At 38.6% G+C, this 124,197-nt stretch overlaps 3 protein-coding genes and 1 pseudogene across 4 annotated transcripts; 3 read left to right on the top strand and 1 right to left on the bottom strand.

Moving 5' to 3' along the window:
- Positions 1–10,966: 10,966 nt before the first annotated feature.
- On the top strand, positions 10,967–11,746 carry LOC123641762 (annotated as a pseudogene).
- A 41,627-nt stretch (positions 11,747–53,373) lies between these two features.
- Positions 53,374–74,768, top strand: ACTL6A (actin like 6A). Of its 2 annotated transcripts, none has more exons than XM_045539722.1 (14): positions 53,374–53,610; positions 57,790–57,866; positions 58,036–58,210; positions 61,310–61,410; positions 62,630–62,727; positions 65,990–66,084; positions 66,388–66,494; positions 66,622–66,711; positions 68,151–68,212; positions 68,455–68,569; positions 68,718–68,798; positions 70,677–70,772; positions 73,296–73,382; positions 74,286–74,768. In XM_045539722.1, exons 1-14 carry the CDS (start codon positions 53,586–53,588, stop codon positions 74,364–74,366), a joined length of 1,290 nt encoding a protein of 429 aa, XP_045395678.1. In that variant the 5' UTR covers positions 53,374–53,585; the 3' UTR covers positions 74,367–74,768. The 2 variants fall into 2 exon arrangements, with proteins under 2 accessions (XP_045395678.1, XP_045395679.1); XM_045539723.1 differs by lacking the exon at positions 53,374–53,610 and adding an exon at positions 53,977–53,995.
- A 380-nt stretch (positions 74,769–75,148) lies between these two features.
- Positions 75,149–92,588, bottom strand: MRPL47 (mitochondrial ribosomal protein L47). Its single transcript, XM_045539724.1, has 7 exons — positions 92,452–92,588; positions 89,891–90,042; positions 89,301–89,361; positions 87,093–87,189; positions 80,401–80,531; positions 78,956–79,051; positions 75,149–75,362 (listed from the first exon to the last, which is right to left on the bottom strand). The coding sequence occupies exons 1-7, from the start codon at positions 92,547–92,549 to the stop codon at positions 75,239–75,241; spliced, it is 759 nt and encodes a 252-aa protein (XP_045395680.1). The 5' UTR covers positions 92,550–92,588; the 3' UTR covers positions 75,149–75,238.
- Positions 92,589–92,639: 51 nt separating this feature from the next.
- Positions 92,640–108,230, top strand: NDUFB5 (NADH:ubiquinone oxidoreductase subunit B5). Its single transcript, XM_045539725.1, has 6 exons — positions 92,640–92,864; positions 100,645–100,733; positions 102,115–102,181; positions 103,363–103,424; positions 104,636–104,742; positions 108,010–108,230. Exons 1-6 carry the CDS (start codon positions 92,741–92,743, stop codon positions 108,128–108,130), a joined length of 570 nt encoding a protein of 189 aa, XP_045395681.1. The 5' UTR covers positions 92,640–92,740; the 3' UTR covers positions 108,131–108,230.
- Positions 108,231–124,197: the final 15,967 nt, after the last annotated feature.

Here is a 124,197-nt window from a genome sequence, read left to right on the forward strand (position 1 = left end):
CTCCTATTCTAAGGAAAGGGTAGCACTACTCACTTAGTTGGCCAAACCAGAAATCTGAGAGCATCCTAGAGTCACCATCCACTTGCTAACTCTTATCAGTTCTGTTTCCTTCATGCCTCTCAAGTAATTTCTCTTTCCTCCATCTTTGCTGCCGCTACCCTAGTTCAGGTGCTTCTCATTTCTCCCCTGAATTATTGCATTAGTCTTGCCTCCATTGTTTTCCTCTCTCAATCCTTCTCATTCTTTGACCAACCTCCAGATTGTTTTGTTTTGTTTTGTTTTGTTTGAGACAGGGTCTCCCTTTGTTGTCTGGGCTAGAGTGCAGTGGTGATGTCGTCACAGCTCACAGCAACCTCAAAGTCCTAGGTTCAAGCGATCCTCCTGCCTCAGCCTCCCCAGTGGCTGGGACTACAGGTACACACCACCAAGCCCGGCTACAAAATGCAATTCTGATAATATCACCACACAGTTTTAAATCTTTTGAGGGCTTCACAGAGAGTTCATGTAAAAAAAAAATTATAGCATGGTGAGGAGACAAAATTCTTCACCATCAAGTCTGTAACTGTCTTTCTTTGTCTGCCAAACTATGACAGTCTAAACATATTGAAAAATCTGTGGTTCCCGGACCACATCCTGCTCTCATTTGCCTCTGGGCTCCTTCTGCCTGAAGAGTTCTTTCTTTTGTCTTCATCCTGCTCTTTTCATGATTAAATGCTACTCCCACTCCCCAAACTCAGCTCAGACATCAACTCTTTTGTGAAGTCTCCCTCGGATACGATTTTCTTTACTCCGTTTGTTCTCCCAAACCATCTCCTGCCTATTTCAACTGCAGCACTTATTCCATCCTGGGATCATTTATTTATTCTTGTGTATTCCCCACTGTGGGGTGTGCTCCTTGGAATGACAGATAGTGTCTTACTGATCACATGCTTGGCACATAGTCACACAAAAAATGTTGATATTAACTGAATGAATGGCCACATGTTTTGGTAATTGACAAGGTATGAAGACTAAACAAAATGGAGAAGTGCAAGTTGACCAGTTTTGATCTGGGTAGTTAGAAGAATAGAAGCACCGAGAACAGAAACAGGGAAGTTTGGAGGCAGAGTTAGTTCAAGGAGAAAGGCCAATGCTTTGGCTTTATACCTAATGGATTTTAAGTATCCATTAAAGTATTCAAATGTAGAAGACAAATATGGACTTTTCTTATATACCCACAATGCCCCCGCCCACACAGATGCATGGCAGACACTCTACCCTGGGAGACACGAGGGCACAGCTGACTCCTCACTGCAGTGGCAGCGGCTGGGCAGTGCGAGGCTCCCATGATGAACTCTCCTGTTGGTGTTGTGTAAGAAGGGGATAGGGTTAAAATAAATGACTATCTGCTTATATCTGTGAAAAGAAACTGAAAAGATAAACCAAAGCTAATAAAAATGCAGATGGAAGTGATTCTTCGGAGCATATACCTTATATAGTTTTAGATTTGGTTAACACCATATTTTGACTGTATATCCTCAATGTAATGTATTCTAAGGGCAAACAGCTGCAAAAAAATCATAAACTTCATGCATTAAATAGTCTTATTGTTAATAGTGATATAAGTATTATTTTTAAACTGCTTTATATATTGCAGGGAAAAGCAAATAACTATGTTAATGTTGTTAGCAATCAAGATCTTTCTCTTTCTCTCTCTCTCTCTCTCTGTCAACACACATATATAGTCTCTGTAATGTTAAATTTGAATTGGAAATATCAGTATGAGCTTGTGATTTTAAAAATTTCCAGAAATATGTATTTCCTCGCTCTGTCCACTGAAAAGGCCTGGAAGTAATGACAGCACAGATTGTGGCCTTTAAATATCATTTCCCACTCAAGAAACCAAGGCTCCTTGGAGAAACGGATCGTTCCAGGTCTATGAATATATATACACACTACACCTTGCTTTTTTCACTGATATTGATAAGATCGTCACATGGAAATGTAACCATCCTTATGTCTTAGGTGATGGGGGCCTGGGGGATAAACTTGGTTTATCAAAGAAATTAATTTGTAAAATCTGAATGCCCATTATTATTTTAGAAAGTGAAATAAAACTATCAGATAAACTGAATATTCGTATTTGCATTCTCTGTCTGTGGACAGATCTTGGGAAGCCAAATCATAAGCAGAAGTAGCTTGGTGAGAGCAAGCCCAAGTGAGGAGAGTTGGCTGTGACCCTAGTGGCTGAGGTTATCAAGCTGTGACCATCCGAGCCACATCTTCACATAGATGACTCAGTCTGTGACTGCTGCAGGACAGACTCTTGCGCTGTCTCGCCTGGGGATGCAATGTTACAGATTCTTGGCTTCTGTTCACTTTCAGGTCTTCCCTTCATTATGCTTTTCTTCTGGCCACCCTCCTTCCCACAGGCAGCCTCTTTCTTTAGGTCAGACTAGCAGGTCTTAGCAAGGAAAGAGCACATCTGTCCCTGCTGATGTGTTTTTGTACCTCTTAGCATACAGCATTGGTTGCCCACATTTCACCTGAAAATACAGAATTCTACCTTCTTTTTCGAAAAGAAAAATAGAAAAGCAAATTGGGCAAAAATTAGCTGGAGAAGTAGAAGCCATACACAACCCCCAGTTAACTATGGTCCCCCCAGCCTAGTTCACTCATTTCTGTCACCTGTCTCGCCACTGTAGATACTGAGCTTGCAGTCCTGGTTTTAAGGTGCTTCTGTAGGGTCAATCTGTATGCTGAGCTGCTGCCCTTGTTCTCAGAAGAAAATTTTTCTTCGTAGTATTCAGGTTCAAGGCCCAGTTAGGTGATCTCCCTGTTGGTCTCGTGTCTGCATTTGCGCCATTTACCGATGAGCAGGTGAAAGCCACAAAATAGAATGAGTTTGCTGAAGAAAAAGAAAGTCAGGCCTGAGCCTTGAGGAAAACCCACAGCAAAAAAGCAAAAGGAGAAGAAGATGCCTCTTCAGAATGGGTTTCTTATTTGTTCTTTCCTTTTTTCTTTCTAATTGTTTCCTTCCTTTCCCTCGTACAGAGTTGAGAATCAGTCCCCTTTTGAGAGCAAAGTCTCTGTAGCCAGAAGCCTTGAGGCAAATCTCTAACGCAAAGTTTCCCGCCTCAGTTTACCAGCTGAGCTTCGGGCACCTTCCCCTTGTCACACACTGACTTACTGACACAGGCATGTGTGAAATTCCCCGCTGTGTGCAGGTTATGTATGGCCGAAATCCAAATTATCTTTGATCCCCATTACAGATGTTAGCCTGTATTCAAGTCTTAACTGTGATGTAGGCACATACACCGGTTGCCCAGGAGACATGACTCTGGGCAAACCAAGGAAGAGAGTGGCCCGAAGGGTAGCAAATTTTGTTTCTCTGTGGTCCTACTCCCTTGCAGCCTCCAACCCCACTCTCTCACCTCTGCCCCCCCCACTCACACAGACCCATGCTAACCCCCCTGCCATGGGAACATGTGGGCACAGCTAGCTAACCCCTCACTGGGCGGCAGCTGCTGGGATGGTGGAGGCTCCCACAACCTCCCCTCTGCTCCGGCTGGCCATACTGGCCGAGTTCCACCTGCTAGAGAGAACCATGGCTGGCCTCTCTGACCGGGTCAAGTCTCAGTGAGCCCTCTCCATACCCAGAACCCACCCTTTGTCACATTGCTCCCCACTGCAATTTTCCATGTATTTATGTCTTTGAATAATACCTCCTTCTCTCCCTGTGAGGGCAGGGACCATGTCTGTTTTGTTTGCTTACGAACATCCAGCATCTAATATACTCCTTACTGAAGGCACTCAGTAACAGCTGTGTAAGAGAAGAAATCCTAGACCGTTCGCAGTGGAAAGGACCTTACATGAAATTTGGTTGCTTCCCTTATTTGACAGATGATGCAGTGGTAAAGAAATTGTCCCAAATGATATGGTCTTTCAGAGAGGCAGCATTGAGCAGTGGTTAATAGCACAGACTCTGAAGGCAGAATGCCTAAGCTTGTATCTTAGCTGTACCACTTACTGGCTTGGTGAGTTACTTAACATCTTTGTGCCTCAGTCTCCTTATCTGGAAAATGGGGATAATTATAGCAGCTCATAGGGTTATAATGACGATTAAATAATACTTGTAAAGTACATACTATGTACTTCTAAGTGCTAAGCACATACTAAACACTATGCAAGTGTTTGTTAAAAAAAAAAAATGAAGGCTGGGATAGGACCAAATTCTAAATCTCTTGACTCCCTATCTAGTGTTTTTCACAAAACTGCCTAATATTATTTTGTCGTTGATATAGACTGGTGCTGTCCAGTAAAATTTTCTGTGAGATGCAGAGGCTTGACACTGTCCAATATGGTAGGTAGCCCACCCCACGTGGCTGAGCACCTGAAATGTGGCTAGTGAGACTGAAGAAGTTAATTTTTAACTTAATTCGATTTTAATTAATATTAATTTGAATTTAGACTATTTCAGTGGACAGTCAGGAGCAGAGATCATTGCAGCAGCCAAGTCATCACGGCTGATAGAATAGGTGTCCTGCTGCCCCCAAACCCAGGGAGATCCTTTTGAGCATGGGCATTACAGTGTCCGGGAAACCAAGACCCTCCACACATCTTTATTTTGGTCATGCCTCTCAGGCTAGGCACCTGACATCAAAGCGACATTGCTATTCTATCACGCAGCTATGCAGGTTGGCATATCCCCCAGAACTGTGGTTAAATAAGCCAATTAAGAGCATCTTCCTTTTTTTCTTAGGACCATAAACCATGAATTTAAAAACAACAACAGTCTGCAGATAAACAAAACTTTCAAAGCTCTAGCATGAGCACTTTTTTTTTCAACCAGCTTTAAAATTATATATCCTTTAAGAATGTTTAAAATGCTACATTTGGAGAACTGCTTTTCCATATGTATAGCTGTCTACTGCCATTAAAAAAAAAAGTCAATCCACGAAAAAGGCAAGACCTCAACTGCTTGGTTTCCAAATTAAGCTGCAGCTTGAGCTAAAAATAGCTTGCCAGTATTGAGAATCTGTTCTCTGAATTTAAATGGCTTGCTTCTCTCCCCAAGGACAGCATTCACTGTGCTCCATGGCAGGAGTGGACTCTGGGAAAGCACACTGCATGTTTTCTCTGAATTCATTTCTACTTTGTGTTGAAAGCAGAGTAAAAGAAACCAACAATAGTTTTAGGTGCTACACGTATGCATTGTTAAGTGTGATGAGCAAAGCTATCTAGCTTTTCTTCGTAGGAGTGTGTGTGTATACGTGTGTGTGAATTCAGCTTGGTGTAGCTAATCCTAAGGACATCCATAAACATCTGATGGTATGTTTTGAAATACATTTTACCTTTTTTCCCCCAAACATGTTATTATTTACTCTACTAAAATTTACCTCCTCCTAACTGTCAGTAAAAGGTTTTATACTTTCTAATTTAAAAAAACAATCCCTATTTTTTTCTTGTATTTCCTGGAACTATGGGATAGCTTTCTATCTGGTGGCGAAGACCAGAAGATGAAAATAAGAGATGAAAAGTTGCAGGCTCAATATGTGGTAAAAGTTACATTTCAAGATGGATTGCATTACACATACTTAAAATGTTTAAATACCAAAGAAAGCATAAGGCATTTATCATGCACAGCATTTTTTTAAGTTTTCATTTTTAACAGCTATACGTTCACATAGTTTAAACGATCACATATTTCTACAAACCATTATTTTTTGGAGTGGGCACTTCTGCATATGTACATCCTTCCATGGGTACCTCCAAAGCACTCCTTCTTCACTCTCCTGGCCACATGGACAATGCATTTTAAGTATCATTGTTATGCTTCCTAACATTAATCTTCTGCCTCCTACCTACTTCTCTTTAGAATTTTTTGAAATCTTTAATACTTTTCCCAATTTAAAAAGTTATGCATATATGTCATAAAAATTCAAATAATTCAGAAATATGGAAAATATATTATTAATAATAAAATGAAAGCTCGCTAAAATCTCACTTCCCCAGGGATAAACACAAAGTTTGATGTTTATCCTTCCTGATCCCTCATATTCTGTCTTCCCCTACCTGGTTGCCGTCACGCAATCGACATTTCATTTACTCATTCAACACATTTTTTGAGCATCTACTTAGAGTAAGACACAGTAGTACAGAAAGATTATGGCCATGACAAGGATGAACCAGAAGCAGCTGGTACCCTAGAAATTCACAGAGGAGCTGTGGCTTGGGCTAATATGAAATGGAGAAAATGAAACGTGCTAAAAGGAACCTGCTGTGCTCTGGAGCTCAGTTGAGAAGAGGGGATTTCCATCAGGGAGGATTAGGACAGACTTCCTGGAGGAAGCTGCATTTAGGCTGGATTCTGGGATGTAGGTATGATGTGGACATGGAAAGATGGGGAAAGGCATTCCAGGGGCAGAAAACAGAATGTGTCCAAGGAGGAATGTACCTCAAGCAAATCAATGTATGATGAATTTCGTGTAAGGCACAGAAGGAGGCTATGGGAAGGTATGGTGGGAAGTAGCCTTTAATCATCATGACTCAGCTTGCACCTTCCCTGAGGGCAATAAGGAGACTTTAAAAATTTCTGGTCAAGGGTGAGAGGCAGATAGAGTTTTATGAGCTGAATTGTGGCCCCTCCCCCAAATTCATATGTTGATGCCCTAACTCCCACTGTAACTGTATTTGAAGATAGGGCCTTTAAGATAATTAAGGTAATAATAATTAATACTTATTAATTATAATAATTAATCAGTACTTATTAATTATTAAGGTAATCACCCTTAAAGTAATTAAAGTTAAATGAGGTCATAAGGGTGGTGCCCTCATCTGAAAGGACTGGTGTCCTTATAAGAAGGGGAAGGGACACCAGGAGCGTGAATGCACCAAGAAATGTCCGTCCATGTGGAGACACAGTGGGAAGGCGGCCATCTGCCAGCCAAGGCGAGCAGCCTCACCAGAAACCAATCCTGCTGGCACTTTGATCTTGGACTTCCAGCCTCCAGAACTGTGAAGAAATAAAATTTGTTATTTAAGTTACACAGTCTGTGATACTCTGTTATGACAGCCAACTTATCACTTGGTTTAGAACATTTCTTGGTTCTTACTAAAGAATAAACTTTAGAATGGTCACATCTTAAAATGATGGAATTACTTTTATTTGTGTTGCTCTTTGCTTCTCCATTTAAACAAGTGAGACTGATTCTCTTGCTGTGTTTTGTTATCATTTAATTTGATAGCCTGATATTGAATACCCATCCATATTTACAATGTGCTAACTGCTATACAAGTATTCAAAAGTATTCAAATGTCACAACCTTTGCACCTTGAGTGATTTCAGTGAAATGGCTTAATAATAAAAATGATAACAACAAAATTAACACAGCTGCTAACACTGAAAGTTTATAATATATCAGACACTATTCTAAGTGCTTTTCAGGTATTGATTCACTTAAACCTCGTAACAACCCTACCAGGTATTTATGATTATTATCCCCGTTTCACAGTTGAGGAAATCAGGCATAGGAAGATGACATAACTTGCCCCAGGTTTTGTAGCTAGAAAATGCAGACTGGGATTGATACAACTGGAATTGACCTAATTTACTTAGACATTTGTCCCGATTATTAAAATCCTGATAGGAACTATTACCACTTGATGATATGTTGAGGAAAATTTGTTTATTTTTAGATGCAACTCAAAATTTCAATGGCACATGAATTCTGTGATAAAACTCCATGCTACATGTGATGTTGTAAGTCAAAGGCAAGATATGAGTATTTGGCTTCAAACTCACCAAATGTCATGCATTCTTTGCCTCTCTGTAGGCCACTATAACTGGAGATAAAACACATTACACCCCAATTTACAGATATCTGACAAAACATCCCTCACAAGATTCTGATGTCTAAACCAAAATTGAAGTTTCTGGGCCAAGAAAGCTGAGAGCTACTCTTTGGACCCTGGAGGGCCACCCTGAGTGGTCTGCTCACCTCTCTCCTGGACATCTCTATTTTATTCTCTTGTTAACTCAACACTACCTTTGTTATCTTCATTGCAAATGTCTGAACTGTGCTTCTGTGCCAAGACTCTGTCAAGTTGTACTCTCAATTGAGTTTTCTTAGTCTGGTTGTATAAACTCTGGAAAACAGAACAAAATTTTCCTTTCTTTTTATCATCAGCTAGTTCCTTAGATGATAAATAAATTTCAGTGTTACACACATAGAAGATCCTTAATAAATAGTTCTGTGCTGTAGAAAAATTCTTTTTGGCTCCATTCCCAGAATTAATGGCAACGAAATAATTTTATGTGTAAGTGCTACGACTGGACATTGTAGAATGCGTAAGGAGGCTTGAGGGAAAGGGGGGAACATTCTGTGAACAATACTCCAACGCAGAGGATAAGACTGTGCACTGTTCTGGGAAAAGGGTCTTTAGCAATTAAACAGTTAAATCTCCAGTGAAGGCAGGCCACAGCTGGAGGGAGTATTAAAAGTGCAAGGCAGGAAGTATGGAGTCAATGACTTCTTCTGGCAGGAAGGGGTAGAGGGGAAGGGGGAGGGAGAGGAAAGCAGGGTGCCGGGAGGGAGGATTCTTAGCTATTCTCAGTCTGGAAGACTTTCACAATTTGAAGCCAAATATTGGCCAGAAAACTTCTCCCATTGCTACAGAAAGGATGAAAAGGTGCTGAGTGCAGATAGAGTGAAGCCAAAGTTGGAAGACGCAGGCATTGTGCCCAGAATACAGTTGGAACTTCCAGCATTTGAATGGAGCTACACAAAAGTAGAAATTAAGATGCTTAGACATCTAGAAATACAGTTGAGAAAACGTTCTTAAATAATAATGACAAAAATATCTAACATTTATTCAGCAATTTTTACATGCCAAGAGCTGCATTACATGTTTTATTTCATTATCCCGTTTAACTCTCAAGAATCCTGAGAAAAGTCCCCCTTTTAGAAATTATTCCTCATTTTACAAATGAGCAGACTGAGGCTTTGCAGGTTAAATAGTTTGTCCAAAGTATAAATTCAAATAGTTTGCTCCTGTCAAAATGCAAATTTCAAAAAGTTAGAAACACGACTGTCATACAAATATATAGAGATTAAATGTCCAAGATTTACTTATCTCATTGATGAGAGAACCAGCTGATTTAAAAAGGAGGATAGGAGACTGTGTGTGTGTGTGTGTGTGTGTGTGTGTGTGTACACATCTCACCAGTGGAAGCAAAGAATGTGCCTGTAATCCTGGCACTTTGGGAGGCCGAGGCAGGAGGATCCCTCGAGGCCAGGAGTTCAAGACCAGCCTGAGCAATATAATGAGACCCTGTCTCTACAAAAAAAATAGAAAAATTAGGCAAGTGTGGTTGTGCACACCTGTCATCCCAGCTACTTGGGAGGCTGAGGCAAGAGGATTGCTTGAACCTAGGAGCTTGAGGTTGCAGTGAGCTATGATGATGCTACTGCACTCTAGCTCAGGCAACAGAAGGAGAACCTGCCTCAAAAAAAAGGTTGCAAACTTAGACAATAGAAAATTGACTAATATGCCACAGAGCAATAATACCAAAACCTTTAGGGTTCTTTTCTATTGGACATAAATCATTTGCTTTTCTACAGGATAAAAATAATTTGCAACTTATGAGTTTTCTAGATGTTCACATTTAATTTTAAAGATTTATATCCTTAATAAATAAAGCATAGTAGATCAAACAAAATTACATCCCCGGGTAATCAGTGATTTCAGGTGGGCTTATTAGACAATGTTATGATCTGAATGTTCACATACCTTTAAAATCCATGTGTTGAAACCTCATCACCAATGTGATGGTATTGGGAGGTGGAGCCTGTGGGAAGTGATTAAGTCACGAGGGCAGAGCCCTCCTGAATAAAATTAGTGCCTTTATAAAAGAGGCTCCAGAGAACTGATTTTCCCCTTCCACCATGTGAAGACACTTTTAGGTGTTTTCTGTGAACCAGAAAGCAGGCCAGACACTGAATCTGCCAGTGCCTTGATCTTGAACTTCCTAGCCTCTAGAACTGTGAGAAATAAATTTCTGTTGTTTATAAATTACCCAGTCTAAGGTATTTTGTTATAGTAGCCCAAATGGACTAAGACAATGTTGTATGCTGCCCTAAGAGAACTTTCTATGCTGACGGCAATGTTCTACAACTTCACTGTCCAGTGAGGTAGCCACAGGCCATGAGTGGCTGTTGAGTACTTGAAATGTGACTTCTACAACTGAGGAACTGAATTTCAGTTCATTTAAATATAAATAGTTACATGTGACTAAGTGACTACTGTGTTGGATGATGCAACTCTGTGACTTTGAAAGAGCACAGTCCACAGAATATCTGAGTTATTCATATCCACAGTAAATTTTGAGAAGCAGTGGTGTAGGTGATACTGACAAAGGTGGTTTGTAGACCACATTTTGAGAAGTGCTGCTCCAATCTGTGTGCTTCCAGAATCCACTTTCTAAAAAAGGCAAAAGTGAGCCTGGCACAGTAGCTTATGCCTGTAATCCCAGCACTTTGAGAGGCCAGTGCAGGAGGATCCCTTGAGCCCAGGAGTTTGGGACCAGCCTTGACAACACAGCAAGACACTTTTTCTACAAAAAAAAAAAAACAAAAACTGGGCATGGGTGCCTATAGTCCCAGCTACTCAGGAGGCTGTGGTAGGAGGGTCACTTGAGCTCAGGAGTTCGAGGCTGCAGTGAGCTATGATCATGCCACTGCATTCCAGCCTGGCTGACAGAGTGAGACCCTGTCTCAGAAATGAAAACAAAAACAAAATTTAAAAGGCAAAGTTCTTATTATTAATCTCATTTAATAGGTGCAGTTCAACTGCTGAAGGCAATATAATTAGTCAGTAGTAAAAGTAAGATTTGGACCCAAGTCTGCCTGGTTCAGAAGTTGAAATCTCAAATGCCTATAGAAGTGTTAAATGGTTTGATTATAAAACAAGTTGAGCCTTCAGCACCATGGTGGTTGGCAAGAACAAGCACCTTATGAAAGGCAGCAAAAAGTGAGCCAAGAAGAAAGTGGTTGATCCATCTCCTAAGAAAGATTTGTATGATGGGAAGGCACCCGCTACGTTCCATATAAGAAATATTGGAAAAACAGTAGTCACCAGGACTTGAGGAACCCAAATTGTAACTGACGGCCTCAAGGGTCGTGTGTTTGAAGGGAGCCTTGCTGATCTGCAGAATGATAAAGTTGCATTTAGAAAATTCAAGCCGATTACTGAAGATGTTCAGGGTAAAAACTGCCTGACTAACTTCCATGGCATGGATCTTATCCGTGACAAACTGTGTTCCAAGGTTAAAAAATGGCAGACTGTCACTGAAGCTCACGTTGGTGTCAAGACTACTGATGGTTATTTGCTTCATCTCTTCTGTGTTGGTTTTACTAAAAAATGCAACGATCAGATACAGAAGACCTCTTATGCTCAGCAGCAACAGGTCTGCCAAATCCGGAAGAAGATGACAGAAATCATGAGCAGAGAGGTGCAAATGACTTGAAAGAAGTATTCAGTAAATTGATTCTGGACAGCATTGGAAAAGACATGGAAAGGCCTTGCCAATCTATTTATCCTCTCCATGATATCTTCGTTAGAAAAGTAGAATTGCTGAAGAAGCCCAGATTTGCATTGGGAAAACTCATGAAGCTTCATGGTGAAGGTAGCAGTTCTGAAAAAGCTACTGGGTAATAAAGTTGAATGAGCTGATGGATATGAACCACCAGTCCAAGAATCGGTTTAAAATTCAGACTTTTAATAATGACAAATAAAGAGTCCTATGTGTGAAAAAAAAATTAAATTAAATTAAAAGCAGCTACTCTATATCCAGTTGATTGTACCTCAGAATTGCCAGATCTTGTAATTTTTCAGAAAAATCCATAAATCTGAATTTTTATGTAAGATACTCTTGATTTTTGAAATCTTGTGTAGACCAAACAAAATGGGTTTGCAGTCCTGACACGGTCTATAAGCCACCAGTTTCCAAGCCTAGCTAGCTCAATAGCGCAAAAGCTTTCCTCTGCCCTGCCGTCTCCACGAGGAACAGAGGACAGGGGTTTGCCCTTTCAGGGTCTTTCCAGGCAGAGTCAAGGTCTTCTCACAGCAATTGTCAATATGATCCTTTCAGTGCTTGTGACATATCCCTAAATAGTTATTTTTATGTTTGTCTTCTCAACTAGGTTGCAAGTCCCTGGCGGAGTAATTTGCCCACAGTTGCACAGCTCTCAATTCTGTTGACTTCCAGTGTTAACGCTGTGTGGTCTCGGTTCAGTATCTCCACCTGCACCTCTTAAGTCTATGTGGAAAAGCTTATGTCTGATTTTTTCCTTTGGCGAGAAGGCTGAAAGTGGAGGAGGAAAGTGAGCTAGGGTGGGACCCTGGGGCTGGGGCTAGTGTTGAGGGGCTCTCTTAGAGGGAGGAGAGTCTCCCAGAATCACGCAAACAAGGCAGATGCGAGCGAGGTGGGCCAGGGAAGTGCACAGCCGGTGCTGGTGCCGGTGTAGCCCGACAGGGGGCCTGAGCAGGTCAGGACAGGAAGGAAAGCCAGGAAGAAAAGGCACAGAGCCAGAGAATCTGTGAGGAAAAGGAGATCAGGGAGACAGATTGTGCTCACATTAGAGGGTGGCGCTGGTTTGATACTTGGGAGAGTCACAGGAAGGAACAAATACTATGATGTCCCCATGTAGTGCCAGGTACCAAAACAGGGGCTCCATTAATACTCAGTGATTGATTAATTGTCATAAAGATCCCCATAAGGGACTAATCAATAGATGTCTCTCACCCTTAAAAGTCAAGCAAAAGAGAAGATCGCAAAATTTGAAAAAGCTAACACAACCCAATATTTCCAATTGTGTATTTCTCCTTCCCTGCCTGTTTGCCACATCAGCAGTTTCCCACCCCATGAAGATATTGCCATTCAATATCTATTAATCCTTTTATTTGTCTTAAGGATCAAATTAAAATCCATTTGCCCACTTGCATGCAGCACTGATTACTCTCAAAGAAAATGTAATGGAGCTGGAGAAGTTTCAAAGTAGAAACCCCAGAATAATCAAAGGAAAGAGAATGGCCTCCAGTGGTTTGGACTCCGAGCCCTATGCCCGTGGGGAGATGCAAGAGAGCGGTGAGATCCAATCTTACCAAGGCAGAAAAGATGTGGACCGGGTGAACCAACACAGAATTTTCCATCAAATTCCATACCAAAAGTACACATGATTTTAAGCTTGAATGTGATAGTTTAAAAATATATAAAAAGAGGCATGCTACAATCTTACACATTTGGTGTAAAGTTTATGGAATTTTTTTGCCTAAGAAGTGGTTTAGGCAGATGATAAAATTTGTCTCAAAAAAAATAGTTAGCTATCTGTATGCAATCATCAATTACAAATGGGTTTATTAAGAGAATCTAAGAATGTTCGAGGACAGATATATTCTTGACCCTCCACAGTTGGCATCTTAGAGGGCAAGCATATCCCTGTATCTCATATAAAATATTTTAAAATGTTAAGTCAAACATAGCAAGATTTCTGCATTTTACAAAGAATTTCCCTAGAAAACAACTTTTGTGTGATGTTTTGGATTTTATTTGAAAAGTAAATTTTGATAATGCTAAAACATACATTCTTAAGAGTATGTAATGGTAAGAATTTATTTTGAAATAAAAGAGTCACCCACAGAAATAGAATATCTGAAGTGAATGCTAAACTTAATTTTCTAATACTAAGTTGAGTTCATTTAAAAACATGATAAGATTCAGCTGAACTGTGGTAGGGTTCCTCCTCAGTCCATAATGATTTATTTATTGATGCTACAAATAAAAACATCTGTTAAATGCATAAAGTTGTAAAAACTTACCCTTTTATGGCTCTAAAACTTAGAATTGGTGTAATGTAACAGATCTGTCCAAGTGGAAATACATCAATTAACTATGCTGATTGAGAACCCTAAGTATTATTTCTCAATTAATTTTTAAAAATCACATATTTTCCAAGGAATATGAGATATTTCTTTTTTTTTTAACAGATCCAAAATTTTCACATGCCTACCTTTGAGATAAATTAGGTCTCTCTACTGACCTGACCAAAATTATTTTATGAACTATATCTAGCACCTCCTCAATTTTTTTTCCCAGAAAAAACCCTGAGATATCAAGTGTATATACATTTTTTGAACAAATCCAGTTAAAAGCAGAACTACAGAGAGAAGGGTGGGGAGTTCTTTTCTGTACTGTGAAGTTTGGTTCTCTGTGAAGTAGAATTTCATCAAACTGAATGTGTTATGAATTTTAAATATATTTGATGCTAAAAAGGAAAAAAATAAGTATGTTGTCCTTTCTTGTAGACTTGTCTTTAGATGTGTCTGGTCACTACCTTGGCAACCCTTATGAATGGCAACTGACGTCAAGAAAAAGAAAAACACTGCTGAGAGCACAGGCCGCATGCATTATAGATGATTCCGAGGACTGTGGTGCACGCAGGCACTAAGTGGCTTCAAGATGAGCACAAGCAATCTTCCATTCCACAAATATTCTTCACAAACCTTTAAGGACTTGGAGATCTGAAAAGAACATCTTTGAGTTTTTAATTTAAGCAAAATGACAATTCAGCTATTAGCTTAGGTGTTCTGTTCCACCATAACTGCCAAGGTCATTAAAATGTTTGTCACTGGCAAATCTCAAAATCAAGTGGAAGCTGCTCTTTTCTTTTAAAAGTAGTTTCTCCCAACATTTTATTATGAAAAAAATTCAGACATATAGCCAGTTGAAAGAATTTTACAGCGGACATCCATATACTCATCACCTAGATTCTTCCCCTATCAATGCACTTAGCCTATGTCAGTCTGTCTGTCTACCATCTGTCCGTCCATCCATCCCTTCCTCCATACCTTAATCCATCTAATTTTGATGCAATTCAAATAAATTGCAGACATGAGTGCACTCCCCTGTAAGTATTTCAGCATGCCTATCATTAACTAGTATTCAATATTTGTTTATAGATTTTCCTTTGATATAACATCTACATATAATGAAATATACAAATCTTAAATGCACATTTACCGAGTTTTGATAAATGCATACATCTGTGTAATCCAAATTCTGTCCAGATGTATAAACCTACTATCACCCCAGAGAGTTCTCTTGTTCCTTTTCCCAGCCAGTTCTCAACCACCCACTCTCCAGAGGCAACCACTTTTTTGATTTCTTAAAGTGTTTTGAAGAGCCTTGTATTAGGGATTATTGCTTCTAAGAGCTTGCTCCCTTGAACTGTTCCAAGGACTTCATCCTTCAAATTAAAAAGTACAATTGCACATGTTCCCTTCAGTACAGTTGTGATACATGGCATTAGTGTGCCCATTTACTTTTCCTCTGTTATAGCTTTTCTTCTACTTCAGCCATGTAATTACAATACCCCACCTCCAGGGATAATAGGCAAAATAAGAACAGGGTACATAATTTGCAGGTCTCACGTGCAAAATGAAAATATAAGGCCTTTGTTCAAAATTTTTCAAGAATTTCAGAATAGTGACAGCTGAACAATAAACTAAACACAGGGCCCGTGTGGCTGCATAATTTGCACGCTCATGAAGCTGGCCCTGGTTAAAATATTCAACAACTGTTATAGTGTGACCCAGTTGATCAAATTACAGTCAGCCATAGCAGCCAAGCAAGGGTTGAGGAGGCCCCTGCTAGGCCAGGTATTATCAATTTAGAGGTGAATGGTGACTGGAAGTCCAGGGGACTTGGTGATGGCCAAGGGAACTGTGCAGCAGGGAGGTACGTGGGGGACTCAGCAGCGATTGTGTCAATATATGTAGGTGTGTCATTGTTTCAGCCTTGGGTATAGCCCTTCTGGAGTCTGCTGGTGAAGGTCAGCCCAGTCTCCAGCAAGTGAATCAGGCTCAACCTTCATAGCGCATTCTCTGGAGTAAGTCGGGAAGTAGGCTTGTGACCCAAGCTAGGCTAATCAGAGACCTTCCCTGTGACACTTACAGAAGAAGTGCCTCCCCTATCCCCCATATACTGCAATCCTAAAAGAGTACCAAACCAGAATTTTTCAGGGTTCTGATTAGTTTCAGAATTTAGTGGGCTGGTTTTTCTAGGTTTTTGCTTCTTTTTTTCTCTAGGGTCTCCACCCATATTATTCTTTTTCTGTTTTTAGTATACTTTATTGTTTAGAGTAGTTTTAGTTTCACAGCAAAACTGAACAGAAAGTACAGAGAATGCCCATGTACCCCCTGCCCCCACATAGGTCCAGCCTCCCCCACTATCAACATCCCACACCAGAGAGGTACATTTCTTACAATCAGTGAACCTACATTGACACAGTCCATAGTTTACATTAGGGGTCACTCTTAAGTGTTGTACATTCTATGGGTTTGGACAAATGCATAATGACATGAATCCACCATGGAGTATCCTACAAAATGCTCACTGCCCTAACACCCTCTATGCCTGGTTATTCATTATTCCCTCCCCTGGAAACCATTGATCTCTTCACGATCTCCATAGTTTTACCTTTCCAGAATGTCATATAGTTGAGATCATGCAGTATGTAAACTTTTCAGATTGGCTTCTTTCACTTAGCAGTATGCACTTACATTTCCTCCATGTCTTTTAATGGTTTGATAGCTTATTTCTTTTTAGCACCGAATAATATTGTATTGTCTGGATGTACCACAGTTTATCCATTCAGCTACTGATGGACATCGTGGTTGCTTCCAAGTTGTGGCAATGATGAATAAAGCTGCTACAAACATCTGTGTGCAGGTTTTTGTGTAGACATAAGGTTTCACATCATTTGGGTAAATACAAAGGAGTATAATTGCTGAATTCTACGGTAAGAGTAGGTTTAATTTTGTGAGAAGCTGCCAAACTGTCTTTCAAGGTGTCTATTATTTTGCATTTCCGCCAGCAGTGAATGAGAGCTCCTGTTGTTCCACATCCTCACCAGCATTTGGTGGTGTCAGTGTTTTAGATTTTGGCCATTCTAACAGGTGTGTGACGGAATCTCATTGTTGTTTTAATTTGCATTTCCCTAGTGAATATGACGTTGAGTCTTTACATGTGCTCATTTGCCTCTGTGTATCTTCTTTGATGAGGTTTCTGTTCAGATCTTATACCATTTTTAATTGGGTTGTTTGTTTTCTTATTGTTGAGTTTTAAGAGTTCTTTATGTATTTGGAATAATGGTCCTTTATCAAACATATCTTTTGCAAATCGTTTCTTGCTATCTGTGGCTTGTCTTCTCATCCTCTTGAGGGTGCCTTTTGAGGAGGTATTATTCATTTTTTCATTCAACAAGTACTCTATTCAACTGAGGGCACAACTCAGACGAGAAGATCCCTTCCATCATGGAACCAACATTTTAATGGAGGAAAGGACAATAAACAAATAAATGAATAAACATATAATAGGCATTTAAGTGGAGTTACTTGCTGGGAAGAAAATTAAAACAAGATAAAGGGTTAGAGAGTATCTGGATAAGGATCACTCTGGCTGCTGTGTAGACGTCGTGGGGCCAAGAATAGAATAGACAATGGTGGGAGCGAGTGGAGGAGTGGGGAGACCAGTTAGGAGTCTATTTCTGTCAAACAAGGAAGAGCTGGTGTGGGCATGGACCAGGGTGGAAGCAGTGGAGGTGGTGAGAAGTATCTAGATTCTGGACATTTTTTTAAAACTAGAACTGTCATAACTTGATCATGGATTGGTTATTATAAGAGAAAGAAAGGATTCAGGGATGAAAGGTAGGTTTGGGCATAAGCAACTGAATGAATGGTTGTTAAACTGGGCAGGGAGTGGGGAAGGGAAGGGATGGAAGGGGGGCCAGGCTGGGGGGTGGGATAATCAAGTGGATATCCAGGAGGAGATGTTGAAGTAGGTCATTGTGATTCAGCTTGAAAGATTAGGGCTAGAGATTACAAATTTCAGAGTCTTCAGCATACAGATAGTATGCTGTATATCTTTGTAGCCTTCCAGATTCCCTGTGTTGGGTTGGCAGTCTGTTCTCAGTTCTTGGTGTGCTCTTGCCAAAGAATGACCAGACACACCAATAGCAAGGGCAGCATGAAACTAAGTTTATTGAGGAAAAGCAACACAGGTTTATAGAGCAAGAGCAAGATACATTTGCCACAGATGATGAATGGGCCCCCTGTCATAACAAGAGGCCCTAGTTATGGTCTTGTCCTATATTGTCTGGTTTGGGCCCTCCTCATAGTTCAAACATCATCATTGAACCACTTTGATGGATAGTTAATGACATGATAATTAGCCTTAGGTTACTCTAGGTCATTTTCCAGACCCCATTGTGCCTTGGCTATCTGGCCTGAAGGCTGGGGAATTTCCTGCATTCTTTTACAAATTAGTAGGGCATTTCTCCTTCCCCCAGGTGTGGCAATTGCTAGGGGCAGGATCCAGGTGAGGCAGCACCCAGGAGGGGTGACAGCCATTGTCCTTCCAGCCCTTGTCCTTCTTCCACAAATCTGGCAATTGCTCAAGGCAGCACCAAGACAAGGTGCTTGCTTTTGTCCCTAAATGAGCAGAAGTCCCTCACTATCTACCTAACCCTCTACTTGCCTCTCCATTCTGCTCTCTGCCTCCACACAGCCTGAACTGTATGGATTAAGTCAATGGACTCAAACCCCCTGGTTTTCAGCTGGATTCAGCCAGCCTGGCAGCAGATCAGAAGAAGGGGGAGAGCAAGGTAAGTTGGTTTATTCCCCCAACTCTCTCCCTGCAGATTACCTGAGTCCTTTGATCAAAAGACCCAGCTCCTATCAGGCAGATCTCCCCGTAGCTGTCCCTCTCTCCTCACTGAATGAGATTGGATGAGATCACTTAGGGAGTGAGAATAGATAGAAAAGAAGAGATTTGAGGACTTCTCCCTAGGTCACTGCTATTTAGAGGCCAAAAAGAGGAGGTGGGCTCAGCCAAGGGGGAGTCAGTGACACAGAAGACAGCCAGGAGCATGTGGTGTCTGATGTCTGGGTGGTGGCTCAGCAAAGGTGGGTCCAAGAACAGTTCTCCTAAAGTGCCCCAAGCCACCATTTTCCTGGGACTCCCAGGACCTCTTACTCCGCTGTCCATCATTCTTAACCTTTTCTTCCCTCAGGAGTCTTGAAATTGTTTTGTGATTTGGCTTTTAACGCTCCCAGATCTGCTGATATGCTGCATGATGGTTTGAGCTCTCCTCAGAGGCTCTTGGCAGCTGTGCATGAATACAGATGCATCAGGCACGGGAGGGAGAGGAAAACGGGGAGCAACCACCAAGGACACGGACCATAATTACTTTTTAAAGCTGTCTCAGGTACTATACCATGAATATGGCCAAAGTAGGAACTATTTCATATTCACCCTCGATATTCAGCACCTAACATCACATCCAGTATACAGTGGCAGCTTAATACATTTTTTTTAATGAATAAGTGTTTTTTTCAAAAAATGGCTTATCGCGATATGCTTATACTATGCTCTTGGGGCATGAAGGCCCCTTTACAGATTTGACACCTAATTCCTTGAATTGCCCTAGTATTATACATCCCTGATATAATGTCTGGATGTGAATGTGCTTTTCTAAAAAAAAGCAAACACAGAATTGTATTGAGAATATGACAACATAAACTCTGCAGAAACAAAGGCTGTGGATTTAGGTCAGTTGGGCTCTCAAGCCATCACATAAATATATTAGTACTGTACTTCTAACAATAATCCTCTTTGTATTAAAATGTGACACTGCTATTCACTAATATCTTGGTGGCATTCCCAGAAAGCACGCTTCATGTAATTGGCAAGTTTTTGCAAAGGCTGTTCTCTATTTGCAGTCTCCATATTCTCCCTCTTCTACAGAGTTCTTAGATCTTAAAAAAATAATAATGGAATTTCACATTCAGCACAGAACAGTTTTTTGTTTGTTTGTTTTTTTAGGGGGAAGACAGCAAATATAACCATTCCATTCAAGTAGCTGTGGCATTTTACATTTGACCAGTTGACCAAGAATGAATATGGCTCTCAGAGCCTCAGTCCCAGTATCACAAAGCTAGATGAAGAAGGGTGGGTTTGAGCAGAGAGAAAATAGCTTAATGACCAGCTGGGGGAAGTAAGCATTTTTGGTAGTCTTATTGGGCTCTGGTGGAGGGGACAAAGTGATTTCTGAACATTCCTCATAGATAAGAAATGTTGTATTAATCAGGACTCCTTTGGTTGCAGATGACAGAGATGTAACCCAAAATAACACAATCAAAAGGGGGGGATTTGGGGCTCTTATACAATAAGGAAAGTGTCGGGCACAACTGGGCTTCAGGGATGCCTGGAAGCAGAAAGTCAAATGCCATTTAGGATTCCCTGTCTCTGCCTCTTTCTCAGACTCCACAGTGATGGAGAGGCCAAAGTCCCCTCCAGGATCACCATTCCCAGCTTCATCACAAAAGGGACAGTCCCTGATTCTTTTGTTCCAATTTGAAAACTCCTGAATAAGGGCTCTGAAGATCCTTGCTCCGGTCAGCTGCCTAGCCTTGAGATCAGTATTTGTCGTTCTCCACTTGGACCAAATGGCTGGAGTGAGGATAGGAACGGTGCTTCAGAAGGAGAGGAGGGAAGCTCTGGGCAGGTGGTAACAGACGACCTCCACAAGGCTCAGACTCCTGAAATGGACCAGCCAACCTCCTCAAATTTCCCTGATTTATAAGTGACCATGGACCAGGACTGCCCTCAATTCTGATTGCTCAAAAATGCTTTCCCTACCCACAGTCCTCTCAAATGGATTGGTATTGGCACTTGGGGAGTTTTGAGGGATGGGAAAAAAGATGACAAGGGAGTTTACAGAGGCATTATCGTGCCAGATTTGAATCAGCCTAACTGTGCTAACACCCACCAGGGGGCCTGGAGGTTTCAGGCCAAGGATTCAATGGCTAATTAAATGCTTTCAAATTCACGGTTTATTGTGAGATTTTCACACACCAACAATCATGAAAATATATTCAACACACACAGGCAGTCATAAGAGAGAGGGAGAATGAACCACTGTGGGAGAACAGCACACTGACTGACAGCCAAACCGGGCTGCTGGGATTTACCTGGAGAGGCCAACCAACGGAAGGGGGGCATTGACCACCGGGGGATTGCCGCTCCTCTGCCGGCAGAGCTGCCGGAGGAAAGGCCTCGAGTCGGGCGTCTGGAGCATGGTCAGTTTCTTTGTTCTTTCTATGGCACTCCGCATAGTCATCTCGGCCACCCATTGGCTTCATTTTCTTTTCGGTTTCGGGGGTGCCCGGCCACAGCAGGTGCCACCTTACCCACCATCAGTCCACCTTACATATGCTTGTCACTCAGAGGGGCCAGCAGCTTCACTGCGGCTGTGTCGCTTGTCATAAGTGACTCCACTTTGAGACATTTGGGATCACAAAACATTATTAAATATCAGGTGTTTGCTTTTCAGAGTTTGAGTTGTTAAACTTTCTACTTTTCTAAAACACCATGTGCATTTTTTAATGGTTTTCATCAAAATGGAGAATGTGGACACATTATCAGAGAAGCAGAAGGAAGTCCGTAGGAAAATTATTTACTCTGTAACTAAAATGCTGCCAGGCTAGAGAGACTCTGACCTAAGCATCGAGGCTGAGGTAGGAGCAGGGTTCTGGGAGGGGAACAAATATCTAAATACCTCCTAAATCAAGACCCTAGAGAAATGTGCTTTTGATCAAGACAAACAGATCTATCTTCTTCCATCCCCTCCTTGGCTATTGTTTTTAGAAAACTGAGCAAATGTAGAGCCCACACCAAACCCATTCACATATGCACAGTCCCAGAAGACGTTTTCCTGCCCCTCGGGTTCTGCCGCTGTGGTCACTCCTCTTGCCTGCCTTTGCGATATTGTAGGAAAGGCCAACGCTAGTTAGAAGTGGGATTTCTAGCTGCTGACCCAGTTGTCTTGGTACGGAAGAGATGGATGGAAGGGGTGTGAAATGGAGAGGCTCCCTGTGGATGTGGTGAGCCGGGAGAGCAAGCGAGAAAGTATTGCAGGATACAAACCAGGACGAGTAACGTGGGCTTGGGAGGTGTAATGGATTGAATGTGTCACCCCCAAAAGAGGTATTTTGAAGTCCTAACACCTTCTACCTGTGAATGTGACTTTATCTGGAAATAGGGTCTTTGCAGATGTAATCAAGTTAAGATGAGGTCATTAGGGTGGGCCCTGATCCAGCATGATTGGTGTCCTTGCTGGCCAGGGAAATTTGGACACAGAGAAGGATTCTCACAGAGGAAAGACAGTGCAGACACAGGGAGAAGACGGCCACGTGATGGGCCGTGTGATGATGGGATGGAGGCAGAGAGATCGGAGTTCCGTGGTCACAGGCTGAGATTGCTGTAAACTGGAAGAGGCAAGGAAAGATCCTGAGGCTTCTGTTGAGTATGGTCCTGCCGACACCTTGATTTTGGAAGTCCAGGTTCCAGAACTGTGTGGCAATACATTCTGTTGTTTTAAAGCCACCCCGTTTGTGGTACTTTATTATCGTGGCAGCCCTAGGAAACTGACACAGGAGGCAAAGTGGGGGTTATGGAGCCAGGACCAAAAGCAGGGGAAAAAAATCAAAAGACTTTATTGGGAAAACCCAATATGTATGATGTGATAGCATTTATTCATCTATGTAAAATTACAACATATGCATATGCATAAAGAAATTCAGGTTATAAATAGGAAATGAAGAAGAAAAATATCTCTGGCACGTTTTCAGCCAAGTAGAGTCATTCACTTGGATTCACAGGCATCTATTTTAAAACACAAACATCCCTTGAGAGCATCAACTGGAATAGTTTGTTACATTTAATGTAAAGTTCTGTAATTAGCTAATCAAAGTATTTTTCTCTTAATACTCAGCAGTTTCCAGTAGAGAGGGCCTCTGAATTTTGGTTTAGGAAGAATGGCAGGCCTGAAGTATCTCTTAACCATGATTCCAATATTTTTTAGGACTATCCTTACTTAAAAATTTTTCATTGCTATTTGGTCTGTTACAAATTCTATTATACTTGTTAGACTGGGTGACCTGATCCTCGGTTTGAAGAATGTAAAGTTTGGAGAACTCTGGGTAGACTGAAGACCTAAATAAGTGTCCTCAGTAAGGGTGCTTTAGACAACAATGGGACAGGGGAAGGCAAGTGTCTTCTACGGGAGTGTGGTAGTGGTGGTTTCAGTAGGAAAAGGGAAAATAAGTGACAGAAAAATATCACTGAGTTCCATCATTATGAAAACTGCTTCTTGGTACCCTGTAATATCATTTACTGTTACCTTTTTTACTTGCTGGTATCTGTGTTGATAGTTAACAAACTTGCAAAAATGCCACTACTGATATGACTGATTCCGAATCCTAATTCTCTGACCTAAGAGTGAATAATTTAGTTTGGTCCCAAGCTTGGGTATGTTATACTCTCCTTTTTTGGTTTATTCACCTTGCAATGATTTGCAAACCTTCCCACCAAAGCACATTCCTCTCCCCTCTCCTCAAGCCAGAGATGTGTGTGGATGTGTGTCCAGCACTGGGGGCAAGGAGATGGTCTGAGCACAAAGTTTGAAATGGCGTGCAGCAAGCAAAAAATTTGTTTTTTTCCAAGAAATTATTTGAATTTTGCATTCTACTCAGTGCTTTATCAGTGTTTGTTTCAATGCTGAATGATGTTTTCATTTACTTACCCATTAGGTTACTTAATTTCTTTTCTCTGCATGCCCCTCTCTTCTGATCTTTGAGAAAAAAAGAGAATTTCCAAGAAGATATGCCACATATATGCTGTGGCTTGGAGTACCTCCTCTCCTTGGCCACCTTCTTTATTATATCATGGGAGTACATACATACGCTCCAGTTTGAGGGGCACAGAGCCAGAACTGAGCGCAGAGCTCAACCCCCCGGAGCAGCTTAAGGAGCATAGGAAATGAGAGTGGGTGAGTTGATACAAAGTGCATTAGTCATCTGCTGTCGATGCCCAGTCCTCTGCAGAGCCTTTCAGGAACTCTCAGAAATGGTGTAAGCCCATGAGGTCATTTTAGCTTCTGTCCTAATCAAGATGTAGGACTGGTCTTTGGCAGCACTGTGAAGGAGACAAAGGGTAGCCTTGATTTTCTTCTCTGTGGGTGACCCAAACTAGGATGCCTGGAACTGCGTTTGCTTGTTGATCCTGCTTCCTGATTGTTGTACAAGACTGTGCCTCCCCAAACAGTTCGTTCTTCAGATATTTCTCCTTGTCCCAGTGTTTTAGTTTATTTTGTATTGCTATAAAGGAATACCTGAGGCTGGGTAATTTATGAAGAAAAGAGGTTTATTATGGAGTTTTGTTGTTGTTATGTTTTTTTTTTTTTTTTTTTTTAGGGATGGGAGTCTTGTTCTGTTGCCCAGGCTGGTCTCAAACTCCTGCCTCAAGTGATCCTCCCGACTCAGCCTCCTAAAGTGTGGGATTAGAAAAGAGGTTTATTTACCTCAGCGTTCTGCAGGCTATACAAGAAGTGTGGCACTGGCATCTGCTCTGCCTCTGCCTTAGTGAAGGCCTCGGGCTGCTTTCACCCATGGCAGAAGGTGAAGGGAGCCTTCATTTGCAGAGATCACCTGGTAAGAGAGGAAGCAAGGTTGGGGGTGGAGAGAGGTGCCAGGCTCTTTTTAACAAGCAGCTGGAAACTAACAGAATGAGAAATCCCCCACCTCCAAGGGAGGACATTAATCTATTCATGAGGGACCCACTCTCATGACCCAGATACCTCTCATTAGGCCCCACCTCCAGCATTGGGGATCAAATTTTTTTTTTTTTTTTTTGAGACAGAGTCTTGCTTTGTTGCCCAGGCTAGAGTGAGTGCCGTGGCGTCAGCCTAGCTCACAGCAACCTCAAACTCCTGGGCTTCAGTGATCCTACTGCCTCAGCCTCCCGGGTAGCTGGGACTACAGGCATGTGCCACCATGCCCAGCTAATTTTTTTCTATATATATTTTAGTTGGCCAGATAATTTCTTTCTATTTTTTTAGTAGAGACGGGGTCTCACTCTTGCTCAGGCTGGTCTCGAACTCCTGACCTCGAGCGATCCACCCACCTCGGCCTCCCAGAGTGCTAGGATTACAGGCGTGAGCCACTGTGCCCGGCCTGGGGATCAAATTTTGACATGAGGTTTGGAGGGGACAATTATCCAAACCATAACACTCAGTTCCTGCCACCACCCAACTCCTACCATAGAAATTTGCCTCTGCCATTCACCATTCCAGACAATGCCTGCAAATGAATTTATGATCATGTGTGTTTGCTGAGGTGTGATGAAATGCACCTTTCAGGGATTAGGATTTTAGAAGAAGCTTCATTTTAAGCATCATGCAGCTGGACCAAGGATACGTTTGGAGACAGATGAGCTTTTAGGATTCTTCCAATTGTACTGGGACAGCAGCAACCTACTCTGTACACATGGACCCTCCCTCTCAGAGGAACTAGAGCTCAGACCGTGGGGTTTGAATCCTGGCTGTGCCACTGTCACAAGCTGTGACCTTGTGAAAGATCTTAACCACTTTGAGCATTAGTTTCCTTTTCTATATAATGGTATTGATCATACAGCTGATCGTCATGATTCACAGATTCCATATTTTGTAAATTCATTTGCTCGCTAAAATTTCATTTAAGCCCCAAATCAATGCGCACAGCACTTTTGCAGTCATTCATGAATATGTGCGGTGCAATGAAAAATTACAGTCCCGCCAATATGCATGTTCCCAGCTGAGTTCAAACAAGGTGATGCTTTGCCTTCTTATTTCAGCTCATACCGGAAACAAGTTGTCTATGTAGTGCCACGTTTTTGTATGTTTGTGCTTTCTCTTAGTGACTTTGCTATTTAAAATGACCCCTACGTGTACTACTGAAGAGTTGCCCAGTGTTCCTAAGAGCATGAACGCTGTGCTATGACTTAAAGAGAAAATAGGTGTGTTAGATAAGCTTTTTTATTGATACATAAAGTTCTACGTATTTATAGGGTACCTGTGATATTTTGATACAGGTATATAATGTGTAATGATAAAATCACCTCAAACATTTATCATTTCTTTGTGTAGGGAACATTCCAAATCTTCTAGCTTTTTTGAAATGTACAATAAATTGTTGCCTATAGTCACCCTACTGTGTTATCAAACACTAGAATTTTTCCCTTCTATCTAAATGTATTTTTGTACCCCTTAACCAATCTCTCTTCATCCCTCCATTCTCTCTACCCTTCCCAGCCTGTAGTAACCATCATTCTACTGTCTACTTTCATGAGATAAACATTTTTTTAGCTCCCACATATGAGTGAGAACATGTGAAATTTGTCTTTCTGTGCCTGGCTTATTTCACTTAACATAATGACCTCCAGTTCCACCCATGTTACCACAAATGACAAGATTTCATTATTTTTATGGCTGAGTAGTATTCCATTGTATATATGTACCATATTTGCTTTATCCATTGATGGACACTTAGGTTGATTCCATATTTTTACTACTGTGAATAGTGCTGCAATAAACATGGGAGTGCAACTAAGTGTTAGGTAAATTTTTTTCAGGTATGAGTTACAGTGCTTTTGGCTGTGAGTTTAATGTTAATGAATCAAGTATATACATACACACACATGTATATATACACACATATATATATTATTTAAATTTAGAGACAAGTTCTCTCTATTTTGCCCAGCTGGGCTCAAACCCCTGGGCTCAAGAGATTCTCCCATCTCAGCTCCAAAGTAGCTGGAACTACAGGTGCGCACCCCCATGCCTGGCTAACAATATATATTAAATAAGGCATCTACTATGGTTTGAATGTTTGCCCCTTCCATAACTCATTTTGAAACTTAATCCCCAAGGTGGCGCATTGAAAGATGAGGCTTCTAAGAGGTCTGCTGTCATGAATGGATTAATCCGTGGATTAATGGATTAATGGGTTAATGGATTAATGAATTGTCAAGGGAGTGGGACTGTGGCTTTATAAGAAGAGGAAGAGAGACCTGAGCTAGCACGCTCAGACCCTTCACCATGTGATGCTCTGCATCGCGAGTCCCCAGCAGCAAGAAGGCCCTCACTAGATGCAGCTCCCTGACTTTGGACTTCTCAGCTTCCACTTCTGTAAGAAATAAATTCCTTTTATTTATAAATTACCCAGTTTCAGACATTCTAAGGGACAGAAAATAGGCAGTGTGGTTAAATAAAACATATATAAAATAAGATTATCAATTGGTTGATGAACATATTGTGACCAGAGACTTACTGGGTCCTAACCCCGTATTTCCTCTAGGAGCAATGGCACAATATTCACTAATTCAGTTTTCCTGGTGACTTTATAAGAGATGGTTACCATGAATAATGAGAATTAACTATACCTCTTTTTGGAGGGTTCTGTAAGGATTCGATGAGTGTGGTAGGACAGGTTTTCTTTTTCTCCCATATCCTTCCTTGATGCGTACACATCCAAAATGAAGGGACCCTTTTATAATGTGATTCAAGATTGGGAAGAATATAAGCACTTGCTTTCAGTATGAAACAAGAGAATATTAATCATCACAATATTTTAAAAAACTGATTGTCTTTCAGATGTGCCAACCTGAGGCCAGACCACCATGAGGACTTACTGACACTTGTCTCCTCTCCCACCTTCCTTCCAGCAGTGGATCCAGAAGGAATGCCTGGCTACCCGGGCTGGTGGCTGGACAGGGGAGGTGGGAGGTAGGGCTGGGGAGTGGAGGATGAAAGGAGGGAAGCAGCACCCTGGGGGATACTCTTAGCCAGCCACGGGGGGGACACATGGTGTGCTCCCAGTGCCCAGCGTAAAAGGCCTCATGGACAGAACTACAAATAAGTCGAAGGGCCTTGAGAAGCTACTTCCAAATTCCTGACGCCTATGCACTGATTTCTGATTTCTATGGACTCTGTGAAAGTTGGAATATAATGCTGGAACTTAAGTAAAAGCCCTAAATGAATATTTCTCAAGATTTCATGGGGGTAAGACCGAGAGTAAAATCATTTTGAAACAGATTTATTCCTTGACTTCCACAGTAAGTGGCATTATGTAGAACATAGATTATTACGCCTGGCATATAATAAGTATTCAGAGCATGAAAAATATTGATATTATTATTTCCAGGCTACATGAACATATTTTTGTGTAGAGCTTGAAAATAGAAATTTTATATTTAATAGTATGTATTGAGTACCTGTATTGGGCAAGGCACTTTTGTGGACCCTGAGCATGTATGTGTATATGTGTAGGAAGTGGTATTGGCATCCAAATAGGTGAAATAGGTAGTGCCCTATAAGAACTTATAGTCTAATAGAAGAGATAAAGTGTGCACAGAAATAACACAATGTTACAGAACAACACAATTTTACAGAAAGTAAAATTGTAGGGACAGACAAAGTACCTTTTGAGTTCTGAGGAGGGAGCCATTATATCCATTTGGGCGATTATAGTGGGAGGTGGTGCTTGAACTGGCTTTTGAAAGGTGGGTTTGAGGCCAGGCACAGTGGCTCATGCCTGTAATCCCAGCACTCTGGGGGGCCGAGGCGGGCGGATTGTGTGAGCTCAGGAGTTTGAAACCAGCCTGAGCAAGAGTGAGACCCCATCTCTACTAAAAATAGAAAGAAATTATATGGACAGCTAAAAATATATATAGGAAAAAAAATTGGCCAGGATGGTGGCGCATGCCTATAGTCCCAACTACTTGGGAGGCTGAGGCAGGAGGATCGCTTGAGTCCAGGAGTTTGAGGTTGCTGTGAGCTAGGCTGACACCCTGGCACTGTAGCCCTGGCAACAGAGTGAGACTCTGTCTCAAAAAAAAAAAAAAAAGAAAAGTGAGTTTGACTTAGACATGCAGAGATAAGGGATGCTATAAGGATGCAATATTATGAGCAAAGCCCAGAGACGAGGAAACCTCAGGGAATGACCAGTGGCCACTTTGGCTGACTAGAGAATAGGGTGTGGGAGATGAGGACAGATAGGTGGTGTTATGGACTAAGCTACATCTCTGTCAAAACTTACACGTTCAAATCCTAAACCCCAGTGACCTCAAAATGTGACTGTATTTGGAGATAAGGTCTTTAAAGAGATAATTAAATTAGCATGAGGTCTTTATGGTGAGCCCTAATTTAATGTGACTGATGTCCTAATAAAAAGAGGCAATTTGGATACAGACATATAGTAATACATACACACAGAGGAAAGACCACGTGAAGACAGAGAAAGAAGACACCCATCAACAAGCTAAAAAGAGAAGCCTCAAAAGAATTCAAGCCTGCCAACACTTTGATCTTAGACTTCTAGGCTCCAGAACAGTAAGAAAATAAATACCTGTTATTTAAACCACCCAATCTGTAGTACATGGTTATGACAGCTATAGCAGACTAACACAGGTGGACTAGAGCTAAACTGCAGGGGTTCTTGAATCGCAGGTAAAGAAGTTTGAGCTGGATTCTGTAATTAGTGTGACCAACTGAACTTTTTAAAGACTTTCTAATGTGATACATGCGTTCCTTCAGGAAAGAAATTAGAGCCATCCTCTGAAGATTATGAACCAGAAATGAGAGAAGCAGGGGGCCAGGTGAATTATTGCTGTTGGAGCTGATTCTTGCTGGTCTACACCTCTGTAGCTGAGGCTTATGTAAAGTTTTGGATGGTTAGGCCCTGATATGAAAGGCTGTTCAGGATAGTAGTGGAACAAGAAGGTCAAAGTTCTGGGAAAAGGCTGGGAAAACACTTTTTAACAAAACAGTGGTACTTGCATGAGCTCTAGAAATCTTTCACAAGATCATGTTTGAAATTTCCAGTGAGGCCATGAGGACTAAAAAGGAATTTTGCAGCAATGGCCACTGAGGTGTTCTATTTCCAAATGTGCTGAGGATATCAGTGGGGATGTGAAATACCAAGATTCAACCTGGTGAATAACAGACCTCTAGTAGGCATCTGGTTGCAAGTCCTGAGCTGATGCATGTGCCTGGACAAGAGGTAGCAACCTAAAACTTCCTTCAATTTGTGTCTTTTCACTCATTTTGGTTTTGGCCTTCTGGAGTCTGATTATCCAAGGGAAACTGAGGCAATGAGTGCATAAATCTACAAAACAGGTAATATGAGTCAGAACTAGTAGCTGTACACATAGTAAGGAGAGTACTGGTTGAAGAGGCATTTGTGGGGTGATATTGACAGGGCATAGTAACTAATTTGGATCTGAGGGTATGAGGAGAGTAACTGAGATTGTCCAGGTTCCAAAATTGAATAACTTAGAGTTTGAATTTTATTTTATTTTATTTTTTTAATTAAATTTTTTTTTTTTTTTGAGACAGAGGTCTCACTCTGTTGCCTGGGCTAGAGTGCCATGGCATCAGCCTAGCTCACAGCAACCTCAAACTCCTGGGCTCAAGCGATCCTCCTGCCTCAGCCTCCCAAGTAGCTGGGGCTACAGGCATGTTCCACCATGCCCGGCTAATTTTTCTATATATATATATTTTTAGCTTCCCATATAATTTCTTTCTATTTTTAGTTAGAGACGGGGTCTCATTCTTGCTCAGGTTGGTCTCGAACTCCTGAGCTCAAACAATCCACATCTGCCTCGGCCTCCCAGAGTTAGAGTTTGAATTTTAAAAAAGTAAAATAATTTCACTTTGGACATGCTGAGTTTGAGGTGCATCTCCAATTGTGGCATGCAAATGCCAAAGTCTAGCAGGCCAAGCCTGGAACATACAGGTTTGAGAGGTACCTTCCTTGGAGTGACAGGTAAAACCAAAGGAGTGGATGAGACATCCAGGGATGAGCACTGGAAGGAGAAGAGGGGTAGAGGTGATGCATAGTGATTCCCAGGCTGCGGTAGGAGAAAGGGGAGACAGAGGAGCGGTCAGAGATCTAAGAGGAAAACAGGGACACAAAAGCCACTGGCAGAGGCAAAGCAAAGAAACAAGGAATGTGGTTAACTTTGGAAAGAGATGGGTGGATGAAAATATCGAGGAATGAGGGTAAGGTGGAGGAAGCTCAAGATATATGAATTTGCTTTCAGAGAAATGAAAGTCCAGCTCATCTTAGAAAGCAGGGAAGGAATTGTAGAGAGTAGAAAATGTCTGCAATAGTCATCATGAGGAACAAAATAGGAAATAAATAAAACTGGACAAAAAGACTGCTAGTCCCAGTGAGAATTTAGTTGGTCTTTGATAATATAAAAGTGTGAGGGGAAATTCTACAGCTTCCTGTCTTTCCATTAATGCTTGGCAGCTGTTTTAGTCAGCACTTTTTCCATTGCAAGTGATTGAAATCCTGATTCAGGCTAGATTAAAGATAAAAAGAAATTTATTGCCTCATATAACAGGAAAATATAAAAAGTGTAATGACTGGAGGCATAGCTAAGTCTAGGGCCTTGAACGATGTCATCAAATATATATTTCTTCCACTGTTTGACTCTGTTTTCCTAGCCAGACTCCAAACTGGCAGGTCCATGAATGCAGTCTACCTGCTTCAGTAAACCCACACAAAAAGAGCTCTTCTTTCTCACATTTTCTAGCTAGTCTCAGTACAGACCACAAGTGGCCTTAGCTGGGGTAATGTGCCCCCTGCTGGACTAATCACAGGTGTCATAGGAGTAGAATAGCTTGCTTGGTCAGGTTTGGGTCACATGAAGACATGAATCACATGGACCCAGAGTGGGGAAGGGGTGGTGTTTCAAAGGAATATTGGTCAGGCAAAACAAACAGGTGCACCATAGCTGGAGAACAAGAGTAGAGGAAATAGATGGTAGGATGAGTATCTGTCATAATAGGTTAGGTTATGCTAAAATAACAAACAATCCCCTAATCTCAAAGGCTTAAAACAACAAAAGTTTATTTCTTCTGTTGCTACATGTCCACTGTAGGTCAGTTGGCGCCACTGTTCTCACTCAGGGAGGATTGCTGATCACGGAGCAAAGGGAAAGAAAACATAGCAAAGGGAGCTTTCTCTCTTAAAGCTTCCACCCGGAAATACGACTTTTTATGAGTATTCACATTTCACTGGTCAAAGCAGAGGAGCCGGGGAAGTAAGACTCTATGGTGTACCTGGAGGGAAGAGAACTGTGAAGTTTTGTAACTGGTCCTAATGATTTATCTGAGGGACTTACCAAGTCTGGAGGTTAGCAGAGAGATTGTGGCAAGGAAACAAAGACATGAAAGACTCTAAAATGGGTGGAATGTACTGGAGCAGAGAAGAAAGCAAGGGATATAAGAAAGAAGTACAGAGCCCGTGAGGCAAGGAAGAGATTGAGGGATTGGAGAGCGAAGGGAGAAGGACAGTGCAGCGTGATGGGAGTGGGAGAATGGTAGAAAGCTACAGGACTATTAGCATACCTCCTTTCACAGCTAGGCACAGAAAAATTCACTGCAACTTGGTGGGGTAGATTGAATTCTAGCAGGATCTGTCTGCTTGGGTGAGCAGGTGCCAGAGATATAGATCTAGCTATTGGTACCAGGAGAATGTCTAGTCAAACAGGCAGAACATGGTAGTCAGGAAATACATGGACCTATAAAGGTTAGGGCCCAGGTGAATGGTCAGCATCAGGATGAATGGGGCTGCTGGGATCTAGACACAGGTAATATTTAGAGAGCTGCAGTGTAGTGTACAAAGAGGCAAGTCTTGGGCATAGATACGAGGAAACTTTGCCCTGCCTTGGACTGAAGTTCTGGAGGCGAGAGGTCAGGACCCACGGAGCCTATGGGGACAGGACATTGTCATAGAGACTTAAACACAAGGGAACAAGATGAATACCACTGTTCCTCCTTGTAAGTTCTTCATATCACGTCAAAGCCCAGGTTCTAGCACTGAAAAAAACAAGGTAAGAATTTGACTGCAAGGTCTATTAAATTTTGAGCTTCTCAAAGCCTTTTGACCGTGGAAGGTCAGGGCAGGATCAGTGAGTCCAGGGGTAAGTGGACCCAGCTGTCAAGGAGAGGAGGAAAGTGAAGGTTAGGTCCTAACCTCTGCTAGTCCTAACAAGAACTGTGAGCTCAGACTGTTGGAAAGTTCACACGTGGCTGTTGAGATTGATGGCAGCAGATAGAAGGACTGACTGAGCCCCTTAAATAGAAGTGGAGAGTATCCACAGATGATAGTAGGGAAATTGAAGCATGGGCAGCATGAGAGAACACCATAGGCTTCCTTCCAAAAAAGACATGATGCCCAGAGGAGCAGGGAAGAAAAAGTAGGGAAGTAGCAATAAAGTAAAATACACCAATGCCTCATTCTCCTGTGAGCAATGGAGAAACACAATGGGAAGTAGCATTCGTGGGGGCTGACAGTGGTATGGGTGGAAAACCACATTTTAATTATAGTGGAGCATAAAGTGTAATTAAGACAAACAGTGTGTTCAAGGGGAGGTCGCTGACCCCAGAATAGGAAGTTCCTAATGCACACGAGGAGATAGTAGTTAACAGCCAGGCAAAGTCAGGTGTGGTGGGCATGGTAGTCCCAGCTACTCAGGAGGCTGAGATGGAAGGATCTGCTTGAGGCCAGTTGGAGACCAGCCTGGGCAACATACTGATACCTTATTTCTAAAAAAAAAAAAAGAAAGAAAGAAAGAAAGAAAGAAGGAAGGAAGGAAGGAAGGAAGGAAGGAAGGAAGGAAGGAAGGAAGGAAGGAAGGAAAGAAAGAAAAAGAAAAAGAGAGAGAGAAAAGGAAAGAAAAAAAAAAGAAGGCATGGGAGATATGAAAGGAGGAACTAGCAGGGAGGACATGTGGTTATATAATTAGAGAAATATGTTTGCCCTGATATCCTCTTTTGTCTTTTTTCATGGGCATAACCATTGCCTTTATAACTTTAGTTTTAAAGGCAGAAAATATTAATGGTGTTTTAGTGTTAATCTAGGCAAAATTATAAAGTTGATAAAGTATGTGACTGGATCAGGACTTTATCTGTGGTAGGCAGAGTAATGGTCTCCCCCAAGGTGTCTACTTCATCATCCCTGGAGCCTGTGAATATATTACCTTCCTTGGAAAAAGGGACTTTGCAGATGTGATTAGAGTTAAGGACCTTGAGAATGGGAGATTTTCCTGGGTTATCTGGGTGAGCCCAATATAATCACAAGGGCCCCTACAGGAGAGGAGGTAGGAGGATGGGAGGCAGAGGAGATATGATGACATAAGCAGAGGTTGGAGTAATGTGGATCCACAAGCCAAGGAATGCACGCAGCCTCTAGAAGCTGCAAAGGCAAGGAAAGGATTTTCTCCTTGAGCCTCCAGAAGAAACACAGTCCTGCAGACACCTTGATTTTATCCCCCTAAGACCTGATTTTGGACTGCTGCCCTTCGGAAGTATAAGGGAATAAATTTGTGTTGTTTTAAACTATTGGTGGTGGTGCTTTGTTACACAGCAACAGGAAACTGAGGAAATGATTAAGGGAAACCTAGGCTCTTACTTCCTAAGGTCATATAAAAACAGGAAACAGAACTGGAATTAGTGGCAAAATAAGGAGGGATTGTCATTTGACACTCTAGATCTTTAAAACTTAATAGAAATTGGGCATCGTGGCATGAGTACTTGGGAGGTTAAGGCAGGAGGACTGCTTGAGCCAGGAGTTTGAGACCAGTCTGGGTAACATAGTGAGAGCCTGTCTCAAAAAAAAAAAAAACCTTAATAGAAGTAATAGCTAAATTCTCTCTTAGAAAAAATAGAATGGCCCTATACTTATATAATGATTCCAAAATGTTTTGAAGTTATGTTTATCAGTCTGTAAAGAAAACTGAAAATTCTTTCTGGAAAGTGTCGAAGAATGAGTTATAAATGACAAAAGAGGTGGTAAATAAATATTAATAATAAATTTTAGAAATTCTATGTATTTCTAAATACATCTATTTAAAAGAACTATTGCATTTTAGCTGTTCTATATATTTACTTTTTAAAAGATATTCCATATAGTTTATGAGAAAATGAATTCCTAGGAGAGTGAGAAAACAATTTGTGATGATAAATTCTCATAAACTTCAAGAAAGAGTATTTTTTTAAATTGAATGAAAATTCTACATTATTATGCTGCAGTGCCATCCTCTGGGTCTTCTGAATCTGTTTATTTTCATTAAAAAATAGTTTGATGTAAGAGCTGGTATCATTGCATATAGACACTCTCTCCTCACTCTCCCTTTCCTGCACCTCCAAATCTCTTCTTGGATGGTATTTGAAAGTATGTGGGAGACATTATCTTCAGAGGGCTAATAGGAATTTTCTTACTTAATAGATCTTTTTTTCCCTTTAATAACAAATACACATGTTTACAAACACCATACACAGGGAACTATTTGGAGATGAATTTAACTGGGCAATGGTTCCTTTAGTCTTTCAGCACTGGTGACCACACAACAAAAGGGGCAAGCCAGGAAGGGTCATAAGTTAAAAAATAGATGTGGAAACAACCCAAGTGCCCATCAATCCACGAATGGATTAGTAAACTGTGGTATATGTATACCTTGGAGTACTACTCAGCTATAAGAAATAATGATGATACGACATCTCTTTGGTTCTCCTGGAGAGAGTTGGAACCCATTATATTAAGTGAAGTATCCAAAGAATGGAAAAACAAGCATCACATGTACTCACTAGAAAACTGGTTTCCCTGATCATCACCTAAATGCACATCGGGGAAGGATACCAACTGGATATCAGACTGAGACGGGGGGTGGGGGGAAGGGATGGGTGTATGCCTACATGATGAGTGCGTTGCACACCCTCTGGGGAATGGTCATGCTTGAAGGTGCTGACTCGGGGAGATGGGGGGGGAGGGGATGGAGGTATGACTACATGCTGAGTGCCAGGCACACTGTCTGGGGAATGGACACGCTTGAGGCTCTGACTCAGGGGGATGGGCGGGACATGGACAGTGTATATAACCTGAACTTATGTACCCCCCTGATGAGCTGAAATTAAAAAAAAGAAAAGAAAAAAAAAATTGCAACCAAGAGTATAAGAAGAGTTTGGAGGGCATGGGCAAGCATGGAGTCCAGGAGGGCAGGGTGAGGTTGATACTGCGAGCTCAGCTGTGTCTGGCTGGGCAGGCGCTTGGGCAGAGTCATGGGCGGGCTGTGTAGGGAGAGGCAGGCCAGGCAGGACCCTGGTCAGTGTCCTCAACCACGCCACTCAGAACTGGAGTTAGCAAGGAGATAAAGAAGTTCAGCCTGGACCCTGGGAAGATCAGCTCAGTCACCGGCAGCTGGAGCACAGCTAGGATAGGGTGACTGAATCCCAGGCAGCCACTACCTCCATTCTACTTTAGTTTTGAGCACTTTTCCTAATATAGATGGAAAAAGGATGAGCAGGCCCATCCAAGTACTGGAGAATTCAGCAGAAGGCTAGGTTTTCTGGGGGAAAAAACAGTTCCTGGTAGCTCTGGTTTAGACATTTTAGCAAAAATAAGGCATCCCCTTTTTATGCATGACTCTAAAAGCTAAAATCGTAAAAAAAGGGTTGATAAGTTAATATCAACACAAGTATCAAAAATTTTTAAACTTCTACTTGTCAATAAATATTGACAAATATGCAAAGACATACACAGCCAAGATATTTATGATACAAGGTAGAGCTATGGTTTAATCTACATGAATATTTATAACTGCAGAAAATTACAAATAATTGAAATATCAGTCAATAGAAGATTGCTTACATAAATTAGGAAATATTCCTGCAGTGAAATTCAAAGACTTTCTTTTTCATAAAATATCAGATGATAAATATTTTTGATTTGTGGGCCACAGGTCTTTTTTGCAACTATTCCATTCTGCAGTTGTAGCACAAATACATCCTTAGACAATATGGAAACAAAGAGTGTGACTGTGTTCCAATAAAACTTTATTTACAAAAATAAGGTGTCTGGTCCACAGGTTGTAGTTTGTTGACCCTTGTTTTAAACAATGATTTTTAAAAAAAAATTAGGTAAATCTATATACAATGTTGTGGAAACCTGTTCAGATTACATTGTGAAAAATGCATGTTTCAACAGAATGTGTATTTATATAATACATTGTTATTTTATTATATATATTCCTGGCTGGGTGTGGTGGCCCACACCTGTAATACCAGCACTTTGGGAGGCTGAGGTGGGAGGATCACTTGAAGCCAGAAGTTCAAGACCAGCCTGTGCAACATAGGGAGACCTTGTCTCTACAAAAAAAAAAAAAAAAAAATTAGGCATGGTGGCATGTACCTGTAGTCCTACCTACGTGGGAGGCTGAGGCAGGAAGATTGCTTGAGCCCAGGAGTTCAAGGCTGCAGTGAGCTATGATCGGGCCACTGCACCCCAGCCTGGGTGATAGACCAAGACCTCATCTCTATTTTATATATATCAAATTATATAAATAAAATTATGTGTGTACTACATATAAATATTATATATTAAATGTATTATATATTAAGGTATTACAATTATATATAACTATGTATAAAATTATATTTATATCTTTATATAGGTAAATAGTATAAGCAAAGGAAAAAGCCTGATGTACTATATACAAAAATGTTAACCTGGGGGTTAAAACCCCAATTTGGGATTGTAAAATTCTTTTCCTAGTACAAAAATTCAATTGTTTTCTAAAAAGCAAGATGTTTAAAACAAATTTATGATACAAAATGAAACATTTAAAAATGTACACATAACTTTACTCGTGTACAATCACTTTCATCTCTGTTTCTTTTCAATTCTTATTTGTACTACATGCTTGTCAAAGTATTAATATATATATTTTCCTGGTTCTCTTTGCTTTATTCCTATTGTATCCTCAGGGTCAGTAGTTTGCAATAAACCACAGTTCAATGAATATTAAAGGATGTGATTATGATCACACTGATAAAGATGTGAGGTAGAGCAATTTTAGGTAAATTTTTTATTTTTTAATAAGGCTGTTTGGGGAAAATTAGCAATTGCAATCACAAATGTTGCTCTCAAATGTTACTCAAGAAGCTTTCAAAGGGATATCTTGTGGAATCCTTCAGAATCTCGCTCACATGTCCCAGGAGACAGACACCAAAATATTCCAGAAGCATTGCTATCTCTGTGTTTCTTACTATAGCCCAGTTGGCACAGTAGGGATGACTTCAATGCTTTTAACATCTGCCAGAACTACAGTTAACCCTTGAGCAATGCGGAGGTTAGGGATGTTGACCCCTCACACAGTAGAAAATCCACATGTAACTTTTGACTCCCCAAAAATGTAACTGTTAATACTAATAGCCTACTGCTGATTGGAAGCCTTACCAATAACATAGTCGATTAACACATATTTTGTATGTTATACGTATAATATACTATATATATATATATATTTTTTTTTTTTTTGAGACAGAGTCTCACTCTGTTGCCCGGGCTAGAGAGAGTGCTGTGGCATCAGCCCAGCTCACAGCAACCTCAAACTCCTGGGCTTAAGTGATCCTACTGCCTCAGCCTCCCGAGTATCTGGGACTACAGGCATGTGCCACCATGCCTAGCTAAATTTTTCTATATATATGTATGTTTTTAGCTGTCCGTATAATTTCTTTTCTATTTTTAGTAGAGACAGGGTCTCACTCTTGCTCAGGCTGGTCTCGAACTCCTGAGCTCAAACAGTTCGCCTGCCTCAGCCTCCCAGAGTGCTAGGATTACAGGCATGAGCCACTGCGCCCGGCCAATATACTATATTTTTACAATAAAGTAAACTAGAAAAAAGAAAATTTTGTTACAAAAACTATAATGAAAAGATAATACATTTACAGTACTGTACTATATCAATACTGTACGTTTATGTTGTCTGTTTACAAGATGAATCCTCTGTCTGACATGGTGGGCAACTGCAGCTACAGACCTCAACCTACGGTCCTATCCAGCAATTCAACTTCTTATAATGTGACTTTTCTCTGCTTCTTGGGACCACTACCAGCATTATTAGTGGAATTTCATACGGTGTTTCATAGGGAATTTCATAGGGTCCCATGGTGTTAACCAAGGTTTACAGTATTGCACTAAACAACATGAAAAACACTTAAGAACCACGAGAGATCACTTTTTACTGAGATAGGCAATTTACTGGAGAGACGAACTGCTCACACCGAGGTGATTAGTGTCACATAGTGTTTTAAGTGAGTAATCCCAACACTTGAGCTCACTGCAATAGTAACAGGAGATGGCCAAAAATTATTACAGTATCACAGTGTGTTCTGCAGTTAACTTTATGCAGCTATGATTTAATACTGCATCATCACGTTTGTTCATATTTCTCTTGAGTGCAGATGACACCCGTGTAAGGTCTGTGTTTGTGTGGGTAAATTCTGACAAATTTTAACTTTTTGCAATAGATTCCTGTATATTTTATGATAGTAAATGATAAAATAGACTAGTATCTACATATATTTTGTTCATTCATGACATACCTAAGTTTTTCTTAATTTTTCTGATAATTCTAGACTACGTGGTTCATCTGTCAGTTTTTTTGAATTGTCACCAATCTCCAATTTTCCAATATATTTATTGAAAAAAATGTATGTATAAGTGGACCTGCACTGTTCAAATCCATATTGTTCAAGGGTCAACTGTATATGGAATGATCACAGGTTCTACTTGTAAATTATTCTGCTTGCTTTTATCATCCAGAGTCCAGAGTCCCCAAAATGCAGGGAAAAAAAGAGTCCCCAAAATGTACTCCTGGATCTGGTGCTAAATCAGAGGCTTTTAAATCCCTGTGGGATTTATCAGAGTCTGACAGTCAATAACCAAGGTGAGTGATCCTAGAGTCACATAATGTAATTCTACAGGTTATATGAGGTAAGAAGGGGGGTGGGAAGGAGAGTCTACACTCACAGTACTGATCGGAACCTCATAGTATTAATAAGGTACAATGGGCTGATTATGGCCTATTTTAATGCTCAAAATTCTTCAATGATTTGATTTTTTTGGATTATGAGCATTTGGGATAATTTTTATTAGAAATCAATAAACATAATGGTAAACTTAAATATAGGCATTCTTCTAGTCAGTTTAGGTAGAGCTGGAAGTTTGCAATTATTTGAATCATCTGAAAAGACTGATGATTTTGGCAACTAATAATTAATCCTTCTGCTTCTCAAATATTTTTTCTAAAAACTTTGCTTCCCCCCCCCAAAAAAAGAACAAAACAAATACCTTTTCTCTACATTCCAACAAAACAAAATAAAGTATAACCAGTTCCCTGGTTAGAGATACAGTGCATACTGCAATTAGAACGTGACCACCACATATTAGGTGTGGCAATTGCCTTTTCTTGTGTGTGCAATTGTCTTAATCACGTGCCTGAGTGGAGACAAAAGACTTTAAATGGAAGGGATTGTGTAACCACCACCCACTTCTTCTCACATGTTGGTGAAAGCCTAAGCATAAGTGGATATTTGGGATCCATTCTGCAAGTAGCAACTCGAACGTGTTAGCAGCCGTTTTCACATTAATGGGGAAACTGTTACAGCCCCTGAGTGGAACCAAAGCTCATTTCTCCTAGTATCCCCAGTGCCTGGCCTAGAGCAGGAGTTCAATAAGTTAGCTAAGCAAAAGTTCCACTTGTAAATTATTCTGCTTTTTTTAAATTGATCCCCCCAAAATATTCTCCCGGATCTGGTGCACCACTGGTGGTACAAACAATAAATCAGAGGCTCTACCTAAACAGCTAATGAATGAATGAAACATCTTATATAAAAGTTCCATCTTAACACAATTTTGATAAAGTTCTGTATTGGTGAGAGTTGGAGGGAAAAGCGTACTCCCAAACATGTTATTGGGCTAATGTAAATTGTATAACTCCTGTGTAATTTGGCAATGGCCATTACAAATAAAATGCATATACTCTGTGACCCAACAATTTCATTTCTTTGAATTCATCCTGCATAAAAACTCTCACACATGCACACAGAAAAGAATAGTCACTGCAGCATTTTTTGTAGGAGCAAGACTAGAAACAATTTAAATGTCTTTTAAATAGAGAACTGGTGAAATAAATTGTGGTGTATACATGTAATGGAATTCCGTGCTGATGTTAAAAAGGAATAAAATAGAATTATCCATGCTGACATGGAATGATCTTCAAGATGATACTGTTGCGTAAAAACAAGCCAGGTACAAAACAATGTGTTCAGTGTGCTCTGGCTTACTTAAATTTTAAAAATGGGGGGAAGGGATATAAATATGTTTTTATTTGAAAAGACTATCTCTGGAATATTACCTCAAGAAACTGGTGACAGTGGTTCAATCTGGGGAGAGGAACTGAGGAAGTGGGAGGATTGAAAGAAGAGGGAGGGAGATTTGCTTTTCACTTTTGTGTTTGTTTCAGTTTCTAGCCATGTGTAGATTATCTATGAAAATTTTAAAAATAAAAATGTTCAAAAGTAAATATTTAAATATTCGTTTCCAAAAAGAATCCTTCTTAAAGATCATTAGCATATGGTAAGTTATCATTTGTGTTAGGAAAAAATGGGGAAGTTCTACACAGTTACTTGGGTAGCACAGAACCTCTCTGGTAAGGAGAAACGAGCTGCTGGGAACATGGGTAGGAGGGAGACTTGTTCCTGTATATCTTTTTATACCTTTAGATTTATATATGAGTGTGTATATACATACACATTTATGTACATATTGTATTATTATTTATTACATATAATTTTGGTTTGATAATTTTCATTTAAAAATATTAGGGGTACAGGTATTCTTGTTACATGCATGAACTGTACAATGCTGAAGTCAAGGCTTTTAGTGTTCCTGTCACTAGAACAGTGTACATGGGACCCAACAGATAAGTTTTTATCCTCACTCCCCTTTCACCCTCCCCCCTTCTTGGTTTCCAATGTCCTTTACACCACTTTATGACCATGTGTACCCATTGTTTAGCTTCCACTTATTAGTGAGAACATGTGGTGCTTTTTTTTCCACTCCTGAGATACTTCACTTAGGATAGTATTCTCCAGTTCCACCAAATTGCTGCCAATGATATTATTTCATTCCTTTATATGGCTGAGTACTCCATGGTATATATACATTAATGCCCCATTTTTTTTATCCACTCATCAGTTGATGTGCACTTAGGTTGATTCTATATCTTTGCAATTGTGAATTGTGCTGCAATAAACATTCAGGTGCCTTTTTGATATAATGACTTCTTTTCCTTTGGGTAGATACCCAGTAATGGGATTGCTGGATTGAATGATAGGTCTGTTTTCTTTTTTGAGGCAGAGTCTTGCTCTGTTGCCCAGGCTAGAGTGTCGTGGTGTCAGCCCAGCTCACAGCAACCTCAAACTCCTGGGCTCAAGCAATCCTTCTGCCTCAGCCTCCTGAGTAGCTGGGACTACAGGCATGTGCCACCATGCCCAGCTAATTTTTTCTGTATATATTTTTAGCTGTCCAAATCATTTCTTTCTATTTTTAGTAGAGACGGGGTCTCGCTCTTGCTCAGGCTGGTCTCGAAATCCTGACCTCGAGCGATCCTCCCGCCTCAGCCTCCCAGAGTGCTAGGATTACAGGCATAAGCCACCATGCCCCGCTGATAGGTCTACTTTTATTTCTTTGAGGAATCTCCATACTGTTTTCCATAGAGGCTGTACTAATTTACAGTCCCACCAACAGTATATAAGCATTCCTTTTTCACCACATCCACACCAACATCTATTGCTTTTTGATTTTTTAGTAATGGCCATTCTGATAGACATAATGTGGTATCCCACTGTGGTTTTAATTTGCATTTCCCTGATGATTAGTGATGTTGAACATTTTTTCATATGTCTGTTGGCTATTTGTATATCTTCTTTTGAAAAAAGTCTGTTCATGTCTTTTCCCCACTTTTTAATGGGGTTATTTGTTTTTTTCTCGCCGATTTGTTTGAGTTCTTTGTAGATTCTGGATATCAGCCCTTTGTTGGATGTATAGTTTGCCCATATTTTCTCCCATTCCATAGGTGGTCTGTTTACTCTGTTGATTATTTCATTTGCTGTGCAGAAATGTTTTCATTTAATTAAGTCTCATTTCTTTATTTTTGTTGTGGCTGCGTTTGCCTTTAGGCAATAAATAGTAGTCATAAATTCCTTGCCTAGGCTGATGTCTAGAAGAGTTTTTCCTATGGTTTCTTCCAGAATTTTAATTGTTTCAGATCTTACATTTAGGTCTTTAATCCATCTTGAATTAATATTTGTGTATGGTGAGAGATAGGAATCCTGTTTCATTCCTTTGCATGTGACTATTCAGTTTTCCCAGCAACATTTATTGAATAGGGTGTCTTTTCCCCAGTATATATTTTTGTCTGCCTTTTTGGTCATAGCTATATGATTTTATTTCTGGGTTCTCTATTCTGTTCCATTGCTCTATGTCTCTACCTTTATACCAGTATCATACCGTTTTAGTTACTATAGCCTTGTAGTATAATTTGAAGTCAGGTAATGTGATGCCACCTGGATTGTTCTTTTTGCTTAAGATTGCTTTAGGTATTTGTGCTCTTTTTGGCTCCATATGAAGTTTAGGATTATTTTTTCTAGATCTGTGAAAAGTGGCATTGGTGTTTTGACAGGGATAGCATTGAATCTGTAAATCAGTTTGGGATTATAGAGATTTTAACAATGTGGATTCTTCCAATCCATGAGCATGAAATCATTTTCCATTTGTTTGTGTCATCTATTATTTCTTTCGTTAGTATTTTATAGTTCTCCTCGTAGAAGTCTTTCACCTCCTTGGTTAAATATATTTCTAGGTATTTTATTTTCTTTGCAGCTATTATAAATGTTATTGCATTCTTGATTTGACTCTCAGCTTGACTGTTATTAGTATGTAGAAATGCTACTGATTTGTGTACAGTACAGTTTCAGATTTTGTAATCTGAGACTTTGCTGAATTTATTCATCAATTCTAAGAGTCTTTTGGTGGAGTCTTTAGGGTTTTCTAGATACAAGATCATAATGTTGGCAAATGGGGATAACTTGACTTCCTCTTTCTTGATTTGGATGCCCTTTGTTTCTTTCTCTTATCTGAGTGCTTTGGCTAGGATTTCCAGTATTATGTTGAGTAGAGGTGGTGACAGTGGGCACAATTGTCTTGTTCTGGTTCTTAGGCAGAATGCTTTCAGCTTTTCCCTATTCAGTGTGGGTTTGTTATATATATATATATGTATATAAAATAGCTTTTATTATTTTGAGGTATGTTCTTTCTATACATAGTTTGTGGAAGGTTTTTTATCATGAAAGGGTCCTGGATTTTATTTTATTTATTATTTATTTATTTTTTTTGAGACAGAGTCTCACTCTATTGCCCAGGCTAGAGTGCCGTGGCATCAGCCTAGCTCACAGCAACCTCAAACTCCTGGGCTTAAGCAATCCTTCTGCCTCAGCCTCCCAAGTAGCTGGGACTACAGGCATGTGCCACCATGCTCGGCTAATTTTTTTCTATATATATTTTTAGCTGTCCAGCTAATTTCTTTCTATTTTTAGTAGAGACAGGATCTCGAGCTTGCACAGGCTGGTCTCAAACTCCTGACCTCAAGCAATCCTCCCACCTTGGCCTCCCAGAGTGCTAGGATTACAGGCATGAGCCACTGCACCCGGCCGTGCTGGATTTTATTGAATGTTTTCTGCATCTATTGAGATGATCATATGGTCTTTGCTTTTAATTTCTATTTATGTGGTGAATCACATTTATTGATTTGTGTATGTTGAGCCTTGCATCCCTGGGATGAAACCCACTTGATCATGTTGGATCTTTTTTTTTTTTTTTTGATGTGCTGTTGAATTCAGTTTGCTAGTCATATGTTGAGGATTTTTACATGTGCGTTCATAAGGGCTATTGGTCTGTTGTTTTTCATTTTTGTAGTGTCCTTTCCTGGCTTTTGTATCAGGATGATATTGGCTTCACAGAATGAATTATGGAGGTTCCCTCCTTCTCAATGTTGGAACAGTTTCAGTAGAATGGGTGCCAGTTCTCCTTTGTAGGTCTGGTGGAATTCAACTGTGAATCCATCTGGGCCAGGGATTTTTTTGGTTGGGAGATTTTTTATTACTGTTTCGATATTGCTACTCATTGTTGGTCTGTTCAGTATTTCTATTTCTTTCTGATTCAACCTTGGGAGGTTGTGTGTTTCCAAGAATTTATCCATTTCCTCTAGGTTTTCAAGTTTGTGTTCATAGAGGTTTTCATAGTAGTTATGAATGATATTTTGTATTTCTGTAGTATCAGTTGTAATATCTCCTTTTTCATTTATGATTGAGCTTATTTAAAGGGCTGTGAGTTTTAACTTTTGGGTGTTTTTATACTGGTAGGTATCGCTTGTTCTATTCCATGTATAGAACTCTTTTAAGCATTTCTTGCAGGGCAGATCTAGTGGTGACAAATTCCCTTTGTGTTTGCTTGTCTGGGACAATTTATTTCTCCTTCATTTATGAAACTTAGTTTTGCAGAATACAAAATTCTTGTTTGGCAGTTATTCTGTTTAAGGAGACTAAAGATAGGACCCCATTCCTTTCTGGCTTGTAAGGTTTCTGTTGATAAGTCTGCTGTTAGTCTGATGGGTTTTTTTGTAAGTTACTTGATGTTTTTGCCTCATGGCTCATAGAAGTTCCTCCTTCACATTGACTTTGGCCAGTCTGATGATTATATGCCTTAATGATGCCCTTTTTGCAATGAATCTCCCAAGTGTCTGTTGAATTTCTTGTATCTAGTTGTCTAAATCTCTAGCAAGATCAGCGAAGTTTTCCTCATTTATTCCCTCAAATAAGTTTTCCATGCCTTTCACTTTTTCTTCTTCACCTTCCGGGATGGCTATGATTCTTATATTTGGCCATTTTACATAATCTCATATTTCTTGAGTTTTTTCATTCCTCTTGATTCTTTGTTCTTTATTTTTGACTGACTTGGTTAATTTGAAAGAGTTGTCTTCAGGCTCTGAAATTCTTTCTTCTGCTTGGTGTAGTCTATTTTAAAACTTTCCACTGTGTTTTTTGTTTTCCTACATGAATTTTACATTTCTAGAAGTTCTACTTTTTTTTTTTAATATATCTATCTCTTTAGCAAAATATTCGCTCATTTCCTGAATTATTTTTCTGATTTCTTTGAGTTGGTTTTCCATTTTCTCTTAGATGTCATTGAGCTTCCTTACAATTCATATTTGGAATTATTTATCTGTCATCTCAGTATTTTCATTTTGGTTGGGATCTATTGCTAGAGAGCTAGTATGCTCCTTTGGGTAGGTCCTTTCACTCTGATTTCTCATACTTCTTGAGCTCTTGTGCTGATTCCTTCTCATCTGAAGTAGCTTTTGCTTCTTATTTTGGGATTTTCTTTTGTTTAGATGGGACATTCCCCTTCACACAACACTCGTAAAGGCGTGCCTGTAGCATATGTTGGGTAAGGCCCTTTGGCTTGGCTTTACTTGTGGGTACTTTGATGGCAGTCTAGGTTCTGGATGGATAAGTTGGTTATAGACATCCTTAGTGAGGTCATTTTCTTAATTGCTAGTTATTTGTAGGCTGTGGCAGTGGTATACTACATGCATGGGCAGATTCTCTGTCTCTTATTGACAAGGATAGATGGAGGTCTTTGAAATCCTTTCTCTTTCCCCAGCCCTGTGGTCTTCTTAATGGTATGAATTATATTGGGATGGCCAGTTTAATCTCTAAGTCAGCAGGTGGCACTTGTGGGTGAGATTCAGCCATGCTCTATATGATTGAATCAGTAAATGTTGTAATTAGCTGTACAAGTTGTCCTCCCTGCCGGTAGGTGGCACTGCAGGAAAGATCCAGCTGCAGTGGTGGTTTTTGGGACCTGTGACCCCCTCCAGTCAATTAGGAGAAACCCTCAGATGTCTCAGGCAGTGGGCAGGGCCCTGGATCTCACAGATTACTTCTTGCGTTCCACTACACTGAGGTGGGTAGAGGAATGAGGTTGGGTGGGGCTGGGTCAGGTAAGCCTGCGTTCCAGCTCCACAAAGGTGAGGACAAGAGCTGTCTTGGCAGGGGTTGATCCCTGGGGAAAGCCACCAGGGAGGGGCTGAAGTGGCCCCACCAAGCCAAAAAGTCTGCTCATAGAGGAAGGGCAATGTGAGATTCATGGTCTGGCAGATGGTGGTGGGTTTTGTTCTTCTCCTTCTTCCCCTGCCCCATGGATCTCCTTCCAGCATCTGGCCACAAGCAGCAGCCCAAAGTAGCTGAGCTCACCAGTAATGCCACTGTAGGCTGGGAGCTTCCCTGCCAAAGGTTCCACCCAAGATCGAAAGTGTGGCTTTCCTGTGGGAGGAGGAGTGGTCCACTAGTGCACTGTGGCTTGGACCCACACTACACTCTCCTTTTAGTTCTGCCTGTGTGGGCTCCCTTGCCCCTGGAGATTAGTTCACAAATCTCTCCTCTATACCCCTGAGCAGCATGATCAAATCCTAAGGGTATGAAATCTGGCCTATGGGCCTGTTCTCTGATACCCCAAGTTCAATCCCTGACTGTGCCACAAAGAAGCATTCTGGTGCCGAGTTGCCCATGGAATGCCCAAGCAGGCTTAATGTCCTTCTGCTTTCGGGTATGCCCTGCTCTGCTGGAGTAGCCAGGCTCACTGTGCAAGTACCCCTTGGTCCACTGTAGGTCTTTTAAGAGGAAAAGCATGAGCCCCACTCTATGGTAGCCTTGGAGTAGTGGGCGTGGAGTGGTGGGCACGCCAACAGCAGCTGCTCCTGAGAGCCTCACCTCAATCATCCTTTGGGGCACTTGTGCTAACTCATGTGGGAACTCACATGGAAAGTACCAAAGCTTTATCAGCAGCTATGGGCAAGGGAGGGGAGGAAAAGGAGAAGAGTGAATGGAGGAGAGCTGTCACTCTGGCCCCCTTTGTCCCGAGGGGCTCCCTTGGCTTGCTGCATTCTCTTCTCCCCTGAAGGCACTCTACCCTGAATGTCCAAGCTTTGGGATCACACAGCTCCCCTGGGACCCACCAGCCTTTTGTGGCTGCCACAATCTGGGAAGGTGTTGGAAAATGTTTGTGTGGGGACCAGTGACAAGAAACTGAAGGGCTGAAGCTCCCTGGGGAGGACAAAGGCCCACAATGGGTGGAGAAGCAGTGTGACACCCACCACCTTGGCTGGAGTCTGTGGTGAGGGGGAGAAACCTCAAAGGTGCTGGCCACCCAGTGCTCTATTCTCAAGAAGCTCCCAGTTCACTGGCAGCAGCAGCTTTTAGGCTCATGAGGGTAGAAAAGTTCTCCAACAGTTTGGGAGCCTACAGTCTGCCTTAAGTGTGAGGGGAGGAAAAACAAACACTCCCACCTACCCTTTCCATGGTGAGGGAAAAATACAAGTTCCCTACCACTGGCTTTTAATGTTTAACAGAACCTGTGGAAGCTTCTCTTGAATTTAGAGATATAGATCAAAGCAAAAAAGCTGAAAGAAATACCAGGCACAAGGAGTATTCTTAAGTAGCTCCTTTTGTGTAGATGGTCATGTCTTAAGACCACTTAGGACAGTTTTAGGATTCCTTAATTGTCTTAGTACCCTTTAGTTAATTGTAATGCTAAAGTCCTCCCCTAATGGGAAGTACTGTGCATGCTTAACTTGTATTGTCTATAAACATACAATGATGCAGAGAGAGAGGGGAGAGACTGAACTCCGTATCACTTGCCAGAAAGGAATTTAAGGCTCCATAAATGAGCAGGCAGTGCAGATGTTACTCTGGAGAGCTCCAGCTGCCACCCAGGAGTGACAGCCCTGTGTAAGAAACCTCTAACAAACTCATCTAACCCGTCAAGCTGGATTTGCCTGGGTCATTTCTTTGGTCTCTTGGCACCATCTCCATTTGGAGGGTGGTTTTTTCCTGGGATTTTCCTGAAAATCCCTCAGAGGTTGATCTCTGCCAAAATCTTACTCCTTCTTGTTCTGCTCCACAACTTCTTCCTGTGGAATCTCAGGTAGGTTCTGGCACTTTTCCCTCAGAATTACACCTGGGTATGTTTTTTTCAGCTAATACTTTTCCTTCTTTCTGAGATGATCCGGTGACCAATGTCTCTAGTCAGCCATCTTGCCTCCTCTCCAAAATCATTGTTTTGGAAGTTTATTAGAAACATGGAAGTGGAAAGGAAAAGGTATCTTGAAGTAGAAATGGCATGCTTGGTAGGGTCAAACAGCTCTTGTTTCAAATTCTGACTCTTTCAATAGCTGTGTGATATTGGGCAAGTTGCTGAATTTCTAGGCCTCTTCTGCAAAACCCTCAGAGGGATGTTGTGTGGATTAAATGGAAAATATTACACATAAAGCACCTTTCCTAAGATGCCACATATTTAAAGGTCAATAATTTGCAGTTATTATCATAGGGCAGATGAAATCTTTTCTATTTCAAAACAGTTTTAAGACTTCTAAAGAAGCCATATACAGCAGGAACCCTGGACTCAGGTAAGGGGGTTCCTTGGGCTGTGTAACAGCCTCATATCATGGAATTACCATTGACCTAGGTCAGCGGGCAGCCCTGACTTGCCCCAAAGTGACCCAAGGTGGCACAGTGCCACTTTCTGGCACCAATTGATTAAGTGTTGGTATTGCTAAGAAGCTTGCAGTCAAATAAGAATAAATAAATTAATAAATAAATGTTGGCATTGCTGACTCGCCTTGTGACTTCTCACAAAAGCTATGGCAAATGAACAAAGAGGAGATTTTAGAAGTGATAATGAAATAACAGTATACTTGTAAAATTCACAATCATATAGCACTTCATCTTTTTTTCTTTCCTTTTTTGTCTTTTCAGGACCACATTGTTAATGCCATAACAAACCTATTAGCATGTTATAAAGGTACTAGCTATGACCAAACATACTTTTATATGCTTCTTTGTATATTTAGGTTATATTATTGAAATGGTCAGCAGATCTCTTACTATTCTAATGGCAAACACATATGTGAATCTAACAAATTATATCTCTACTGTTGAAAACCCTATATTCTGATATTTATCCTTTATCTCAGTAGTGTTTGTGTCAGTTTATATTTTTAGAACATCAGTAAACAGACGATGGTACTTACAATGACTCCTTGTACATATACATCCACACAAAAATGTCTATATTGAAAATTGCTTTTTATAATTGCTACCTTTAATTGCAAAATAATTGCATATTTTGCAGCATGAAATAAAATAAATGTACATAAATTTTTGTGTCATTTCTTTCTAACAGATTGATGATAATCCTCTGAATTTGTTTCCTACCTTGCATGAATAACAGCTGCAATATTTTTTTCAATACTAAACTTAATAAAAGCTGAGACAAAGTACAAGATCAGTAACGTTTTGTAATGACTATTGTGATTCCATAATCTGAGCGCTGACATTGCTGGTGAAAAAAGCAACCAGGCTGAGACATCAGCAGTCCTGGTGCAGCAGTTACAAGAATGGAAGACTAGCGACCCCATGAGGCAAAGCCACGTGTTGCACTTGGGCCCAGAGGAAATGCCTGATGCTTGTACATTACAAAGGCTTTTGAAAGGGCATTTACTTGTATAGATCTCAATTCAGAATCTTTTATAGATCTAGATCCAGTATCTACCCCACTAAGCACCTACTGTGGGCTAGATAAATTTATATACATATTACTTCAACGTCTTTTGCTTTTAAGTTGACATCCCTCATATGCTGGTTCAGAGGGAAAAATTGCAAGCATCGATAGTTTTGGTATGTTGTGCCCTTGAGAAATGAAGTAACAGATAATAACCTTGAGTTGTTATTATTGTTTTGGAATTGTTAATGTTATTGGTAACATTAACATAGGCTGAGCCAAGACTTTAGAGAAAACATTTTAGGTTACAGAGGAGAAATATTAATGCAAATATCCCCAACTCTCAGATATTTTATATTTCATAAAATAGATTCTGCTGGGTTAGTACTTTTTTTCTATTGCATTTTCAACTAGTTTTCCTAATTATTAATAATTACAGAAAATAAGCGGCCATTCTATAAGTCTCATCTCATGGGAAATAATGTCATTATTACGGAGGATGCGCAGTCCCCCAACATTGTTCTCTTAGAATGCTGAATGGGTTTCCTTTCTGAACAATCCCATCTTCCAGCAATTCAGCACTTCAGGGCCAGTAATCTTAGTGTCATATTTTTTGTTGATTAAAATTTATCAAAGGCTTAAGTGTGTGCACTTTTATATGTGTCAATATGTGATTAGTCTTGACATATCAGATTTTACTGTAGAGAAGTTTATTTCCTTTGAAGTTCATTTCAGTAGTGTATTATTAAAATAAAGCAATGATTTCAATGATATGTCAAAAGACCATGCTGACCTGAAACTATGAATGAATGAATGACCTCTTTTCTAATATCTGTCCAAATTCTCAAATGGAGCAAAATTCTTACTTTAAGCAAAAATATCTAAGTGTGACTTTCCAGTATTCTCTCAAGCTGTCTTTGTGCTATCAGATTTAAGATTGCCCTGTGCTGTGTGCACAGTATGGCCTCTGTGGGAGAAGGCATTCCCATCAGGCTTCCCTGAGAGTAGGTGGTGTGTTCCTCAACCACCCTATTGAACTGTTTTGTTTTCTGATACACTCTGAACTAGGGCAACAAATATTTTACTCTTTTCAGCCTAGATGGTTATCTTACTTCTAGGATATAGTCTCTCACATTCATAGGAGATGTTGGAGATAGTATTGAAGAACAATTTCTATATATATAATCTATTTAATTTGCTATATATGAATTACTAGGCATTTAAATGCTAAATTGATTTAAATGGCTTACTGTGCATTAAAATATAAACTCACAAATAGTATCTCTTCAATATTTAATTATTAGAAAGTATCACAATATTTTGTAATTCGCCAGCTTTATTAGACAAACACAACATAAAAACAGAGTGGAAGGAGAAATATTTTGGGGATTTGATATGCATCTATAGTGAGAGCTGTAATCATGGTGACAACAGTTAACATAGAGCACTTAAGGAAACTGTGCCAGATATGTCACATGCGTTATCTCAGGGGCCAGCAAACTCCTTCTGTAAAGGGTCGGAATGTAAATGTGTTCTCCAGCTTAGTGGGCCACACAGTCTCTGTCCTGCAACTACTCTGCCCTTGTAGAGCAAATGTAGCCATAAATGAATAAGCTTGGCTGTGTTTCAATAAAACTTAGTTTAAGGTCACTGAAATTTGAATTTCATATTATTTTCACACATTATTCTTAAAAATAATTTTAAAAACCATTTAAAAAGAAAATAATCATTCTTAGCTCACAGACCATACAAAAAAAGATGGCCTGTTGGATTTGATCCTGATCTCTATATTATCTCCTTGCTGACCTCTACATTACTTCATTGGGTGAATGGGGGTTTCTAATAATCTAAATGATTAGATATTCTGTGATTATATTGTCAAGTGAATGGGAAAGAGTTTTCTCATTAATTTCATTTCCTACCCTACTGCCCATCATTCTCTGCTGCCCTGCTGGCACTGAGACTGATGATGCTTTCATCAATTGTTCCTCAGGTTAAGAGTAGACCCTATATGTCTAGACTCTAGACATACCAGCTTAAGAACCGCCATCAATTACAAGGATATGCAATACTCTAAAGGTCATGTGACCTGACCAGATTTATAGATTGAGCCGCCTGCAGAGTGGCAAAGAGGCAGAGCGACAAGTTGCTGTAGTAATCCAGGGGAGAAACGAAGGTGATCTGGACTGGGCTGGTAGAACTAGGGCACTAAGGACAGTACACGGGTTGGAGATGTATGTAGTGTTAGGTGCTTGCTTGAATGAAGATCGATTCAGGAGTGGGGAACCTGCCTTCTTAGGGCCACATGTGGCCTTCTAGATTCTTGAGTGTGGCCTTTAGACTGAATCCCAATTTTACAATTTTCTGTGAAGTTTGGGGATTTGGAGGGCCACGTGTGGTCTTGAGGCCGCAGCACTACCTGTTTAGTTGACATAATGTACCATCTTTTTCTTCTTTCAATTATTATTAATAGTAACCATTTTAAAAATTGCAGGATGCTATCAGTTTTTCTGATTTACTGATTATCCCTATCTGAAAGGGAGCACATCATTTTTATTTTTTTCAACATAAAAGTTATAGTAGGTGAAAATACTTTTTCTGAAAAATTGTCTACACTTAGCACAATCACTAGACAGTAATCGCTGCGTGGAGACGCTGTCCCTCAAATTCCAGGCTATTTCCAGAGGTCTACCCGGGTTCCCGCGGCTCCTCCGCGCCCAGCCACACACCTAGACCCGCCCCCGACACTGCCCTCCCTCCGCCCACTCTCCCGCCCACCCGGGAGGCTCCTCCCCCTCCAGCCCTGCAACCCAACTCCTTCTTATCTTCCGTCGCTTTCCCCTTTCCCCGCCCCCTATGGCCGCCGTCGATTGGCTAAACTGGGAGGACCGCCGCAGGGATGCAGCATAGCCGCGTCCTGATTGGCTGGATTTAGGCTGGGCCCCTAGTGATTGGCTGATAAGAGGAGCCAGCAAGTGTGGCTGCGCGCCGGGGTGTGTGGACGTCGCTTTGTTGCCCGAGGGGGGTGGCGGTGGAAGTTAAGAGGGTCGGGGGCTAGCGCTTCTCGGGACCCGCAGTTGCGGCCGCTGCAGTCACTTCGCTCGGTAACCTTTAGCGTAGAAGTCGTGCTGACAACAGCCATGAGCGGCGGCGTGTACGGGGGAGGTGAGTGAGTGCGGCCAGACGAGAGAGCGCGCCTTTTTTGGCGTGTGGGGTTTGTAACCGCCGCCCCCAGCCCTCCCCTTCCCGGCGTTCCCTTCCGGTCTCCCCCGCTCGGGCCCCCCAGCCTCCCCGCCCCGTCCCCGCCCTGCGCTCTGCCCGCCCCCGGAGCCCACCGGGCTCGGCGTGCGCTTCGGGCGTCCGGGAGTCGCCGCCCCCTGCGACCCTTTCCTGCCTCGGCGTCCCCCCACCCCAGGAGCGGGGATTTGGGGGTGTGCGCTCCGTGCCTGAGAGGGCTTCGGAGGTGGGCGGGCAGCTCTGTCCTGCGGGCAGGCCCTCTGGCCCCAGGGTCGCGTCTCCCCGAGGGTCTCCAGAACTCGGCTGCGTCGGGGTGTGTGTGTAAACTTGGAAAGTCCCAGCAGTTTGCAAGCGTGGACTCAGGGTTTCCGCAGCGTCCCATAGATGGCAAAGTGATCAGCGAGAGGTAGAACTGATGGAGAAGCGGCGGCCACTTAAGATGCAGCCTGCTCTCGCGCCGTCTCACACCTTTCAGTAGCTCCTGCCTATTGCCTGTGGAGTCTCCTCGTGGGCGGGTCTGGTTGGGATTTAGGAACACCTGTAACTTAAGGATGCCCAGGCTCCCAGGTGTCTGCTCTTTGGCTTTCCTTGGGTACGCTGTGGTGTAGTAGAAAGATGACCACGTTACACAGACCAGGTTGAAGTATCAACCTATTTATTTATTTAGCGCTTTGATCTTGGGCAGTTTCCCAGCTTCAGGCTCCTCATTTGTGGAATAATTCCTACACTGTGGAGTGGTTGTGAAGGTTAAATAAGATGGTACTGCACTTGCTACTCACAGTGTGGTCCGTGGACCGGCTGTGTCAGCATTACCTGCAAGCTTTTTAGAAATGTAGAATCTTAAGCCTCACCCTGAATCTGTTCAGTTACAGCTTCCATTTTTGCAAGATCCCCAGATGATTCAAAGCACCTGTATATATGATTCGTGTTTTGGGTTGTGTTTGATCTGGTAGAGACCAGGAAGACAAATCCTGAGTGTTCCTATTGTTACTGTTTCTAGTAATGTTGCTGTTTCTGAAGCGGATGGCATTTTAGGGAATGACAAAAACAAGGTTTTCAAAGTTCTTAGTTTTTGGAGTGTAGTTTCAGAGTCTCTTCTGAGGTGATATGCTGACCCTCACTGCCTCCTTTCTCACTCTCAGTTTATGTCCTTGGTTTTGATTTCTCAATGTAAGAGTTGGTAGTTTCCCATTTTTACTTTGGAGAAGGCCTACTGGATTTTCATGATTTACCTCTTTTCCATATGAAGATGCATTCCTGGCAGAAAAACTAGGTCTGTGTGCCTTTGCCTCATTGAACTTGTTGACTCTATTATGAACTTCAGGCTCACTGATCCAAGGACCTAGAGGCTGGTGGTTGTTCCTTACTAGGCGTGATTTAGTAAGACCAAGATAGATAATGGATAATAATAATGCAAACAGTTAACATTTATTGAGTGCATACAGTGGGCCAGGAACTATTCCAAAGGCTTTACATGCATTACATTTAATATACGTATTAACTCATTTAATCCACAACAAATAAATGATACTTGTATACCATGTAATTAAAGAAGAAAATAAAGTGTAGAATAGATTAGCCAGCCTAAAGTTACATAACTTCCTAGTAAGTTGGGAATAAAGATCTCTGGGATAAAGAAAAGGCATTGCAGTAAAACCCTTTCCTGTTTTGAAAGAAGTGTTTTGGTTGTTTCTCCATAAGTCATTTTTCAAGTGTATACCCAAAGCTTAGTCTTGTATGTTTAGGTATTCAGAATAAACATTCCACTTCTCATTGGCTTATGTAGAGGACTATGTCCTAAAGCCTGTTTGCCATGTAAAGTATTTAAAACTCACAAAAAATTAGTATGTGATTTTGTGTTTGAACCACCACTGTATGTTAGGTATTTATAGTGGTCCACATTTTCCAAAGGGTTTCCTATAAAAGCAATCTCACTTAATTTTTGAATAATTAATTTAATAAACTGTATTTTTAAACCTACTTGCTTATTAAAAAGATACTTGTTTAAATTTTCATATTTATGGCTGTCTTATTGTAATAATTATTTCTGAGCAAATCTAACACAAATTTTTAGCTTTAGGTATAATTCCTACATCGTCTGGATTTCCATACTTTCTAACTGGTTTTTGGGCCTGCTTGCTGCTCTTGCAGTCATCTTTCATAGTACTTCTCTACTTCAGATTCCTTTACATGATAAAAATGAACGGGTGTACTACCAGCCCAATTTTGATAAATTAGTTTTATCAGTCTTGTACTACCCTGTCCCTAAATCTCTATCCTTGAAAATTTCTCAAAATCATCTTCTCCATGAGTTGGTCCCCAATCCTTGGGGCACCTTGGTCCAAACAAAAATAAAGCAACCTCCTCATCTCCTGCCACCGTCATTAGTCTTCATTATTGCATTAGAATGTTTTAATGCTAGCTTAGAAAATTGCCATCATTCCTTCATGTTCCCCAAGAAAATCACATCATCCTTATACTTAGAAGCCATTTACTCTGGGGAAAAACATAAAAATCCTCAAAAAATGAAATGCATGTTTAGTAGAAAAGAGATCCAATTCTTGAAGATTTTTATCCATGGGAAATCGCATCCTAGGTTTTAAACCTCAAGACCTCTGTGGTTATATTAAGCCTCTTGTCTCCCTTTGTCAGTCTCCTACTCTGGGTTCGCTGGATGCTTTGTTTTTAACAAAACAAGTTACAGGAATCATATATATTTCCTATCCTTGGAAAGGAAAATGAACAGATACAAAATTCTAAGAAATGAGTTTTAAAATTCCACCGTATCTGGTTTACCGTACTAATTAGGACAGGAAAATTAACTGATTTGTTAGATTTTTTCTTTTCACAGAAAACTTTCTTGAGTGCTGTATGCTGGGTATAGGCTCTGCTTTCAAAAAACTCAGTCTTGTAGATGTCAGTTGAATAAATAGACACCATATTTCATTGATTCTTAGTTGTACATTTCCCCCCCACATTTACACAGTTGAAGTTGGAATATGTTTTAATATTGATGGCATGGCAGAGTTTAAGTGGCAGCATATTTTTTTCTTAGTAATACATGAAATAGTGGTGCATCATATAGTTGATAGCAACTTGTACAGATGAGAAATGGTAACTGTAATTCAATGAGATGTTCATTAATAACAACATGTAGATGGTACAAAGGTAGCACAGACAAGAAAGTTACTCTGTGTGAAAAAGGCAGCAGACTTTATAAGAGAGCTAATGGGGATGGTGGAGGAGGAGTGGAGAGGGACAGCATATGCAAAGATCAGCTGAGTGAGAATATATGGTGCATTTAGGAGATCATTCAGTAATACTAGTGTATGAGGTGGGAAGTGACTGCTGCCAGATGTGCTAGGCCTTGAATATCAACTGGCTAGAGCGATATATTTTATCTTATAGGTGATGAAAAACCACTGAATGATTCACTGCTTATTTTCATTGGAGGATTTGTGTACCAAAATGATTAGAGTTACAATTTTGAAAGATCACAGTGCAGCAGTTCGAGGGGTAGATTGAAAAGGTGAAGAGGTGGAATTCCCTGTTGAGATAAGAGCTTGATTGAAGGCAGTGGCAATGGTATTAAAGAGGAGGAGATTTGAGAAATATTTAGCAGAAATATTTGACAGAACTTGTAAGATGAAGGTGTTCACAACTACTCTGAGGTTTCTTGCCCATGAGGACTGGGGTCACCAACTCTGATAGGTAATGCTGAGATTAGCAGTGCCTCAGATGTGTTGAATTAGAGGTACCCATGAGACATCAAGTAGAATTGATTTACTGCCTGTTCTGGTTGTCCTGTACCTTGCCTATGTCTTTGTAAATAGTCCCTTCAATAAGTAAACTCCTCAAATTACCCAGTTTTAGTGTACTCTTTCCTGATTGGACCTCTACTGATATACAGCGTATGACTTATTATATTTTAATTACATGAATCTTTAAGGTATATTTAAAACTAGGTTCAACCAAGTAATAATATGAACGTGATTAATTTTCATAGAGCTTTCACATATGTTCTCATTTTAAGCATGTTAAGTAGTTCCTTAATTTTTATATGATACTTGCAAGTTGTTAGTGCTAATTATCTTTTAATCTTTTCAGATGAAGTTGGAGCTCTTGTTTTTGACATTGGGTCCTATACTGTGAGAGCTGGTTATGCTGGGGAGGACTGCCCCAAGGTAAGTGTAATGTTATAATTAATTGGATATGTAAGGCCATTCATGTAGAATTAAATTCATGTAGAAATTCTGATTCAAAACAAATATGGTAAAAGACATTAGTTGGAAAAAAAAATGACTCCTTGATAAAACAGGTGAAGTTCGTATATCGTGTTTTTGACTCTTACAGGTGGATTTCCCCACAGCCATTGGTATGGTGGTCGAAAGAGATGATGGAAGCACGTTGATGGAAATAGATGGTGATAAAGGCAAACAAGGCGGTCCCACCTACTACATAGATACTAATGCCCTGCGTGTTCCGAGGGAGAATATGGAAGCCATTTCACCACTAAAAAATGGGATGGGTATGATATTTTACCCATGGATTTGATTATAAATATAGAGTATGCATGGTATATTTTAGATACAAAGCAGTGGCTTCTTATAAGTTGAACGTCAGCTATTTTTGTTTGTTTGTTTTTATTCTACAAACTGATGTTCCAGGCACTGAGAATGCAAAGCTGCATAAGAAATGTTCTTTTTCCTCGAAAAACTTAGATAGATGAGATGGGTGTATACATACAAATGTGATACACTGTGGGATAAGTGCTATAATACAGGTATGTTCAATAACCAATGGGTTTAGAGAGAAGAGGTATTTAGCTCTATCATGGGGGCGGGTGGTCAGTGATGGTGTTCACAGAAGAGGTAACTTTTGTGATAAATTTTTTTTTTTTTTTGAGACAGGGTCTTGTTCTATTGCCCAGGCTAGAGTGCAGTGGCATCATCATAGCTCACTGCAACCTTAAACTCCTGGGCTCAAGCAGCCCTCCTGCCTCAGCCTCCTGAGTGGCTGGGACTACAGGCATGTGCCACTATGTCTGGCTAATTTTTTTATTTTTTGTAGAGATGGGGCCTCACTGTGTTGCCCACGCTGATCTCAAGCTCCTGGTCTCAAGTGAACCTCCCACCTCTGCCTCCTAAAGTGCTAGGATTACAGGCATGAGCCACCGTGCCTGGCCTTTTGTGATAAATCTTGATCAATGAATAAGAATTAGTTTGGCTGACAAATCCGGATAAAATAAGAGGGACTAATGTGTGAAGAGATGGAGTTGTGAAAGAAACTTGATGTTTAGAAATGTTATACAATTAAGTATGGCTGTAACACTGGGTGCATTAGGATCAGTAGTAGGAAAGGTAGGCAGAGAACAATCATAAAAGGGCTTGTAAACCACCCCAGGAGTGTAGTAAGCTAGTAACTGAAGGATAACCCCAAAGGAACTTAGAGATATGATATGCCCATATTTGCCTTCTGGAAAAATTACTCTAACAGCAATAGACTAGATTGGAGGGAGATAGTAGAGATAGGATCAGTAAGTGAAATAAGAGTCCAGATGAGAAAATGAAGAGGGTTTAAACTATAACACTAAGAGTGGATATCCTGAGGTAGCCTTCAGGATATCCAGGAAACATGGTACTAAGTGATTGGAGGGGTGAAAATTGAGAGAAGAATTGAGAACGTTTCCTAGAGTTTTGGTTGGGGTAACTCTAAATACAGAGGGTCCTAGGCAATGAGATAGCAGGAGAAGGGGAAGGAGCAAGTTTTACGGTTTTAAAGGGCAAGCGCTGAGGATACCCAAAATCACTCTCGGGTTCATGGTATTGATGGGGAACCTGCAGCCTTGGGACTACATGTGGACTTCTGGATCCCTGAATGTGGCCTTTTGACTGAATCCAAATTTTACAGAACAAATCCTTTTAATAAAGGGATTTGTTCTATGAAGTTTGGATTTAGTTGAGGGGCCACACTTGGGGATCTGGAGCAATAATCTTCCTCCAGCAACAAGTTGTAACACGGTAATACTTGTATACCAGGGGAATGCATTAGAAACTCAGTACCCAAGGTTTTTACTGAAGGTTGGTCATGTAGGTACCCTCTGCCTGTTATGTACCAAAATTTTAGACTCCAGAAGGAAGGCAGCTATGTACCAACCACATCATTTGTCCATACAGTTCTGGTATAGTGAGCCTACTCTTATCATTTTGGGAAAGTTTTATATCAATGTAGGAAACTGTTTACCACTCAAATTCTCAGAAATCAGCTAAGGGTCAACCTTGCAAGCAGGCGTTTCTCAGGCTTGCTATGTTAATTCTTTTATGCATAGCAAGTAAATGGGTTCATTGAGTTCAAAGTGTTTGGAACATTGAAGTGATAATCTAGTAAGTAGGTGAATAAAAGGTCATGAGAAAGGTTTTAAGGCATGAAGTTGCATTTTATTACCCAGAAAGAGTTTGGAATATGAGAAGAGGGTTGAGGATGGAGTTCGTGGCAAAAACTTGTTTTATATTTAACCAATAAAGAAGAAGAGGCACCCATGAAGGAGAATGAAGAGAACAGTTAGGGATGTAGGATAAGGCCAAGAGAACAAAAAGTTCTTGGAAGCGTAAAAGTCCAGTGATTCTCAGTGTTCTTAGTTGTGACATTGAGATTTACACTAAGAAGGGGAGAGAAAAAGAAATTAAAGCTACCAGTGAAGTCCATTGACTTCCTCTACCCTCCACCCCACAAAATCCAGATGAGCCTGTAGAAGTATATTATACAAGTAATGTCATTTCTTTGGGCTGTGGCAGAAAAAGTTTGTAAACTCTTGTTTAGTCAATAGTGTCATAATTTAGAGAGGTCAAGGGAGATTAAAAATGTAAAGTATCCATGGATTTGCCTTTTAGAAGGTCATTAGTGACTTATGTGAGAAGTTTTAGTTGAATGTTTAAGTGGAAGCCAAATTGAAGATATGCTATACTCTGAATTTTTTAAATGTTTTCCAGTGTCAGGTCTAGAGCATACAATTCTTTTGTATTTCCTCTTAACATTCAGATCACATACTGGGCCTCTAATAAGTACTTATCGAATAATATTTATTTGGTATTTTAGGTCTATTAGATACCTTAGTTACATTTGGGACAGGTCTGGGGGCTAGAGGGACCAAAAAGAGGTTCTTATCTAGAAAACAAAGATAACCTGTGAGGCCAGGCATGGTGGCTCACGCCTGTAATCATAGCACCTTGGGAAGCTGAGCCGGGAGGATAGATCAGCTTGAGAAAGAGCTAGACCGCGTCTCTACAAAAAAAATAGAAAAATTAGCCAGGTGTGGTAGCTCACGCCTGTAGCTCCAGCTACTTGGGAGGCTGAGGCAGAAGGATGGCTTGAGCCCAGGAGTTTGAGTTGCAGTGAGCTATGATGATGCCACTGTACTTTAGCCTGGGCAACAGAATGAGACCCTGTCTCAACAAACAAAAAAAGATAACTTTTGTGTAAACTACTATGTTATGAAGTAGATCTGTAAAATAAGGAGGTTGCTGTGTCTTAAAGTATAAATTGCTAAGTCATAGAAACAATCTCTCAAAAGATGCTGTATTCATCTTCAACTAAGCATTGTTTCCAAGCTATTAATTTTATATTCCAGTTGAAGACTGGGATAGTTTCCAGGCTATTTTGGATCATACCTATAAAATGCATGTCAAATCAGAAGCCAGCCTGCATCCTGTTCTCATGTCAGAAGCACCGGTGAGACAAAGATTTCCTTTTCCATGTTTCTCTAGGTGTTTTTTTTTTCTTTAGTTTTCTCATTTGAAGAATATTTCTTTTTCTTTAAAGAGGCATCTGAATTCATATTTTAAATTTGAAAATTAGGAAAAAGGATTAATTTTTAAACACTATTATAACTTTTATTATTTCAATAAATGTTCAAAGGACAAGAAAACCCAAATGGGTTGTAGTGGTTATTTTTTTCCCTAGGGATTTGTTTAACATTTGATTTTCTTAGACTGCTTCCCATTTTAGGTTTGTGAGTCATCTCTGTGCCCCAAGAGCAATGTATATCTACATTCCTTCCTTCCTCCCTCTCTCCCTCCTGAGACAGGGTCTCACTCTGTTGTTGGGGCTAGAGTGCAGTGATGTCATCATAGCTTACTGTAACCTCAGACACCTGGGTTCTAGTGATCCAACTGCTTCAGCCTTCTGAGTAACTGGAACTACAAGGCATACACCCCGTGCCTGGCTAATTTTTCTGTTTTTTTGTAGAGATAGGGTCTTGCTATATTACCCAGTGTGGTCTTGAATTCCTGGCCTCAAGCAGTCCTCCCACCTCAGCCTCTTAAAGTGCTGGGATTATGGGCGTGAACCACCACTCCCAACTCTATATCTACTTTTATACTCAGGTCTCCAAAACAGAAGTCAAATGTTGAACTAGGGCTGGAAATTTCTAGACTGAAGTATCCTGTGAAATACATTTGTTACATTGACAAAGAGGGCCCACTGGAGAGCATAGTGATTATAAATTAATATCATGTTAATCAATATCTTGTTATTTCAACTTACAGTTTCTTTTATGGCTGTCAACTATAAGTGGCAGAATTTGGTGGTCTAAAATTTGTATTCAGGATTTTGATTACCAGATTTACTCTTAAGATATCATAATAGTTTGTTTATATGAATGCTGATTTCCTTACACTTTGAAAACTCTGTGATTTCTAGAATTTATAGAAGCAGACTTTATTATTAAATAATAAATTTTAATTTATATCTAATTTATTTGTTTGCATATAAAGAAATAAAAATAAGTATTATAAAGAGATATTGTAAAAGATTATTTGCTATGGCATTTTATTATATTTTTAATATTTTACATATTTGTTATATAGTGCTATATTGTAGCTTGAGATAAATCAACATTTTAATTCTTAAACTAAAAATAATTTGCATTTCTTTTTCCCCTCTTCTTAAGTGGAATACTAGAGCGAAGAGAGAGAAACTAACAGAGTTAATGTTTGAACACTACAACATCCCTGCATTCTTCCTATGTAAAACTGCAGTTTTGACAGCGTATCCTTGAAAGAGTAATACTCATCTTTTCTCTAGAAGTGTATATGATGCTACTAAATATGATACCTCCAGCAGAAGACATGAGCCAATTCTTGGTGGTTCAGAAGTTTTTTCCCCTACTCTCTTGCTTTTTAGCTATCCATCTTTTAGTATTTCTTATTGGAACTAATGATATACTAGAAGATATGAGAGGAAAAGAAAATAACACTGAAATCCTGATTAACAGGTTTTTTTCTTTGTTTTTTAAAGAAGGGGAATGTGGACAGAGAGTAGTGTTTTAACTAGCTGGCTTAAATGAATTAAAAGCTTGCCATTTTCTCCCTCTCCTCCCATAGCATAGAAAATTGGAAATTAACTGTAAATTCATTTAAGATTTAATTATTAGATATTTATTACAAGCACATTAAGGGACAAACAGGGAAATGTTATGCCCTGAACTCAAAAGAATTTGTAATGTGAATACTCTTGTTAAAAGCTAAATGACAGATTTAAGTAGTACTTCAAGACAACATTGGCAAAAGCCATAAAGAAGTACATGATTAATTTGACCTTTTTGTATAGTAATCATGGTAGTTCAGAGGAGGAATAGAGTAGTCTGACAAAGCTTTATAAAGAAAATAGAACTTAAGCATGATATAGGGGAAAGAGCTTTGTAGTTAGAGTTCAGTTTGCGCTGCTTACAGATATGTGATCTTGAATGAATTACTTAAAACCTGAGCTTCACTTTTTACTCATTTATCCTGTATACTTTCCTGGCTTGCTATAATATTCAGATGTTTTTATATATTTGAGGATCACTGTGGTAACTTATTTAATGTTTGTCTATAGTACTGTGTCTTGGAGATGACTTTAGCAAAAATGTGGAAGTGGGAAGTCTAAATGTTTGTTACAATGATTTAGTTTAATAGTGGAAGATACATGTTGGATTTCCGTGGGAGTTGTAAAAATAAGTTTAGGTCAGTCAGTAGAGACCTTCCATGTTAAGAGTTTTAAAATGTGAAAATTAGACTGTAGAGAATCATTGCAGGATTTTGAGTAGGAGAAGGAAAGAGAACTAGCAGACTCATTGTATGTATCATCTCATTTAATTTTCATACTAACCCTGTCAGGAAATGGGGTCATAAAGTAAGCAAACTAGTCCAAGAGCACACTTTAGTAATGGCATTCCTGAATTTGAACAGAGGTGTTTTTGGCTGCTTCCTTACAAGGAGTGTGTAAACAGAATTGGGCATTGTTTTATATTTTTTTTAACTTTTTGGTATAGAGACCTTTAATAGAAGGTTATGATGAACCCCTGTGTCCCCACCATCCAGCTTTAACTATTTTCAACACACATAGCTGAGTTATATCAGCAATAACCCTACCCACTTTCCCCCTTACACCATAATTTTGAAGCAAATCCCAGACATTATATAATTTTATCCATAGAAACTTTAGTGTGTATCTCTAAAAAAAGAAAAAATTACCACAATTTCTTTTTGTTTGTAAAACAGTTTCGTATATTTGAACAGTTTAATATATACTGAATCAGGATGCAAACAAAGATCATACATTTTATTTGTTCAGTTATGTCTCCTAGGTTTCTTAGACTTCTTTTTCTTTGTAATTTATTTGTTAAGGGAATTAGATTGTTCTACATTCTGGATTGTGCTGACTGGTGTCCTTTTACTACGTTCCTCTGGCCCAGTGGTTCTCAAACTTTTTGGTTTTAGGACCTTTTTATACCCCAAGAGCTTTTATTTACATGGGTTGTATCTGGCAGTATTTACCATGTTAGAAATTAAAACTGAAACCTTAATTTAATTTAAACTAAGAAATTTTTAAAATATTTATTAATTCATTAGAAAATAACAAAAATAGTCACATTAATCTTCCTCTCATTTGCCCAGACCAGTATTCTTTAACCCTTCAAATTTAATCAGTCAGCAAGACTCATTTATTCTTTCCTGCTATTTCTCAAATCCATTTGCTTCTCTCGGTCCCACTGCCACTGCACTAGGTGGAAGCTATTTCCAGGATTACTGAAGCACTTCCTGTTGTCCATTTTTTATGCTATAGCTGTAATGACCTTTCTAAAGTGCCAGTCTGCTTTAAGACAGAATCATCTTCCACATTCCTTCCTTCTGCTTTCAGGCTATACTGAACTACTAGCAGTTCCTTGACCTCCCTATGTTCTCTTGCCTCTTGGCCTTCTCACATGTCCTGTTCTTGCCCATGTCCCCTTCCCCAGCTTATAATTCGATATCCCTCAGGGGTGGGAACCTGCAGCATTGGGGCTACATGTGGCCTTCTTTAGTGTGACCTTTGACTGAATCCAAATTTTTCTTTGACAGAAAAAATCCTTTTAATAAAGGGATTTGTTTTGTGAAGTTTGGATTTGGTTGAGGGGCTGCACTTGGGGTATCTGGAGGGCCACATGTGGCCGTGGTTTCTCCTTTGTACCCACACCCTCCCCAGGGCATCCTAAGCTTTTCTTTTTACAGTTTTACTGATCTCTACTTCAATAAACAGGATATCCTTCAGGGCAGAGACAGTTTTGGTTCACCTTTATGTGTCTTCTGTGCTTAAGGAATGCTAGTGTCAGGGAGGGAGCCTCTATCCTTCCGCGGTTCTCTCCCTCCCACCCTGTGACATGTGATTAAGCACCTGACTTAGTAGGTACATAATGGATGCTCAATAAATATTTGAAGAATGTGTGAATAGCCCTACTCCTAAACATTGGTTTAGGATATGTTCACATGATATAGCACAGAGCTGCGGAAAATGTTGAAGTCAAGCTTTTCAACCCTATTGAGTTTGAGGAGATGGAAGTGGCCAAACTGTTGAAACGGCTCTTTGGTGCTATTTGAGAATGGTTGTAGTCCCTGGTTGAAATGTCACAGCATCCCACTGTTCTTACCAAGTTTCTATAACTTCTGTTTAAAAAGTGTATCTCAATTTGTTTAAGCTCTTTGATCAATCTCTAGAGACTGTCAATGATTATATTAATTTTGACCAACTTAGTAGATGTCTCTCTGTCTGGGAGAAAGGTTTCCCCGTGTTCTTTACACCATTATCTGGAAGTCCTGCCTCTTGTTATTTGTTTTTAAGACAATTATTATTTGATACCAGTTTTCACTGGTAGATTTACTTTAACATATTTTAAACTATAATGTATCATGCATGTTTAAAAAATGGTTTCTGAAACATAAGAATTTGCCCTTTATAATAAACATTATTTTAGGACCCTTGATATTTTCTTTTCCTTAATGCTTTAAACTAGATTTGCTAATGGTCGTTCTACTGGGCTGATTTTGGACAGTGGAGCCACTCATACCACTGCAATTCCAGTCCATGATGGATATGTCCTTCAACAAGGTAAATGTATTTAACCAGGATACACTGAGATGATTTTAGATGTTAGGACACAAATAATGAAATAAAACAATTGCACTGTCAAAGCATGTCAGTTTCCAAAAGTCTTTTTTTTAAGAGCATTTTTTAAATCTTTAGTATATAATATATATTTAAAACCGATGCATAGCTTTATTTGTGCTTTGAAGGGTAGTTAAGTTAATTCTACCTAAAAGATTTATTCATATAAACACACCTATCAGAGAAAATTTGTCCCAAGGAGTTTGGACTTAAAGCTCTTTTAGCCTTATTTAATCTGTTTCATAGGCATTGTGAAATCCCCTCTTGCTGGAGACTTTATTACTATGCAATGTAGAGAACTCTTCCAAGAAATGAATATAGAATTGATTCCTCCATATATGATTGCATCAAAAGTAAGTAATGATGGAATTTTCTTTGTGAAACTTATCTCCAAGTCCTTACCCCTGGGTAGGGGTTTTAGATTTGACCCTTCCAGTGTAAGAAGTCTGTTAACCTCGCATATGCTTTTGGTACTCTCAGGAAGCTGTTCGTGAAGGATCTCCAGCGAACTGGAAAAGAAAAGAGAAGTTGCCACAGGTTACCAGGTCTTGGCACAATTACATGTGTAATGTAAGTAACTGTTACTCTGTTTACAAAAATGCTGTAGGCTTTTTGCATGAGTGTTAGAAAATAAAATGTTATAGGCTGTAAGCCCTTGAATAGAATAGGGTATTTTATATTTTCAAGCTCTATATTTTTAATGATATCTTACAAAGAAGAATTTGGAGGGGGAAGGCCATGCTTTTCATATTTGCCACACAGATATCTCTACAAACTACTACATATTCATTGAATTACTATGGTGAGACCTGAAAGGAATTTTGGTTTTAGGGTAGAAACAAGCATTATGCTATACAGAGTATTTTTGGCTAAGAAAATGGTTTTAGTTTTTGTAGAGACCTGCTAATATGTCTTAGTTGTGTTCTTTTTCCCCGTATCAGTCAGCCATATCAAAAATGTTTGTTACTGTTCATAACAAGGTGTGAGTGAGAGAGTCTCTTTACTAAAAATCCATCTCTGAATATATGGCTTACTGAGAGGGAGAGGTTAGTAAAACTTCTCACATTCAGATACACATTAATTTCTAACAGTAAAAGTATATGAGACTCACGCCTGTAATCCTAGCACTTGGGAGGCCGAGGCAGGCAGATTGTTTGAGTTCAGGAGTTTGAGACCAGCCTGAGCAAGAGCGAGACCCCGTCTCTACTAAAAATAGAAAGAAATTAGCTGGACAGCTAAAATATATATAGAAAAATTAGCAGGGCATGGTGGCGCATGCCTGTAGTCCCAGTTACTCGGGAGGCTGAGGCAGAAGGATTGCTTGAGCCCAGGAGTTTGAGGTTGCTGAGAGCTAGGCTGACGTCACAGCACTCTAGCCCGGGCAACAAAGTTAGACTCTGTCTCAAAAAAAAAAGTATATGAGAGCCATAACTTCCACTGAGAGGAAGTTTCCTGACAGTTTGGTACCTAAAGGTTCTTTTTGTGGGTGTTAGTATGACGAAAAATTATGAGGATGGTTAATCATTTTGCCTAGATATTAAACCAGATATTTTCCTTAGCAATCCAGAGGTCATGTGTCTCTCACAGCCCATTTTTTAGCTGTTAATGTGCAGTCATTAAAAGTTAGATTAGATGTGAAATATATGCAGGTGTGCATATTTAGATAATGAAATCTTGCTTCTAAATCTAAGCTTATTTTTAAGGAAAAAATGGTATTCTGAAACTGGTTTTGTGGTACAGTACGGTGGTATAGGGCTTCCCGGTTGTTTTTAATCTTTCTTCATTGTTCCATAACTGTTGTAATTTAGCTTCTAATGCAAATGTTTAGAATTGGGTTTCTTGATATTCAGAGTCCTTGCTGGGTAGATTTATACTCTTGAAATGATTTATCCATCCAGAAACATGGTCCAGTTTCATTCAGAAAAGTATTTTAAATATAAATGTTTACAAAAGCATAGACTGCAAAGAAAAATCTCAACCTTGTTTCTTAAACTTTTTTTTATCCATAGTGTGTTATCCAGGATTTTCAAGCCTCAGTACTTCAAGTGTCAGATTCAACTTATGATGAACAGTATGTTTTCATATTTAAATTATATACTTCATAAATGAGGAAAAGATTTGTTTAAAAAAAAAGGAATCATAGACTGTGCTTAACTGGTTAAAGGTGTAAAGTTATGCTAAGATATACTGCATAGCATTTTAAAATAAAATATTCTCACTCTGATTTCTTACAAGTTGATAATTTCATAGTAGTTTATAATTTTGAAGAGGATTGTTATTGCTTTTCGTTTAAATACTGTTTAATGTTTTCAGAGTAGCCGCACAGATGCCAACTGTTCATTATGAATTTCCGAATGGCTACAACTGTGATTTTGGTGCAGAACGGCTAAAGATTCCTGAAGGATTATTTGACCCTTCCAATGTAAAGGTATGAAAGCTTATTTCATAATTAGCCTGGCCTTTCCTATATTTTTTCAGCACTTGTGTAATTATAGTCCAAGTAAGATAAATTTTTTTGGATGTGCTTTACTGTATGAAGTTCTTCTATATTACTACTTGTTTTTTTGTTGTTGCAGGGGTTATCTGGGAATACAATGTTAGGAGTCAGTCATGTTGTTACTACAAGTGTTGGAATGTGTGATATTGATATCAGACCAGTAAGTGCCAGTCTCTTGTTATGGTATAAACATACCACTGAAATGCCCCCAACTCATTCTTAGGTTGACAGCTTTGGCCATTGTCTCTGAAGTCCATTTTATAACAGGATATGTAAAAAGATGAAGTACTAGAAAAGGAAAAATACAAAACTCTTTAGCTGTGATGTCCAATGTGGTAGATACTGGCCACATGTGGCAATTTAAAATATATAAAAACTTAAAATTCAGTTTTTCACTGGCTACTGTATTGTATAGCACAGATACAGAACATTTCTATCATCACAGAAAGTTCTTTTAGACAATGCTGCTCTAGAGATTTCCTAAAATGTGGCAAACCAAAATATATATTATTGGTGATTTTCTTATACATAGTACAACCTTACTTCTACTTTTATTTTTCAGGAAGGTGTGGTTTAAATTATGTAACTTCTACAGGGAATTTTAGGTGATCTTCATATTTTTTGTGCTTTGTCAAGTTTTAAATACTAACTCCATGTCATATACTGTACTCAGCTTAGATTATACCAGTAAGTACTTATTTGAAGTCATCAGTAGGTTCTTGGAAACCGTGACTTTAAGTGAAACGATGTACAGCATGTCCTCAAATAGTCATTTCAGGAAAAAAAAATTGGTTTTGTTATACATCATTTTGCTTAAAGTCACAATGCTAATAGCTAAGGATGTGTAAAAACTATGTTGTTCAAAAAAGGCTTTTGGGTGGCTATGAAAATCATTGTTTATTTCAACTAGTACCCTAGTAAGCATGTCCTGCTTCTAGGACAATAGGAATATAAGTTTAGAATTTTTTAGTGCAAATCCAGGGCCACTTTTGAGGGAAGGCAATTGAATTGAAGTACATTTATTATAACAGTGATAACTTTCTATTTTTAGTGAAATTTCTTTTTTTAACTAATGTTGAATTGCAAAGGAGATACTTTTATATTCCATTTTCTATTTCAAAATGTAGATGATTTAGACATTTGGAATAAGTTTTAAAAATAGGAACTTACCTACTAAAAAAGCATGTTGACATTTAACTTTCTGATGTATACATGCAAATTAAAAGTATATATACTTATATAAGTAGGAATTTATTTTTATTTGGGGAGGCCTTAGCATGTATATTTTGAAAACAGTTCCCCATGTGGTTCTGATGCATACACTTGCAAAAGAGTAAAGTAGCAGGCATTTTGGACAGGAATATTTTCAGAGAATATCATTGTTCATCATAATCATAAAATAATCAATCTCATTGTCTAATTTTAAATACCATAACTTCCAGATGAACATTCTAAGATGAAGTCATTATAAAATGTATTCTAATTAAATATTGACAGCTATCTGCTAAAAAAGTATGATTTTTAGAATAACTCCTTTAAGTTAGTGGCTCTTAAACTTTCATGCACCTTAGAATCATCTGGGGAGTTTTAAACAAATAAAAACTTTGCCTGCCAGGTGTGGTGGCATGAACCTGTAGTCCCAGCTACTTGGGAGACCAAGAGTTTGAGGATCGAGGCTGTAGTACACTATGATCAGACCTGTGAATAACTAATACATTCCAGCCTGGACAACATAGTGAGACCCCATTTCTTTAAAAAACAAAACAAAACAAGAAAAAAAACTTGCCTGGATGCCATCCCCAGAGATTTTTATTTAATTGTCCCTAGGAATTGGTGTTTTAAAAGCTCCAAAGATGAGATGAATGTGCAGCCAGGTTGAAGAACCACTGGATTAAGCTACTAGGTCCATATAGTAGTAAAACATTTAAAAAAAGAAAAGAAGGAGAAAATCATAGTAGAGGACATGGTTTTATTTGTAGTTGTATTTAAAACTGTTAGAAACATTTGAAACTAATTTATTTTTGTTTTCTTATTCTAGGGTCTCTACGGCAGTGTGATAGTGGCAGGAGGAAACACCCTAATACAGAGTTTTACTGATAGGTTGAATAGAGAGCTGTCTCAAAAAACTCCCCCAGTAAGTTATTTTTGTTCTTTAGTGGGATTCTTCAGTCATATGTCTCCTCACTAGTGGTGTAATTTTGTAGATAAGGGCTCATTTTTCAGTAGACGGCTGATATTTTGTGTGTGCCTGGTATAATATTATTTAAGTAAGTTAATATCCTTTATTAACCAAATTTTCCCAGATGACATCTATTGGTTACTCTTAAGTTATTTAAATCTTATTTTATTTATTAACTTCATATTTAAGTGCCTATAGTCTGGTAGGCAGTAGGGATACAAAATATAGTCCCTGCTCACCAAAGGCTCAGTTTACCAGGATGGTTAGGCATGTAGAAAATAGTGACTGTAGTGTGCTAAGTGCTTCAGTATGCCATGAACCAGGTGCTATTGGGAACATTGAGAAGCAACCACCTAACTCTCTAGAAGTATCAGAGGAAAGCCTCATGAAGCTGTTTTTTGAATGAATTGTTCAGCTGTTGCTAATCATGAAAGGTAGGTGGAGGGAATGCCATGTGCAAAAGTATGAAGAGAAAATAGCATATTCCAGTAATTCAAAGTAGTTGGCTTATCGTCTGTAGAGAAGTGGGGAAAGCAATATGGCTGGAAAGATAGATGGTGTATTAGTTTCCCAGGGCTGTCATAGCAAAGTCCCATAAATTAGTGGTTTAAAACAACAAATTTATTGTCTCGAAGTTCTTGAGGCTAGAAGTCTGAAATCAAGATGTCAGCAGGGTCGTGCTCTCTCTGAATCTATAGGGGAGAATCCTTCCTTCCGTCTTTGTAGCTTCTCATGGTTTGCCAGCAATCATTGGTTTGCAGTGGCAACACTTCTGTTCTCTTATGAGGACACCAGTCATAGTTGATTAAGGGCCCCACCATACTCCAGCATGACTTTAACTTCTATCTTAATTAAATCTACAAAAACCCCATCTCCAAATTAGGTCACATTCACAGGTACCAGGGATTAGGACTTTGACACATCTTTTTGGGAACACAATTCAACCCACAACAGATGGGTGCCAGGTAATGTCTTATTAACAAGTAGTTTGGATTTTATTCAAAGATAACAGTGAACTTACAGGATAATATCTGGCAAAGGACTAATGAACTCATACGTTTGTTTTTTAAAAAATCACTGGGTGCATTGTGATAACTTTTAAAAGGATAGAAGAACCTGGTTTGGGGAGAAGGTAATTGAAAAGGTACATTGATAACTGAATGGCAGTCATAATCTTTCAATTTTAAAACTTTAAATTTAAAATTTCTATCAAGTGTTTTTTTTGGTAAGGTTTTCTGTGCTAAAAGCTAAATTTTTAAGTTTACAAAAACGTATTAGGGGTTATATAGGCTCTAACAATATCTTTACATTTTTATATTAAATAGTCTTGGTTTTAAGGAATGTTTTACATATGCCACATTTTTATAATTAAAAGTGGTACTTGCATTTATAGGCACAAGACTGACATCTGCCTTATATTTACTAAATTCTTAGACAGTCTGATCTAGAGCATACCTGAATTACAGTATTAATCATTAGATTTCATAGAAAGTCCCTGAATAATGAATTAATGAATACAGATATGGGTGGTCCAAGGTCTAGTCAAGACCAGTTAGAAACTATCCTTGTCCTTTAGGAAGTAATTAAAAAATTGAAATAACAGTAAAAAAATTCTATTGTAATAAATACTGATCTTCTTTACCTACAAAAAACCCATGTTCACCCCAGTACTCTCCACCCACATCCCATACTCTACCCCTGCCACGCACACATTTCACTGTAGAAAGACTGAAACTATGCTTTCATATATAGCATAATTGGAAGACATCTGCAATTTGAGAACTATCCCATAGGCAGATTCCTATGTAGGGGGAAAAAAATCTCTTGATATAGGAAGTGAGATGGGGGAATAGTACTGAGTCATAAAATTATGTATATTATGTATATTAAGAAGCACCAACTTGGAAGGGAAGCAGTATGAATAAAAAACTTACCTGAGACCTGATGGCTATATTTTGATTTGGAAGGGCAGGAGTGAACTAAGATCGGACAGATTAGGATAAGCATAAAGGCCTAGAAAGGAAGCAGTTTGAAGATTGGAGAGGACTGCAGAAAGGGAGGCAGATTAGAACAATTAATGTTGGATGAACTTTGGAATAATTAATGTTGGATGTTGGATGAAATGAAATAATATATGAAGCACTTAGCATAGTACCTGATTGATAGTGTCAGGTACAGGTTTGCTATTACAGGATATAAATTGTGAATGCTATACTTTAGTATGCAGTTTTCTAAAGTTTATATGGTTTATTTTCTTATCACATATTACATATTAAAAGCCATAATCAAAGTACTTAAAGAACCTTTCTATGCAGTATTCTAACCTATTATGCTTTTTAGCCTAGCTATTTCAACATTACCATGTTTAATCTATCAGTTTGAGCCACAGAGAGCCATTAAGAAGTCTTTGTCAAAATTGAATTTCCTGAGTAACCAGTTTTGATTGTACTAATGCATATTCTTCCTTCTCTATTTTAGAGTATGCGGTTGAAATTGATTGCAAATAATACAACAGTGGAACGGAGATTTAGTTCATGGATTGGTGGCTCCATTCTAGCTTCTTTGGTTAGTAGATGAGCTACTTTGCAAAAATAAAGAAAGGTTGTTACTGAATTATATTCAATTTAGTAAAAATAGTAAAAATAATTCCAGTGCTTCCTTTATCTTTGCATTTTATAACTATCAAGTAAATGAGTGGAAGACCTGATAAGAATTACCAGTTTTATTAATATATGTTCTGATATAACAAAATGCCGCATTGCCTTATCAGTAGACATTTGTCAGTCTAATTTCAATTTCCCTTCTCAAACAGAGGTGGAAATGTTAACGTATGTATGCCCCTTCTAACAATACCCTATGTGCACTGGTCAGGACTTGTCTACAAGGCATTTAAAATTAAATCATTCCTTCTCAAGTTCTGGTTGACTGAGGTTCTGGTTCCCTGTTCTGTTGGCTGAGGTATAGGAAGTCAGGAATTTGTTCTTAGGGCAAATGGCGAAGTCACGGTGCTGGGTCTAACATGTTGCTTGGATTGGTTGTCTGCCTTGAATCAGGCGAAAAAGTCCTTGTACTTTTCTGCACCCTCGACTCAGAGTATTTCCCCTTTACCTCAGAGCAGCCAAAGTAAAAATTGTCACTAAGTACTCAAACTTTCCAACAATTTCTATTATTGCCACCAAGCCATCATGCTAAACCCTCATTCTTCCTTGCCAGTCATTTTCTAAATCCTATACAGTGTAACAGGTATTGAGGGATTTAATATTCTTTATAACCTTAAAGGCAAGGCTAAATACCATCTTTGGATGGTTCTGGAGGCCCGAAGTAAGAGAGTAATGGAGTACTTCTTTGGGGGAGAGGACAAACAAGTTCTTCAAAGTTTAGGAGTTGTAAAAATAAAGATATTAAAAGAAAAAAAGTATTTTCTAATAAGTAAGCCATAATTATATGGTATTTCTTTCCATTTTACAGGGCACCTTTCAACAGATGTGGATTTCCAAACAAGAATATGAAGAAGGAGGGAAGCAGTGTGTAGAAAGGAAATGCCCTTGAAAAAGAGTTCCCAAGCCTCTACCTTCCTTTGTCACCTTACGTTTCATAGCTTTAGTATACTCAGGAAAAGAATGACCATCTTTTGTAGAATGTTTATACATTTTTGCATATTTCAAGTTCCACTGAAATTTTTTAAGGGTTTAACTGCCTCTATAAATTAAAATAAGTTTTTGCTTTCCTTGAAATACACTTATTCTTATTGTAAGCATTTTATAATTTTGTATAAATGTCTATTTTCTCTAAATATTTTGCTTTCGGTAAAATCTTTCCAACTCTGTTTAGTATATTAATTACCAGTGGATTGGTAGAATTGCTTTTTACTGACTAGTAAAAGTTTCTGCCTTTGCTTTTTATCTTAGGCTTACAAAATTAAATAAAAATTACTAGCCATTCCAGAAATATTTTTTGGACTGTTTTGCTTTGTAACTTGCTACTTTAAGTGCTAAATGTATTTATCATTATTTTGAGGGAAAGTGCTCACTGTTAGTAGTATCCATATCCCCTTCATATCTTATTAACAACAGAGGTAAAACTGTTTTGTTAACTGAATTCCAAAAACTACCTTATTTGCCTTTGCTATGGCAGTTAACATCACTTTCACATTCTGTAGGACAGCAGGTGATATCGAAGCCTGCTTACATGTCAGAATTTGTAAGATGGGAATTTAATCGGAATTTTTTCTACCTAATTTTTTAAAAATTTGGTAAAAGAATGACCACTTCCAGAATTAGCATGTCACATTAACACTTATAATAACTGATAAGTCATTTGACTAAAAACAATTTCTTTAAACCACTTAACATGTTTATTACTTTTATATATAGACTAGTATGCAAGAAAAATAAAATGGTAAATTCAGGAGTTCAGACATCTTAGACAAGACTTGACTTCTGAGCTTCAGAAAGATGTGGAAACTTTTCTTGAAGAAATTTTTCTTTCTTTTTCTCTAAACTTTTCTTCCTTGTTCTGATGCGGGCTGCTTTTTCAAGTTCCAGTCTAGAATAATAAAAGCATAACAGCAATTTACACAAAAGTATTTCCCTATTACTCAATACTATCAAAATAATATACAAATCAATTACAGAAAAGCCTCAAACATGCCAGTCTTTGTATCTGCTATGTTATGTACATTATTAAACCTGAATAATAATTACTGTAAGCCTACATGAGTCAAGAGACAAATGTGAAATCAGAAGCATCTGAAACCCTGTAACAATATATATCCTATTTCCTGACTAGAAAGAACGTTTGGATCTTGCAAACCTGTAACAGATTGGACCTGAAGTCCAATCCTGGACTTTCTACCTTATTTTAGAAACACTAATTTTATTGAGTACATTAGGCTTTTGACATCCTGAGACTTGTGGGAATTACCTAATCTCATATAGTACTCACTCTAGCTTATCATTTCCCCTACAGAGAATAAAACCCTGCTAAGAGATGATATTTAGGCAGTAGTTAGATTTACCACTAAGTCAGCATCCCAGGACACAAGGCATTTGTGCCTCAGCTAAATCATGTTGACCTATAGGGTCAACTTGGGAATCGTCAAAATTGAAAATGATAAAAACATGGATGCCAAACCTCTGCTGCACTTAAATCGGCATTTTAGGGCCAGGTATAGCGGCTTACACCTATAATCCCAGTGCTTTGGGAAGTCAAGGTGGAAGGATTGCTGGAGACCAGCCTGGACAACATAGTGAAACCCCATCTCTACAAAAAATTTAAAAATTAGCCAGGTTTGGTGGCCTGCAGCTGTAGTTCTAGCTAACTACTTGGGAGGCTGAGGTAGGAAGCTTGCCTCAGCCTGGAAGTTTGAGGCTGCAGTGAGCTATGATCATGCCACTGTACTCCAGCCTAGGTAACAGAGTGAGACCCTGTCTCTTAAAAAAAAAAAACCTAGTTATTTTACAGGATATTTTACTGGCCAGTAGGCATATGTTTATATGAAATAGAGCAATACAATTAAGAGACGTACCAAATAACTATAATATGCTAGTGCTATGAAGTCAGAAATCTGAGATAGTAAGAGTTATATCTGGATAAAGACAATATGCACATATATAGAAAAAAATAAAAAGATTCTAAGTCAAAATGAGACTACCCATTCTATTCATCAATCTGTTCCAATTAAATTTTGGCCATTTACCAAAAAACCCATCTGAAAGGTTTGCTATGCTTAATATTCAGAAGATTATGCCACATTCTCTGAAGGTAAGGCTAAAAAAACTAGTTTCAAAAATAAGATCACTAGAATATATATATAAAGCCTGTAAAAGTAATGGCGGACTGATAAATTCTCATGCATTATTTTAAAAGTCACGTTATTTATATCTTCCATTTTTATATACTAAAGGGCAAAAGGATCAAATGGTACAACATTAGCTTTGGATAAATCATGGAGGAAAAAAATCAGCCAGTACAGTTAGATTTCTTTGGTTGTTCAGCATCTGAGCTAGGTCTTAAATGTGAATAAGTGGACAGATTTAAAAGCTGTAGGAACAGGAGAAGCAAAAGGGAGAAATGAGCAAGGTACATTTAAGAAACAAGGCAAGAGTTCTGATTTTGATGAGGGGTAAATAGTTAAGACTAACTTGTGGGAATACTGGGTGGGGAACAGATTTTATCCTTTAGACAGAAGCCTACTGTATGTTTTTGTTTTTAAAGATGCCAGGGGGTTGGGGGGTGTCTCTATGTTGCCCAGGCTGGTCTTGAACTTGTGGACCCAAGCGATCCTCCCACCTCAGCCTCCCAAGTAGTTGGGGCTACCAGCACACGCCACTGCACCCAGCTACTGTATGTTTTTGAACAACACTGATGTGATAAAAAGGCTTGAGGAAAATTAGCAAAGAAGCAATATCTGAATGGACCAGAGTGAGGAAGATGTTCAGTAATTTAATTTGATGAAGAGGGACTGCACTAGGGAAGAGACAACACAAGACAGATCCCGGAGACATTCTGCAGGGAGAATTAAATCAAGGATTGATTGAATCTAGAGCAGGGATCCCCAACCTATGGTGAGTTGTATAATTATTTCACTATATATTATAATGTAATAATAATAAAGTGCACAATAAATGTAATGTGTTTGAATCATCCCAAAACCATCTCCCCCCTCCTCCCCTCATCTGTGGAGAAACTGTCTTCCACGAAAACAGTCCCTAGTGCCAAAAAGGTTGGGGACCGCTGATCTAGAGCACTGGTGATGAAAAAGATGACTGATGTTTAGTGCCCATGTAGAACAGAAGTACTGCAGATAAAATGAGAGGTAACTGGTTCAGTATGGAAGATGAAAAATTTTAAATGTTATTCTAAAGTATACTAAACACTTTAAAGCTCAGTTTAAAGATGAATTCTATCCTGTTCAAGTTGTTTTAAGCTTTTTTTTTTTGGTATAGAAACAAGCTTTTGGGGGAGAAAATCAGTTTTTGAGGAACACTTGCTCAAAGTAGAATGTATTATCCAAGGCAGCTGTTAAAAGCTGTGCTTCTTGTGCTACTAGTTTTTCCCCTTTAACATTCCAGCCTTGAATTCTGATTTTTAGCACCTACAACCAGGAACCCTGTGGTTCGCCTACCCTGTCTCTCACTGCAGCTACTGCAATGGGAGCTGAGTAGCACCCTTGGCCCGGGAAACCACAAACATGCATTTCTTTTCCCTTCTAATTGCAGTTTGGGGAGCAAAACTCTCTGTTTCTGTCTGTTTGGGATGTGGATCAATGCTTTATTTTTTATATTTTTTGAGACAGGGTCTCTGTTGCCTGGGCTAGAGTGTAGTGGCATCATCATACTCATTGCAACCTCAAACTCCTGAGCTCAAGCTATCCACCTGCCTCAGCCTCCTGAGTAGCTGGGACTGTAGGCATGTACCACCACACGACGCCTGGCTGATTTTGCTATTTTTTTGTAGAGACAGTCTCACTCTTGCTCAGGCTGGTCTCAAATTCCTGGCCTCAAGCAATCCTGCCTCAGCCTCCCAAAGTGCTAGGATTACAGCCATGAGCTGCTGCACCTGGCCTGAATCTAGTGTTTTAAAGTAGCTCTTTTTAAAAATCTTATAATAATTATCAGCTGGTGATTCATAGGATCACTTCACTCCTCTACCTTAACAGAAGCCTGGTATTCTCCCTATTCAATTATAAACCTAATGCAGGAAAAATTCACTATAGGAAATATTTGGAGATCAACATTCTGCAGGATACCATGTATTCAGATACAATGCAACAGACCTCTCTTCTCTCCCTGGCCCCATTTCTTTTCCTCAGCCTTGCAATAACAGGAGCTCACATTTTATGCAACTGAATTGTTCGGACCTTCATTTTAACATTACAGTAGGATTTTCTATATATTTACATATCAACAAATAAACAGAAAAGCAGTAAAACTTCTGAAAAGATATGAACTATAATGTTAACTGGCGATTTTTGGATGGTAAGATTATATATATTGTATATATGACTTTAACTCTTTTTTACCTGACTTTCCTTTTTCTTATTACTTACATAATAACAGAACTTAAGATTTAAAAAGCCTAACATATCATCTGATATAAAGATAATATGTTTCGTTGTCAAGGGTACTTGTGCTCACCTGTTAAAACGTTCCACATAAGGCATTCCAAAGAATCGTTTCCTATGGTAGCTTTTATTTAGGTGCCAAGGTAGAGACCACGGCTTGAATTTGTGCCTGCCAAGAAAGCAAAAAGTTATTTGCCTTATAGAAAACATTTACTACATTTTGACTTTCTTAATTGACCTCAAATGGGTTAATCCAAATAAAAATTAGCAGAAAATAAACATTTTAGTGAGATGTTTTGGCAATTTCTCTCTTTTCTGTGTTGGATTAGATGGTTACAGACAGCACAGCTAATCCCCTGAATATGGCTCCAAGCAGCCCCCTCATCACAAACTCCATTAAAAGAACCTATCAAATGAGTACGTGCTATTAAGTGGTGTAATGTCCAGAGTACAGGGAAGGGCTCTAGCCACGCAAAATGCCTTCCCCATTTCGCTGACAGATGTTTACAATTCTAAAGATGCTTCATCTTGGCTGTTCAACCCAGTAGAGAGGTTTATCTAGACTGGGCCTTCTCAATTATTTATACCTCAGTGTGAATGCTGACTATCAGATCCTTTCCCAAAGTCTGACAAGACTCTGGGATCTAGATGTAGGAGAGACAAGGAGGTATACTGTTCTCATAATTTGGCCGAAGGCTTATCCTGATGGCAATGGGAGCAAACTGAACTGGTTCATGTGACCTTAATCCCTGAAAATTTATTGTAATTAATACTCCCAGGTTCTCAAAGGGTAAAGAGCACAGGTATGTATTCTGAAGTTAGCTTCACAAGTTTTATAATCTTCTGAAATTATATGTGTATATGTACATTTTCTGTAACTTTCATCAAATTCTCAAAGGTCATATGTTTCCATAAGATTAAGAATCACTGTCATAAAGAAAGAACATTCAGATAACTGAATCATGGGAATGGGATGCCTGGGCTGGTATCGGTTTTACCAGATAAAGCTACCTTCATTCATATCCTGGTGGTCCAAAGTGGTTTGGGATCTCTTCTTATGTTAGATACATCACTGTATGGTTAGATAATCAATGTATGGTGAGCGCTTCCTTAAAAGATTCTAGCAGGGGGCCAGGCGTGGTGGCTCACCCCTATAAACCTAGCACTCTGGGAGTCCTAGGAGGGAGGATCACTTGAGGCCAGGAGTTTGAGACCAGCCTGAGCAAGAGCGAGACCCTGTCTCTACAAAAAATAGAAAAATTAGCCAGACATGATGGTGTGTGCCTATAGTTCCAGATACTTGGGAGGCTGAGGCAGGAGGACCCGCTTGAGCCCAGGAGTCTGAGGTTGCAGTGAGCTATGATGATACCACTGCACTCTAGCTGGGGCAACAGAGTGAGACTCTGTCTCAAAAAAATTAAAAAATCCAAATTAAAAATCAAAAAAAGATACTGGCAGGGGAATGAGGCATGGGATCTCCACAATTATCTTAGAATAGCCACAGTATAATTTATGTACCAGATGACTCTTCCAAAGATGTCTCTTCTCCAAGCACCAGGTCTAGGATTTTCTTGACCAGTCTGAAGAAGCCTTAGGGCATCTTCTCTTTCCTGGACAACTTTATCTAATGCATCCATGGAATCTACTACCTGAGAAGGGAAAGATACAATTTCAACAATCACCTATAACAAAATTCCAAAGAAAGAGAATATATATTTTGCTAAAGAATCACTCTTTCAAGCATTTCTTAAAGATCTTTTTGGCACAAGTATGTACACATGAATGTCTATATTATCACTTTCTATAATTTTTAAAAAGCTTATAATTTCATTTAAATGAAAATCTATTTAGGTTACATTTCCATATATTAGTTTTGTTTGGAGTGGGATACATACACTTGTACAGATTCCTTCAGAAGACCCAATTTGACTCATGTAATTTCAAAACCCAATGAGCAGCCAGGTACAGTGGCTCACGCCTGTAATCCTAGCACTCTGGGAGGCCGAGGCGGGCGGATCGTTTGAGCTCAAGAGTTCGAGACCAGCCTGAGGAAGAGCGAGACCCCATCTCTACTAAAAATAGAATGGACAGCTAAAAATATATATCGAAAAAATTAGCTGGGCATGGTGGCACATGCCTGTAGTCCCAGCTACTCGAGAGGCTGAGGCAGGAGGATCGCTTGAGCCCAGGAGTTTGAGGTTGCTGTGAGCTAGGCTGACGCCACGGCACTCACTCTAGCCCGGGAAACAGAGCGAGACTCTGTCTCAAAAAAAAAAAAAAAAAAAAAGAAAGAAAGAAAACAAAAAAAACCCAGTGAGCTAATAAGAAGTAGTAACAATTTGCTATCTTTGTTATATTAATTACCATGTTTTGACTTCAACTAATCACTGTGTCCCTCACATGCAGACACACATATTTTGGCCTGCCCGGCAGCTGTTGCTATTACAGGGAAAGGAATATCAGTCTATCTTGGTACTAATCTCCAAAGATTCATCAAGATGCAAGATGATACTATTAAACTTCTATTTACTTTTATCCTTTTAAGATTTCTATTGTTTTCTAATATATGTAGTAATACATTAGTAGATCAACATATATTTGTTTATAAATAAATATTCACATATTGGGAATTGTAATATCAGATGAGCCAAACTTTTTCACAGTTCTAAATACATACTGAAAACCGTTTGTGCGTCTATCACCCCAGAACATCACAACAGATATCAAACACTGCATACACACATTTGTTTCTTATAAGAATCCTCAAAAAAAAGTGCAGATTAGGTTATAAAGATAATTCCCCAGGTAGCTAAGAGATCTGAAACAGATGTGAAAGTTTCACAACTTTAGATAAATTACCTCATAACCTGTTTATTCAGTTCATACTCAGCACTTTCCCAACTTCACTCAATGCCTTACAGTAGCTGAACTCAACGTCTTCCTCTATTTGAATTTCTAAAAAAATCCTTGAGAAATAAAAGACAGGCAAAACAAATCCTTTTTTGAAGATAGACAAACTTAGCACAGTGAAGGGGCCACACTGGTAAGGGCTTAACACAAAGCTCTCTAACCTTTAGGAATGTGTAGTAAATCTGGCTGTTGACTGACTACATTAAACAATTTGCCCAAGCAAGGGCAGGGCTTGAGGCTTCTAACTGAAATCTAATGTTAGCTCACAAAGATAAAAAGTAAACAGCTACCAAATCCAGAGAGTTAACGTTCAAATGTTTGTGCCAATAGATGTGCAGAAAAATCAGAAGCATCAATTAGGTATACCTTATTCAAAACAAGTCAACCTCAAAGAGCCTTCTTTTCTAGTTGATAAGTTTCTCAGAGCCAAGAGTGTCAGCTTGTTTATATAAGAGAGAATACAAAATTAATGGGACTGTGTTTGAGAGTCTGGAACACACAATTCTATTTGTAGTTAGTAATTAAATTTAGAGAATAACCCTTGAAACACATTTTTTAAAAGAGACTAAAAAACCAGACTTGTAAAATTATATTCAGTCTTTCAGCATTTGCCTTGTTTCTGTATTTCAAACACAGAGGCATTAACACAATATCATATATTTATGTGATCAATAAATACTAACAAAGTGAAGAGAGGCACGTACAGCCTGGGTTTTTAATCTCAAAAGGGTACTTAATTACTTTAGTCACAATTCTACCAGAATTGCAAAGTTTCTCCCCCAAATTTAATATTGTCTTGTAAATAAAACTTGTTGTTAATCTGCTTGAACTGGGTATCAACCCAGATCAGCCCAGTGATAAAAATTACATCCCAATTATAATTCTTGTTTTCTCTTTTTACTCTTCCTTAAACAGTTCCAAATCTTCAGTTTTCAATATCTTATATTGAGTTAGCTTCAACATCTTACATTGAGAATAATTCTTTTTGACTTTTGCTTGATAAAGTTTCCTTAGTAGTTGGTCACAAAACACCGGGAACACTAGATATATTTGAGGTTTAAAAAAAAATTATGACCACGTATAGCTTACCTGGAGTAAACTTTCATTATTTTGGACTCTACTAATTCAGAAAGTACAGTACATACAACCTATTGGGCTGAAGTTCACCCCTGAATTATGCATTTAAAGCAGAAGGAGGGGATAATCTATTATTGTAGTTCAAAAATCTTACAATAGCACTGTTACAGCAAAAGCTTTTTCATCAAGTAAACAATGTGTTATTTATAAAGCATCCTTACTTGTCAATAAAATTTAAAAAGTCTCTAAAACATAAATTTTCTTAGCCGAGTTAGGAAACATACCTGAAAATAAACCACATCACTTTATAAATGTTACGTAGCAAGAAGGACACCTACAATGCAGATCTTAGTTTATATTATTCTCCATTAAAAGGAGAATACTCCACTGTTAAATGGCTGATTCCAGGCCTGGGGCAGAGAAAGGACAAGATGAATCCAGAACATCATGCTGTGCCCCATCAAAGAGTGATGAGGACAAAGGGCCCAGCTTGAAGGAACTCACAATGGCCAAATCAGGAATGATAGTATTAATATTAAAAGATTATAACCCACTGAATAAAATTGCAATTCACAAGTCCACACTGATAGAATCAATGAACTAACACAGAGAGAAATGGGGAGAAGGGAAAGCCCTTCCTTTCAGAAGACAATAAATGTAGAAAAAATGATAGGATTAGAAAACACCATCTAGCAAACATTGTAATAATAACTGATTCAGATAAGAATCATCAATGTATGCTAAAACCAGTGAGTGAAAGTTGAGGAGTTATAGGATATTTAAACTATTTCTAAGTATTATTTATTTAAATACAAAGAAAAAATAGTAACTACTGCATATAGCGGAAAAAACCGAAAGACCACCTTAGTCAAGTTATCAGTGCTAATATCAACAGTCACAGAATAAATCAATATCCTGTACACCTCCTGATATGATGCACTGTGGAAAAATATGGCATCACTTCTATGATATTCCTGCCAATCTTATCACGAGAAACATCACACAAACTCAAATTGAGGGACTGGCCTATACTCTTCAAAAATGTCAACGTCCTTCCTTTAGGTCGGAACCGCCATCTTCCAGTAATCTACCAAAATGATGAACACAAAGGGAAAGAGGAGAGGCACCTGACACATGTTGTCCATGCCTTGTAGAAAACACGGATTTGTTCCTTTGGCCACATACATGAGAATCCACAAGAAAGGTGATATTGTAGACATCAAGAGACTGGATACTGTTCAAAAAGGCATGCCTCGGCTGGGCGCAGTGGCTCACACCTGTAATCCTAGCACTCTGGGAGGCCGAGGTGGGTGGATCGCTCGAGGTCAGGAGTTCGAGACCAGCCTGAGCAAGAGTGAGACCCTGTCTCTACCAAAAATAGAAAGAAATGATTTGGACAGCTAAAAATCTATATAGAAAAAATTAGCTGGGCATGGTGGCGCATGCCTGTAGTCCCAGCTACTCGGGAGGCTGAGGCAGTAGGATCGCTTAAGCCCAGGAGTTTGAGGTTGCTGTGAGCTAGGCTGACGCCACGGCACTCACTCTAGCCCAGGCAACAAAGTGAGACTCTGTCTCAAAAAAAACCACAAAACAACAACAACAAAAAAAAAACCCAAAAAGGCATGCCTCACAAATGTTACCATGGCAAAACTGGAAGAGTCTACAATGTTAACCTAGCATGCGGTTGGCACTGTAAACAAAAAAGAGCAAGATTCTTGCTAAGAGGATTAATGGGTGTATTGAGCATATTAAGCACTCTAAGAACCAAGATAGCTTCCTGAAACGTGAAGGAAAATGATTAGAAAAAGGAGGAAGCCAAAGAGAAAGATACCTGGGTTCAACTGAAGTGCCAGCCTACTCCACCCAGAGAAGCACACTTTGTGAGAAGCAATGGAAAGGAGCCTGAGCTCCTGGAACCTATCCCCTATGAATTCATGGCATAAGATGTGTAAAAAATGAAAGACCCCTAAACTGAAAAAAAAAGTCAATGTCATGAAACACAGAAACTGAGTCTCCACCTTAAAGGAGACTGAAGAGACACAAAAACTGAAAATGTGTGATTCAAGATTTTCTTTTGCTTTATTGTTGGGATAAGTGTTAAAATCTAAATAAGATCTGTAGATTACAGGTAATATTTTACCAATGTTAATTTCTTGATTTTAAAAATTATATAGTCGTTATACAAGGGAATATCCTTGGTTTTCTGGAAATATACAATTAAGTTTTTTTTGTTTGTTTTGAGACAGAGTCTTGCTCTGTCACCCTGGCTAGAGTGCCGTGGCCTCAGCCTAGCTCACAGCAACCTCAAACTCCTGGGCTCAAGCGATCCTTCTGCCTCAGCCTCCCAAGTAGCTGGGACTACAGGCATGTGCCACCATGCCTGGCTAATTTTTTCTATATATTTTTAGTTGTCCAGATAATTTCTATTTTTAGTAGAGACAGGGGTCTCGCTCTTGCTCAGGCTGGTCTTGAATACAATTAAGTTTTTATGGATAAAGGGTTATAATGTATATAACTTACTTTCAAACATTTGAGAAAAAAATTGTGTGGAGGGGTGGTGGAGGCAGAGATAATGCAAATGTGGTAAAATAATCACATGAGGAATCTAAATGAGGGGTATATGGGAATTCTTTGTACTATTCTTGTAATTTTTCTCTAAGTCTAATATTATGTCAAGATAAAGTTTAAAAAAAACGTTATAAAACTCAACTTTCACTAAATCAGAGTTATTCTCTGGGCCCAGTTTGAAGGAATTCACACGGGCCAAGTATTTACCCTCCCTAATTAGGGTAAATACTTGAGGTTTTATTCCAGACCTTCTGTGACTTTCTCCAGGGATATTATGTCCTTCCTTCTTAAAGGCAATGTAGCAATTATGGTTGTAACTGGTGTGAGGAAAAGAAACTAAAGTAGCTGAGGTTAGGCAGCAGGACTAACGCCATTACAAAAACTGAGTTCTGTTGTCACTATTTTCTTTTCTTTCTTTTTTTTTTTGAGACAGAGTCTCACTCTGTTGCCCAGGCTAGAGTGCCGTGGCATCAGCCTAGCTCGCAGCAACCTCAAACTTCTGGGTTTGAGCGATCCTCCTGCCTCAGCCTCCCAAGTAGCTGGGACTACAGGCATGCGCCACCATGCCCGGCTAATTTTTTCTATACATTTTTAGTTGCCCAGCTAATTTCCTTCTATTTTTAGTACAGACAGGGTCTCCCTCTTGCTTAGGCTGGTCTCGAACTCCCGAGCTCAAATGATCCACCTGCCTTGGCCTCCCAGAGTGCTAGGATTACAGGCATGAGCCACCATGCCTGGCCTCACTGACTATTTTCTATAGCACAGAAAAATCAATAGAGTTGATCTTGAAAGCAATCTAGGAAAAAACCTCATAAATCTAACTAAATAAAAATATAAAACTTCCACATAGAAAAATTATCTTAAATGTACTTTTTTAAAAAAGGCAGATCTACATATTGATATAGAAAGATATCCAGGATATACTAGGTAAGTGAAAAATACAAGTTTAAGAAGAGTATATAAAGTATCATCAAATTTGTGTAAATAAAAATAATGAGACACACTTCTAAATGTATAGAAAAATTCTGATGGATAAATAAGCAACACATAAGATTGATTACCTTGGAGTGGGAATAGGAACACAAGAGATATTTCTGTCAATGATGAAGAAAACCTAATTTAAAAATAACTGATCCTTCACAACTACATAAATACATTAAACACTGCTGACTGTAAACTTAAAAATGATTAAGATGGTAAATTTTATGTTATATGATTTTGACCACAGTAAAAAAAAAATGCATTAAAAAATTGATCTAGTTGGTGAGGAAGTGGTTAAAGCAAAACCAGAAATGTAAAGTGGTGCACTTACTTTAGAAAATACTTCGGTGGTTTCTTAAAATGTTAAACACAGGTTTACCATATGACCCAGCAATTTCCCTCCTAGGTATCTATTCAAATGAAAACATTTGTCCACACGTATGCTGGGGATGCAGGTAGGAATTAGGAATGACTGCAGGTAGGTTTGAGATTTCTTTTTGGGATAATGGAAATGTTCTAAAATGAGATAACTGTAATGGTTGCACAACTCTACATTTACCAAAAATCAAACAGAAATAGAAAAAAAGAAATCTATTTGACAATACAGGAAACATACGCTCACTCCATTTAGCTTTTATCCTCTACTCCAGTCTCCAGCCTCCCCTAACCCTTACCTTCTCTAACCGCTCTGGACTTGGCATTGGCAAGCTCTGCCGCTTGGCCTCCTGCTCTAGGGTTAACAGCATGTTTCTTTCTTTCAGTAGGACATACCTGTATAAAAGAACACAAAGCTTGTCATGTGGCTATGTAAATAAAGCTGTGATTTATGACATCAAAATTAATGATCTGTACTTGAAAGCCATTTAGAAATCTCAATATACAGAATATCACTACAAAGAATAATCCTTTATACAGAATGGTATCTTTGCCTATCCATTTGTTCAATAAACTTTCCATGTACCACATATTGTATTAAGTGCTAGGAGAGTTACAAAGAAGCATAAAGCATGGTCCTTACATTCCAAGTGGAACAAGAAGATGGAAGATAAAAATATTTACTGAGGATCTGTTATATGCCAGGCAGTGTGCTTAGCACTTTATATACATTACTTTATTTAATCCTCACAACAACCTTTTAAGGTTGGTATTATTTCCACTTCCTAAATGAAGAAACTAAGACAGAGAGAAGTAAGGTATGCTGGGTCACACAGCTAATTCAAGAAACAAATCCTGGACTCTGTGTGTGCAAAATCCATTCTATTTTCACTTCTGAAACTACAATGTGATGTAGCATACTGCACGGGACAGACAAGTACCAGAAGAATTAAGTGGGAAAGAGGAGACATCCCTTCTAGCTAAGATGAAGGGAAAGCTTAATAGGGGAGATGGGATTTATTAGGATGAAAGGGAGAGCAAAGCAAACGAGCAAAGCAAACAATCAAAGGTACTGAACCAGTAGAGCTGAAGTAAGAATAGGTCATCTGAATACATCTGTTTGAGAATCAGAATAGAAAGGAAATAAACATGGAGGGCACTGAAAATGAAACAAAGGAATTGGGATATTTTATACTATGGAAGAAGACAATTTTAGGGGAAGGAGTGGCAGAAGATTATTTGGTTGTAGCCATGATGAATGCTGAAACGGCCCTAACTATCCTTTCACTAATAACTCACATTAACAATGCTTTAATACAACTTATTTTTCTAAAATGAATAAACATAGTATTAGTGGTTTTTATAAATACTTTATAATTCTTTAATCTGCCATGAAAGATAACCCTTCAAATCAGGGGATAAAGATGTCAATGCCTACTACTAGAGTGCCTAGGCAGATAATAATCATGAGTGAAGTTGATGTGGTGAAAGAACAACAGGGTGGGTAGAAGTAGTGTGCGCTGCTTCATCTAGAAGGGGCAGCTGCTATAAAGAGCAGCCAGTTATTGCCATACAGGTCATACAAGGCCTGTGTTGCCAAATCACAGGTCTGATTATTTAAGAGAAGCCAGAAATCCTTACTTTGTGTGTGAAATTTTCCAATTTTAAAAATAAGTACAGTTTAGGCTGGGCGTGGTGGCTCATGCCCGTAATACTAGCACTCTGGGAGGGCGAGGCAGGAGGATCGCTTGAGGTTAGGAGTTTGAGACCGGCCTGAGCAAGCGCAAGCTGGGCAACTAAAAATAGAAACAAAAAATTAGGCGGGCGTGATGGCAAGCGCCTGTAGTCCCAGCTACTTGGGAAGCTGAGGCAGGAGCCTAGGAGTTTGAGGTTGCTGTGAGTTAGGCTGAAGCATGGCACTCTAGCCTAGGCAACAAAGCCAGACTCTGTCTCAAAAAAAAATAAAATAAATAAAAATAAGTACAGTCCATACAAAACACATCTTTCGGCTAAAAGTGCGTTAAAAATGCAACTCTGTCTTAAATCTTTTTAGGCCTCTCTAATTCATCAGGAGAACATGCCAGAAAAATCTACCTAAATTCTCAATTAAATGCACCGTCCAACACACCACCAAAGCAAATAAGCCAAAGATTACAGACCACAAAAAAGGTAATAAAAAGGAGAGAAATATAAATACGACCAACTATTCCCCATTTCATTTATGAGTTAGTTTACTGAAACTATTAGTATAAAGGTGTTAATATGACCAGTAGCAGTTACAGTAAAATTTCTAAACCGCCAAGTACTTGAGAACTGTGACATATTTGTCTTAATGCAATCTAAAGTGTCATATTTATAAAATTTTTCACGATCTTATATATTATCCACAGTACTATAAGACAAATCACTTTACTCAATTTCTCATATCAGATAGATACAAAGTTTTTTACCTCATTGTTATACTGTAACTATTTGAAACACGATGTTAATATACTTTGTATACTTACCAAAGTTTATGTAAATCTTCATTACTTTTGTTCCTTAATTGCTGACAGGTCCATGATGCTCCTATTAAAATCATAATTCATAACCTGAAATAATGTTTCTAGTTATATCCCCTTGGCAAATTACTTAACCACTTTAAACCTGTTTCTTCATCTGTAAGATAGTTAATAGCTTTATTATATCATATAACGTGACATGTAATTAGGACTAAATTGAATAACACATATGAAAATATGATTAACAAATAGCATTCAAAAATGTTAGCATTAGTACAAAATGCATTTTCACACCCTAGTGAGAAAACACTTATATTGTTATAATTTTAATTATCACTAAAAAATGAAACCTAAAATAAACCCTAAACTTCACTTTAATTAATAATTTCAACCTACTCCTCTTCTAATCCTTTTGCCAATCTGCCAAGGAACAATTAAGTCTACTATTACACTGTCCTTTCAATTTTCTCTAGTAGACAGTCCCAAAGGAAATCAAAAAAGGAAACACCTAAATAATTCCTAAATTGGATAAATAATCCTACAGTGATGGAGGGTTCAATAAATACAGTTAATATTGACCAGTCCAAATATCTCACCAGATTTTACTTTTTCTTCTCCCCAGTTCTTTGGGTCATCAAAAAATTCTTCCAGTCCTTTTCTTGATGATGTAGTATGAAGTAATTTGCACTGGTGAAAGGATGTGACATCTGGTATATTCTTAGGTAACAAATTAAGAGAAAGCCTGCAACTGAATGCATATAAACAAGTGCTTAAAGTTTCATAATATTTGGATTTTAAAAGTAATAAACAGAATCATTTCCTCATCTATAATGTTAAAAAAGCCTACTCAGGGTTTCTGCACAAGCAATAAACTTTTAAAATGCTTTAGAATGTATTTTTAACAAGCATTATAGAAGTTGCTATCCTATAATTTCAGAGGTAATATATTTATATAATTATATTTTAAGGTAAAAATATTCTGAAGGTCAATTTTGCAACGTGTCAGGGGTCCAAAATGCTTCCTCCTTTAACTTGGTAATTCTACATCTAGAAATTTTAACTAAAGAAATCATCATAGATGGGAATTTATAAATTACAATGTTGGCTGGGCTCACAACTACAATCCCAGCCCTTTAGGAGGCCGAGGTGAGAAGATCACATGAGGAAAAGGAGTTTGAGACCACAGCCTGGGCAAGATAGCAAGATCAAGTCTCTACAAAACATAAAATAGTCAGGTTTGGTGCTGCAAGCTTGTAGCTACTTGGGAGGCTGATCACTTGAGCCCAGGAGTTCAAGGCTGTCTTGAGCTATTATCAGCTCAATGCACTCCAGCCTAGATGACATAATGAGACCCTGTCTCTAAAAAAAAAAATTTAATTAAACAATTAAAATGTTTATTAAAACATTATATATGATATCAAAAGGTTGATAATTATGTGCAACTGGGAAATTGTTAAAATTATTATGTATCTATATCATAAATTATTATGCAATAATTTAAAAATTATGTCTTAAAAATTATTTAATGACCTGGAGAAATGATTTAAAACAAAATAGTGAAGTGTATCACAAGTGTTGTATTTCAACCAGAAATATTTAAGCTGAATCTAATCATGAGGAAATAATCAGCAAAATCTAAAATGGAGAGAGATTCTTCAAAAGCTAATCTTAACAAAAATGTCAACATCATGAAAGAAAAAAAGAAGACACTGTTCTAGACTAAAAGATACTAAAGAAACATGACAACTAATTCAATAAATGATCCTTCACTGGATCCTGAATCAAAAAGAAAAAAAAATGACCAGGACAACTGAGGACTTTTGAATTTGGAATGTATGCTAGATAATAGCAGTATAATTATAGTATTGTATCAATACTAAATATCCTGAGTGTGATCACTGTATTGTGGTATTAAGATAATGTCCTTGTTCTTTGAAGATATGTGATGAAGTGTCATTATGTTTGAAATTCTGACATGCCTCAAGTAGCTCAGAAAAAAGAGCATGAATAAAAAGAGGGTTATTCTTTGTATTACTCCTACAACTTTTCTGTTTGTTTGAAAATTTTTTCAATAAAAAGTTGAGAAAACTATAGAGCACAAACATGGATATATGTAAATATGATACTAATTTTATTTAAAAATTACATATGTGTGTATTATGCAATGTTAAAAAGAATGGAAGGAAACCTATGTATCTCTGGGTGGTAGAATTAAAGCTGATTTTTACTTTCTTCTTCAAAATACTCCATTTTCCAAAGTGTCTGGAAATGAACATATATTCATCTTAAAATAAAAAGGCTAAAATTATTTCCTTTTAAAGGAAAAAAGATGAAGTAAAAGACAATTGATCCAAGTTTGCCACCTTGGTCAAGTTATAACATCTGAGCCTCTGTGAAATGGAAAAAGAATGCTTACCTTTGAGGTTAGCGTAATAATACATTAGCACATAATATATACTCAATAATTGCTTATGCATTCAAAAGCATATACCTGAATGCATTTTTACTTCCTATAAAAAAAATCTGACATACCCTACTGTTTACAAAATTCAACTCATTTTAGACAACTGTCAATAAAGGGTGGGAAACCACACATCCTAGAGTCAAAAACTATCAGTCTGTCCAGAAGACAAGTTGTCTTCCCACCTCGAAATAATGAACACCATTTCTAAGGTGCTCCTTTTTCATACCTGCAGGGTTACTTGCCGTCCATTTGTCTACTTTCATAATTTATTCAAAATTTACTGAACAATCTCTTTTTGACAGATCCCGGAAATACAAAGGCCCTTTCTTTTTTATCCATCCAAACCTGACACAGCCTGCCGTTCCATGCAGTTGGGTCAAGTTTTTCTCAACTCACCCAGCCCAAGAGCATGCTTCTGTACCTCTAGGTTTACTTCAACAAATGCTGCTCATCTACAAACCCCACCTACACCTATTGTCTGTTTCACAGAAGAGGACAACAAAATGTTTGAGGAAGGAACGTGAAGGAAGGAAGGTGGACAACGTCTCCAAGGTCACTCACTCCTCACACATAGGTGGGTTCCGGCTCTGCCACCCAGGCGGCTTTTCCATCCCTAACCTGTTCTCGGGATCTCAGCAGAAAAACAAGATCCAAAGCTGGAAGGTGGACAAACCTATTCCATACATCACTTACCCTGTGCTGGCAGGGACCGGAAGAGTTATTAACGATCTGGACGCCTTCAGGGCGGCTGAGACTCTTCTACAAACAATAGCCAAACTGGCAGCAGCCATTTTTTCACATAACTAAGCAAATCGCGTTTCCTCCAACCAGGCGTCACTTCCGGCATCCCACGCAGACGCATAAGAGCACAGGACCTTGCCCTCACTTAACATGGCCACCTACCGCCTTCACCCTTATTGGTAAATTGGCTCTCTCAGCTCCCGTTATACCCTCGCGTTTCTTCCTGTTGCCCGACGTAGCCATGGCGGCCATGAGTTTACTGCAGCGGGTTTCGGTCGCTTCGGCGGCAGTTCTGTCGGGCCGCCGCCTTGGCGCTCGACTCGGATTCGGGGGCTTCCTCACCCGTGTCTTTCCGAAGGCTGTCGGTGGGTGCTGGCCTTGGGAGGAAGTGCGCGTGGGGGTGTGTGCGGGATGAGACCTGAGAGGACTCGTCCAGGGTGACCTTGGTGGAATCCGCTGATGCTAAGTAATATGTGGACAGGTAGGGAAACTCAGGCCCAATTTATTAATTAGGTACAGTAGGTACCGTGCATATGGAGCCCATGGTGGTTTTAGGGGGTCCACGAAAATGTTTTAATTTAAATTTATTTTTTAAAAAGACTATAGTGTTAATGATTATGTGATAATACAGTCTGGACTATATTCGTTTTATACCACCGCAATAATAAAACATCATTTTTAATAAATTAGGAAGGGGCCCATGAAGGCAAAAGTGCCTTGGCCCAGGAAAGTCATAATGCAGTCCTAGTCTTGGGGACTGTGAGTTGCATTATAGGGGTACGAATAATCATAATAGCAAAGCATCAAGTGCTTGTTGTCTATTTTATTCTCTCAAAGATTCTGCAAAGTAAATACAATTGTTGTTATCCCCATTTTACAGATGAGAAAACGGACTCAATTATTACAAAAATAATGCACCACTGTACCAGATTAATAATAATGGTACCCAAAATTTATGGAGTATGTGTTTTGTGTCAGGAACTGTTCTAAGGCTGTAAAGTATTACTAAATTTAATTCTCTTGATCAAAGATACACTGTAAGCAATCCAAGTAGGGAAAGATGAAGTGAAACTTTTACCTTAAAACCAAAAAGATTGTCTCCAGCCCCAAAATACCTTGTTTTATTTTACCCCTCTTCTCTTTTCCCAATTTAATTTGAATTATGCCCCTTCACATGATGAGGTGATATACATAGGGACTTGCTGGAAACATGATGGAAAGGATCAGTAGTATTCAACACATTTCAAGCAGGAATTTGAACTTGTTACAAAACAACATGTGCTAACATTACTTGTTAAAATGCTTTGATAAGCCATTTCTGGTTACAGAAATCCTCAAATATTCAAATTCAAATACTCTCCCAGGTAATAGTTAATCAAGTCTAGCTGGAGATAAACTGAGGTAAAATTTCACCTCCAGTTCCTCTTTCTACACTCTTGCCCTTTCTTGGAGTTCTGGAAGAATCATTATAGGGAGTCTACACCCTTTCCAGTGGGAGCAGGGAAGGATCTAATAGCTATCTATCTATACTAAAGTTTACTGTGTTTTCAGCTGTTTACCTGCTTTCAAAGATATTTGGCATCTGTCACTGAGATATGAAAGGTTTTTAATCTCTTATATTATTGTTTATATCTGTCCCTACAAGAATGAAGTCTCCACTATAGTAGGGAACCTTGTCTTGTTTTGTTTTCTGTGGAGCTTGACTGCCTAGGTTCAAATCCTAGCTCCAGAATTTAGAACCTCTGTGACCTTGGGTCATCACATTTTAGAAGCTAAAGTGGAAGGCACTTAACTCCTTTTAACCTGCATTTCCTCCTCTTAAAAATGAGAATTTTAACCTACCTAATAAGGTAGCTGTGAAGAGTGAATGGGAAAAATCTACAGCACCTGGCATTGACCTTTGAAAAAAAAATTGTGGTAAAGTACACATAACATAAAATTTACCGTCTTAACCATTTTTAAGTGCACAGTTCAATGGTATTAAATACATTCATAATGTTGTACAATCATCATTCCATATTCATAACTCTTTTCATAACTCTTGTAAAACTGAAAGTCTGCACTCATTAAACAATAACTTCCCATTCCCTCTGCTCAGCCTGTGGCAACCACCATTCTACTGTCTGTCATTAGGGTTTTTATTACTCTAAATACATCATATAAGTGGAATCATACTGTGTTTGTCTTTTTATCACTTAATATAATGTCCTCAAGTTTCATTCCTGTTGTAGCATATGTCAGAAATTCCTTCCTTTTTAAAGCTGAATTGTCCATTGTATTTATATGTCACATTTTGCTTATCCATTCACCTGTCAGTGGACACTTGGGTTGCTTCCTCTTTTTAGGTACAGTAAATCCTCACTTAACGTGGTTGGCTCTTGGAAATCTTTAAGTGAAAGGAAGTATAACAGAAGGAAACAATGTTATTCCGGGACCTGCTATAGGAAGTTTCACTTAAAGTTGTAGTTTCTAAGAACCTATCTACGGTGTTAAGTGAGGACTTACTGTATTGTGAATAATGCTGTTGTGAACATGGGTGTACAAATATCTCTTTTGAGACCTTACTTTCATTTCTTTTGGGTATGTACCCAGAAGTGGAGTTGATGGATCAAATGGTAATTCTATTCTTAATTTTTTAAGGAACTGCCATGTTATTAGTATTCTCCACAGCAGCTGTATCATTTTACATCCCCACCAACTGTGCATAAAAGTTCCCATTCCTCCACATTCTTCCCAACACTTGTTATTTTCTCATTTTTGTTTTGCTTTTTTGTTTGTTTTTTAGGAAGATAAGGCAAGGAAATTTTCTGGTTTTTTAGTAGTAGCCAACTTAATCGATGTGTGGTAGCATCTCATTGTAGCTTCAATTTGCATTTCCCTAATGATTAGGTTAGAGAAAGATTAGAACATCTTTTCATGTGCCTCTTGACCATTTGTATATCTTTGGAAAAATGTTCATTTTTTTTTGCCTGTTTTTAAATTTTTTATTGGTATTGAGTTTTAGAAGTTCTCTATGTATTCTGGATATCAATCCATATCAGGTAGATGATTTGCAAAATTTTCTCCCACTCTGTGGTTGCCTTTTTACTCTATTGATAGTGTCCTTTGATGCACAAAATTTTTTAAATTTTGCGAAGTTCAATTTGTCTGTTTTTTCTTTTGTTGCCTATGCCTTGGAGTCCTAGCATTAGCCTTCTACAGGGCCCTGTGGCCACATCATTCTTAAGCATCTAGTGCTGTCATGTTATCTTCACCCTCTGTGAAAACCTTTCTCAGCACATAAGCAGATAAAGCTAGTCTATAATTTATTAAGCATCAAATCAGGGAATTCTGAGATGAGCTTAAGCTCTTCCTTAGCTGCAAGTAGCTTTAATTTACAGTTGGAAACTGATATGCACAAATTATGGTTTAAAAAAAGAAGAGTATTAAAATGGATATGTAAACAAAGTACTGTGGAGTTTATTCAGACATGGAATATATGGCGTTTTAACTGAATTGTGGGGATAGTTTTAACAGGTCAAACTGGCAGAAAAGTAAAGGATGAATATTCTGATTAGATATGTGGCCCTTGGGATAAGTAAATGTTGGGAGAGAAGGCAAAAAAAAAAAGGTTGGGACCAAATTGGGGGAGCAGAGGGACTGAATGCAAAGCCAAAGTATCTTCACTTTATTTTATAGGCAACAGAGTATTTTAGCAGAAAAGCAATATCAGTAGTGTGTTTTAGGAAGATGCTTCTGAGTATTGGATGGCTTATAGGGGATGTTGATTGCTTAGTCCAATAAGGTAGAGAAGGCATGGAAAGAAATGGAGAGTTTGAAACTTAGAATCAAGAGGCCTTGACAAATGATGAATGAGTGGTGTGTGCAAGGAAGATGACAGATTTTTAGCCAGGGTAATTGAGATGGTGGTGCCCTTAACTGGGAATGAAGGAAAGAAAATGACCAATCTTTAGTTGCCTGTGATGCATAAAAATTGCCTCCAGTATTTTATGCAATCTTCACAAAAATCATAATTGTCAAAGATTTAATGACTTTCCCAATGCTATTTGCATTTTTAAAAATTGGTTCTTGAAGCCTTAGGCCTATGTAATTAGTGAATACATAATTGAGAAATTCCAGGCTTTAGAGAGTAGTGGAAAGATGCCTGTTTTGGGAGGCAGAAGGAGCTAAGTTCCAGAAATCCTGGCAGTCACTTGGTTGTAAGCAGCGTTCACCATAATATTTTTAGATTGTAAATGGAAGATCCTACTATGTCAACAACAAATCCTGAAGGCTCAGAACATTTGAAAAGAGTTAAGTCTATGAAATATACTTTAGAACAGTTACCAGTAGTAATGGTTATCTTGCACATTTAATGACATGAATAATTGTTTAACAATTGGGTTATTATGTATAAAGAAAGAGCAAGCGGTTCACATTACTAACTGCATTAGTGTTACTAGAGTGCAGCTAGACCAGGCTTTCTTCCATGATTATTTTTGTTTGTTACATTTTTTGTATCTATTAATAGTGTTTTTTGTTTTTTTGTTTTTGAGACAGGGTCTCACTTTGTTGCCCAGGCAACAGTGGCATCATCATACCTCACTATAACCTCAAACTCCTAGGCTCAAGCAATCTTCCTGCCTCAGCCACCTGAGTAGCTGGGCCTACAGGCATGCATACCACACCTGGCTAAGTTTTTCTACTTTAAGTAGAGATGGGGCATTAGTCTTGCTCAGGCTGGTCTCAAACTCCTGACCTCAAGCTGTTCTCCTGCCTCAGCTTCCCAGAGTGATAGGATTACAAGCGTGAGCCACTGCGCCCAACCAATAGTGTCATTTGTAATCAGTGTTCCCTAAAACTGTACATAGTTTAACCACCCCCTCCCCACCCTATGTCCGATTGAAAGGGAAAGTTAGCAAGTATACTATCTCTTCTGAGTAAATGTAGTATGCTTTCAGGATTAAGGAAAGATCCTTGACCAACATTTAATTTATTTAAGAAATGTAGCTTCAACAGTATTTACAGTGTCTGCACCTACTGTGTGGCAGACACTAAGGGTACTGGGGTTACAATGCTGAATAAGACAGTCCCTGACCTGATGGCATTTAACCACGTAATTAGGGTTTAGTGCTCCTTGCTCTGAAGGAAATAACCAAATGGTATTAAGGGGAATGGTGGGAGGCCAACTTTGGCTAGGATAGTCAGAGAAGACCTCTGAGGAGGTGTCATTTGATTTTAACCCTGAAGGGATGAGATTTGGAGGCAGCCATTCAAGGAGCCCAGGGAAAAGCATTCTAGCCAGAGGGGAAAGTAAGTGCAAAAAGTGGGAAAGCAGTCCTGGAATTGGAAGGAAACCATTGAGAGAGATGGGTTGGAAAGGTATGCTTTTTTATTTTAAGAGAGCTTATAAATTTGGATCTCTGAGGGGAACAACCTTAGAAATCCTCTAGGCTAACGTCATATATTATGCTAATCCTTAATACATTCTGTTATTGATATTTGAATAACTCTGTAATGGGGAATTGGTGAGGCAGTCTGATTTTATTTTCAGCCACTAAAATTGTTAGAACTTCTTGTATTAAGCTGAAAATCACTCTTTCACACATTGATCCTAGTTCTTCCCCCCAGGCGCACACAGAATAGTGTAAGCCCTTTGTCATGGGACAACTCTTTAGATATTTAAAGACATTTATGTAGTCTCCACTTAGACTTCTTTTATTAAAGGCCAATCAGATTCTGTTGTTTCAGTATTACTTTGTAATATATTGTTTGCCATCTGGTTGCTTAAGCTGGGGCATGCTCCATATTGTCCATCTGAAAGGGTGTGCTCTGGAATGGACACACTTCTGCAGACATAGTCAGGGGATGGAGGGCAGGGAATATCATCCTGTTTTGACCGTGTACTTCTAATACATCAGATTAAGATTGAATTGGCTTTTGGCTTTTTTGTGAGCAATTAAATTTTGGGGGATGTAGGCAGGACTTTTCTCTTACCTTATTAGGTTTAATTCTTTTAGATTCAGCCTTTTGTAAATGTATATGAAGACTCTTTTGGGATCCCATTTCATTGTCAGTGTTTTAGCCACTCTTGTAGTAGCTTTGTGCTTCCAAGACTCAATAAATCAGGAATGCTGTCTCCACCTCATCTAAACCATTCATAAAAGTCTTGATGCTGCAGGGCTTTTCAGAGATCTCTTTGGCAGGTTATTCCATTAATTAATCAGCACCTTTTGGGTATAATCAACCAATCAATCAATTGCCCATTATGAATTCATCTAACTTGCTCATTCTTTCAGCTTATAATGCCTGGGTATGTTCTTTTCTGTTTTTATTTATTTAAGAGATGGGGGTCTCACTGTGTTGCCCAGGCTGGCCTCAAACTCCTGGGCTTAAGCTATCCTTCCACTTTCAGCCTCCCAAGTAGCTGGGACTATAGCCATGCCCCACTGGTGCTGACTGGGCCTGTTTTTTCTTATACTGCATCTGGTTTCTTTCCTTTGTTTCCCTTATAGATTTGTAATTATTTGTGTAGTGTCTGTTTGTCCCAGCAGGATCCATACCCTTAGATCGAAGTCCTACCATAGGATCTGCACTTAAATATTAATATTTTATTGAATTAATGAGCGGTTTGTACTGTCATACAGCCTATTTTCTTCATGTAGCCCACAAAAAATTCTGTTACAGTGTCTTTCAAATGATTTGCTGACATCTATACTTACCTTGTTAAATTCTCTTAATCTTGTTGTTTTAGAAACCTTAGTAATATGAATTATACTTAGTAAATTCATGCCAGCTTCTAATTCTGTTGTAAATTAACCTCCTAAATTTATTGTAAGCTGCTGCAGGTGTTAGCAAAATTAAGAAGACAATTCCTGCCTTCAAGACATTTATGTCTAAAGGTGGCAGCAGTGAAAGCAAGTATACACATCACTAGAATGTACAGAAATTGAAAGGTAGGAGAGATCTCATCTGGTAGGAAAGAATGTTGGCTTCTTAGAGGATAAGTTGTCAACTGGGCCTAAAGTATAGATTTCAGGAGAGGAGAGGGCATTCTAGACATTAAACATGTACAAAGGATAAAAATCTTTCCGACATCTATTATAACTGGAATTCCTTTAATGGGAAATTAAAGTTTTTCATTTCATGGTGACTCACATGCAAGATATCCTTGAGAGCAATTATGCAGCAGAAACATAGTAACCTAAAGTCTCTCAGTGACAGCTAGATCCTTTCCTGCTCCCAGTGGAAAGGGCCTATAGTGAGGCATCCTAAGGAAAGGGAGTAGTATAGAAAGAGGATCCAGGAGTAAACTTTTGCGTCAGTTTATCTCCAGCAAGGCTTGAAATTCTGTTGGGGAGAGGATTTGAAGAGGATATTCTTAATCAGAAATGGCTTACAAAGGGATTTTATTAAGATATTTTAAAGTGTGTAGTTTTGTAACAAGTTCAGATTCCTGCTGGAGATTTGTTGAATAAATACCTCTGGTCCTTTCCATCTATTTTGCAGCAGTTCCCTAATGTATATTGATAATGTATCATATGAAATGGCATGATTTAATTTCTTATGCAGCATTAGTAGTTCTGCCTTCTATTGAAACAAGTTGAAACCATTATTTATATATTTCTTTTCTTTTTTTTTTTTTTTTTTGAGACAAGGTCTCACTGTGTCCCTGGGCTGCAGTGCAATGGTGCAATGATAGCTTGCTGCAGCCTCAAACTTCTGGGCTCAAGCATTCCTCCTGGTTTAGCTCACTGATTAGTTAGGACTACAGGAGTTATGCCACCACCACAAGCTAATTTTTCTATTTTTGTAGAGAAGAGGTCTCACTGTGTTGCTCAGGCTGGTCCCAAACTGCTGGCCTCAAGCAATCCTCCCACCTCAGCCTCCCAAAGTGCTAGGATTTCAGGCGTGAGCCACTACATCTGGTTTAGATATTTCTTTAACATTTAATTAAAACAAAAAGAGCTATAGTTTAGAACAGTACATCAATTTTTGTTTAAAGATATCTGCCCTGGCCTTGGTTCTCAAATAAAAGAGCATTTTTTAATCTTAGCACATATCAAACATCTATACATGTATATTTTCTTATAATCTGATTTTATCTCAATATAACAGTGTACCCATATAAACCTTGTATAAAACAGGGTAATTTAATATTTACAGCTCCTGTTCGACACAGTGGAGACCATGGGAAAAGACTGTTTGTCATCAAACCTTCTACATTCTACGACAAGCGTTTTTTGAGGTTATTGGTAAGTTAAAATTTTTTGTTTAATTAAACTTTTGCACAGAAATAGGAAAATATTTTTTGCCTCTTTAGAAAACATATTTCATTTTATAAAAGATTTTATTTTATAAATTTATATTTCTTTCCTCCAAAGATACTGAGATTGTGTAGTCAAGTCTGATTTGCCACTCAATCTCTTCTTAAGTTAATGAAACTTTCCTTCTTCAAAAAAAAGATTGACATTAATTGGAATTAAAACTTGAGCCATTCCTTTCTTCTCAGGACCATAGGGGTTTTAAGTATAATCTGTATTTTATGCTTTAAGAATAAAAAAAATCTGTAAATTACAAAACTTTGATTCATGTGGGGAAGATTATCTATGTTATTAAAATATTCTTTAAATTACCAAAGAATTTGTTGAAAGACTTCTTTAATAAAGGAGCTACATTATTTTGGGATATAATTTTGTATGTATATGTTGTTTAGGAACATAGATTTCAGAGACTGACATGGACCTATAGTGCAATCTTAATTTAGCAATGATATAATATTGCATATTTAGGGTTGCAGTCCCCAACCCCTGGTCTGGGCCACAGAGTGCAGAGCTTTGCTGCTGGCCACCCCTCCACCCCTGTCTGTGAAAAAATTGTATTCTGTGAAACTTAGGAAGGTGGGGGAGTGGCTGCACAGGTAGGCAAGTGAGCGAAGAAGCTTCATCTGTATTTACAGCTGCTTTGCACCTGAGATCTCCCACTCCCACCCCTGTTCATGGAAAAATTGTTTTCCATGAAACTGGTCCCTGGTGCCAAAACGGTTGGGGACTGCTGGGGGCACTGACTGCATATTTGTATCTCAAAGCTCTGTAAGTACGAAGTAGAGGCTTCGAAAATGGAAGATTGTCTAGACTCTCTGGCCCTGTTTTTAAAGCTCTGAATCATCATTTGAGTACTGGCTGCCCTTGAGACCTTCTTGCCTTCCCATTGTGTTTAATGCCCCTCTTCATCCTTCAATCTGTCCCCAATACATCCAGTTGATTGAGCTCCTACTTTTGTTTTTATGACCAACTCAAACCCTATTCAGTGGTAGAGATCACCTTAATGTTTTACAACTTTGTTCTTAATATAATATTTTCTAACTTACATTATATTGCTTTAAAAAGTCACTTAAATATACATTGTATTATACAATTAATCCTTACTTTTTTCTTTCATTTTTGGTGTTAAATATAGGCATCTAAAAACTAGAACAAAAGAAAATAACAGAAATCAATAATTTGATACTGTATCCCCAATTTGGCAAGCTTATTTTATAAGAAATATAAGGAAATTACATTATGAGGATGATTTGAGGGTGCAGAGAGTTAGGAAATGGACATGAAAAAAACTTTTTATTTTTTATCTTAATAGAGATTCTACATTTTATTGACTGGGATTCCAGTAGCAATTGTCATAACTCTGGTGAATGTATTCATTGGTAAGTCATCATCCCCTACCCTAGAACCACCACATTGGAAAATTTTTTAAACACATACATTAATATAAAAAGAAATTATAGACTGGGCATGATGGGTCACACCTGTAATCCCGGCGCTTTGGGAAGCTGAGGTCGGAGGATCACTTGAGGCCAGAGTTTGAGGTTAGAGTGAACTATGATTGTGCCATTACACTCCAATCTGGGCAACAGTGTGAGACCCCATCTCTACAAAAAAATGTTTAAAATTAGCCGGCCATGGTGGCATGCACCTACACTCCCAGCTACTCTTGAGGATCCCGGGAGTCCAGGAGTTCAAACCTGCAGTAAGCTATGATTGTGCCACTAAACTCAAACCTGGGCAACAGAGCAAGATCCTGTCTTTAAAAAAAAATAAAAACAAATAAAAAGAGAAATTATGGATATCGGAATGTAAAACTCTTTGAATAATAAAATAACCCTAAGTTTGGCAATTTATTTTAAAATAAGTAAATCTTAATCTAAAATAGTGTACAATGTTATTTTTTTAACACATTTTTTTTCCTCCAAAAACCTTTTGATGTCACCAATTCTATAGAGGCCACATAGGGGGCTCTTCTTCCTCTTCCTCCTCATTTCCCAGAACGAGCTTTGACAAGTCTAAATAAGGGAATTAGAAAGAGACAGAGGTGGAAGAGAGGCTGAGAGAAAATTTTTTTTATCCATCCCAGAACATGTGAAACTGTAATCCTCTAAAAAAAAATGAAAATGTGAATTACAGTAAACATTAGATTGTCATGGGAAAGTCTGTTCAAAGTACTTCTGTAACACCTTGAATCCTAAAATATTTTGTCTAGTAGGTATAAGGGAGACCAGAAGAAATAATGTTTTTATTATATCCTGTTATATTATATAAAAACAAAAATATATCTTGTTACATTATATAAAACAAAATGAGAAACTCATATAATGCCTGTAGATAATACCTTATATGTAGAAGATGTCTAAAAAATATCTAAGGAATGAACTAATTTTCAGTAAGATTAAAGTGAATTTAAAATATTAGGTATCTTCATTGGTACAAATAGAAGAAAAAGTCCTTTAAAACAAGGTCCACAAGAAGTTGGTTTCTTACTTTAATGGTGAAGAATTAATATTATAAACTCCTAATGTTAAAGTTGAACATCACCATTTTCTCTTATTAGGTGAAGCTGAATTAGCAGAAATTCCAGAAGGCTATATTCCAGAACATTGGGAATATTTCAAGGTTTGTATACTTTCTGTTAAGTCTATTGTCAATACCTTAATTCAGCAATTATGATATAGTTTTATATTTAATTTTTGATAACAAGTAGATGATACGTTTATTCTAAGTTTATAGCTTTAGGAAAATTTTTACCAATATTAATGCTAGCTGTCATTTATTAAGCACCTACTGTGTAGCAGGCACTGTGCTAAGTATTTTACAAATATTATCTCATGTAAAGGTACTATTATTATTCCCACTTTAGAGATGAGGAAACTGAAGCTCAGCTGGGTGCGGTGGCTCACACCTATAATCCTAGCACTCTGGGAGGCCGAGGCAGGAGGATAGCTTGAGCTCAGCAGTTCGAGACCAGCCTGAGCAAGAGGCTTAGTCGGGCATGGCAATCACACCTGTAGTCCTAACTACTCGGGAGGCTGAGGCAGGACTCCAGGAGTTTGAGGTTCCTGTGAGCTAGGCTGACACCATGGCACTCGCCCAGGCAACAGAGTGAGACCCTGTCTCCAAAAAAAAAAAAAAAGAAAGGAAGAAACTGAAGCTCAAAAGAGGTCAAATGACCTGTCCAAGAGATGGTCCCTATATTTGAACCCAGACAGCCTGGCAGCCTTGACTCAGAGCCTGCACTGTTAACCAGTCATTACGCTATACTGTCACTGCTACCAAAACCTAAAATTAGTACTGTTTCTTGTCTTTACAAGTACTGCAGTAAGATAGCCTTAAATAGAGTATACCCCATCATGTTTTATTATCTGAATAAATTATATTTTAGAAAAGCAATGCTTCACTATTAAATCTTATGATATGGTAAAGCATGCAATTAATTCATTCATGCTGACTGATGCAAAGAGCTCCATTTTTGGATCCCCAAAACTGAGGTTTGGCTCCTGAATCTGCCATGAAATATATTCAGCATAGTATAATGAGAAAGAACTCCAGCTTTAGAGACAAACAGACTCAGTTTGAGTCCAGACATTGCCCCTTATTAGCTGTCTAACTTTGTGCAATTTGCTTATCTCTAAAATAGGGACAAAAATAGTATCCACCTAATGGATTAAAATTACTGTAAAAAATATATATATATATATATGAAGTAGTTGGCACATAGTAGGTGTTATTGGTTTATCTTGCTGAGAGGGTCATTTTAAAGAACAGTCAACTAGAAAAGCAAAGTACTCTTCAGAAATGGACTAATTTTAAACAAATTTTCCTTGTAGCATCCTATATCAAGATGGATCGCACGTACTTTCTATGATGGTCCTGAAAAGAATTATGAAAGAACAATGGCTATCCTTCAGATTGAAGCTGAAAAGGCTGAATTACGGTAGGACAAAGGAGGGGGAGGGTGGGGAAGAAAATCTTCTCCTAGGGTTGCAGATCACAAGAAAAAAAAATTAATAAAACTATTTCAGCACTACAGGATGCTCTACGTAAAAGGATAAAGCTAGGAAAGAGAATTAGCCTGTTTAGAGTGAAGATTATGAACTGGTGACAAGGAGACTGTTAGGAGATATCTGTCAGATTAAAAGGAATTCTTTTTAAATTCTTTTTAAAATACTCTATTCTTTTATGTACAGGGCAACCCTCCAACAATTTCCTTCCCTCCGACACCTGGTCTCATCCTTAAAAGGGGCACCTACTTAACAATGTATCGTATATTCCTAGAAAAAACTTTATATGTTAAAAAATATATTTTATAATATCATTTAAAAAGTATATTAATACAAGTAGAATCCATTTATAAACACTGTTTTGCCCCTTGTCTTTATTTCACTTAATGTAGCTTGGTGATCTTTTCATAATAGCATATATCCCATTCTTTTTAAGGTTGCATTATATATTTTATCGGATGGATATGCCTATATTTTCTAACCAGTCCCTTGTTGTTGATGCTTAGGTTCTTTCTGAGTTTTTTGCTGTTATGCATAGCGTATATAATATATGGGTGAATATCCTCATACATATATTTTTGTATACTTATGCGATCTATCTGGAAAATAAATTTCTAGTAGTGGCACTGATAAGCCAAATAACATATGCTTTTAAATTTTAGGTGAATATTGCCAAACTCTTCTCTAATAAGTTATACCAGTTTTTTTCTGTTAGTTTCTGTATCTCAGTTTTCCATGTTTCTCTGTAATACAATTTATCAAACTTAAATGTTCTTGCTGATACGGTAGTTGAACAATGTTATCTCATCATTTTGATTTTGTATTTCTTCATGAGATTATTTTTTCATATATCTATTAGTTGTATGTATTACTTTCTCTAATTTTTCTACTGATTTGTACATAATTAAATTAGCTCTTTTTGGTTTTGTTGCAGGTATTTTTCCCAGCTTGTTGTTTGTCTTTTGGCAATGTAGAATTTTTTTGTAGCATAGAAATATTTTTATGTTTTCAGATTAAGTAAATATATAATTCCAAAATTATTTTTTTAAATGTTCACTTATGTTTCCTTTTAGTACTTTAAAATTTGATTCTGTCTGAGATTTATTTTGGAATTAGGAGTGAGGTATAATTTATATACAATCAAATGTACCCATTAGGTTTAAGGGGTTTTTGACAAAAGTATATACCTGTGTATCTGTCATCACAATCATGGTCATTTTGATCACACTAAAATGTCCTCTTGTGCCTCTTTCCCATTTGTTCCAGTCAGTCTCCATCCTCTACTCTTGGCCCTAGGCTACCATTGTTCTGCTTTCTGTTCATTCTTTTTTAAATTTTGTACTTTATCAAAACTGCTGTGATATTAAAAAATAATTAAATGATGAAAAAAATATGATTGGCTGTATTTCCTAGGTATGTGGTTGCATGCATATATAATTACCACATGGATCTGTCTTTAGGTATTTAAGAGCAAGGAACAGCAGCATGGCTCATAGTTAGTAATATAAGACCTTTTCTACTTCAGACATATACTTTTGAGTTCCAATTAAAGGACCAGATCCTATCAGACATAGAAAGATTCTAAACAGTTACAAAACAAAACAAAGAAAAAGCAAACCAACAAAAAAAAAAACCCCTAGCTTCTACCTCTAAAGGAAAGATGCCAGTGTTAGCAAGGAATGGAAAGTACCTGTAGTTTTAAAAAGTCTATGTTTAGATATTTGGAAAACTGAAGCATTAAAGGAAATATATAAAATAGAAAGAGACTGTCTCCCATAATTGAGATAACTATTATTTTTAGTCCTCCATATTTTTAAAACTCTGTGCATGTATATACACACATATTCACAAGTGTTTACTTATAATTTTGGGGGATTTGGGTTTTTTGTTTGTTTGTTTGTTTGTTTGTTTTTAAGAGACAGGGTCTCCCTGTGTTGCCCAGACTGGACTTGAACTCCTGGGCTCAAGTGATCCTCAGCTTCCTGAGTAGCTGGGACTTCAGGTGCAGGCCATTGCACCTGGCTTACTTACTGGTTTTTAATGAAATGGGAAGGTGCTACACACACTCATTTTATATTTTGCTTTTTTAACATAACAATATTTTTTTTCATGCCATACCTGGATTTGATTCTTATTCTTTTTAACAGGTACATAGGAGTCCATTGTATGGGAGAACCATAAGTTATTTAAAGAGTTAGTCCCCTATTGATGAATATTTTAATTACTCAAATTTTGGATAATTATAGAGTAAAAAAGAAAGAGGATGACATTTAATCCTAAAAAAATATAAATGAACATACTCTTTTAAATATACCATCATAAAGGTATATAATCTGTCATAAGGTTGGTGAACTGGTTAAGGTTAATAAAGTGACATAACTGTGATAAACTCCCAGTAATGTGAAAAAGTTAGTGTGTGTTTTATAAAAATGGAAAGTAAATGGTTTGATGGACAAGAGACTGCTTCAGGAATGTGTGGTAGTTTGTGCAAAGGCTTAGACATGGAAGAGGGAAAGCATCTCTATGAAAGATTATCCAGTTTGTGAAGGAGGACAAGGATAGTAAATAGATCTTATAGTTGGTGTGTGTGTTTCTTAATCCTGGTTTTTCTTGCTTGTTTTTCTTTACAAATGTTGACTGAGTATCTGATGTTGACTAGGCACAATATAATGCTGGTGAATAAGATTCCATTTTCTGCTCTCAAGTTTTCTGTCCTAATGGCGGTGGGCTGCCAGTATAGAGGACGTGAACTCTAAGAAAGCTTATTCATTTTTTTATTCCTAGCACTGGGCACAGTGTATGGCCATAATAGTGGGCATTCTGTAAATGACTCTCCTAGCCATCTAAACGGTGAGAAGACAGGAAAACATGGTCACAATTCAAGTGAAAATGATCTGTCCAGACAAAGAACAAGCATAGTAAAGGAGAGAACTGATTATCAATTCAAGCGATGTTTTAATGATAGAAACTATTCAATGGCTAACTACATAAGCAAGATAATAAAAGTAAAAAATAAGTCCAAATTTTGCTTATAGATATATACTAGTTATTAATATATGCCTACACATGGATTTGTGGAGGGACATTATACTTTACATAAAAGCAAAATTCTCTCAAGTGGTTGTTCTTTATGGAGATAATCCATTAAATTTGTAATTCGAAGTGCTGGAATCACAATATTGCTGTTCCATTTGTTACAGGTTAAAGGAACTGGAAGTACGAAGATTAATGCGTCAGAGAGGAGATGGACCCTGGTATCAGTATCCAACCATTGATAAGGCACTAATTGACCATTCTCCAAAATCGACTCCCGACAACTAATCATTTATTTCTTCAAATACAAAGTATATTCTCTGATGGAAAATAAATAAATGTATTCTGTATTTTTGCTCTCTGATGAATAAAAGAGCTTCTTCCATTACTCTGTTTCTCATTGTTGGTTCAGTCAGATTTTGGTTCTGTCAGCTTTTGATTGTGGGGTTTCGGCTTCTTCTTTTAAGAATATGTAAAATGTAATAATAAAAACTGGAGAAATAGGAATTTGTGAACTCCTAAAGTTGTGATAACTTTGAAAGATTAGTGTTTTATTTATCTGACAAATGAAAGTAATAGAAGAGAAGTCTAATTATGTTAAACATCAGTAAGTATAGTAGTTTGTACAAATGTCTATATTGTAGACATCTGGATTATTGAGAGGCAACTCAGGATTTTACTAATAAGTTGCACAAGAAATATTGAGCCAACTATATAAAACATTAACATCTTAATAAATAAATTTTTAGTGAATAAATCTTAAAGTTTATAATGTTTTAGTGTTTTTTTTAGCCATATACCATTCTTTTTAAAACCATATACACACATATGTGCATTTTTCCTAGATGCAAATTGTGAGTTTTCTCAGTTTCCTTAGAGTCCTGTTTTGTAACCACTGAAGAGGTAGTTGCAGTAGGTAAAATGATTACTGCCAATATTATGAAATCTGAGCAAAAGCTAAAAATAATGACTGTCCTTTATTAAGCATTTACTGTCTGTTGAGCACTGTGCTAAATAGCTGCATCTTTTTAACATTATTTTCAAAATGACTTATGAGGTACAATTACGCTGAGTTCTGCAGATTAGAAAACTGAGGCTCAGAGATTTTAAACACATACTCAATATTTACAAAAATAAACATTGAAAACATTTACAGTTCAACTTCCAAAATGGTCTTTTAGTTTAAGCATTCAATAGTTTTAAACCTGTAGCAGCCAATCAATGCATCTCCCGCAGAAGTGTATTTTTACATTCTTCATGAAAGTAAAAATGAACCCAGGTTTCCTAAGATTCAGACCAGTAGGTCTCCACATTACTATCCTCCAGGCCAAATAGAGAAATTGGTTTTTGCTGCCTAAACAGACAAAAAGAAAAGCCACAGTCCACTCATTCAGCAAATACCTTTAAAAAAAAAAAAAAACTTACTGATATGTAATTTTTTAATCAGATTATGTGGGGTTTTGCTGTTGAGTTCTTTATATATTCTGGTTATTAATCCCTTATTTGATAGATAGGTTGCAAATATTTTCTCCCATTATATAGGTATGACTTCACTTGGTTAATTGTTTGCTGTGCAGAAATTTTTTTTAGCTTGATGTAATTCCATTTGTCTATTTTTGCTTTTGTTGCCTGTGCTTTTGAAGTCTTACCCAAAAAATCTGCCCAGGCCAATTTCCTGTATCATTTCTCCACTGTTTTGCCAGTTTTATAGTTTAAGGTCTTAACTTTTAAGTCTCTATTTTGAGTTGATTTTTTTTTTGTATGGTGAAAGATGGGGATCTAGTTTCATTCTTCTGTATATGGGTATCCAGTTTTCTCAACACCATATATTAAAAAGATTGGCCTTTTCCCAATGTATGTTCTTGGTGCCTTTGTCAAAAATCAGTTGGCTGTAAATATGTGGATTTATTTCTGGGTTCTCTATTCTGTTCCTTTGGTCTATGTGTCTGTTTTTATGTCAATATTATGCTCTTTTGGTTATTACAGCCTTGTAATATATTTTGAGATCAGGTAGTGTGACACCTCCAGTTTTGTTCTTTTTGCTCAGGATTGCTTTGGCTATTATTTGGGGTCTTTTGTGGTTCTATATGAATTTTACGACTGCTTTTTCTATTTCTGTGAAGAATGTCATTGATATTTTGATAGGGATCACATTGAATCTGTAGATTGCTTTATGCAGTGTGGTCATTTTCATGACCTTAATTCTTCCAATCCATGAGTATGGTATATCTTTCCATTTTTTTGTGTGTCCTCTTCAATTTCTTTCTACAGTTTTCCTTGTGGATGGAGATCTTTCACTTATTTGGTTAAATTTATTCCTAGGTATGTGTGTATGTATGTACTTGTGTATGTATTTACTTGCTTGCAGAAAATAACCTTTCGAGTGCACTTAATCCAACCAAAATCCTGTGGGGTGGTTGCATTTTCCTATTTCCCCAGAAGAGGGCTGCCTTGCCCAGCTCCCAGATTTTGTTTTGAGTATTCCCTATACAATTTTCCAAAGGATTTGAGAGAAGGGCATACTGTTCCTAAAGCCCCTGCTTCTGCAAACCGATTTTGTAGGAGAAGGATAAGGAGGATGGAAATGGGTAGGTCTTGGTTCACAGTGATAGTAAACATGTTAGATCTGTACACATTGGCATGGATACCTTTTTGGACCCTACAGGGGTTTTTTTTGACAGTAATTTTTACTTTATTTTCTTCTTTCTACTATTATAAATGTAAGAAAAACTTAGCATATAAAATATGGAAAGTAGACAATAAATACTGATAATCCTACCACCCAAAAAGAAATTTGAGAAATTTCCTTCAGTCTTTTTTTTTAACATAATTGGGAATATATATATATATACACATATGTATATATACATATATATATATAAAAATCAGGATTGGCTGCTTTTTTTAACTTGTAAAGTATTTCTTGGAGAAAAGTGTTAATAAAGCTAACATATATGGTTGTATTGATTCTTATGCAAACTTTTCTTATACAAATATTTAAGCTTATTATAAATTGGTCACTATACTATGAACTGGAAATAACGTGGTCAGCTTTCTCCAAAGAGTTTGCTATTTAGCATAGACAAGAGACGTTAAATCAGAAGTTATGATGCATTATGTTTGAGAGGGGAAGAACAGGACCCTTCTAGCAAGCCGTGAGATCCCAGGCTAGCCCAAGGGTACCTGGAATGACTAAACTGGAACCTAGGGATGGGTACTGGGGAGGGGAGAGTACTGTAGTCCAAATAATGAAAGTCAGAGGCAAGAGAAAATGAGAAATGAGAAAAGGCTAGACAGGTCTGAAATGTGAGTGGGAAAAGTGAGAGTGTGGATCAGATCATTCAAAGTGTTGCAGCTCTTGTTGAGGGTTTGAATCTGATCCTAAGGGCAGTTGGATGTCCCTCAAGAGTTTTCAATGGAGAAATGACACAGAGTTGTTTTTTAAAGATCATGCTGGATGTAGTGTGGAGAACAAATTAAAGGATAGTAAGTATAAATCATTCATTGTCAATGGAATCAATATTACCCCTAAAGAGAATGAAAATTAGTTCTTGGGCAATGAAAAATATCTTACTCTTTTTATGTACAAAGCAAATATATATATATATATATATATATATATATATATATATGCATACACAGCTATACAATACCTTTGTGGTATTAAAATTTCATGGGAGGCGGGGACAATTAGGGAAAAAAGTCTAAAATGCTCCAGAAGGTATGATAATGGAAGAAAGGTTGAGAAAAACTCATTCAAATACAGGGAAGACCAGTTAGAAGTTTGTTGTGATCATCCAAGTGAGAGACGGTGATCACGTGGAGAAGGCAGTAGCAGTGGGAATGGATGAAAAAAGTGTAGGGATTTGAAGACATTGAGGTGACCGAATTAACAAGACTTGATGAGTCAGTTGAGTGCTTTGGGAAATGGAAAGAGGGAGTAAAGAATAAATCCTGAGTTTCTGGCTTAAGCAATGGGATATTGCTGCTATTTGCTAAGATGAGGAGCACTGATGGGAGGAACAGGTTTAACAGAGAGACAAGGTCAAGTCCGGACTTTCTTGATTTGAGGTGCCTCCAGACCCGGGCAGACTTTCTCCCCTGTGTAAAGTAGGAAGATAAAAGGACCTAGGATGGAGTCCTGGGGACAGCAGTATTTATGGCAGAAGAAAATGAGAATGTGGTGTCATAGAAGGTAAGAGAAGAAAGTGACTTATAGAGGGAAAAATAAGGACTAAAAGATCAGAAGTGTCTGATTTAGCAACCTGGGGTCCATTAGTGCCCTCGGTGGAAGCAGACGCTGCGGTAGAGTGACACAGAAGCCAGTGTCGGCAGAGGGAGATGGGAAGTGATGGAATGGTGAAAATTTCGAGAAATTTGGCTATGCAGAGGAGAAAAGTGGAAGGCAGGTATTACAGAATGGGGGGGAGCTGGTCAGAAAGGTCAGCAGAGAGGAAGAGGTGGAAGACCGAGCAGAGGAGGGGTGCTTCATGGGCTGAGATGCCCAGGTAGCGGGCAGGGAATGAGGCCCCAGCCAGGTGAAGGGACAGAGGCTTTAGAAAAGAAGAGGACATGTCTTCCGTTTAACCGAAAGGTCAGAGGAATAAATGAGTGGGTGCTGACACAAACAGGGCTGCAGGCTTGGTGGGAGAAGGCAGAAGGAGTTTCCACCCAATGATCTCTTTTTTTCCAATGCAGGAGGGAAGGTCATCCATCTGCTGAGAGCGAAAGGAGAAGTGGGACTTTGAGAAGACGAGAAAAGAAAATGGTTGTGGAAGAAGGGAGAGTGAGATAACACAGGGAAGGGGGTCTGATGACTGAGACCAGTGACCCTTTATGTATTGTGGCGCTACCTATAAAATGGATGGCCTCTTTTGGCAGCACTTAATTAACTGAGTGCAAGGGCAGGGAAGGTAGATGTTGGGGGTTGGGAGGTGGTTTGGGCAGGAGCAATGGAAGGACAGGGGAAAGGGAATTTACAGCATTAATGAAAGAGTGGCTGGAGCAAGGAACCATGAAATAAGCTGCATGGGGGAGGAAGTGAAGCAGGAAGGTGCTTTGTTTACATTGAAGTCTTGGTGTATTATGCCTAATTGAGCATGGAAGCTGGAAGGATTTGAAGATGCCTTCAAAGAGTGGGATGTCATTCAATTCTGCCTCCTAATTAGCTCTTTATACCCTCCCCCCCACTCACCTGGTGTAAATCCCTCTTTCTCAACTGGATTATAACAGTTTCCTTGCTTCTAGTTTTTCCTCACTGCAAACCTTTCCCTGCACTGTAGCCTAAGTGATTTTTTAAAACTTATAAATCTAATCATGTCTTGTGATAGTTAAAATAGCCTTCAGATAGTGCCCTCTAACACTGTCTGATCTTACCTCCCACAATTTCTCCCATCACTCTGGCCCATAAACTTACTAAGCAACTTGCTTTTCCCAGAACAAGCCACACTGTCATCTCTGCTATCTCATCTGCCTTTTGAATGACCGGCTGTATTCTCGTTCTTCAAGTCTCTGCTCAGAAGCTACCTCCTTTATGAAGGCTGATGGGAATGCATACCATCCTGCATTGTTCCACAGGATTGTGTTTTTAAAAAACTCTTATAAAACTTTCTACATTGTATTATAGCTATTTACAAATAGTCTGTGTCCTTACTGACCTGAGAGCTCCTACAGAAAAGGTGCTATGCTTATTCATTTTATGATTCCCAGCTCATTTTGTAGTGTCTGGACCATAGTAGACAGAGTAAAGATCTGATGAGTGAATGGTGCATGGATTTAACACTGTTCTGGGTTATGTTTAAATGACCTTTTTTCTTTTTCTGCAATTCTAGAGGACCCAGCATAGTGTTATAAAAAGGCATGCCTTGGATTGAGCAGACTTCAGACTAAATCCAATTACAAGAAAACATCAAACAAAAAAAAGAAGGTAAACATTCTATATTTGAAAAGCTGGGTGAACTGTATTCACTGAAAGTGTGAATATCATAGAAGACAAAGGCAGGCTGTGGAAATTTTCCATATAAAATGAGGATGAAGAGGCAGTCAACTAAATACAATACTTGACACTACCCTGAATCCTGTAGTAGCAGAGAGAGAAATGTTATAAAGGACATTATTAGATCAACTGACAAAAACTGGAGTAGGGAAGGTGGGTTAGATAAAATTGTCATATCAGAGTGAATGTATGAAGTTGATAACACGCTGTGGTTATATAAGAGAATATCCCTATTCTTAGGAAATACACACTGAAATATTTAGGTGTGGGTATTCAAGTGGGGTAAATCACATACATCAAATGGTTTGTACATGTGTATATGTGTGTATATATAGATATACATCCTTACACATACATAAAATATACATATGTAAATATGTGTTGTGGGCTGAATTGTGGCTCTCCTAAATTTATATGTTGAACTTCTAACCCCCAGTACCTCAGAATGTGACTGTATTTGGAGACAGAGCCTTAAATATTTAACTAGATTAAAATGATGTCATTAGACTAAGCCCTAATCCAATGCACTATGACTGGTCTTTTAAAAGAGGAGATTAGAACACAAAAGAGAAAGACCATGTGAAGACCGAAGGAGAAAGCCATCTACAAGCCAAGGAGAGAGGCTTCAGAAGAAGCCAACCCTGTTGACACCTTGATCTTGGACTTCTAGCCTCCAGAATTGTGAGAAAATAAATTTTGTTGTTTAAACCACCCAGTCTATGGCACTTTGTTAGGGCAGCTTTAGCAGACTAATACTATACATCTATGGTATATATACAATATATGCACACATATATACATAAATACAGTATATATACACATATGTACATACACACAGAGAATGAACATAAGAGCAGATGAAGTAAAAGGTTTATAGATAATCTGGGTGAAGGATATGTCGGTGTTCCTTGTACTATTTTTATTTGTTAACTATTTGTAATTTTAAAATGACTTTCAAATTTAACATTAGAATAAATAAGTGACATATTTAAAAATAAGTACATGTACACCAGAATGGCAAATATGAACAAAACCTAAAAGTGAAAATAAAAAGATAAAATGGTTGCCTTAGGGTAGAGGAATTATTTTCCCCTTAAACATCCAACTTTTGTGATATTATTTTATTGCTTTTTACATTGCTTTTTATATTTTATTTTATTTTATTTTATTTTATTTTATTTTATTTTTGAGACAGAGTCTCACTCTGTTGCCCAGGCTAGAGTGAGTGCTGTGGCATCAGCCTAGCTCACAGCAACCTCAAACTCCTGGGCTCAAGCAATCCTACTGCCTCAGCCTCCCGAATAGCTGGGACTACAGGCATGCGCCACCATGCCCAGCTAATTTTTTCTCTATATATTTTTAGTTGGCCAGATAATTTCTTTCTATTTTTAGTAGAGATGGGGTCTCACTCTTGTTCAGGTTGGTCTTGAACTCCTGACCTCGAGTGATCCACCCGCCTCGGCCTCCCAGAGTGCTAAGATTACAGGCGTGACCACCGCGCCCAGCCTGCTTTTTAAATAAATTAAAAATAGCTACTATTTATTGAGTCTAGTATATAGCAAGCATAGACTAAGCACTTTGTATAGTATATTTTACCCTATTTATTTCTCACAATAATGTTTCAATGTAGATATCACTATCCTCACTTAAATAAAAAAAACTGAGGCTCAGAGTTTAAATAAAGTAGGTAACCTAAGGCTACATCTAATAAGAGTATCAAATTTTTAAAAGGAACTGAAAATAAATAAAAAGCCCACTGATCTTGGGAAAGAACTGACAGAGTGGGGCTTTGGCATGTTGTCAAGTGACTCTCACTTGGCACATCTGTCTCCCTAAGTGCCCAGTGGTCTCTTCATTTTCCTTGGATGTTTGGATGTGCATAATTTCTTTGATAATACCCCCTTTTGACATTTATTTTACTTCTAATCTGATACCTAAATATTTTTATGCATTTTTTTAAACACAGGGTCTCGCTGTGTCCCCCAGGCTGGAGTGCAGTGGTGCAATCATAGCTCACTGCAGCCTCGAACTCATGAGCTCAAGCAATCCTCCCAGCTCAGCCTCCCAAGTAGCTGGGACTACAGGTACCCACCACCATGCCCTCTGTATGCATTTTTGATTGATTCATTAGTATAAACTGCTAGAAGAAAAATATTTGGTCAAACAGTATGTTTTTAGGCTTTCGGTACATGTTTCAAGGCTGTCCTACTGGAATGTTGTACCAATTCACACTCCCATTAGCAGCATAAGAGGGTATCAATTTTCTTAAGCCCTAAAGTCTTAAAGGCTTCAAGTCTCCTGTCAGCCTGATGGTAGGATTTTATGGCATAGTTTCTTTCAACACCCCCAAGGTCTTGTGAACAGTGTAATTCTCAACATGATGTTTCCCACTCTGCACAGACCTTATACCTTTGCATTCCAGATTTTGGCAATTTGACTCTGTTTATGAAATTGTGTGATATACTCGTTGAATTGCAATAAAATATAATTAATGCCAACAAAACAAACTTATTCAGAAAGTAGTCATCTGTTCCCTGAAGTTATTTTGTGTTTGATTTCTTTAAACATGATAACCATAGCATTATGGATTCCCTATAGCGAGCAAGAATGCTAAGTTCTTTGTGGGTAGAGACACTGCGTTTGTCAAACACCTACCAGGTGATCGGACTGAAGGAGAAGATGGAGATGGTCAACGTGTTCAGCACTGTGGCTTTGCCGTATTCCACTTTGTCTCCAGTTTTAATCAGGGCCATGCTCTCTTTAGGCTTTCAGTGGTGCCCTTGAGATCTTGGTCATGATGCCCTAGGCTGGAAGAAGAAAGTCTTTCCAGGCCCAGACCAATGTTTTGGGCTGACTTATGTGTGACTTTGCGTGGAGCTATGACATCAACACAGATAGTGGCTGGCACTTGTTTGACAAGCAGCACGTCTCTAATCTCAATGCGTCCTTCTTGGAAAACATGAAATCCACTTTACTCTGGCTATGAGGCCACAGTTTCTCCAGATCCAGGCTGTTTTCCATGGGTTTTCATATCATGATGTTCTTGTCCATCAGCACCAAAACCTAGGCCTAGAGGAAAATACGGATCTGCTGCAATTGCTTGGAGCCCACATTTTCTGCCTCCACAATAAAATATTTTGGATAATTTTCTAAAAGTTGTATGACTTTTAAGAAAGAGATGGAATTCTAGGCTGCTCTGTCTTCTCTGGACATCATGTCAGTGTACCAGCAGTGACACATGAGATCTAAAGATGATGTCATGCTCCCCAAAATGCCTGGAGAGAGGAAATTAATTCTTATAAATTCCCCATTATAGATCATGTGGTCCTGGAACCATATCACAATTATGACTCCAGAGAAAGGTGGAGATTAATGCCACCTTGAAGGTAAGGGAAGTTCTGACCAAACAGGAAAGGAAGAGAAAGAAAAAAAAAGACCAAGACCTCAGATTCTTGGAGGGAGGAATGGGGGAGGGGGAAGAAGATGAAAAAGAAGAAAAAGAGGAGGAGGAGGAGGAGGAGGAGGAGATGGGAGAAGAGGAAGGAGAAGGGGAAATCAAAAACCAATATTCTTTCATTTCTACCTGCTAGAGGACAAACGTGTGTGTCTGTGTGTGAGAGAGAGAGAGAGAGAGAGAAAGAGAGAGAGAGGGAAGGGGGAAGAGAGACAAGGCATGCTGTAGTGGAAATACACAGATAGGTGTTACAGACCCCAAGGACACTGGCACTAGTAGCCTGCTTCCCTGGAGAAGGCAGTGAGCCTCCTGGGAAAGCTGCCTTTGGCACAGTGCCACACTTGCCCAAAGTGGAGCAGAGGCAAGCACGGGTATCCCTGAGGTGGAGATGTAAGAAGGGAAATTTCCAAGAAATAAAGGAAGAACCTAATCTGAAGATAAAAAGGACACACTGTGTTCTAGGAAATATTGAAACACTAGACGCTAAGACATATCCTGGTTAAATGATTTAATTTTAGCACTTAAAAATAGGGGTGGGGGAAGATTTCCAGGCCAAAAACAAAACAAAACAAAAAACAGGTCACTTATAAGGTAGAAAAATCAGTCTGTCTTCAGGTATCATGTGTTACCATTTTAATAAAATCATTTCTTTTTAGCTATCCATCTGTCCATCCATCCATCTATCCGTCCATCCATCCATCTCCTATAGACATATCCATCCATTCTCCTATAGACACATACAGAGATACTGTACCTGGAATGAAGTTCATATAGTATTAACAATTATAATTCTGAGTAAAAGAATTTTGGATGATTGTTATGCTTTATTCCTTGTAACTTTGTTTTGTCTTGATGTTTTTATATTGTTTCTGTTGTTAAGAATACTATGGCGGAAAATTTTTAGAATCATTTCTATTTGAGTCAACTAATGTTCAGTTTAACAAAAACATTTTTGACTGTATTCTCCAAAAGTAAGAAGGAAGAGGGATAGTCTGAAATGCCTTTAAAAGATATTGCTTTTTGTCAGGGAAATAACAGAAAAGGGAATAAAGTTTAGCAGGAAACCTGACTGCCTGTAGCAATATTACACATTTTAGTCTGGATTAGTCAACTTCTGCTGGGGTAACAAACAATCCCAGCATCTCAGTAGCTTCAATAATGAACAATTATTTCTTGGTCTTAAAGGCTGAAGGTTAGCTTTGGATCTGCAGGGCTCTGCGGGTAGCATGTATCTTTTCTTTCCAAGATCCAGACTGAAAGAATGACCTTTGATGATACTGGATTGAAGAAAATATTCAGCCTACATGTAAGCATGAAAAGCACAGGGCTAGAATGAATAAGTTTGAATAAATACTGCAATATACTACATGGGCTGCCTTGATTCCATACTGTCTTATTTCTTCATTTATGTCACATAATCTAAATTTTGCCCTTTTATGAAACTATAAACTTCTTGGGGACAGGTGTTAGGGCTTTGGATTCCAGCTCTTTTATTTTCTATCTGCTAAATGATGACAAAGGACTAGATATTTCTTGCCATAATACAGGGGAAGGGACTCAGTAGACAGAAATGCTGAATTTGATCTAGCAACTACGTCTCCAATGGGGCCCAGAATCTTTCAAAGGTAATTTACTAATCATTACATCTGGCTCAGAAAGATGGGACAGGAGTTACCCATGAAGTGGGCTTTCTGATCCCTGTGGGGTTGAGAGGAGTCCTGGGTGGACATTGCAGGTGGTAGCAATTCACTGCCAGAAGGAAAGCTGGCGCAGTTATGCTATCAGGCAGCAGTCCAGACATGATTAACAGATCTCAGGGAATGGCTCGTTCATAGCTAATTCTGGCTGTGGTTCATCAAAAGGTTCCCAGGAGTATAAGCAGTGGGCGTACCACTGAGATACCATATCCCCAACTCCAAGTTTAGCAAGCAGAGGCCTGAATCGAGCCACCGTGGTAGGTAGTCATGGTCACAGACAGGAATTAGTTGGCACACTTGGAGCTCCTTGATTAAAGGAGAGGCAGGATTCCTTGAGGAAAGATGCTGAAGTACTATCAAATATGGACAGTGTACATCTAGGTGAGGTGGTGAGCACCTGTAGTCCCAGCTACTCTGGAGGCTGAGGTGGGAGGAGTGCTTGAGCCAGGCGTTAGAGGCTGTAGTGCGCTATGATCATGTGAATAGCCACTCCACTGCAGCCTGTACAACATAGTGACACCCTGTCTCAAAATACATATATATATGGACAGTGTGAACCTTCCTCCTGGCCTTCTCTGTGGCCACTCCTCTAGTAACTGTGCTGTCCAAACCATTTAGAGACTATTAGAAACTGGCTCTGAGCAAAGCCGGAGCCTGTTGGCATGTGCCACTCCCATGTGCCAGGGCAGAGGTTTATTGAGGGCAGGTGATATATGGGATTCTGACCCTAGTTCATCTCATGGGATGACCCTAGTTCTAACCTAGTTCATCTCTTAGGCCCAGTGAGACCCTAAGCTCATCCTATGATGATATCTCAGTTCCTGAAAGTATTGTTGGCATACTTAGCTTTAACTCCAGAATCTCTGCATTGGCTCCCTGACCTGTGGAGTAATAATTAGTATAATAGGAAGGACCAAAAGGATAAACTGGTATTCTCCTTCCCACACACAAGAAAAGCATGAAACAAGACTACAATCCTACTGAAATTGTAGGAATTTGGGCCATTATCAAAGACCAGGAAGAAACAGACTTGGTGATTCCTACTATATTCCCACTCTGTATCCTGGCTTCAAATAGAATGAAGAATGATGATGATGGTTAACAATGTGGTGATTTCAAGTTGGCTGATATTCCAGAGATGACCTTCTTACTGAATCAAATTAATATATCTCCTGGCATTGGTTTGCAGCTACTCAACTGGTAAAAGCATTTTCTCCATTAGGATAAACAGGTTTGACAGTACCTGAGGATAAGTAACACCGCTTTACTCTTTTATTCAAGGTCATGCCAATTCTCTGATTCTGTATCACAACATACAGCCTGCAAGGATCTTGGCCCGGTTTGGCAAACTTTTCCTGTAAAAGATCAGATAGTAAGTAGTTTGGCCTGTAGTCCATATGGTTTCTGTTGCAACCACTCAACTTTGCCACTGTAGCACAAAAGCAGCCACAGACACTAAGTAAATGGATGAATTTGGCTGTTTTCTGACAAAACTTTATTTACAAAAGCAGGCTGCAGGCTGGATTTGGCTCATGGACTGCAGTTGGCCAACTCTCAATCTTGACCATCAACACCTATAGGACATGGTGTTAATATCTAATGTGATGACAATGTGCAGATGAGACCTGCAGAACAGGAAATGACAGAGGATGGCGGGTATATTCTGAGGAAATACAGGGGCTTGCCATCCCAGTGAAATTTCAGAATGGAGTTTAATAATTTAGAAAAGTGAAGGTCAAGTTCTTCATCTTTAGCACTCTACCACTAAGAATGAGGCATGATTTTTGGTGAGCTTCTTTGGATTTTGGAAGCAATATTTGTATTACATTTAAATAGTTTGTTCTGACCCATTTACTGGGAGATCTGCAAAGCAGCTTTTGGCCCAGTTCTGAGTATTTTATTACTATGTCCACATTGAGCTTCTCTCCGTGTGTGCAGTGAAATGGTGGTGGACATGAGAAGGGATGGTGTTGTTCGATTGGCCTGAAAGACAATCTGCCTACCTCTGTGAGTGTCTTATGAGTCAGGCTCCTGGAAGGACTGCGGGGAGTGCTTCACATCATGGCACTTGAAAAGGTGAACAGGCATCTCAGATTTCCTCTGAAGCTGAATAACAGCTTACCTCATCCTGATGTTAAGAGCTGCTCAAAGAGTTTGCTCATTCCAATGTGAACCTACCTTTTAGTGAGGTGGATTTTCTACAAACCTAATAGCAGAAATCTGCTTACTTTTAAATGTGTGGTCAAGGGGGCAAGCAGGTAAGAAAGAGGACAGGAGGAAGAGAAAATTGATACGATCAGTGGTAGTGTAAAAAGTTAGCACCTCCCGCTTATTCAAAAAATAAACAGATGCTTAATGTAAAACACTTAGACACCACAGAAAAGCACAAAGAAAACAATAACAGCATAAATAATTTTATTAGCTGGGTATGGTGGCACATGCCAGTGGTTCCAGCTACTAGGGAGGCTGAGGTGGGAGGATTGCTCGAGCTCAGGAGTTTGAGTCCAGCCTGGGCAACATAGAGAGATCCTGTCTCTTAAGAAAATAATAATAATTTTATCACCCAGAGATAAACACTGTTAAAATATGGCTTGTTCCGATCTAGTCTTTTTTCTATGCTATGAATATGTGTGTGTATGTATTTAAACAGAATAATAATACATATGTTTGTAGCCTACTTTTGAAGCGATCATCTTTCCATGTCAATAAGTATTCTTAATATTACATGATTTTTATGGCTATATAGAATTCTCTCAAACAGAAAATGCCATACATTTCTTAACCAGTGCCCTATTGTCCTACATTTAATGCTAATTACAGAGGCTACCTGTCATTATAGAAAATTTTATGAATGAGCCTCTACAGCAAGTTTCACCATATATGGCTTTATGTGATCACTGCATATTATTGGAAGACATCAGAGGTCAAGAGTAATTCCATTGATTAAAATAATTAAGGTAATTAATTTTTTTCTCTGTAGATTTCCTGAATTCCCCTTTTTGACGTTAGTCATACTAATATTCATATCACATTTTAATGTAACCTCCATCAGTTCTTTGAATAACATTTGTGCAGCAATGACTTTTACCTAAAAGACACAAAGCAGATTGCAAAACAATTTTATTACAATGCCACTGATGTGAGTCATTCATTTGGTAGTTATTTATTGAGTGCCTAAAATAAAAACCATTCTAGGAGGGCAATATTCCACACACACTGAGCTTCTATAAGGTACAAGGATACTAAGATATATAACTTTTTTCAAAGGATTTGCTTTCTGTAAAGAGATGGAAGACATGGAACCAAGACTAATTAAATAACAGCATTAAAAGATATCATAAGGCAGTTTCCAGTAATGGGTACAGGCTATTGCTGTAAATGGGCTGTTAATTTTTTAAAGATCGGTCCCTGAGGGTTGGAGTAGTCAGAAAAGGCTTTATGGAAAAAACACTGACTATTGAAAGGTCTGAGAAGATAGAAATGAGAGAGAAGAGCTTTCAACTAAGTCTAGGAGACAAGCGCACTTCTCCTTATGGGACGGTAAGCTGAGCTCACCAGAAGTGTAAGAGTAGGAGGTAAAGTCTGTGGAAGGTGAGTGCTAGGCAGGGAAGCCCTTGAATGCCAGGCTTGCCTGGCTCCACCGGAACAGCATGGGAGGAGGCTTTTAAGCAGTAGAGTGATGCGGTAGCCAGATATGTTGTTATGGTCAAAGTCAGTTCTCAGGCTTTATGTCTTCTGAAATCTCTGTAGTAAGACTTTACATTTATATTGGAAGTTACAATTATTTACCTATCATCACTTCTTTACTCTTGACCATTGATTGAGATCCACATGCAGAAACCAACTTATTAGTAAAATAGTCCAGTTTTACACTTATCTGTAGAATTTGCAAAATTAAGTTTAAAAGGTCCAGTAATTCATGATTAAGACAGTGGTCTTAATTCAGTGAAGTTTCTTTTACTAACATTTTTGTCTTGATAACTTTTTATTTTATAAAACAAATGCAACATTATTAGAGATACTTTGAAAGTAGAAACAAAATCTTACACCCAAATCCCAAACATAACTATTCAAATTTTACATGTATTTCCAGTCTTGTCAAAGTGCAAGTTTATTTTTACCCAGTTGCAATAATATTATTGTAAGCATTGTAAGCATGTTAAGCAATATACTATAAACATATTAAAACAATCATTTTTCATAATGATCATTTTAAGATTTGTAAAAGCATCTTTGAGTATATGTACCCAATTTAATCATTGTTCCATGTTTAAGTGTTTTCCATTTTTTCCTGTTTTGATTAGAACTGTCTATCTGGTGTATGCCACTGCCATTCTGCTGTGCAGATTCAGGCGCAATATCTCCTCAGTCCTGTGGGAGGCCATGGATGGAACCTGTGGTGACTGGCTGTAAGAGATATCCTTTGATGTGCCATTATATGAAAAAAGTTGGGATGCATGTTTATAGTGATGCAGTAATCATCTTCAACTTCTATTACTATTGCTGGTCATTGAACTTGGAGTGTTGTTACAAATGAGTATTTTTGTGTGGGTTTTTTTTTTTTTTTTGAGATAGGGTCTCGCTCTGTCGAGGGCAATGGCATCACCATAGCTCACTGCAACCTCAACTCCTGGGCTCAAGCCATCCTCCTGCCTCACCCGCACCCACCCCCTCACTCCTACCCCCCAGTACCTTGGACTACAGGTATGTGCCACCACACCCAGCTAATTTTTTTGTTTTTTGTAGAGGCGGGGTCTCTCTCTTGGTTAGGCTGGTTTCAAAATCCTGGCCTCAAGCAATCCTCCCACCTTGGCCTCCCAAAGTGCTAGGATTACAGGCATAAGCCACTGCACCTGGCCTGCTTTTTTCATCTAGTAATGTGATTTGGAGATTATTCCACATCATCACATGTAGAGCAACTTCATTCTTTTCAATGGGTACTGTATTTTAACTACTTCCTACAGATGGATCTTTAGGTTGTTCCCAGACTTTTGTTACTATAAACAGTGATCCAACAAATATTCTTACATAGTGTGAATTTAGCTGTGGCATAAATGTCTAGACAAGGAATTGCTGGGGAAAACAGCATAATCTTATAAAATTATGATCAGTATCATTAAATTTCCTTCCAAAGAGGTTTACTGTTTTTATTCCCACTAACAATGCATATGAAGGCCTATTTCCCAAGCTGAGAATAACTCAATATATC

The sequence above is a fragment of the Lemur catta genome, chromosome 1 (genome assembly GCF_020740605.2).
Source record: "Lemur catta isolate mLemCat1 chromosome 1, mLemCat1.pri, whole genome shotgun sequence".
Lineage (NCBI taxonomy): Eukaryota > Metazoa > Chordata > Mammalia > Primates > Lemuridae > Lemur > Lemur catta.

Bases quoted from the DNA above. Each gene is read 5' to 3' on its own strand.
- ACTL6A (XM_045539722.1), top strand. From the start codon at position 53,586: ATGAGCGGCGGCGTGTACGGGGGAG. The intron at 66,495-66,621 runs GTAAGTAATGAT...TGGTACTCTCAG, and splicing joins CATATATGATTGCATCAAAA to GAAGCTGTTCGTGAAGGATC. The intron at 68,799-70,676 runs GTAAGTGCCAGT...TTCTTATTCTAG, and splicing joins GTGATATTGATATCAGACCA to GGTCTCTACGGCAGTGTGAT.
- MRPL47 (XM_045539724.1), bottom strand. From the start codon at position 92,549: ATGGCTGCTGCCAGTTTGGCTATTGTTTGTAGAAGAGTCTCAGCCGCC. The intron at 87,190-89,300 runs GTAAGTATACAA...TCTTTTATACAG, and splicing joins GAAGATTTACATAAACTTTG to GTATGTCCTACTGAAAGAAA. The intron at 75,363-78,955 runs GTGAGCACAAGT...TTATTATTCTAG, and splicing joins TATGTGGAACGTTTTAACAG to ACTGGAACTTGAAAAAGCAG.
- NDUFB5 (XM_045539725.1), top strand. From the start codon at position 92,741: ATGGCGGCCATGAGTTTACTGCAGCGGGTTTCGGTCGCTTCGGCGGCA. The intron at 102,182-103,362 runs GTAAGTCATCAT...TTCTCTTATTAG, and splicing joins TCTGGTGAATGTATTCATTG to GTGAAGCTGAATTAGCAGAA. The intron at 104,743-108,009 runs GTAGGACAAAGG...CATTTGTTACAG, and splicing joins GCTGAAAAGGCTGAATTACG to GTTAAAGGAACTGGAAGTAC.